The following is a 144,179-nucleotide window of genomic DNA, read 5'->3' as shown; positions in this document are numbered from 1 at the left end:
GAAGAATTAAACCTATGATTAGACAACATAAACAAGAAATAAACCATCTAACCGATTAATGTTACTCCATTTGCTATTGTAATAATTGTTATAATTAGCCTACTTGTGAAACCTAGACAATCGTTTTCAGGTGAATAATTCGTGGACAGATCCCTTCATGGGTGAAATGACCAATAACCTCCAGCTACATTTAAAAAACTTCTTCCATGGGATAGGCATATTGTGTTAATCATCACCCTCAGATTGGTATGGGAAAGTGATCATTCATGGATTCAACTACCCCCTAGTTTCTCGACAGTGGAAGTTCATTCTTAAATAAAATGACTTTGTACAAGATAATATCATTGCATTAAAATTCATAAAATTATTACCCTAACCACAATAGTCCAAATTAATTAAAGGACATTAAAAATACAGCGTATCAGATATCCTAAGATTTACCTAGTGTAGAAAAATATAAAGTCTATGGTTTTTTTTAATTTTAGTATTCATTTATAGCGCTACGTCCATCTCGTGCTGACAACTGATAAATAACCTGTCGAGGTAATATACAACTTTAATTTATTATTTTTGTGCATTTTTGTGTTCCATAAGTGAAGAATAATTAAACCAGTGTGTGTGCTAATAAAAAAAAGTACAGGTCTTATATGATGTTTTATAATATTTAGGACCTTATGTAAACCAGATATTTTCACTTAGATACAGCATAGTTATAAGATGTATGATTTTCGGATTTGATTTTGTTTAGATAAATCAAATATAACATGTTTCCACAAGATTACTTAAGTATGCAAGTCTTTATCTACATCACATTAATTTTCTTGCTTACTAATCGTTGCAGCAAAATTAGTGTTGTCTTGTCAAATAAACACACATTTCTTGTCAAGCTGCACCTACTAATCGTTGTACGCCAGAAACAGACCACCTTTACGTGGAAACTTCCAATGTTTGCAGTGTTGATAGATTATCACAGAACTATAAATAACATTACATGCAGGATATACTTCAATCACATAGCAACCCATATACAGAAAGCACCAAAAGACATTTATAAAAAAAATGGTCTAGACCATCTTCGTCTTAAGGTGGTACCCAACACTTTAACTAAAATTAATTTGGCTCGTTTAATTTTCTTAAAATTTTGACAAAATATTTACTTTGACCCTTTTACAAAAATATAAAAAATTCAAAAAATTTGAACCAACCGTTTTATCACAAAAATTACACTGGTTATATAGCAGTTTGTCAAACACTTATTTTGATCATTGAGAAGCTTAATATTCCCTTAACAGCACAACGTAATTAAAACGTTTAGCTGATTTTACAGAGTTATCTCCCTGTAGTGTTAGGTACCACCTTAAGACGTCTAAAAGTTAAAAAAAAAAAGAGTTTAAAACGTGACACATGATGTGAAAAGCAAAACTGCAGATATGATTGCCAAATGAGACAACTATCCATCAAATGTCCAAGGAAAATGATTTGATCGATAAAGGGTTACCATATAAAGGGACCTTATGCCATACGCTATATCAGATGACAAAATGTGAAACAATTGAAAAAGAAAAACAATGGCATGTTCTTGTCAGAAAAGGCTTGCCTAAGCAAATCATTTTTGGCATAAACACGATTGATAGAAATTAAAACGACAAACAGAACAGGCGAAGAAGTACTTGCAGTTACTGAAAAGACTAGTTTATAGACTAATTTTAACTAATGAAAAACTATTTTTTCCGGACTATTTTCACCTTCAAAATTTTTGAGACGTTCTTAGCAGTTTAAGAAAATTATGACCTTGTGCAAGAATCGACCAAATGCAGGACCTTAAATGGGGTCACTGGAAAGCAATTTAGTTATGCCTGGAACTATTAAAAATTATTTCAAATATCTTACTACATTGATAACCATTTAGAAGACGTTTAATAAAAGAACCAACATTAAGTGACTTATCAAAGGAATTTTACTCTAAAATGTCCTTTGCTTGTCACAAAAAAAACCTGATAGATGACAATACATTAATCTTTTCTGAAATCAGTTTTTGAAAACTGTAATATTCAGAAACGAGTAATTCAAAGATAATGCGTTTAAATGGTTCGTTTATTTTGGTAAGACAGAAGGGTATTCGAAAGGCTTACCTAGTGTGATATTTCAACAACCGGATATACTTGTCTAATGTTGCGTAGTTTAAAAAAATATAAGATGATATTTAAAAATTCCGTGATATATTTTGACTGAATTCTTCAAATAAGACGATTTTTATATCGTGGTTAAATCGCAATTTATTTTTAACGGATTCATTTCCTGGTTTTTATTTAGATTTCAACTAAAGCTATAGTTGTCAACATTGGGATAGAAATTAACCTTAAAAACATATGAGTTGACTGCTTTTTCTATTGGGTTCTTATTGCTTAATCATTCATCTTCTATGGATGTGTTATGTGCTGTGTATTTAATTCTTTTTTTCCCCATCGATTTGTCCCCTCCTTCAAATTCTGTTATTGATTACTCCTTGATATCCTCTGATTTAGGATTTTGATTACTTCTTGTTACTTCTTGTTATCATCTTACTTATAGTTTTTATTACTCCGTGATAGAATCTTATATATGGTTTTTGATAACTTTCTGCTATGACCTCCTCTTGTATCGTCTTAACACTAATTTTGAGTAATCTGGAAAAAGTTATAATTAATTGACTTAAAATGAATCTTATTCAAAATAAAGTCCAACTACAAAATTTAAAATGTACTTTTCTCAGAACAAAACAATACAAGACAGAGGAAGCTCCCGGTAAAAGTCTATGTCAATATATTCATTATTTTATGTTCCATAAACATCTTCTTTAATAGAGTACCACACATAGTAAACATAAAATTCATATAAAAGATTCTATAATTACAGATCACAAGGGTTTTCATTATTTCTTTATGATTGCTCGGTTGATGTGTCTTCTGAAGATACCCGGCATGCCTCGATCATGTTATTTGATAAACTTGGAAAACTATCGAGTGAAACTATTTTGGACGACTTAAAAAAAAAGATCGAGTCATTCATCAATTGTTGCAGTATAAATACAATATAAAGGCAAAGACGAAAGTATATACAGGTCTTCAATTTGTTTTTGTGTGTTCTCAAGTTTTTGACAGGTGTGAAAGGATAGAAAATCGTGACAAGGATTAATGAGAGTCTCCTGCAGTATGGTTTCACTATTACAACCTATTTCTCATCAATTGGTGAATGTTAATGCATTTCTAAATATATATAATTAGTAAACAACACAAAATATTTTAATTGTACATTTTAATTCATGAAAATTATACATATCATTGTTTACATTAAAATGTATCTTTATAACCGTATGTTTTACATACCGGTATGTCGTTTATTTTCGTCCTCGTATAAAAACATGTTGGAATAAAGAGATTTCTGAAAAGTGTTCCTTTTTGAAGACATGGTATGATTTTAGCATTACGACAGCTTTTTTTAGATTATAGTTTTACTCAACTATGTTCTGCTTTCGATAGATGTTTAACATTAAGGTATAAAATGATAAATGCTGTAACGTATTGTTGTTCGTCATGGAGGTCACCCGAAATTAAAATTAAAAAAAAATAACATAAAAAATTAACAAATACTAGATGCTCTCCACTTGGGACCATTACAAGAGTGCGGCATGTCAATATATATAAGAAGATGTGGTATGAGTGACAATGAGACAACTCTCTATCGAAGTCACAATTTATAAAAGTAAACCATTATATGTCCAAACGGTCTTCAACACGGAGCCTTGGCTCAAACCGGGAAGCAAACTATAAAGGGTCCCAAAAATGACCAGGGTAAAATAATTCAAACAGGAAAACCAACGGTCTATACTCTATATAAAAAACGATGAACGAATAACACTAATAAACCACATCAACAAACGACAACTACTGAATATCAGATTCCTAAAAGTCAGTTTAGTTAAAACAACGATGTCTTCAAGCAAAGACAAGACAACTGCACTAACAGAATGTATAAATTGAAACATAAGTTACAAAAACAATATCCCCAAGGAAAGACAAAAGTGAAATAATCATAATACCGAACTCCGTGAGGAAAATTCAAAACGGAAAATCCCTTAGCAAATGGCAAAATCAAAATCTCAAACACTTCGAATAGATAGAAAAATTGAAAACAACACGTTTAATAATTTCTTGCGTCCGAAGCGCTTTTCTGGATTTTCCTTCATCAGGAACGCTCAAAGCCAAACATTTGAAATCCGAAGATGTATAAGTACCGAAACCGTTAAAGAGTTATATGTCTAAAGTACCTAAAATAAATAGCCAAATTCATCTGAAGCCAACTTTGCCTGAGGAAGTTGAAACCTTAGTTTCTTAATAACTTCAAAATTCATAAACGGACAATTTTAGTAAGGTTTGTTAAATCATGTCAGTATCGAAGTACTTACTACTGAACAGTCGTACTGACAGAATGTATGAATGGAAACATAAGTAACAACAATCTTATCCTCAAGCAAAGACAAAACAACTGCACCGACAGAATGTAAATATGAAAATAAGATTAACAACAACGATATCACATCTTAAATCAAACGGTATATTCAATCATAAACAAACCTGCTGCACTAACGGAATGTATGAATTGCAACACAATCAACAATTAACAACGATATATTCAAGCTAAGACAGAACAGCTGCACTGACGGAATATATGAATTGAAACACCACTAAAAACAACGATGTCATCAAGCAAAACAAAACAACTGCATTGACATTATATATATATGGAAACAACTACATTGACATTATCTATGAATGGAAACAACTGCATTGCCATTTTCTATAAATGGAAACATTTGTAACAACAACGATACCCTCAAGCAAGCACAAAATAGCTGTACTAACAGAATGTGTGAATTATAACACAACAACATAATGAAGCAAACAATAAATATACTTACAGGATGGAAGCACAACTTACAACAGCGATATCTTCAAGCAGAGACAAAACAGCTTCACTGGCGGCATTCATGAATGCTTTAATGAATGCTTCACTGACGGCATTCATTACTAACTAACATAACTAACAACAACAATATCCTCACGCAAAGACAAAACAACTTCACTGACAGTAGTTAAGATCTGAAACACAACTAACAACAACGATATCCTCAAGCAAAGACAAAACAGCTATACAAACAGAATGTATGAATGGAAGCACAACTAACGACAACGGAATCATCACGAAAGACAAAATAGCCCTACAAACAAAATGTATGAATGTGAGCACAACTAACAAACAACGGTATCATCAAGAATAGAAAAAAAAACAGCTCTCCAAACAGAATGTATGAATGGAGCTAACTAACAACAACAGAATCATCATACAAAGACAAAAAACTGTACTGTTACGAATTTACAGTTTAAGAAGGTTATAATATTTCTACAGTTGTATATTTTTCGAAACCACTTTGAATTTTCCATTTGATCTCTTTATCGTTGAAAACGGCATTAAAAATCATCCCGTTCTTTATCCGTGGTTGCTATCAGACGCTTTACCTGTAAAATTGTTGCTAGGGTACTCTCTTCGAGGTCCGCGTTCGAAGTATAAATAGTGGGTAGCTATTCAGTTCAAATCGTCATTTGTACCGAAGACAGTGAACATCGGAAAGATTGGAAAGGAAGTAGTTTATAGCAGGCAGTCGGTTAAGTTTAAGTGAAGTGTAGTGCTTGGAACCTGAGGACAGAATATAGAAAGGCTGAGACTGTTGGTTCGGTACAGATTGTCCAAACAGGGCTGGTGCTAAGGCTTTGCGTCTCACATCTCTCACTATTGCAGTGAGTGTTTGCTAACTAATGCTGCACTGTTGTTCAGACAGTTATAGACATGTTTATTAAATAAAGTGTTATACCTTTTAGGTTTCAGACCAGTTCCAAACATTAAGGTTTCAGACCAGTTCCAAACATTTAGGTTTAAGACCAGTTCCAAACATTTAGGTTTCAGACAATAGTTCCAAACCGTCTGACCCGTTCCAAACATTTAGGTTTCAGACCATAGCTCCAAACCGTCTGACCAGTTTCATACATTTAGGTTTCAGACCCGTTCCATACATTTAGGTTTCAAACCAGTTCCATACATTTAGGTTTCAGACTATAGTTTCAAACAGTTGGTTTAAACAGTATCGGACTGAAAGGGTTTTAATTAAACAGTTTTTAATTCAATAGGTTCGGGTTAGGTTGATAGGTGTTGAAATTCGTTTTATGTAGTGTTCATATTTGATAGTGATAGTGTAAAGGTTTTATTGACTTTAGAACTTTTGAATTGCTTTTCAAATCCCAGGAAACTGGTACGAACCCGAGGATTAAAATATCTAAACGTCCCCGCCCGGTTACACGTTGCAGTACAAACAGAATGTAAGCATGGAAGCACAACTAACAAACAACGGTACCATCAAGAAAAGACAAAACAGATGTACTAGCAGAATGTATGAATGGAGCATAACTAACAAAAAAAAATAATTTATAGGTGAACACAAAACAGCTGCGTGGACAGAATGTTTGAATGGAAAGACAACTAACAAAGGCACATATATATTTTTTTTAACATAATTATAAAAATCATTACAGTAAGGAAATACCATATTAATTTATATTAAGGCAGGAATAAGAATAATTTAACCATATCAAATACACAAAAGTTTTTTAATGAGTTTACGCAATTTAAGTATATGAACAAAAGAACTAAAGACATCTGCATGTTATTGAAAGAAGGGGTTTATTTTTGTTTCGTATTCGGGTTTCTCTATGTAACTAATGAAACTTTCAAAATACATATATTAGATCAATATGAAACAAATTTGAACTGTAAATACATTGAAGAGAGCATATCGTTATATTAGGAGAAACTCTTTCACTAATGAATAGTTCTTTGTCATAGAAACATTTTACCAAACATTGATTTTATCTGCATGGACCAACTGATTATTTACATCTCATGTTCATCATGTTAACTCAGTTTTAACACAATATGCGACATCAGTCATATCATAGTACTAAATTAGGTATATGAACAGGCTAATATTTCATAATTCATCATTTTCTTTTCTTTTCAGTAATGTTTTATGTCTCCTTTATATTTGAAAAATGTTTCTTGTGAATAATTGATTTTTTTTTAAAGATAAATTTCTATCGTGGATTTCAAATTTTAATTTAATCTCATTTTAAAAAATTGGAATACCTTGTTGTATAGCAAGGAGTCAGCTTACTGTTTTTGAATATATATTAAATGCAGGCTATATGAGTACGCAATCCGCAACTTAATAGTGCTCCTTTCGTATTTGGTTAGCGAGAAAGTATTTTGACAGTATATTAATGAAAGTTAACGATATATGCTTCATAAAGCATTAGACCGCAATTACGTTTAAAATGGAAAGGTTTGCTTATCTGTATTTGAATAATACTAGATTTTAGAACTAATTAAGTGTCTAATTTTTTTTTGGTTTTCTACTTACATCGTGCTTTGTTTATTAAAGATTAAAATCTGATGATTAAAATGTTCTAGTTGTTTTTTAAAAGAGGTTTAACTTCAGTTTGATAAGTTGCAATAAATATAAGACATACTACTTCAGCTTCTATTAAATCACTGGGGTAAAGCTGATGACCGTAACTGCATTCACGGTCATCCCAAGATGTCGGATGAAAAATTAGGTCAGTTTCTGTATTGTCTGTTAAAGTGTTTCTATATCATTTTCTTTACAAATCATACATTGAAACGATGTAAATTTATAAAAGAATCACTCGGAAATCACTAATTACTTCTGAGAAATGTGCATGAAACGGAAAATTTCATTTGAAAAAATCGCCAAGATGACCGTAAATCACAATCGAGATGACCGTAACAGAATCAGCGATTCATAACAAGGCTGACCGTAACTGCTTTTAAGATGACCGTAATTTGTAAATGATGACCGTAACTTTTAAAGGATGACCCTCAATTCTAAGAAATATCCGTATTTATATAACTATCTTTTTGTATCAAATGATTAATCGTGTTGGTATACACATATTAATATGAGAGTTTTATCCTATAGGTAGAAGAAAATAAGAAGTGCTTCAAATGCAAAGATTACCATATGTATCTTTTTTTTTACAGTAGAGGGTTTAATTTTTTAAATGATTTGCCAAAAGACATGCAAATGAACAGGAAGGGAAAACATGCTACAAAAGCGCGATAAAATGACACCTTACAAGCATAATGAAAAAAATGCGGTGCACAGCCTTCAACTGCTCGACAAAAGATTTTTTGTGTGTTTCTGGGATTCCTTTTAATGACATATAATAAATACACATTTTTAAAAATGCCAAGAAATTGCATGTACACCCATTGATATTATATCGTCTTTCATTTTGTCGACCATTTAAGAGGCGCTGCCTACCTATACCTCTGGTATAATGGCCAACGTGGAGAATCTTTGAAGAGCTGGCAATAATGAGGTTTATTTTTACTTCGTGATATACCGGCGAAACGCATGCCCCTTTTAATTCGTTGCTGATAAACTCGTGTAGATCCAGGACATAAGTGCTATAAGCCATTTATAAGGGTTTGACTACCTCTTCTTCTGGTATAATGGCCTACCTGGAGTATGTCTTAGTTTAGCCAGCTTTCAATAGTTGTTTTTTAGACTTAGGGATATACAAGAGTATTCCCCTTGCCCTCTGTTGACCAACACCTACGGGTCTAGGATATTAGTGCTTCGAGCAATTTTAGAGGTAATGCGATATATTGTAAAAGACATGAAATTTCATGTACAAATCATTTTGAGTATGGTCTGTATTTAACTCCTAAAAGGACATGGTATTTTGAAGTTCAAAATGAAACCTGCCAAAAACATACACATTTTATATCGGACATAAAGCAAAATTATCGGACAAAAAGCAAAACGGACAAAAAGCAACGGACAAAAAGCAAAAGTTTCGGACAAAAAGCAAAATAATCGGACAAAAGGCAAAACGGACAAAAAGCAACGGACAAAAAGCATAAGTTTCGGACAAAAACCAAAATAATCGGACAAAAGGCAAAACGGACAAAAAGCAACGGACAAAAAGCAAAAGTTTCGGACAAAAAGCAAAATTATCGGACAAAAAGCAAAAGCGGACAAAAATCGAATTGCGGACAAAAAGCACCGTATCAGTCGTGCAAATAAAATAACAGATATATTTTGAAAATATCATTCAAATAAACTAGTTAAGGTGAGCTCCAGCAAAGTAGATCCTTAAAATAGTATTGTACGAAAAGCGTATCACAAGGCGGAACGTTGTCAATTTGTATATATACAGAAATGTTATTCATACAGTCAGGATTCTACTTCTTCAAAATTATCTCCCCATTACGCCAGTTCATGCTCACAATCGTAGAAATGGAAGCCATTGTAGGGATGACGCTCTGCCAATTTTGCTCTTGAAAAGTGATAAATTTATCCACATAGCACCATTACGATCGATAGTTATATGTCAGTTATATTTTAAAAGACAAATGTATCTACTAGCTAATGAGTATTAGTTAATGATCTTGTCTGCATTGATTCAACTTTCAAATATTCAAAAATATTGTCTGTTCGGATGTCAGAAGGAATTTTTGAAAATAATTAAGCATTTAAAAAAATTCTAATTAAATATTTCGTGGAAGGGCAGACTAAACATTTTCAGTGGTTGAAGATTTATAAACCCTAGTTATCACACACAAGAAAATCAAGGGCAGACACGAAAATTTCTGAACTAAAAGATTGATATGTTCTCCGTCCGTGATAAAAAAAAATCGGAGGTTATGTATTTTCTACATCCAACTTATAGATACTATATATAAAAAAAGAAGATGTGGTATTATTACCAATGAGACAACTATCCAGAAAAGACACAAACATTAACAACTATAGGTAACCGTAAGGCCTTCAACAATGAGTAAAGCCTATACCGCATAGTCAGCTATAAAAGGCCCCGATAAGAACCATGTCGTCGACTTGATATCTTATTGTTTTGCATTACTATGTAATAGATACATTGAAAACTTATGCAAATGGTGTTTTTAAAATAAGAAAACTGTCGTTTTATTTGTTTCTATTAACTTTTTACTATTTACTGTTACTATATCAAACATTACAGTGAACATTTATCGCTTTCTCGATAAACACAGAGCTTCGATTCTTTTGTTCTATTTCATAAGTGTTTCCGCCTGCATATATCAAGACAAATTAAGATTTTAATCTGCTTCCTCTGGAACCATACACATGGGCTCGATTACCAAATATTCGTATGTATTATTAATGTTTTTAATGCTCCATTTATTGGCATTATGTTTTTCTGGTCTGTGCGTACGTTCGTCCGTTTGTCTAGCTTCAAGTTAAATAAAATTGAAACTTAGTACACATTTTCCCTATGGTATGATCTTTTTAATTCTAATGCCAAATTACAGTTTTATCCCATTTTCATAGTTCACTAAACATAGAAAATGATAGTGTAAATGAGGCATCCGTGTACTAGGGACACATTCATGTTTCTTCAAATTTTCGTCGTATCGATGTCAATTTGTGTTACAATTTTAGCGTCGATATCAATAAATACTTCATTGTTTACGAGAAATATGCAATTTACTATCATTGTTATAAATCCTAAATATGGCCAATTATATTATAGTTTAAAAAAAGAAATTTATGAAACATATTTATATACGCTAACCGAGCCCCTATTGAGATCGACAAACTCAACAAAAAAGCTTTGAATACAATACGGATATTTCTTAGAATTGATGGTCATCCTATAAAAGTTACGGTCGTCCTATATAAATTACAGTTAGTCTTTACAAATTACGGTCATCCTTTACAAGTTACGGTCATCTTTTTACCAATCACGGTCATCCTTGTTTTATGTTACGGTCATCTTGAAAATATTTTGATTATGATTTACGGTCATCTTAACGATTTTTTCAAATCGAATTTCCCGTTTCATGCACATTTCTCGGAAGTAATTAGTGATTTTCGAGTGATTCTTTTATAAATTTACATCGTTTCAATGTATGATTTGTAAAGAAAATGATATAGAAACACTTTAACAGACAATACAGAAACTGACCTAATTTTTCATCCGACATCTTGGGATGACCGTGAATGCAGTTACGGTCATCAGCTTTACCCCAGTGTAAATGTAAGGTGTAAGTTTTAAATGTACAGTATTGAGGTTTGCCGTTTACTATACGCCTGATAATTTTGAATTTGTTTTCACTGTTATATACACGGTACTAGAATAAAAGACGTAAACTGTCTTAGAGTATATTGTTCTATCAAGTTTATAGTGTGTATATATGCAAAAGTAAACTGATTTAGAATATATTGTTCTATCAAGTTTATAGTGTGTATATATGCAAAAGTAAACTGACTTAGAATATATTGTTCTATCAAGTTTATAGTGTGTATATATGCAAAAGTAAACTGACTTAGAATATATTGTTCTATCAAGTTTATAGCGTGTATATATGCAAAACCACACAACAACAATAGAGTCAAACAACACACTTATATATGATAGTCAAATAAACTAACACAAATTTGGTAATCGAAACTTTCATACATGGTGTGTCGTTGAAAATAACGTTATGTGCTCCTTTGAGACATAGCTGTGAGAAACCTACTATCCTCCCTCTTTTCAATGAATTCTTCTTTATGTTTTACATTGTTTTCCTCGGTCTTGTATTGCTCATTGTTTATTTCTCTTTTCTCCAATACAAGAAACGATGAATCAGAAGTAACTTTTCCAAAACAAAAAACAAATCCTACACTAAACAAACAATCTACGCAGGAAGAAAGATTCAAAATAACAAAACTACTGAACTCAAAAGACGTAATAATGACACACAAATAGGCATTACTTTGGAGGGTTTCGTGATGTTAAATATTTTGTTTTGTTTTGTGTGTCGTGCTTTGAAGCCCTTTATTTGTCTTTCATCGAGGTTTTGTTTTCCACTAAGTATCTCCCATCCCCTTTAAACAGTAACCAGAATGTAACCTAGTAAGTAATATTCACCAGGAACACTTTTTTTTACACAGTAAACAGCTAAAAAATGGAAATAAAAATCTAAAAAAAAAATGCACATGCAATTCATTGCACAACACCAATCTTGTTTCTATAAATTTTTTAATGCTATACCTTTTGTCAAAAAAAATATTTTATGTTGAGAATTATAAGGAATACACACATTTGAAGACATTCATGACGTACAAACGTAGGCGCTGACTCACAAACATTACATAATAAACTCATCATAGATACCTAGATTAAATTTTGTACTTACGCCAGACGCTCGTTTCGTCTACAAACTCATCAGTGACGCTCGAATCCAAAAAAGTTAAAAAGGCCTATAAAAGTCTCTTTTTTGTGAGTAAATCAATGCCAGTTGAAAAGAAGTTTTAACAACTGAAAGAACCACATGGAATGGCTAGCAAAATTTGGTCATCATGATTTTTATTATAAATCGACAATAATACTCTTACGTGTGAGAAGAATGAAGTTGTGCCTCCAAAGAAAAAACAAATTCCAAGTCATTGTTTTTGAGTGTGCACTTTCTAATGTTAGCTTTGCTTTAAACTTTAGATAAACATGTCCATCTTAAAACCATCAACATTACTCAAGTAAACATTTTTATGAGTTAGATTATGTTCGTATCATTAAGTTGTCAATTTTTTTTATCATGTCTCCCTTGCTAAAAGTAAATTCATTTTCCATGGAATGAGTTAAGTTAAATCGTACGTAGTAATTTTACATTTTTTCACTTCTTTAAGCGTATTCAGAGTAATGGGGGATCATTTTCATACAAAAAGAAAGAAATCCAGTCAACATAGAAATAAAAAGGTATAGTAGTATACTTCAACATGTGTTATAACGTTCTAGTATTCTTAATTAAAAAGGTATCTAAAAAGGTAAAATATAAAAAATACCGAACTCCAAGAAAAAATCATAACGGAATGTTCCTTATCTAATGCCAAACTCAAAAGATCTAACACATCAAACAAATGGAAAACAACTGTCGTATTTCTGACTTTGTTACTTTCCATTTTATTGAAGCTGTCCAGATAAATAACCTGACTTGATACGTTAAAACTGCAGACCAAGTTAACTTAATTATTTTTAAAACATTTGAAAGTTTAAGGATAATTAACATTAAGATGGTACCAAAGGAAATCTAGTTGGTAAGATTTGCTAAGAATAAAGGGAAAAGTCTTCCTCTAAATGCATAGCGCAGATCAATGGTTGAAATGTGAAAAAACTGCACAAAACTAGAAAACTAGATATTTCGCTGTTGTAAAGGAAACACTTGGTTCAGAAAGATATTTTGTTCATGATCCTCTAAAAACTCTTAACGATAGCTCCATCGCCCAAACTATCGCTTCCACTGTAATTGCTCTTTGGCCTAACAATCTGAAAGAAATGAAGCAAGCACATCCTATTTACTCTTGATAAATTTGTGGGCAGACATGGGTAAATCAAGCAATAAGGCATTTTTGCACATTCAAAACACAAATTAAAAAGAAGAAGGACAATCACAGACACAATGATAAATGATATATCTTCCGGAATGTTGGAGCATTCTAGAAGTATTTCCTTAATGCTTTAATGACATTTCAACAAATATTGGTCAGCACACCCTTATAATTGGACAATTATTCCTAACATTTACCTTTTCCCATGCATGTTTATTTTCATTTTGAAAATGAATTATCCTTAATTAATTTTAAAAAGCTAGACATTTTGCTTTTTTAATAAAAGCAATAATTACATTTTTACGGTATTAATAATTTTGGTAAATACATTTGACATGTTCAGTTGAAGGAGATGATGTATGGATGTGTCAACTGACGTTTGTACCTCAGGTTATAGGTTCAACAGGTTTATATTGTATATTACTATTTTTAGACTGAATATATTAATTTAAAATCACAACGGTTTATGTGCAAAATGCAAATACTTATACACCAATTTTACAAAGTGTTCGATTTATTTAAAAATTGAAAAAAGGAAGAAATGGATTGCAATGTACACATAAATGGTATTATATTAATAAACGATGTTTTCAACGTTGTTGATTAGAACATTAACGGTTCTAATTTTGTTTTATCATAATTATAATAATAATGACTATTATAGCGTTTTTACACATTTTTTTTAAATGTCCTGTACCAAGTCAGGAAAATGGCAATTTTTATCTCATAGTTTGTTTCTGTGTGGGTTGCCCTGTCGTTTGTTTTTTTGTTGCACTTTAGTCTTTCTGTTGTTTTGTTGTTTTGTTGTTTTCTTCTTCTTATATTTGATGTGTTTCCAACAGTTTTAGTTTGTACACCGGATTTTATTTTCTCAATCGATTTAAGACTTTCGAACATCGGTATACTTCTGTTGCCTTTATTTTACAGATTTACCCTAGGTTGTGGTTTTTTCCCTGTCTTTAAAATTTATTAATATAGAAAACATCATAAGTTAAAAGAGAGGGCATATACCATAGGGCAACCAAAAACCATAAGTCCGGTAAAACAGACAACACCATGGCCAAAGTTATAGCGAAAAACAACAGAAACAAAAACAATTTTCAATAGCATAACCTACATTGCGGTATGAATTTTTCTCTTTGCCTGGTGAACTAAAGTTGTTAACTTCTATGTCATTTTGTCTCTGGTGGAGAGCTATGTCATTGGTAAACATACCAAATCATTATTTAAATATTTTCAAAGGAGTGACTTTAACTGTACTATCTGAAACTTACAAAAGATAGCCCAGAATCTGTAAGCGGTTACCCTCTATCAAGGAAATCATGATAGAAAACACAAACCATTGAACATCAACTGGGAGATGTATACACCATATGCTGGCGCAGCTGGAATGCTGTTTTGTTTTTTGTTGCACTTCAGTGTTTCTGTTGTTTTGTTGTTTTCTCCTGATAGTTGATGTATTTCCCTCGGTTTTAGTTTGTAGTCCGGATTTGTTTTCTCTCAATTGATTTATGACTTTTAAACAGCGGTATACTACACAGCTACTTTTGCATAGGTACTATTTCTGTACCAGAAATCTCTAGTACTGGTCATTTACTTATAATTTTCAGTACTATTTTGTTACTGTAAAATTATTGTAATATTTGGGTACCTGTATTTTACAGTATTTGATTTGTACTTGAAATTTAAGTACTGCAGAATTTTAGTTACACCATTACATTTTCAGCACATTCATTTGACATTGAAAGTTTATATCTTTTTCAAGTCTCTTAGAATTATGATTTTCAAACATGGAATATTATGATCACTGTCTCTATTATTTCCGTACCAAAAATTTATAGTACAAATAAAGTACTGTTAGAGACAGGTTCCTAAATATTACAATAAGTTTAAGGCAAATAAAAAGTACTAAATATTAAAAGTAAATTTCAAGTACTACAGATTTTTAGTACAGAAATAGTAACTATGCAAATGTAGCAGTGTACTGTTGCCTTTATTTATACAGAACTATAAAGTTTCCTCTGGATAAATTAAAATCATCTCGTAAATATAAGTCTCAACGGAATGAAGGACCTTAGGTTTTCATTACTAACCAGGAATTGAGTTATGATTTAATCTATTAATAACAAAATCAATATAAGTACCGATAAAATGAATATTTAAGAATCTTAAAAAGATTTTATTGCAGTGTAAAATTGGAAATCTTTGATAATTATGTAATTTACAATTCTTATTTTTTGTCATAAGTTTGTCAATGATGAGTTGAATAGTGAGGGCTTGTTTAATCTGTTGGACACTTACATCATTCTTAATTTTTCAACAGGTAAAGAAAACAGATATTTTCGTCAAATAATTATCAAAAACAATAGAAAAGAATGACTTCATATATGGTCAGTATATTGACAAGCAAATTTCTACTACCAAACTAATTAAGTTTTCAAAAACAATGTCTTTCTTGTACATTTTTAGAATAAATGACACAAATTTTACAAAATCTGTCAAAATTGGGGTTAGCGACTATCTTCTGACGTTTGTAACGCATTGAACTGTTTGAAAATAAGCCACATCATTTCGCTGTGAGCAATTATGTTACATATGTTGCTTATCACTAATTCAAAACTAGAATATAAGATGTTGATGTTGTATAAAAAGATGTTATATGAAGATGATTTTTGAGAGTCATTCCAGTTACCCTTGTGCGCACTAAATTCCTATCATTTTATTTTATAAATACCTTTAAGGTAATCCGTATAAAGGTTACTGTGTTATAAAAAAAAACAGTTTATATAAATGTGTTCCATGTACATATTTAGACGACATTGTCGTGAATTATATAGATATATCATTTTTAAAACCCCGCAGTAGTCTAGTATAAAAACTGAAAATCAATTGAAACATATTTTCATACTATGACACCATTTCTCATCTATTGACACGGACAAAAAACCGACCCATCTCATGCAAAGTATGATCTGTACAGATGTCAGAGATAAAGAATGAATCTGAATGCGTGGCCTTCTTTTTCAGGGTGACAGTACCAGACAGTGCATGAGGACAAAACAATACCCCAATTGATAGGATATTGATGATCTCTCGTCTGACTTAGACTGTATGAATATATTAATTAAACCTGCCGTCGGTGTACATAAATCAAAATTTACTTTAATTAATATTTTGTATTGAGTGCCTCATACAGTTTAATGCAGTTTGACTTATTCAAGGCTATGATAGAATTGGAATACAAATACAACAAATATTTCAATTACAATTTGATTTCATATCATCCTCTATAACTGAAGGCGGGGTCGCACAAATAAGAAAATAAATGTTTATTTTGTACCAACTTTACTTCTTAACTACAAAATCAATTTCAAGATTTCTGCACTACGAGTAGGTAGGTTTTTAAATTCGATTGTTAAACACAATTAATACCATATTTTTTTAAATCGTCTGAACGTATGATATAATTAGATAGGTATCTGCCACATAACATCAAATTTCAAAGCAACGATTGGCAAAAACTTCGTCCTTTAAATTCGTTGTTGGTCCAGTTAAAATAGTGCTTTGGTTCAACATATCAGTTCCTGTTCTAAAACCACAGACCAAGAGGGCAGCAAACCCAAATAACAATGACTTTGACCTATAATTTTGATACGGGATGAAGATTTGTAAACATTAAAGAAAGATGTAAAAATTATTCCCCAGAGCTTTTCAAAAGCCAGATTGAATGTGTGTAAGAAACAATACCACAAAAAATAGTTCACTCTCAATTAAATCAGATTATTATGTGTATGAAGTGTTTTTTCCTTTATATTGTAAATCACCATACATATCTAGAAATAGTCTCCACGAAAATTTTTCGACTAAACAGCGTTTGATGTATATTTATTTTACCAGTTTTCTTATTAGAATAAATTTTATGTTGACCGATTCGTCTAAATGATGTACTTAAGTGAAATTTACAAAAAATCAAGAAATTAAAAGAAAAGTAGGAAGAAATTTAAAATTAAAGTAGGAAGAGGATTAGTTAAGGAACAAAATCAGCTAAAAAAAATGATAGGTTATAGAGCTTCTTTTCGAGATATTTGCATTTAAAAAATATGGCGGGAAAAGGCTGACTCGGACTTTTACCTTATATTTGCATTGGTATCGTATTGGACTCAAATCAAAAGAAAACAATTAAGAATCTGCTTAAATTTTGACAAATGACCTGTTATGGGCTATTAAATCTGATAGGAAAAATAAATGGGTGTTATGGGGCAAAATACTTTACATTGTATATTATGGAAAAAAAACCAAGGAGTCCGAACACTTTACACAAATTCAAAAACCTCCTTAATACGATACTGTTCAGTGAGAAAATTTATCTAAAACTTTTAGTTTTGTGTTGAATTTTTATTTATCGTATTATTATTTCTTGCACATGTATTGATTAACTGTTTATACTTCATACGTACCATGATCTTGCTTTCTTTAAGTGTGTGTGTAATGAAATTCCTTTGGACGATGGCCGCATCTGTAATTCAGAAGATCAGAAAGCCATTACATTGTAACAAGAACAGATGCAATGACAGTGCAGAATACAGAAGACCAACAGACAAACACACACACACACACAAACTGGAAGTGGCACCAAATGCGTCTGAAGAAATGAGCATGCGACATCCACAAAATACTATTGCCACCACGGGACTAATAATATATGGGTTTTGCTTATTGTTGAAGGCTGTATGCTGACAAGATCTCATTTTAGATATGTGAACAATCTTTGTGTACCTTGTTATCATGCTTTTTTGAAATGTACACATTTTTTTGCCGAGCTTCAATGTTTTGTGAAATGATTTGTCTTTGTAATGTCGCAATGGTTTAAGTTTTGGATCAATATATTACTTAGAGCGATAGTTTATAATTTTTATTATTTAATGACAATTATCTACTTCAGTGTAATATGAATGGAGACGTTTTATAAATACTCTGTTTAATTTATATATCTCCACAAGCAGAAACTTCAATTAAATTGAATAATTATATATCAGCGTTCTTTTTTATATGGATTGACCAGACATATTCATATATACATTACATAGTACATGCACTAGATTTTCCTAATGTGGGTATACACTATACATTAAATTTGCTTTGTCATACTATCTTTGAGTATCAACAGCGTTTCAATTCTAAATTTAAATAAAAATCTCATTTACATGATACCTAAATATTTATAAAAAGTGTATTTTCTTTCATAAATGATATTATTTACAGCAAAAAAAAAATGACAGAACAGATACAACCTACGAGTTGATATAAGCTTGGGATACAACTTGTGAACTCCCTGCAAATAATTCATTATTTAAATAGAAATCATAAATGAAAATATTTCAACATTTCTAGATTCAGGGATCTTAAAGAATTATCTTTACTTTTTTTTGTTAAAAACTACCTGTGAAAGAAATGTTATCGAAAATCATTAAGGTTTTGATTTATCAGATCTATTAAAATATAATTATTTCTTAATACTTTAACATGAATTTTTCAATTAGTCATGCAAATCCTTTGTACCTAACAAACACTGGGACATAGTCATAAATTACTGTTAAGACTAATATGATATATCTATGGTAAAACGATTGAACTATAACCAAGGACATCGTCGCATTGCATTATATTCCCATCATTAATACATATGTAGAAATTATCAAAATGCTCAACTTTTTAACAACATATTTCTTGACCTTGTATCATTGTTTGTACTATCTGTCTGACTTGATGTATTCATCTGGGTGTACTCACGCCAATTTAATTAAATTAAAATTTATCTCAAAACCTTCAAGACAAGAATGGAAAAATATCAGATCCTTTACTTTCTATTATAAATATATTGATGATGTTCTTTTCCTAAATAATATATTTTAAGTGAGTATTTGCATCTCGTGTTTCATAGTGAGTATATTGCAATAATAATAATAATCAACTTGTAACACAGCTCAGTAGTACTTCGGTACTATCATAAAAATATGGATATTGTTTGATAAAAATTTGCTGGTGCGAAATTCTTTGAATAATTTAAGATTAAAAAAACACATCTATCTCATGCCAAGCTCTGATTTCTTGTGTATATTTGGCTTTACTTTGTGTCTTTTTTTTTTATCCGCTATTCAACATTTTTACTAGTATTAGATTTTGGATATTCATGTATTTTGGCCTCGAGCACCACTGAAGAGACAGTAATTGTCGAAATGAGCATTTGATGCATTATTCTACTTCTACCATTTTGCGGCCACCATCAATAAGCTGATTAGCTTGCCACTTTAGGATGCGCATTTAAATGTTTTAGATAAAAATATGTGAAAATTTGTGTGCTATACATTCTATATCCAGTGAGGTTATAAACATCCTGAACGGTGATCTAAATCGTATCATGTATGTGAGTGCTGAAACTTCCAAGACAACCTACGCATGCACTGGTGGTGGTGAGTGGTAATGCGGTCCAGTCTCTTTTTGTTCTTGGATAGAACGATTCTTTCATCTCTTCTGTTCTACATGTTGGTAATTGGAAACCGTTGATGTTTTTAAGTTCCGAGATATTCTGTCTGGTGGAATGAGCGTGTATTTACATTTAACATTATGATTGGTACAGTTTATGTTATTGTTATACTCAAAAAGAAATAGTTCGTTTCCCCAAGTCTATGGCACTCACATTTCTAAATATTCAAGCCCTGTTTTCAGGATGAAACGAATGCAAAAACACACGACTAATTCTAAGGAATGAATCATGAATTTTAATGCAATTATTTTGTATCAATGGTTCTGATTGGATGACAGTTAGCGTAACATTCTCTATCTTCTTGTCTGTAACTAAGGAAGCCGACATTTAGAATTGCTGAATGTATTGACATGTAATTTCGACAATAATAAGCAAAAAAAACCTTACATATTGCACCTAAAAATCTTCTTTTTATCAAATGTTATTACATTCTGAAGAGGCAAAGAAGCCAAAAAAACGCCCGGTGTTTATGTTTGACGCCAGGAAGCATACCTATGACGTCGCCAGGTAAACTAAATTTGCGACAGTAAAACTACAGATGTGAGTCCTTAAAGCTTCAAATACAATACAGTCATCTCTTAAGTAGTGTCTCTTTACTAATGTGTTAGATCCTCAACTAAATAAAATCAAGTAACCCTAGAAGGAGCAGAGAGTACAGAGATGAATATTTATATTTTGACTTCTTTAATTGACTGAATATAAATAACTTTTGTGTTTAAAATCAATTTATTTCATATATTCTTGTAATTCTTTAGTACTCTGCATTATTAAACACATAACACAATGCATTAAAATTTATATTGCTGACATGAATTATCATCTATTGATATGGTCATATTTATAAAATAACTGTTTACAAAACGTTTAATTTTTTGAAATTCCAAGGCTGTTCTACCTCATGAATAGATTATATTAGCTGTATCTACCTCAGGAATGGATTACATTAGCTGTATTTGGCAAAACTTTTAGAAGTTTGGTCCTAAATGCTCTTCAACTTCGTACTGTATTTGGCCTTTTTAACTCTTTTGGATTCTTTTGTAGACGAAACGCGCGTCTGGCGTCAGTACAAAATTTAATCCCGGTATCTATGATGAGTTTATATTCTGGACAAAAATAGAAACAACAGCCGAACCGTTTCTCTGTATAGATTTAAATTCAAAGGAATGCTCATCATTCATCCGAGGGAGTTGGAACCTTAGCTGTTAAATAATTAATCCTATATTATGACAGTGCACATCTTTGTATAGGATCACTATTATGAATTATGAATACACATTTTTCGGAGAGAAAAAAACTGTTTTATGGCAGTAGAACCTTACACCTACGATGGTATTTCCACGGTTTTCAACAATTAAAATAGAAAAGTAGAAAAGACAGGTGCTCTTTACGATATCAAATCATATCATGTAAATCAGTAGAATTAAAATGTATACTGGGGTGTAACTATAAAAGTAAAGACCCTTTCGTTAAATATAAACATATTGAATGGGAAAACAAGCCTTACATAAACTTTTCAATTCTAGACGCATAAGTAACATTATCACCATCTTTATGAAATACTAACATTTCGTAAGAATTTTTCTTTAACTTTCAGGAATATCATGGGACAATCTAAAGGTGTCTCACATATATCCAATGTGACAAATGATGTTATTGTGGTTCAATCATTGCGCCATTGATGTGTGGAACGGAATCTATTCCTTTATCGATATTTTCAACAGCACAATTTTTATGTTTTCTTTTGTTTCTGTTAATTCCGTCCAAATAAACTTTTGGAGAGGCACAGAATTCTGTCTTCCTTCACTGTTCATGACGTCTCTGTTGGAAATCTACTCCGAAGTATAGCCTTTGAAATTATATAGTGAAACGTCATGATTTCAGTAACAGCGTTAATATTTTGAGCTTACTAGTTGCAATTCAGAGCAAATATTTTGATACGGTATTATTTATTACTAAATTTTCTTATACATAAGTTTTGATGTTATTGTCTATTATATCAGTATAAAGATAGCGGACAGATTATTCTGAACTGACTTTTATTGTAAGAAATGACAGCAATTAATTTACATGAAGAAAGTTAAGTACAATTAAAAATTAAAGTACAATTAAAAATAATTTTTAAAAGTATTTTAATAAATATATTCTAGTGAAAAGTTACAAAAATACCTTTATGAAATGTACATGAACCACCTGCGATGCAAGCATTTAACCCCAAATATTGAATGCTATTTATGATATACCTCCACGTAGATATTCTTAAAATTTAAATATAGATCTGGGTAACATGATCAATTTCAAAAAACACTTCTGCTTTCGACAAATAAAGAAAAACAGCTTCTGCATTTTGAGAAGAAAAAAAACGTTGCAAGGAAAGCGTTTAGTACCTTGGTCGGTGAATTAAAGTAGTTTTCTGTTATGGTACCTTGTTCGGAAATTTCACGTAGTTTTCTGTTTTGGTCCTTTGTTCGGTGAATTCACGTAGTTTTCTATTTCGGTACCTTGTTTTGTGATTTCATATAGATATCTTTTATGGTACCGTTTTCTGTAATTTCACAAAGTTATCTGTTTGGTACCGTGTTCTGTGATTTCATGTAGTTATCTGTTTGTGGTACCTTGTTCGGTGAATTCACGTATTTATCTGTTTTGGTTCCTTGCCCGGTGATTTCACGTAGTGTTCTGATTTGGTACCTTGTTCTGTGATTTCATGTAGTATTTTTTTTCGGTACCTTGTTCTGTGATTTTATGTAGTTAAATTTTTTTCCGGTATCTTGTTCGGTGATTTCACGTAGTTTTCTGTTTTTGTCCCTTAATTGTTCCGTGAATTCACATAGTCTGTATTAGTAGCTTGTTCTGCGATTTCATGTAGTTATCTTTTTTTTTGGTACCTTGTTCGGTGATTTCACGTAGTTATCTGTTTTGGTTCCTTGCTCGATTATTTCATGTAGTGTTCTGATTTGGTACCTTATTCTGTGATTTCATGTAGTATATTTTTTTCGGTACCTTGTTCTGTGATTTCCCGTAGTTATCTGTTTTGGTGCCTTGCTCGGTGATTTCTTGTAGTTTTGGTACCTTTTTCTGTGATTACATAAGTACTGACTACTGAGCTTATGATACACTCAGGGGGAAAATAGTCCAACAGCAAAGATATATTGACCCGGAGCTGTAAAAAATAAAAATAACACATTATGAATTGCATGCATCCGAAGCTCTTTTTCCGGATTTAATTTCATCAGGCAAATATGAATTTTCCCAAAAATTTTCGTCATTACGACATGAAAACATGACCATGTTAAAATTAAAAGGCCTATAATTCAATAGAGTAGGGACTGTTGATCACACGTGTTTTTATCCTGTCATCATGTGTAACGTTAAGACACCTAACTGTTTTATTGAATTAAGACTTTACATTGTTTCTCAAACCTGCTCCAATATGCCAAGACTACAAAACGGTACACAAACGTTGTCATTGGTCGTCCCCAGGCCATTGAATTACAGTTTGCAGTCGCTACACTTTATTAAGTTTCACCGAAGCAATCGAGACTCTTGTAACGGAACCAGCATTCTGGTTCAAAGTTCTATTTGTCAACGTTTTAGTCAACATATGATCACTTTATGTAGCATCCATTGAACGGTAACTTCGGGTTTTCACCTTGGAAACATGACCCGATGATGACAGAAAAAGCATGCATTGTGCCGCCTGATCTTAAACGATAATCGGCACACAGAGACAGAAAACGTCTCCATTGAAACAAATAACATTCCAGACTGCCTTACCATTGCGCAGTATTGAAACGTCGACATTTATTTGCACGGATTTGATGGTACACCAATATAAAGAGGCTGGGACATGCAAAACTCTAGGCGATTCTTGTTCAGCGATAATTCAAGAAAAGATATTTTCGTAAGCATATCAGCAGGCACTGAATTGAGAGGTTCACAAAAGACTGCGACCTTAATGTCGACATTTTCTGCGGAGGAAGTGTGATGTATGGTGCTCTATATTAATTTGAAGAAATGAATGCCATGCACATTTCATTGTATTTCTTCTTTCTAAAATTATGTACCACTGGTGTTGCCTTCTTCCTTTCAACGCATGCCTTTAGGGCTGCCATGAACTTTTCAACTGTGTTGACCGGTGAAACTGTTATTGGTAAGTTGTTCCAATCCCTGATGGTCCTCGGGAAGAACGATTGGCCGTATAGGCATCTGTACATGATCTTTCTTGGTATAAGTTGTTTTTACCTCTGGTCCGGTTATCATTTGGGGTTAAATATTGGTGACGGTCGGTCTATGTCTATTATTTAAGATCATGCTGGATCTTGAATAGTATGTATAGTCTGTTTGTTTTCCTCCGTTCTTCGAGACTTTCCAACTTTTAGAGTTTTTATCATATATGTGACATAGCCAGGTGTTCGGTCTCGGTAGCTGTTATTCACAAATAGTGCTGCTCTTTTTTGTACCTATTCCATTGACATGATCTTATTTTGGGTTGTTGGGTCTCATACTGTGTATTCATATTCCACTGCAGGTTTTATCATGGATACATACTCAGCTGCATTTTCATGTTTTGTACAGCCTTTGAGTTTTCTACCTAATCCTAAAGTTCTATTACCCTTGCCTACTGTATTATTTGTGTGTTTATTCCAGGTTAGGTTGTTGCTGATGGTTATTCCTAGGTATTTGCCAGCTTCAACTTTTATATGATGTTGGTACCACTGGTCGATTTTTCGGTTTTTATCTGATTTAGAACCATCCTCAAAATTGATCTTAAATAAAGGCAACAGTAGTATACCGCTGTTCAAAACTCATAAATCCATGGACAAAAAACAAAATCGGGGTAACAAACTAAAACCGAGGGAAACGCATTAAATATAAGAGAACAACGACATAACACCGAAACGTAACACACACAGAAACGGACCAAGCATCAGACAAAACACCACGAGAATAACAAATATAACATGAAAACCAAATACATGAATTTGGGATAGACAAGTACCGTGCCACGTCTTATCTCAATATCTCAAAAATAAGAGAAAACACAAACGACTCAACGTTAAAATGCAACACACACAGGGTTTTGCATGTCGGTTCGTTTATTTGAATGTGTAAAAGTAAAGACAGTATATCATCTCGCTTCAGATACGATTCTTTTTACATTTCAGGGCTTAATTTTGATTTGATAACTTTCAAAATTCTCATAACTATAAAAATGAAATATATGGCTCAAGAGGAATGCCTGTGATATATTGAATATTGAATTATTTGCATATAAAGAAAGTATGTTGTTTATTAAACATGATCGCTTTTACTTTAAATTTGATAGGAATTTGAAAAGTGGGAGTTAACATGATACATTTGCTTAAAAATTAGAATATGTTTAGATAGTTGATACTTTATAAAGAATATGTATAAGAACTATGTTTACCTGTTTAAAAAAGCAATTGACACAACGAACTATACACCTAGTTTTATTCTATTATATGTAAAATAATATTGCCTTTTATACATATATCAATTAAACAGTCTTGTCTCACATTTCCTCCCCCATTTTTTCCCCTTGTATATCATACATAGATAAAAGTTTGATAAATTAGACCAGAAGATAGACGCCCTACTACTGATCTTGCCTATATAGACATTGGGATAACTCTATGTGTACATTTTAGTAAATCAGACAAAACCGTAAAAATGTATAATTAAATCATAAGTATTTTTGCGTAACGTAAGCCAGTTGTTGTATAGCCATGCGAGGCTTCAATCTTATATAGAGTTGTTTAACTTAATAGATATGTCAACAGTTAATTTTGTATTAAATCTTACTTTATTTTTATTTTTTTATTAAGATTTCCCTTACAGGATAAAGTGTCTCAAATTTCTTCTGTCCAGGAGACGAACATTAAGTTTGATCGTACAACAATATTCTTCGTTCGAAAGATAACCTTGATAAGGAAAATGTTTGACCAAATCAATAGGCATAATTCAATTATGAAAGTTAAAACTATTTAACATGTCTCAAGTACAATTCCCTTTTCAGACGATGTCAATTAATTAACTTTTTAACTTGTTCCCATCCTGATTAAACTGTAATAATATCCGCTGAATGGTTGACATAGATTAATCAAAACGTTTGTTGAAAAATCTTGTAGAATCTAGTTCTTTTGATAAGTTTTTCTATATGTGTAACGCAAAATAACAGATAACAGGTAGCGCAAATTTCTAAAACGAATAAGTATAGATCGTCTTAGCTTACTTTATGAGAAGAAAAATACTAATTATATTGATATTTATCGATAATTACATATGAATATATGGCGTCTTTACAGCTATCAAAGACAATACTCATCGATCTTTAAAAATTAAATGTCTATTAGAGGAAAAGATCATTCATTGTGAACAGTATTTTTTTTCCGTGGCCAATTAAAGTGTTGTCAATTGAAATAGTGTGGTAACATATAAGGTCTACTAATACTGTCAATAATATCCAACACAGTAAGATATTTATTTTACGTTTTATAAATATTGAGTAAACATTTAAACTAAAAGTGGTTCTGTCTATATCACTTCAAGTGATTTAACTGGACAGTATTAAAATAATCATTTTAAGTCATCGTGTTTTGAAAAGGAAGAATATGAATTTATACATGATGATTTTAATTTATCAAAAGCTTTAAATTTATAAAACACTTATAGTCGTTCAACAATATTGCAAATCTTCTTTTTTGAACAGTGGCATAGCAAAACGTGTACTGTAACATCTACTGTACACTATCTCAACACCACTCGTTCAAATAAATGGCATCCTTCTATTAGTGGCTATTTTATGGTTTAAGATGAAACAAGCAAAACAATGACGTTTGATATTGTTGTGTTATTTAGTTATTGTTGTTTAAGGAAGTTATAGGTATAAAATTTCAAAGAAACAATTGTTTCTGGACGAACCTTCAACAAAATTTCAAAATGTTTTATATGGATTCAATTTGAGTTATGTTTAAACTGTTTTTGATTTCTCAATGGAATATTATGAATTTCATTTTAATTATATTATTGCAGTGAATGTTATTTAACATTTAGATTAGAGTCTAAATACTTTTCTGACAGATAGTAAGTCATTTAAGGTCTCAACTATAAAAAGCTAGTGATTTATAAACCTATCAATACTATTGATCGAGAGTTCAATTTCACCGCCAGATATCGACTCATGGTCAATCTTCTCATCAAACTGTCTCCGTTATTTAAAAATATTTAATTATCAAATGCTATCATATTTAAGTTGACATATCATATATTTTGACTATTGAAATGATTGGTTTTTCTTTTAATCCCCTCTCAAAACAGACTATGATATCTCTTGTCTGTTTCTAGTTTAATATCATACAAAGTTTTCTGTCACCGCTTGTGTGTCACCACTTGAAGCTCTGTGTTTAACCTCAAAACCTTTTCCATATTTCAAAATTCTTTAAAGTTTGTCAACATTTTGAAATAACGTTCACATCTTTCATAATGTCCATAAAATCCTATTCTCTTTAGATTCACCTTTGTTTCACTATTAATCACGTCCTTGGTATTCCTTTTAGTGTTTTTACTTTTTTTTTTAATTCAACTTATGCCAAACGTACCATTTTCCTAATGGCACTTCAAATTGTTTTTATCTATCCCTTTGCATGGTAATTGTTCAACTCGGCCTTTATGCTCATGAAATATATGCAACATGCAGTTAAACAAGCAATAATCAATCTATCAATTCACTTGCTTACTATTGTTATATATAGTAAGTTAAAATAAGTCATGCATCATGAATATAGCATAAAATGCACAACCTTTATTAGCTTCATTCTCATTACTAGTATATGCAATTTTGATTAAGAAAAATGTTCTATTTGGACCTCATATCAGAATTCCTCTTTTTAGTCTAATTATGGTACCTTATACCAATATGTATGAAAATCTAAATACATTTACCTTTTCATTTGTAAATTTTCTATTCCTGATGGTGAAGCTGCTTGGGAAACTTATGGAGTGTATATTTCCTATCTTGTTTGATTAGCAAATTTGACGTGATTATAATTATACTATTGTCGTTAGTCCCAACTTCGCTAACGTCTCTGTTGGCGTATTTGAGGATAAACATTATTTCGTTAATCAAACTTTAAAGAGTAAGATGTTGATGTCTTGTATCTGTATTGAATTTCTGTACACTTTGTTGTGAGACGTACCTAATACACGAAGTTCAGCGACAACTATTAGAGTGTAGGATTGTATAATTTCGCACAAACAGTTTAAACAATGTGCACTTGTTGTCAGTACTAGTATATGCGAGCACGTGTTACAATGATAAAGTCAGTAGTTTGTTATGGGTTGTCTCAAATTTTATATAATATAGATACGTATAGACCTAAACCGTGATAAAAAAAAATTATGTGCAGAGATTCAATAAAGGTTTTATTGAAGTAGAAACACTATATCTCAATAATTTCTATAAATTCATAATATTCTTTGAAGTGTGCAAATCACTTATTTCTGAATTTTATTTTTGTTTGCAGGTGACATAGAATTACAGAGTTCTGTTGGGATCATACAGGTAAAGTCCAGCGCTGTAGAGATGCATGAATATCTACATCGTTTGACTTTACATATACAGCGAAATACTAATAATCGCTGGATCAGAGATCTAAAGCATTTTAGTCTGCAGTGCTAGACTTTGTATCTACAGCGCAGCACCTTATATCTTCAGAACTGTTCTTTATACCTCTAGCGCTTGTATTTCATTTTGAAAAACGACAATTCAACAATTTTACGAGACCATTCGTAAAAATGTCAGGAAAGTTGCCGAAACATCACTTTGAATGATTCCGAAATTGTTATATGCTTTAGCAAAATTTCAACGATATAAGCAAATAAAATAAAGTTTGCGATACTGCACCCCTTCCTGATGAAGACAAAAGACAAGCATTGTCGATTTCTAAAGAGCAATTTCAGATAATTTGCAAATAAGTTGAAAATGACCAAGATCAACATCGCAGATTTGCCCTCCTTCATTGTCAACTTAGTTGAAAATACTTAAAACGCAAATCAGCACTTTCGGGAATTGCGAATTATGTATATACATGCACATGTATGTTCATTTTGTAATATTGTTTACTTTATTTAAATTTCTAGTTTGAAAAAAACCACCACTTTCATTTCTAATAATAGTACTTCAATTCTAAATGTAAAATTCTTTTAGTATTTTTTTTAATGAAAGTTTGATGAGGACATCGTAATGAGACTGAACTAAACAACACTGAACGTTAAAAGGGGAATTTAATGGTATGCACCAGTTTAATAACATTAAGAATGTGTTTTAATTCTAAAGTTTTATATTTCCTTAAATACTCATAAAAATGTAAATGGTAACATATATTAACTTATATATGCAGTTGTCTTATCTCTCACAAAAGTTTTCTTTTAAGCGTGAAACGCACTTAAAAAACGATTATGTTGATCAACCCAGATAGCATTATTATCATATACATCCTATACCTGTTAGATTTATGTTGCGATGATTACACACACAAATATATTTAATAGATACTTCAAAGTCAAAACATACATTTATGTTGTAATTTCTACCTGAACATTTAATAAATACGTGAATGAAAACAAAAAAAATGCAATGTTTCGCAAATATTTACATTCGTTTAATGACACCTTGCCAAAAATGGTTGTAATTTGACAATGTACACCCTGTTTAGGAACTTTGAATGAAAAATCATTTTACGCCGAGTATAATAATGTTGGTGCAATAAAATGACAATCATAAACATAAAATCAAAATATTGTAAGAACAGTATTTTAAAATTTTATAAATATGCAATTCTGAAAGCTGATATGAAAACAGTCCAGTTTGTTTTATATTTCACAAAAGATTATTTGGATGAATTAAGTGTTATGTGTATGAGATAAGCCAACAAATATATTTAACAAGACAGTGAGACACTTAGTGATCATATCAAACTTATTACTTATTGCATGAGGTCTTGATCAAAGACATTGTAAATATATTTCTCATAAGCTTGCATTTCGCCGTGAAGATACCTTTCTTCAGCTCAGTCCTACTTTAAGTGCAAACAATCTTTAGCTGGGAGTTTGTTTTACATTAAAGTCAGTGTATATTTTTGTATAGAAATGTAAAATAAAGTAAAAAAACAACAACAGAGAAATAGAAGAAATAAACTTGCTTAATTACTTATATTTCGGTACCCACACTTAAATAATTAAATTTTGAATTTCGTGAATACATAAACATAAGGTTGACATAAAAGTAATTGTCTGGTAATTGACAACTGTATATGGTTGCGTGCAAAACATCTGATCTGTTCAAAACAATTTTGAATGATCACTAAGTTGTATTAATAGTTATCAAAGGTACCAGGATTATAATTGTGTACGCCAGACGCGCGTTTCGTCTACATAAGACTCATCAGTGACGCTCATATCAAAATATTTATAAAGCCAAACAAGTACAAAGTTGAAGAGCATTGAGGATCCAAAATTCCAAAAGGTTGTGCCAAATACGGCTAAGGTAATCTATGCCTGGGATAAGAAAATCCTTATTTTTTTTTCAAAAAATTCAAAGTTTGGGAAACAGGAAATTTATAAAAATGACCACATTATTGATATTCATGTCAACACCGAAGTGTTGACTACTGGGCTGGTGATACCCTCGGGGACGAAACGTCCACCAGCAGTGGCATCGACCCAGTGGTGTAAATAGTTATCAAAGGTACCAGGATTATAATAAAAAGGTTTGCGGATTTCATTTGTGGTGTTCCATCAATATGACAATCCTTATTTCTAAAAGACCTTTCGTATATTCTGTTCCTGAGTCTTATAATCCTTCAATGTATATGGAAATATAATACGGTTCTTAACTCGTCTTTAAACGCGCTTTGTCAAATTACCAACCTATATATGACAGTAGAAAAGGACTAAGATGTGATTTAATGTTGTGAATTCTTTGATATGCACTTTAATTTGACTGGAAAATTGGTGGTCATTTGACGGTCAAGGTTCCACTCATTCGTTTTCCTACCTATTGAATTACTTTTTAAATTACTATTTATTGTTCAAATAACAAAACAAAGGTTTAGGAAAATCGCATTAAAGTTTTCCATGGTATTATTTGATAAAAAAAAGATGTACAAAGTATAAGGTATAGTTTTCATTGATTCACACTTTTTGTGTGAAAATTCACACTGTATGACAGTTAACACCCTATTTAATGATTGAAACAGATCGAAATATACAAAATGCGGACAAACTTCAACGGTTAAGGTTTTATATAATTTGTGTACCTCTTTTTCTTAGTCTAGTTTCATAGGTTTAAACTTGTAGTGAACAAAACCGCTATATTAAATGTATATAAGGATACATTAATCAAAACATTGATTCTAAACATATAAACCAAGATATAACGTAAAACTATGTACGATATCTACATTAGATTCTATTATTTTGATAATATACTTGAAAAAAAGAGTAGTCGTTTAAATATCTTCACAGCAGATCTGAGTTGTTTAATATTTCATACAAATGTATTGACTGGCTAGATGTGGTTTGTACATTCATGTAAAGAGGGGGTAGAAAGTTCTGTCAGTTACCTTATAACAATATTGAGAAGACATAGATGACCATGCCAACTGTACGAACAAACAAAAGAGAAACTTGATGACGGAAACGTCAAAACACAGAGAATTGTGGTGCCATTTAAAAAAAAACCCCAGAAAATGGCATAAAGATACAGTTGAAATAGTAGTAATGTGTTCCAGAACATAAAATCTCAAATAATATAAACCTACAGACAAAAAAATAGCTAAACAAGGAAATACCACTATAGTCAACTTTTTTAATAGTGCTGTGCATCAAGGAAGATATATCATGAACTGTTGGACAACATCACGCAGTGCAGAAATATGCATTTTACACCAGGCTATATATTGACTAAAAATAAATAAGTGGCTAAACAAATCACAAATCAGTTACTGGAAAGAACAGAGTAGTCTAGTATGATAGACTTCATCACAAATCAGTTACCAAAACTAAACAGAGTAAGTAGTCTGACAGAAAACATCACAAAATCAGTTATCAGATAGAAACAAAGTAGTCTATGACAGAACACATCACACAATCCGTTACAAGATAGAAACAGGGTAGTCTATGACAGAACACATCACACAATCCGTTACCAGATAGACACAGAGTAATCTATGACAGAACACATTACACAATCCGTTACCAGATAGACACAGAGTAGTCTATGACAGAACACATCACACAATCCGTTACCAGATAGACACAAAGTAGTCTATAACAGAACACATCACACAATCCGTTACCAGATAGACACAGAGTAGTCTATGACAGAACACATCACAAATTCCGTTACTAGAAATAAACAGAGTCGTCTATGTCGTAGTGAGAGTAGTCAGTCAAGTCGTGTTATAGACAATCCGTGGTTCAGTTGTGCTGTCCTATGTTGTTTTACGTGTTCGTTTTTATTCTATGGTTGGATAGTCAGCACTTCGGTGTTGACATGCATATCAATTATATGGTCATAAATATACTGCTTGCAAAATTAAGAATTATTTTAAATACTAAGGATTTTCTTATCCCAGACATAAATAACCTTAGCCGTATTTGGCACAACTTTTTGGAATTCTGGGTCATCAATGCTCTTTAACTTAATACTTGTTTGGTTTTCTGACTTTTTTGAACTGAACGTCACTGATGAGTCTTGTGTAGATGAAACTCACGTTTGGCTAATTAAATCATAATGCTTGTTCCTTTCTGCATGTCGAAATGTATTATTGTATTGTTTATTTGTATCTTTCTCTGTCCCGAATCTTGAATTTATTTGTACTGCAGTCCTGTTATGTAATGTTGTCCTTGTAGTGTTATGTTTAAGATTGCCATTGAAGCGCGTGGTTTTGCTAGCCACAATGCCAGGTTCAACCCACCATTGTTTCTTGAAATGTCATGTAACAAGTCAGTCTGTTGTGTCGTAGTTCTCCTCTTATATTTGATGTGTTTCCCTCAGATTTAGTTTGTAACCTAGATTAGTTTTTTTCTCAATCGATTTATGAATTTCGATCATCGCTGAACAAATGTTGCCTTTTGTTTATATATAGTTGATGTGTTTCCCTCGGTTTTAGTTTGTAACCCTGATTTGTTTTCTCTCAATCGATTTAAACAATCGATTTATGACTTTAGAACAGCGGTATACTACTGTTGCCTTTATCCATGACAGAGCACATCACGGAATCAGTTACCAGAAATACTCTTTGGCACGAAATTGGTTAATCTGTCAGCAACTCTTTGAGGGGTACGAATGTGACCTGTTGCAAAACAAAACTTTTACCCCTATCCAACATAAAATTTCCCTTAAATGGCAGTTCTAATTTACCATTCTTTATCCATGTCACATCATGTAGAACCGGTTATCAATAGTTCATTGATAAATGTGTTGAATATCATAGAAAACTGTCCAAGACTGGACGCTAAGCAATCAATAGGCAATCATATAACTTAGTACGTTTGAAGTTAAAACAAAATGTAAGAAAAATAATTGTGTTATCAAAGACTTTATTTTTGTACTTGCACCAAACATATCTATCAGAGAAGTTCAATTCTTGAGTGACAACATTTTTTTGTTTATCCTTTTGTATAAGTACTTGCCGTGTCTTGTCTCATAAATTCTATATGTGTCAAAGCATGAATACAATTCTTGCAACTCTATTAAACGAATTGACGATTTAATTGAAGTTTTACTTTTCTATATTGTTAATTCAATAAACTAAAGAAATAGAAATTGAAAAAAAGGTTAATTATGATGCAACACTTCAGTTGGAAAATAACCAACGTCTATAAATACGATAGGTGATTTATGCAACTGAATTGTTCATTCAAATTAATAGTGACATATCATGCAAGGAGGTAATTGTGGTGTTTGCGTTCATTTCTCTATTGCACTTTAACGTGCAAAAAATTGAAAATTACTTTAATTGCTAAACTGGTAATTTTGTCATGTTAACACTTTAACCATCCCTTTTGTTGTAATATATCTAAAACTGACATTTTAGTTTAGAGAAGGCAGACATGTCGACGTTTTCATTATATGGTTTAATCTGATAGATTTGTTTGTTGCAACATGCAATTATATGATAACAGCGAAAAACTGTTTACTTATAACAGAAAAAATAAGTTAACTTTAATGGATTTTTTTATATAATTTAAATGAAATTACCCTAAACGTTTACTTGAGTTAATTTTGTGTTCTCAGACCGATTTTATTCAATGTAATATAAGTACATTATTTACATTTTAGTAAATTCTTTCCTTACAGATTGATCAGAACAAAACGTACATAGACCGCCAAACGAAACAAACAGGAACGTGAAATAAAAAGAGTTAAAAGAAAATAACATTAAATTATTATAGAATAATTGGCCTTTTAACTCAATTGGATTCGAGCGTCACTGATGAGTCTTTTGTAGACGCAACTCGTGTCTGGCATTAATACAAAATGTAATCCTGGTATCTATGATGAGTTTATTCATCATGTACGACTAAGACCAAAAGTAAACAAGGTTGCATAACGCTGAAATGTCTCACCTGTTTTACTTAGGATTGCAGTCATGCTAAAATTCTGTTATATGAAGGTTTTACAACGAAATCCTAACAATCTCATAGATCCATAAAAGTGATGACTATGTCAGACATACATGTACACCTAACAATCATTCCATACACCAAATATAGTGGTCCCATCACTTATAGTACTCAAGAAACAATCATGTAAACAACAAAATATTAACGTAGGCCAATGAACCATTAAAATGAGGTCAAGGTAATATCAACCTACCAGACAGACATGTACACCTTACAATCATTACTATACAGAATATAGCTGACCTGTTCTTTGTAGTAACTAGTTCATGTTAGGTGAAACCTGATAGACAGACATGTACACCTTACAATCATTATAATTCCAATTCTATACATGAAATAAAGATGACCTATTTTTTTATGGTATAGATATAGACTTGAACACAAAAACCTTACCTATATCACTGATCCAGGAAATGAGGTTGAGGTCAAGTAAACCTTTTCCGATAGACATGTAGACCTTGTAAAGATCCCATATAGCAAATATAACTATCCCACTATTTATGACAATTTAAAAAAAAAATTCTAAGCAAGGAAATGAGTTGAAGGACAATAGAATTGTGATAGGTAGAACCTTTGTAATATAAGTCATCTGCATACAAGGTATGAACCATCCCACTCATCTTCCCTAATCAACTAAAAAAAGTTTTATAAAAACTGTTTAGACGCTGCAGGTTAGTAATACATATTTCTCACATTCTTTGCAGGGAGACAAAAAAATTATGATTTTGAAAATTATTGATTGAAGTTATACTAAAGTTGTGACATATGACTAAATTTTCTTCTAAGAAGTTTTAGAGAGAATGGTTATGAAGCAAAAAAAAATCTTTCCCAGGTTGTTTTTTTCCAAAAGTGTGAAATAATGACATAACTCAATATCTATATTTTCCTTTTATTCAGCAATGTACTTTCATCATGGCTCTACATTCATCAATTATCTGACACAACAAACTACCTTATAGATCCAACATAATGATGATAATGAGATGATCACAAGCCCTGATCATCACCTTTACAATACAGGTAATACTATATATATTATCCAATCAAATCACCCATATAATAATAACTTGAAGCTTTTTTTTTATATATTACAGTTTGTTTGGTTCATAGAATTACTTTGAAAGCAAAGTTATTTAATTGTTAAAATTGTGGCTTTTATTTATAAATGAATCCACCACAACATTACCAATGTAAAACACCAGCTCTATCAAACTGTTTACGAATAATTTTGAAATCACAATGAACTTTCACACACCAATCTAGAGTTGTTTTTAATGAGTTACACCTATTTACCAGAGGTAAATCAGCATAAACAACCTCACCAAACAATCGATTCTTACTATGACATAACAACATAAACATTGTAACATAAGAAATATACGCCAAAGTCGTCCATACAATAAACAACTATAAGCAAACGCTCTCATTTATAACAAACTATATATATATTAGAATAAAATTAATGGACCTCTATCACACACACACATACATGCCTATATATACAGTCACACATACATACGATAATGGAATGATAAATGGCTAGCACCTCAATGATCAGTTATACATAAACACTCATTTAAAAGATCAGAGACCGGTACAATGTATGGGTGAAAGTGTGAATGAAATGGAGATCTGATATTTTTAGGAATATCTAAATGATTGTAAACGGAGATTGAATTTTAGAAATCAGGAACAAATTGCATATAACAGAAACTCCTTCATCTTAGACATAATTATTTTGACCTTTTGTTTCTTAATTTCTTCAAAGTAATTACCTTCATTATCTGAAATGTTTCAACCAAAAATGTGAAATGCAAAGGATGTATAATTACTCTGCATATTGTCCAATATATATATAGAGAGAGAGAATTAAAACTAGAGGCTCTGAAGAGCCTGTGTCACTCACCTTGGTCTATGTGCATATTAAACAATGGACACAGATAAATTCATGACAAAATTGTGTTTTGGTGATAGTGATGTGTTTGTAAAAAAAATGACCATAATGGGCAATAACTCCTTAAGGGGTCAATTGACAATTTTGGTCTTGTTAACTTATTTGTAGAACTTATTTTGCTCAACATTATTGCTGTTTACAGTTTATCTCTATCTATAGTAATATTCAAGATAATAACCAAAATCTGAAAAATTTCCTTAAAATTACTAACTCAGGGGCAGCAACCCAACAACAGGTTGTCCGGTTTGTCTGAAATTTGACAGCAGATAGATCTTGACCCAATAAACAATATTACAACATGTCAGATTTGCTCTAAATTCTTTGGTGTCAAGAGATATAAGCCAAAATCTACATTTTACCCCTATGTTCTATTTTTAGCCATGGTGGCCATCTTGGTTGGTTGGCAGGATCATGCCACACATTTTTCAAACTAGATACCCCAATAATGATTGTGGCTAAGTTTGGTTAAATTTGGTCCAGTTGTTTCAGAGGAGAAGATTTTTGTAAAAGTTTACGGACGCCGGAAGCCTGATGACGGAAGCCAAGTGATGAGAAAAGCTCACTTGATCTTTCAGGTCAGGTGAGCTAAAAAAGCATACTGAATCAGACAATAACTAAAAAAATCCCAATGATACTTCATATAATATACATATTTTTTTGCTGAGTAATACAATAAAAAGATTAAAGAAATCATAACAGGAAAAATGTATGTAGCACTAGTTTTGCTATCATTTTGGAAACCAATACTTCTTTTTCAAATATATTCTGCCCTAGTATATGATATACAAGGGACATGAGATTTTATATGAAATTCAAAAAATAATTTTGAAATGTTATCATTGTCAGATACTATTAAAATGAAACCATAATAAAAGATTTGAAGTTTATAGTAACAATACTTAAATTTCACCTGATATGCTACTGAGGAACAGATATTAAGACCCACAAAAAAAACCCCATAATCACGCTAAGTATGAAAATCACCAACTACCAATAATTGGCAGAGTGCTTACATTAATTGCACAAGATTTGTTAGGTTTCTATTGTAACAAAGAATTGAACACACCTTACCTAAAACAAATTATAATATGTCTATGCAAAATATAGTAAAAAAGAGTTCTTAACTGATCAAGCATTAATGACAATGGTTACTGTAGTCAATAATTCTCTCTATGATGTAGTTTGTTTGAAATATTAAAAACAGATACAGTTGTTTACAAATAAGATGACAAAATTCATTTCAGCATATAAACTGAGAATGATAAACAAGAAAATGTTCAAAATCTAAAGCAATTGTACAATCGACAATCCCAACCATAGTGTGAAGTTTGTAGTAATTTGTTTAAAGCATACTAGAGCCAGCACATAAAATTTTAAAATACCTATCATTTATCTAACAATCAAAGTCCCATAACTCTGGAATGATTTATCAGAAATTTGTTTAAATTAAATGCTGAATTATTTTCATCAATTGAAACAGTTGTCAGTAAATCAATCCAATCAAACTCAAGATATGATACAACATGAGAAAAATATACTTAAACTGGACCACTAAACCCAGCTCAGAAAACTATAAAAATTGAAAAGGAGTAGAGGAAATCAATCCTAACATACTTGAGTTTGTGTCTGATATGTGAATATTCAAAGTAAGCTTACTTCAGTCAAACTGAATTTTATATTTAAATTAGTGTGGATTAATTTATTTGTGTGGGTACCAATTATCAGGGATTTAGGAAAACTTGTATTTTCATGGATACTTGATTTCTTGGTTTTCAAAAGTCTGAAAATAATCAGACAGCAAATTTACAATACAATGAACATCTAAATTTGTGGTTTTTCTGTCCCAATGAAAATCCATTAAATTGGTATCCAACGAATAATAGTGAATCCACAGTACATGAAAATTGGTGAAAGCAAAATTAAGTTATTGAACAATGAATTGATGAAAGGACAAATTGAGGGAAATTGGTAAACCATAATAAGTCCCTCATAAACAGGTGTATTAAATTGATTTGTGGACACTAAAATTACTACCATGTTCCACAAAGATCTAGCAGATGCTATTATCATAAATACATTAAATTATACAAGCATGCAAATGTTGGTAATGGTGAATTCATTATTTTTAAAACAAAATTCTAATATGTAATAAGATTACCAAGGTGAATTTTGGTGAACTATGGTTTTTGAGATTTGGTGCTATATCTGTTTTTCATTTCTTGTTTTGTCATAAATTAGGCCATTGGTTTTTTCATTTGAGTTGTTTCAAAATAAGTCTTACGTTTTTTTTTTTTTATCATAGCTGATTTTACAGTTATCTCAGCATAGGTTTTGCTTATTATTAAAGGCTTTAAGATGACCTATAACTGCTTCAATCTATTTCATTTGGACCCTGTTGGCTGGTTGAATCATCGTTAATCAAGCCACATCTCCATATTTTAGAGAGACATACAAACAAGGGTAATCTAAATGCCCAAGCAACATTCATGACAGAGAACAATAACATGCTAATTGGATTTACAGAGATCAAGAAAGTGTCTGCATTTTAAAAAATACCAATGCTAAATAACAATGATAATTCAAATAATTTTTGTTGGACTCAACATTTGCAAACTTAAAATTAGCAAAACTGCTTTTTTAGATAGATATTTTTTTGTCATTTCAGGCAAGGTGTGTTCCGGATGCATGAATTAATATTTCCAATAAGCTAGTCAAATCTATTGTTTTAGTCTGTGGCTGTCTTCTCTTTTACAGTATGATTATCAGAACTAGGGTGTGAAAACTTTTCTAATCGTCTTCGTCGTACTTCATGTTGTTCATCCTCATGTTCTTCTTGTGTTGGATCTTCCCAGGTGGGTATCATTTCTTCTATAGGCGGAGTATAGCCTGTAGCTCCTTCTAAATCTGATAAATCTTTAACTGAAATAAAAACAAATTTAATTAATGACCAAAATCACAAACAGATAACCCTTACCCTGCAAAACTTTTAGTATATTGAAGTAAGTGAATTCTATTCTCTCCCCTTTAACATGATGAACTGGTATAATTTCCCTTTATGCACATCTTCAGGGTTTTAAAATGTAAAATTTAAACATATCATTTCACTTGGACAAAGATAACTTCAACTTTTATGTCTAGCTTTAATCATTATTTATCATGAAGATAGTTAAAGTAAAATTTTGGAGTTAAGATTCATAAAATGAAGATTTAATAGTTGGAAATAGTTCATGAAATAGCTATAGGCACCTTCTTCACTTCAAATGCTTTTCCATTGTTTCTTAAGGTGGTACCAAAACAATAAAAAAAATAATAATAATTTGGCTTGTTAAATTTTCATAAAATTTTGACAAAATATTTACTTTGACCCTTTGACAAAAATATAAAAATTTCAAACAAATAGAACCAATAACATCACAAAAAAAATTCATTGAAAGTAGGTCAGTTTGACAAACACTATTGACTAATTTTGAACATTTAGAAGCTTTATATTTCCTTAACAATACAAGGCATTAAAACGTTTTCCTAATTTTACAGAGTTATCTCCCTGAAGTGTTAGGGACCACCTTAATTGTGGGTCTCATTGGCGTCTAAGCGTGACACATGAAATTATTGTGTCGTGAAAACGGGAAATGAGGTCTAGCGGGTCCTGGAAAATGACAAAAAAATGAAAATTGTTTACGTACATAGTGTAAGCGGGATACGGGAAATCTGACAAAACAGTAAGCAGGATCTGGGATCGGAACCCCCCAATGAGACCCCCTCTTTTAAACATGTTTTTGAAAGTCTTTAATAATTTTTGTAAGGAATGCGATGGTATGAAAATCAACATGATTTTAATGGCCTAAAATTGCAAAATCCAAAAGATATGACAATGCTGATTTCCATTTTAAGAAACAAAACAAAAATAAATTAAAACTTTGTTTTAAATAAAAAAAAAGAAAAAGATGAATACGCCATAACAAGTTCAACTTTCAAAATTACTTGTTACGACTCATTAGAGCTGCTTGTTTTTAACTTGTTTTCAAAATGCAAAATGATAAAACATGTTGCCTGCTATATCATAGAAATGTGTGTTGAGATATCCTGAACAATATAAGTAGGAGCACATTTTAAAGAAATGCATTGACTATATTAATATTTTTTCCATTAACTTTACTTACATCTAATAAATATATGATCTTACCTAAATCCCTATCATTGTTAACTACTGGTGATGATTCTTTAGATTTCTCCCTACTAGATGAAGAAGCATTATTTGTATCTGTTGGTGTTTTATTACTGGGTGTACCAGATAAATTTATATTAGGTATGCTGAAAGAAAAGAATGTTTGTCTTTAAATACAAATGTTTCCTTTGCCAACCAGAATCATATAGCTACTACATTTTGTGCAAATACAATCAATCAGTCCTGACCAATTGTTATAAAGAACAATGGCCAAAAGAATGTTTCAATCAGCATTCTCTTTTGATTTTTTTAAATTCAATATATTTATAATATAAACTTTTCATATCCATTCTGAATTGCTTGGATAAGGGTGCTTAAAAAAAGAATTTTAAGGAGTATAACTTCACTAACACAATTGGTTGATAAAGGAGAAATAGTGCTTACAATGCTATTTGTTCTGGGTAAAAACGATTTGTTACACCCTGGTTTTGTAATTTGATTAATATTATGTTGTCTTCCTTGAAAAATACTTCAAAATTTGCCAAGAACAATTTTCATATGAAATTTATTTCTTAAACATTTTGATTTGCATTCGTAGCTGGGCTTTTAAATGTTGTAAATTACAAATTTTTCAAGAAAAAAATATCTCACTAACAGGCTTTGAAAATTTTGACAGAGTTCATGCTTCCAAAATGTCATATGTGAACTTGAACATTTTTGTAAATTGCAGTGAAATAAAAACTATGACATTTCTGGATTATATGAGAACTTAAATTATTTTCACAGAATTAAAGAAACGTACAATTATTTTAATCCCAAAGCCATTAAACAACGATTTTCAAGATTTCATGCAACATTTTGGAAGCAAACTTTACAAACAACTGACATTGGCAATTTTGTAATATGTTTTATTTCAAACGTTTTGATTGGTCTAACTGTATGTTATTTTGTAATACCAAAGATTTCCTCCCGCCCAAACCATTGGTGTCAAAAAGTATTTTTAGCCCAAAAAGTCATATACGACATTTTGGAAGCCCAGTGTCGAATCATTTATGTTGAACTCATGTAAAATATTGTTGATATAAACATTAAATATTTTTTATTATCAAAATCAATCGAGAACTGTAAGTTGGAGAGAAGGTTTAAAATTAGAACCAAAAAATTTTATTATTAGCGTTATGCCATTTTAAAATTTTAAGGCTGACAGTCACAACATTTCATCAAGGACTTAAATTCTGAGTTATATCTGTAAATAATAAGTGTGCTTAAAGCTAATGATTCCATGCAACTACATACCAAATATAATTCACTTAATATCATATAAAACTGAACAAAATAGTAATAAGGAGCTGCCCCAATTTATTTAAATTGTTTGGTGATTTTGTCCACTCTACTTATTACATAACTATATGTATGTCTGGAGACATGTAAAGAACTGTACCTAGACTGTGATGCTACTGTGTTATATTGTTGTATCAGTATCATAGCACCATCTAAAAGGCACTGTATATCTCTTAACCATTGTATCCTGGCTTCTACATTTTGTCTCTCTTGGCCTTCCATATTTTTTAATTCTTCGTCAGTTAAACCTTCAGGTCTTGTTGGTGGTAAAGGCATTCCTTTAAAGATAAATCATTTAATTTTAAGATATCTAGAAAAAAAATACACAAAACTAGTTGGTGGTTTGCTTAAATTTGAAAAAAAATAAAATAAATACTAATAGCAGGGAAATCATATGATGTTTGATTAACAATATTTAATCAACTTTTAAATATATATAATTTACCAGGACAAAAGAAAATAACGTGAATGTAAGCAGTAAATTTGTGTGCATGTGTCAAACATATTTCGTGCTAATTAGAATACGGCATTGTTTTCAAACCGAAAGAAGGGTGTTATATTAGAATAAACTTCACATGAGGGTATATAACATAAAGAGAGTGCATGTCTGAGAAGAGTACGATACAAGAAATTTGGTACAAATCAAATATTCAAAAACTGCTGACAAAAATTTGATGATAGCAATATTTCTGGTGATATTTATTTATTCACTTTTTGTCTTGTCAGCATGACGTGATGTGAATTTCAGTCAATGAAATATTAGCATTTATATAAATTGAAAACCTATTGTAAATATACATAGATAGAAAAGAGCTATCAACGATGGAATATCAAATCAAATGAAATGTCAAATGAAACCTGTCAGTTGTACAGTGTAAATTGCGGCATGATTGATATGTATTAATAGTATTTGTCCAACTTCAACCTTTCTTAAGAGGAGATATTGATAATTTTGTATTATTACTGTGGAGAAAACATCAATATTGCTACACTTTGATAGTTGACATATTACCTTGACCACCATATGGCATAACAAATGGAAACATTGGTGGCATGAAGGGTGGCATATTTGGTACTGCTGTGGGCCAAGTTGTTGATGGATGTGTTCCAGTGGCAGATACAGTATGAGTTCCACTCCCTGGAGCGTTAGGTGTGGTTGGTGTAGCTGGGGTGCCAGTTGTAGATGCTCCTGATGTACCTTAAAGATAAAGTTATCTGATTATGGCTTTAGATAGTAAAATAATTTGATCAGCGCATGTTTGCATATAAGCATCAAATGTGGACTGATACCCTGATTAAACAATTTAATGGAATCAAACAACATTACAAGTTTAAAAACACTACATTTTTATTACGAGCAATTTTTAAATAGAAATATGTCACAATCAAGCATTCTGTGAGTATTGCATGGCAATACATAGGTCCCTTCTGGTTAACATTTGTTTGAATTGAACCAAATTATAATTTGATCTATAACTTGTCATGGTGTAATACTTTCATGCTCTACATTTAGAGAGCATAGTTTGAACATAGGTACAGACAGACATGATGCATTCAATACACCCTTAATTTTGTTTTCATAAATAAAATCATCAACACTGAAAAAATGTGTAAAAAATGAACTTGTGTTGCAAAATTGTTGAACAGTAATATAACATAATACTGTAAATTCAGAAATTATTGCAAGATTTTATTATTACTAAAAATGCAACAAAGTTGTAAATGCAATAATTTAAAATCGCATTTTGAAATATTTATATGAATTCAACATGATTTTTCTCAAAATCATAAAAATTAAAATCATGTTCAAGTCTAAAATAACATAATCGGAATAACAAATGCTTGCAATAATTTCTGAATTTACAGTACTTTCCAATGTTATTGAGTTAATTATAAAAATAAAGTAAGTTCTTAAGTCTAAATATTGATTTCCTTGGTTGACAAGCCTTTTTTTACCTGGTTGTTGTACAGGTTGCTGTGGTGGCCATCCTGGTATAGGTGGCATACCGGCAAATCCTTGAAATACTGTAAATACAAAGTCAAATGGTCAGTGCCAAAATATACTTAATAAAACAAAATAAAATAGTCACAGAGAAACCTTATTACATGCATTTAAAAATTAACTTTTGATTTGTTATTATTTATTTTTATTCATTTATAGGAGGAACAATATGACAGAACCTAATAGCAGGAAGTTCTGATTCATAGATTTTGCAAATTTAAAACATGGTCATTTTGAGTTTTTGAAAAATCATTCCACATACAGATTACAATTATGTTAGAAACAGGGGATGATTAAAATTCAGACAATGAAATCAAAGTAAAAAGTCATCTTAGGAGGAGTAAATACATTACTGCTAAACAAACATTACCAAAAATAAAAGGTAAAAATCTCATTCAGTAATGAAAATGATGTAAATTGTCTACTGCCCTATTAATACTGAACAAAAAAAATTAAGATTTCAAAGATTAATAAAAATTACAATACTTACAGTTTTGTGGCATTTGTGGTTGTTGAGGTGGCTGTTGTTGTTGTGGTGGTGGTGTTTGTGGCACTTGCTGTGGTCTTGGAGCTTGTAGAACATCCATTCTACATGTTGGACATGTCTGTTGCCGTTGGAACCACGACCGTAAACAGCTTGTATGGAAGATATGGTTACATGGAAGTTTCTTGCTGAATTCAAGCATGTCCTCTCTACATATAATACAAGTATGATCTCCAGCTTGTAGCTCCTCTGGTGTGGCATCTGGATAACTGAATTATAAAGACATTTGAAGCATAAATATAGATCATTCCTTATGATCCCTACAAATCTTCTAAAATGAATATAAGATTCATAAAGTGTTCCTTTAAACCTTGTGTCTCATCTGTGATTACTGCTGTCATGTGGCAAAACATGATGCTGATCGACAAATAAGTCCATTTACCAGTAACATATAAAAGGAATAAAAAAAATATCAAAATTTTGCCCTTGGTAGAAGCATCTGTAAAAGTTTTGTAAATTCTATGAAGGTTTGAAAAGTTATTCACAGTACCTTATAGATGACCCTAAAAAACGAATTAGTCCATTTTATTTGTACAAACTGGGAAAATAGAAAGAATTTGCCAAATCTACAAAGGGAGATAACTCAAGAACAATGGAAGTGACACCACAAAAATTACTCACGAACTGCGTGTGGTAGTAATAAGCACCAGGGCTCACACTACTTCAGATTCATAGGGAGAAGTGACTTCTCTTTTTTGAAACTGATAGGGAGAAGTGGTGAGATTTGAGAGAGAAGTGCTCCATCAAGCGCTGCCCTACAATGTTTTTACTATAGTATAAAGGTATAAAGGGTCATATGTAAATAATGTTCTTTTCATATTGCTCAATTCATATCTGAGTATACAATTGGAGTAACAGTTCAAATTCAAAGTTGTTTAATTTTTTGTTCTTGTGAGAAACTTTCAACTGAAAATCTAGCACTGAAAAGAAATTTTTTATGTCAAAAAGGTAAAGAAATTATAATATATCAATTATAATTCAATTAAAAACTATCTTGTTTATCAGGTTTATGAAATTCAGTGTTTCTCATCACAAGATATACAAAGTTAAGCTGGGCACTAATAATTGTTTCAGAGTTCAGCAACTTGAATCAATATTTTGAAACAATCCATATAAATTATATATTATATACATTAATCAATTAGATCTAACCAAAATAAAATTGAGAATGGAAAGTCTGTTAATGCATGTGGAATGTGTAATGTTTCCTTTTGGGACCAATATTCTTCTGTCAGCTGTTCCATTCATGTGTCTGTAGTTATTATTGTAAAAATAATAATTTCTGTCATAGCTGGTCTGGTTCTGATCCCTAGTTAGTAAACGGTCAATGGCAGACAAAGAAAATTGAGCCCTGATAAGCACTATGTATTAGTTTCAGAACATTTTGTATGCGGCAAACTTAAGTTAGAAAATGGAAACCAATTTTGGAACATACAGAAGGATGTACAGATGGACTACTGTAAACCTTAATATCAGCACCATTTGCAGAGGCATAAAAACAAGTCCATCTCTCTCACTGTAAAAATATTAAGAAACAAAAAAAAATTCAAAAAATTCAAAGCTTTGATTTAGATGGCAACTTCTATACAAGATATAAAAGGTATATTATCAGACTGAATCAGTTGTGGAGGCATTGTAATTAAACACAAGGAAAGGTTCTTTTTCAGATTACACTTTCAACAGAGAGTGATTTGTGTGTGACTTACAGTGTGTTCATATTTCTTATGGCTCTCCTTGACATAATCACATCATGTAAGGCTTTCTTAAATCCCCTGGAAAAAAAAGTACATTTAGTTTAAAATTTTATCCATATAATGTATAAAATAAAATACTGTCACAACTTTACCATGTTCATATAAGTTGCATTTGTTACGTTAATAAATCATGCAGAGTGAAAACCCTCATGAACCAAATAACATCCTTACATAAATGGTTTACATGTATATCCTTTTTATAAAAATATTTTGTTGATTATTTTATCACAAATTCTGCTGTTAGTTTTTCTCTTTTTCTAACTTGATTAACATATTTTCATGTATGAGTATTTTATAGCCGACTATATTGTAATGGTTTTACTTATTGTTGAGGCTTGTATGGTGACCTATAGTTCTTTAGACCACTTTATTTTGACTGATGAATAGTTGTATAGTTGGCAACCATACCACATCTCCATATTGTTTTATAGTTTCCTCCTTAAATATGAATCGCTCATAAATATATTTCTAGATAAGGTGGTACCTAACACCTGAACTTAATTAATTTGGCTTGTTTAATTTTCCTAAAATTTTGACAAAATATTTGCTTTGACACTTTGACAAAAATATAAAAATTTCAAAGAAATTGAACAAAACCTTATTGGAAAAATTTCATTAGATATATAGCATTTCAGCAAACACTAATTTAGATCATCAAGAAGCTTAATATTTCCTTAACAATAGAACATGATTAAAACATTCAGCTGATTTTAAAGAGGTATCTCCCTGTTGTGTAATGTACCACCTTAAAAACATTTGAAAATCAGGAGATAATGGTAGCTTACCTGAGTGATAAATACATTGGTCTAATGGCAAACAATGGGAAAGTATGCACTTTTATCATGATCATCATAAATGCCAAATACAATACAACTTTAATAAAACCTAGAATAGATAATAAGAAAGCTAATTTACACGTTAACATAATAGTTTAAACTTCATAAAATCTGTATATCTATATTTTTAATGAACAGCACACTGAAATATTTTTAAACTGATGAAAAAGGAAGCACATATATATAAAATTTATAGTTACATCTTCTCTTTCTATTATCTGTAAAGATCAGTTTTCTTGAAAATAATAACTATAAAAATTGAGTTGCCATCCTTTCCAGATTATATAATGTGATTCATGTTTATTTAACGCATCAATGTAAAAATATCGGAAATTGATGAGACTGTCATTAAAGTGAGAGGGTTAGCGCTATAGAACCAGGTTTAATCCACCGTTTTCTACATTTGAAAATGCCTGTACCAAGTCAGGAATATGACAGTTTTTGTCCATTCGTTTTTGATGCGTTTTGTTATTTGATGTTGCCATGTGATTATGGACTTTCCCAATTGATCTTCCTCTAAGTTCAGTATTTTTGTGATTTTACTTTTTCTCCTTTACAGTTGAAATGGTACTCTCCCGGCACTCCCACTTCCTCCACATTAAAGACTTATCTTGGTTCTTAAAGCTATCCTCTGTTCATCAGAGAAGTAAATGGAAGAGCTTTTTTTGTTGCAATACATGTATCATTTACTTTTAACATTTCTATTCAATTTCTTTCAGACATATACCATCATTTAATTTACACCCCTGATTATTAAAGGTTCAATATATCAACACTGCACCATCTTAACCCTACAGAAATCCTATACAGTGTGTTCTATCCACCCACTGTCTTACAAGACTGAACATAGAAATGTAAACAGTAGGGTGATAACAATATTTACCTAATACTAGTTCTGTATACAACAAATAAACCGCTTTATTTTCCCATGGATTCTCATTCTGTGCATCTAATGTGTGTAATATATACTTCACAAACGCCATAAATAACACTGTCAGAAGAATAGCATACTGAAATTAAAATATCACAGTTACACGCATTAGACATGTTATTAGTTAGTATTCATAAACATGAAAGTTGAAAAGCTGCAAAAATTATAGAGAACTACATATATTGTACTATCATCAAAATTTTCAAATTACTTAAAGACTTTTTAACTTATTTAAAGGTTAGGATTATTGTAAGTGTTTTATTTTTGTTGACTTTTATTAACGGCTATGTTTTTTACATCTACATGTACATTATTGAAATTCAATAAAGCTTCTTTTTATAAAATGGAGGCCACTTTAAAAGTGTTCAATAATGCACATTTCATGAGCACCACTTTGGTCAGTAGGAATCTACTTTTTCACACTGTTGAAACTGTATTGGATGACTAACAATAGTTACCTTCAGTTGGTATTAATCAATTTATTTTAAACAGCATGGTTATTGTGTTCTCTGGACTCAATAGCTTAAAAAAAAACTGGACCAAAACTGACATTACAATATGTTTAATGCTTAATTAAGGGTCATCTATATATATATAAAATTTCTAGTATTTTGGTCTGAATAAAAAAAATCTACGGGTCAATTTTAGCTTTTTGTGAATGTGTTTAAACCCTTTTACAGAATTCCAATAGGCTTATTTTATATGAACTATTACCTCAAATCCAAACACAAGTTGAACAGAAGCTCCTTTCACCAGAGTACTATAGTATGCATGGTTGATAAAATACAGATCTAATATTCCAAGCAATGTAATTAAGGCTGAAAAGAAAAAATAGATGTTATACATGAAAGACTAATGACATACTCAATTCCGTCAATTAAATTTTTTAGTAATACTAAAATCAAAATTATGCAAAATAAATATCTATATTGTAAACACTTTATATTTTTTCTTGTACTAGATGAATAAAATTTCCAAAGATTTGACTAGAAATAACTAAATTAATTTTTTTTTTTGTAAATTTGTCAATTTCTGGTTTACAATTTCGATATTCTTATTACTATTGCATCTATTTGTGAAAGTATACACATAATTACATTTACAAGTTTGTCTTTAGAAGAGGGGTGCAAAGGGGGGTATTTGCACTGAAGAACGCGAAATAAAATTGCCATTCCACGATGAACGAACAACTAAAAATTTCTTGCACGTTGATCTTTTTACCGATTTCACGAAACACGGTGAATAACGAACCTTTTTCGCGGCTGCACGTGAAATAAAAATGGCAAAACACGTTGCACGAAAATAACGCTTTACCACCCTCTTAGAAATCGATACACAAAATTAAAATAGGGTTGTGAGACAGTGAAAAGTTTCTTTCACTCACAAATTAACTTTTAACTCAGCACTTACTTATTGCTCTCAAATGAAACAACAATGAAATAATAGGACTTCTCTCCATCTGCAAATATATGATAAATGTAATGAAATAATAGGTAAATATATGATAAATGTAATGAAATAATAGGTAAATATATGATAAATGTAATGAAATAATAGGACTTCTTTCCATCTGTAAATATATGATAAATGTAATGAAATAATAGCTAAATAATTATATGATATATGTGATGAAATAATAGGAGTTTTTTCCATCTGTAAATATATGATAAATGTAATGAAATAGTATGACTTCTCTCAATCTGTAAATATATGATAAATATATAAATGTTATTATCTCATCTCCTATACATATCTAGGAATATGATTGGTAAAAAGCAATCACATGGAGACAGTGTATATTCCATATTGGGTTAGTAGGCGGGGCTTATTTTAATACATGTTTAGTAATGGTGTTATGTCCCTTTATAAAAACAGATTGACATTTGGAAAACATCTTAAAGGTTTCAACAGACAAATTTATTGATGATGAAAGATTGAAATAAATTCATAAAACACATTTAAAGCTAACAAATTTTTTTTGTTGGCATTTGTTTTTGTATGACCAATGGAAGTAGTTCGATAATGCTAACAGTATTGAAGACTTGCTCACTTTAATAGGTCACAAGTCTAAATACCACATGTTAAGATAGTCACTAAGATAAATTTGTAACATAGTGTGCTAATGATCAAGTATGGTATATATGGGGTCAGTAAATTCCATATGGGGATTCCAGCTTCCCTCTCAACGATGACCCCATATGGAATGTATTTACCGCATATATACCGTATTAGGTCACTAGCACACTTGTTCTAATTTTTAACATTTATGTCATCAAAAAGATTGATTTAGTTGACTGTTATGTTTGCTACCAATTCCAAATATATGTATAAAATTATTTCTAAAAGTTTTAAAGTAATTTGACTTTTACCCCTGGAATGCAAATACTTACATAATCTATTCTATCCTCTGCTAGCCAATGGAAACATTTAAGAAAGAGAAGAATTGTAAAAAGAGCCACAAATCTTGGACTAAAGTCATCTCTAAATACTGTAAAGGCTAGACAGGTTTCTGTAACTGCATACCATGACCTCTCTATTAGATGCTGAAAATAGATGAATAATCATTGTTAATATATGAAATATTGACTAATAAAATAAAATAAGAATGTGTCTGAGGACATGCATGCCCTAGCCCAAGCTTAGAAGAAATTTAAAGGTCCCAGTGAAAAATCTACACAGAAAACAATAGCTATTGCATTTATTCAATAGGACAGGTGAACTTACAAAAGTATAAATACCTTGTACAGATAGAGATGGTACTGTGGAAAACTTTTATTGGGTTCGCAATAATAGTGTGAAAAAAATACATAGTTAGGCATGGAGAGTAGAGTTATCTCCCTTCTTCATCCATATTTTTTACTGTTTACTACTTATGAATGTCATATTTTCTTTTGACTATCAAAAACTTGATGATTTAATACGGATGTAAAACAAATGTCTTGCATAATTATAGTTATTGAAATTTAGAAAAGAAAAAAAAAAAAAATCTGACAACTAGTTCTACTCGTGAGTCCCATGAAATTTTTTGTCTATTCTTTGTAGTGCATTTTGGTTATATATACATTTTAAGCTTCCAATATATATGTGAATTTGATCCACTCTGATGGCAGTTACCACTCAGTTCAGAACATCTAACAGTAGTACTTTGTTGATTAAATTATTACCTCCATTTCAGCAGGTCGAAGCTGACCAAAGAATACTTTCCTCATCAGTTTACCCATCAGTATCACAAAGACAAAGGCCTGAATATACAGCATCTGCAAAAATAATAAATAATATATTTTTAGTATTTGCAAGGTATGATCAAGTTCAGTAAATTTAAAGTTTAACCAGATGCTCCGCAGGGCGCAGCAGAGGTCCAACCCTGAACATTTTGGGCAAACATGGACACAACATTCAAGCTTGATACAGCTCTGAATTCGGATTGTGATTAAATAGTTGACACAGCAAAGGTTTCTGACACAGAATTAATATGGTCTAATGAACTTTAAAATTTTTGTTTTGCTTTTGTGCTGTTGAATATCAATCCCCTAAAAAAATATTTGAAAATTTTTTTTTTTAATTTCTGAAATCTGAAATGAGAAAAATTTTACCCTCTCCCCATTTAATTCATCTGCCCTGTTCCCTTATTTCAAAAATAATCTCAATTCAAATTTTAAATGGTGTTGGCAACAATACCTACTCATTTAAGGAGGTAGACCTAGGTTAAGGGAAATAACTCTTAAAATCATCAGTACGTTTGTGTCAACCATTTTCAAAAACATATTCTAAGCTTCTAGGTTACATAGATTATTTTCAATCTGTTTCAGGTAAATGCTTAAAAAACATTGATGAACTTTTACAAACGCCTAACTGATTTAAAGAGTTATCTCCCTGAACCAAGGTCTATCCCCTTAAATACATCATAGAGTATTAAAATATAAAAAATGACTTACAGTCATGGTTAAAATTAATATTAATTATCAGTAACTTCTAAAAATAATTTACAGCTAAACATCTCAAGACAATCCTCATTTCTTAATACATAATTTTCAAGCAATGTAAGGGAGGTTATCAAGTAATCAAACATATATATAAGAGTATTCTTTAAATTTCAATTGCATTACCTCCCTTACACTGCTTTTAAATTGTCTAAATTGTCCTTTCACCAGAAAAACACTTGTTTTCCCCCCTTTTGAGCCCCTAATTGCTTAATGATTTGAACCATAACCATCCCTCCCCCGCCATAACCATCCCTTTGTAGTATAATTTCAGAGAGATTTATACAATTAAACACAGGTTATTGACTGAAAACTACAAAAATGCTTCTTTTCGGACCTTTTTTTTTGCCCCCTATTCCTAAATGTTCAGGGATATTAACCCCAAACTGAATCAAAGCCTTCCCTTCATTATATTGAACCTTGTGGTACAATGTCAGAGAGATCCATACAGTTACAAATAAGTGTACTGTCTTGAAACTACAAAAATGTTTGTTTTTGGCACCTTTATGGCCCTTAATTTCTGGACTGTCATGACTGTATGCCCCATAACCCTTGAAATATATCCCAACCTTCTACTTACTGATATGAACATTGTGGTACAATATCAGAGCAATTGAAATACTTGTACACAACTTATTGTCCTGAAACTAGATAAATGCTTGTTAAGGCCCCTTTGGGCCCCTTATTTCTGAACCGATGGGACCATAACCCCCAAAATCAATCCCAACCTTCCTTTTGTGGTAACAAACATTGTGTTAAAATTTTATTGATTTCTTTTTTCTAATACTAAAGTTATTATCCTGAAACCATCCGTCTTGGGATGACACCGATGACGACAACGTGATACCAATATATACGACCAAAATTTATTTTTTATTTTTGCAGTCGTATAAAAATTGTCCATACAAGAATATACATTTGTAAAATTTTAAAACATATATACAAGTGTATATACATGTATGTGTGTCTAAAAGCATGCACTAAAGTATCCTTTATTCTGAATTTGAAATTATGTACAAACTTACTTTGAGCATTGCACAAGATAATGTCTTCCTGCACTGTTCATCATTTAAATGCATAAAAATTGTCTTTTTGATTTTCTCAAATCATGTCTTTCGCAAGAAAAGGATCATCTTTACACATTCCTAAATGACATTATAATTTATGATCCGTAGATATGAAATCTCAATGTCCGTACGACTGAAGGGAAGGTAACCAGCGTTTTTATTTCTCAAATATTTTATGCAGTACAATATAAAACTTTTTCACCCATTCACTTTATACGGGGGACTTCGTCTTTCTTTAACAGTAGAAAAATCATAATTTTTTTTTTTTTAAATCAGGAATATTTCCCGAAATTTTCATTGTACTAAGGCCAGGGTTTTTTAATTTGTTTGTTTACAGATCTGCTGACCCTATTTTTCTGATTTGCAGAATGAAAATAAAATTGACATTTCAGGCTTTTTTATTCCCGCCGACCCTAACAAATATATTATCCTTGAAAATTAAATAAAATATTCTTTTTTGTGAAATGAAATGCATTAAAAACTAACAGAATTGATAACACTAATAAAGTTGTGTTGTGAAAAAATAAAACTTCAAAAATAATCTGTATTCTGCTATGTGTATATGGATCTAAAAATAGACAAATCAATCATAACTGACCTTGAAATTTCTTTTGCGCAAATAATTTTGCAGAACGAAACCTGTGTTTAAAACCCATTACAGAATAAGTTCGTTTTCCGTATTTGTCATCATTCCATACAATGCATTGTCTCATAGAAAAATGGAAAATGGACTTGTCCAAACATGGAAGACATCAAGTTAAAGTACTAAATATAAACAAATCATTTGGAATTTTCTTGTTTCATAAAATCGTCCAATAATGAATTGGATATAAAAATGGGAATGCATGACAACTGAGTGATGAACCCGATATCCTTGTTTTTCCAGTGGACGAGTCTATTACGTTTTTGACAAGAATGTAGAAAACTTAATTTTGTACGACGTGAGTGCAACTTTTTCTTTAATATCAGTTTTCGTGCTTGAAGATCATTATTTACCAAGTTTCCTGAAATTGATAAAGAGCTACCGTTTTTTTCTTGTTTGTTAAATGACGATTTAGTTTCGTTTGTGTCTGTGGACACAACCCCCCTTTTTGGAAATTATTAGACGATGTCATACGATGTGATGTAACTGTTTTATGACAGCTGAGCAATAATATTTCATCGAACTAAAATTGAAGATGATTACAAAATAGCATACCAAACATATTGTTAGAAAGGTGAAATATATTTGTTTGCATATTTTTCTGTCTTGAAAGAAATTTTTTTTTTTCGACCAACCGACCCAACTTTTTCATTGGGAAAATCCGTAAACAAACAAATAAAAAAAAAACTGGCCTAATGAACCAAAAATCGTTTACTCTTTTTTTGTCACTTTTTTTAATTACCGCATTTGCACAGAAATCTACTTCCTTCTTCCGGTCTTGCATGTCTTGTTTGTCATGATACTTTGAGTGAAATATACATTTATCAGTCCAGAAAAATATAGGAAGGAACACATAACAATTTTATTTTTAATTATTCCTTGGTAGTGTATGAATAAAACGTTACCTGATGATAGCGTTTCTTTGTTTACATTGAATGTGACGTCATAACTACTAAAATAATGTCACAACTAAAATTCCTAACAACAGAACCAAAATCGGAAACGTTATGGTATTTCCGTTTCTTTTTTAACAGATTTTGAAGTTAAAATATGTTTGTATAAAAAAAAAAATTATACAGACTTCTTCCCCTTTCACAGGTAATGCCTGCCTCATATGACATTTAATGTGTGTGTTGGAAGTGAAGATGCCTAAATTAAGTCATGTGGGGATGAAAGTCAAATGACAGAAGTCAGATAAAACTAACTGAATACCATATCACAGAACTGGCCTATTGCTAGTATTGTTTTCCAATTAGTATACAACCCTTATCGCCTTTAATAATAATGAATTTAATAATGTTCCACTGAAAAGTGTTTCATTGTTTGCATTCAACAAGTTTTTTTAATTTTGGGTTTCTTTCCCCTAAAACATATAAAAAAGAAGATGTGGTACATGTATGATTGCCAATGAGACAACTATCCACAAAAGACCAAAATGACACAGACATTAACAACTATAGGTCACCGTACGGCCTTTAACAATGAGCAACGCCCATTGTTCATTCAATTCATGTTCATAATATAGACATAGTCATATTCATCAAATTTAACAAAGGATATATTTGGACTATCTACAATGTATATCTTTACTAAAATACAGTATTCACTAGGGTAAAGCTGATGACCAAAACTGCATTCACGGTCATCCAAAGCGATCTGAGCGATTTTTATCAAATCCAATTTCCTGTTTCATACACATTTCTTGGTAGCAATTTGCGATTTCCGTGTGAATCTTTTATAAAATAACATCGTACCAATGTATGCTTTGTAAAGATAATGATATAGAAACCCTTTAACAGGCAATACAGAAACCGATCTTATTTTTCATCCAACATCTTGGGATGACCGTGAATGAAGTTACGCTCATCAGCTTTACCCCAGTGGTATTGTTGTTGTTGGACTATGCGGATGACATTGTCATTGTGAAACGAACACATCCATTTTAGGTAGTGCTTTGTTCATCCAACAAGGTAAAAAGGTACATTGCCTTGTTGAATTTATAAAGAAACTGAGATGGAAGTGTACAATGCAATCAACAGATACATGTACATGGTCCTGTCATACAGAAGTTCCAGTTTCACTTACAGCCATACTGGGGTTCGATTTGGTAATGTAAACAACAGAAGGATAAAACTGTTTCTTTTGGTAGTATGCATTTCCAATTACTGCTCCTGTAAGAACAAAACTTAACCCCGTCAACAAAACCGTTCTCATTTTCAAAACATTTAGGTTTGACATCTCATCACAAAATGGCGTTATTTAGAGTAAAAACCAGATGTACTCCGAAAATTAAGAAATATTCCGAAGATGTATGAATTATGTCCCTTTGACAAAAAGACAGATTTGTCAGCTTTTAAAGTTACCTCCCTTTAGTGTGTCGTGGCTTTACATTATTGGATTTGTATTAAATGGAAATTGGATTGCCACGTTCGTAACGCTATTTTTTTAAGACTTAATTGCTCTTATTGAAAATAGAGAGGACGCGTCGCCGTGGCAAATACGACGCGACTTCACGGATGTTTTTATTCTGTATAAAAAAGGAATCGTAAACGTATATTGATCTATATTGAGAGTCAAGGATTTGTATAGTCACTATACAAATCCTTGGTGAGATTCAATCGATTTCACTGTAAAATCCTCAAGTTGCACATACAGAGCTATTTGAAGAAATGCTAGTGGGAAATGAAAATGATTTGTCTTTAATATACACTCTTGTAAATGTGTCTATAATTTTGGTAATTTTTAGTGTGTGTTTTTCAATAAAAGTGCAATGTTCAGACCTAAAAAATGGAAAAATCAAGTTGTCTAAAATTTTATTTCAAGAGTTATTTTGAATACCTCTATTATAGACATGTTCACGGTAAATGAAAAGTGCAATCTTAAATACTCTTCAGAATGATTTTTTTTCTTCAAAATTTATATTCTGTTTCGTAATGTCTACTACGAAACTGCTTCTAGTCGCACAAGTGCTGGCATTTTAATGTCTCCTATTGACATTCTAATCTTTTATTTTATATACTGGAAAGATCTCAATTTTTCTGAATTGGAGAATCATTTTTTTTTATTATCGATAAAGATTATACAGTACTTCAAAAATAAAGGTACAACTAGTAGACATTTTGATGAGTTTCGTAGTTGACAAAATCCGTTTCGTGAGTCAGTGGACAAAAAGTTTCGTTGTAAACATCAACCATATTCTATGTTGATAAAAATATATTGAAAATGACATGAAACTAACCCTTGTTATTTGTTTTGCACGAAAGAAAAATTAAAAAAAGAGTGAAAAACTGCTGCATCATCGGTAGTGGACTGGTAGTGTACACTACGAAACGTTTTACTCCCAAACTTGTTTCGTAGTGGACATATTCATATGTTTTATATTTTTTTTCCCGCAATCACTATACTGCAATATAGAAACAAAAATTAATCTTTTATCAAAGCACATGCTAAGCTGTACACTGATATGTTTTCATAATTTTAAATCAAGATACTGAATGAGAGTTTAACCCGTTTTTAGTGGACATGAGAAGAAGTACGGTATCACTCAGTCTTACAATTTGCCGGATGTGTTAAAAAAAATTTGACAACAATTTTACTGCCGTTATAAAATAATCACTTCCATTGTAAGACCCTTATGTTTATATCCAGTCCATTTCTTGCAAACATTGATTATATTAAACTGTTTATTCACAAAATTTAATGACTTCGTTTCGTAGTGGACATTTTGTCAGGGACACATCTGCTAGAATCTGCAGGAGGATTTTGAAAATAAATAACTCAGCCTTGATAATCACAAAAATAAATGGTTTGTTCTGTGGTAGTTTGAAAATAAATGACCTGACTTGCAATGTATAGAAAATAAATAACTCAGCAGATCTAATCGAAAGTATGAGATAGGCACCAGATTCTTCATAAATTCATCTTTTCCACAAAAAAAATCGGGAAAAACTTCCCAAAATTTTTAATAACAAAAGTATAAATATTAATTAAATATACTTGAAATGTCTGAAAATTGGTTTCATTTAACTTGATGTATATTGTCTCTGGAAACCTTACCTCACTTTTATTTTAACTTGCAGGGCCGTAACTACATGTAGGAAATTTCAAAACCAAACGCTTGTCTCCATATCAAATTGTGTTCACGGCCTTGCAAGAAGAAAGTTCTGTTTTCCCTCAGACTTATAGGCCTGATTTTTCGGGATCAATGTTTCTTATTTATTTGTCTTTTGTTCATTGATTGCCCTTCTGTATTCTGTTAGTGTTGCATTCCTTTTGTATAATCTAGTAATTTTGTTATGAACTTGATCATGAGTTTAAAAAAAACCAGCAGCCACAGCTGGCTTAACTATGTGAATTCCATTTTTTCCCTAGAAACTTAAGTCTTACACTGAATTTATACATTTTGCTTTGAGACCAAAATATTGTCAAAAAATTATTGAAACAAAACTTCATTTTCAGAACACTCAGAAAGCATGATTTTGAATCAATTGTTCTATAGCTTCTTTGGCCTTCAGTGGCTTCAAAACCCTTAAAAAAACCTATACTATATGTATTATTTATAATAAACAAATCATTTAAAGATTTGTATGTTTACTAATATCAAAAATATAGTTGTGAAAATGAATAATCAGTCCCTTGCTTTAATGAAAATGAAAAATCTTGCTTCAACAGTGCAGAAAATGAATACTCTGTCCTCTAAGTTTACAAAAATAAATAACCGATCAAAAACAAATCCTCCGCCCCCCCCCCCCCCCCCCCACCCCAGAATATCAAATGGTCCGCGTCCCCTTAGTTATCTATGTGGCAGTCGGCCAGGAAGTTCTTCACCACAAGCTTTGACATAATAGGATACTTTTCCCAGTTACAAGTTACTTCTAAACTTTACCAAAGGAATAATTAAACTACAATTATACAATGTATATAACGTACAAGGATACCCAAATTGCACCTATTCTGGCATTTTTTTTTCACCAACGTTTGTTTATGAAGACAAAATCTAAGTTACAGTTCAATATTTATTTTTATATATATCATTATTTACTGTATGGTTTCAACAATTTGATTTTGAGACAATATTAAATCATAGAAAAATGAGTTTGAACAGACCTGCAAACGATCTGTACATAATGAGGAGTACCCAAATTGCTCAAGTTCACATTCTTAAGAATAAAATAACTGACATTTTGCTTTATTTCTTCAAATATTTAAAACAATTTGACATGAGCCTATACTTACTTTTATTTTTTTAAGAAATGGATGCTTGAAACATATTGTATTTGCTCATTTTAAAAAGATGACTGTTTGTGGAAGTCGCATGGCGAGGTTTCCGTACATTTGACTTGTGTTCTTCTTCCCGGTTACGAGTCGAACTCTGTAGTAAAGTAATTATAGCAAACAGGAGGCCACTCCTTTGGCCAAAAGTAATAGTCCGGGGAAAACTGGATGGTATTTAAAATAAAATATGAAGTTTAATTACAACTACAATACACTGGTTATCCTGCTGTCTAATTCAGGTGTGGGTGGGTCCACTGAGGAGATGGGCCCTGAAGTCATCTAGCGATACGGACTCCACTACAGATTTGGGGAGTTTATTAAACCCTCTAGTTGTTCTTTGGAAGAATGAGTGATAGTAGACATCCCTCTTCACTTTAGTTTGTCTAAATTTGTGATTGTCGCTGCATGGTCCTACTGTCCCTTGATGTGTAGTATTTGGCTGGATCAATGGCAATCAAATGGCTGGTCTTGTAACACAGCACACGACTACGTTTCAATCCATGATCGTCTGCGCTGCAGTGATTCCATACTCGGGAAGCATATTCCAGAGTCGGTCTTACTAGTGTGGAGTGGGCTGTTGCTTTTGTTGCTGGAGTACACCTACCAAAATTTCTCCGTAAACAGCAAGGTGTCTTTGAGGCTTTCCCTATGGTCTGGTTGATGTGGTTTTTCCAGATGAGGTCTTTGTTAATGGTTAGTCCAAGGTATTTTCCTCTGTCGAGTTTCTCTATTGTGTGTCCCTGGAGTGAGTAGGACGTCTGTTGTTGCTGAAGTCGTCCTGATAACCGGATGACTGTACATCTTTCCGGGTGGAAACACATTTGCCTCTCCGTTTCCCATTATTCCAGCGAGGTTAGGTTTTTTTACAGCAAGTATTTTTCTGTTTTCCTGATGCATCGGAAGAAGAGAAATGCAGTCATCTGCAAACAGTCCAGCGCTTGATGTTGTTGCTTCTGGGAGTTTGTTGATGTAATCCAGAAAGAATAAAGTGCCCTGGGGTACTAGTATTCCAGATACCACGCCAAGAGGGTCAGACTTGTGATTTTCCAGAATCACAGACTGAGTTATGTCTAAGTCATTCGAGTTAGAAACCTCTTACCCTAGCAGTCCATGTTATGGAGTAGTCTGGTACCGTGTGTGGAACCTTATTATTTCAAAGGTTTTGCGAAGTCTAACAGGATGATGTTTGTCTTCAACTTGTTAACACTTCTAAGAAAACTTGTAAGAATTCCGCTATACTATTTTTGCTGAATAGGTGCAATTTCGGTACTGTGAATATTTGTGGACAACGCAGACGACTACGGAATATATACTATAGGATTGCTATATATATGTCTCGCTTTTTCATAACAGCCGGTGGATGAGACCATGTCTTGGCGCGCTCGGGTTATTAATTGACTTTGTTAGATTAGATGAATGTTCTTTTGTAACGCCCAACTATCACATCATACTTATTATATTTCAACTGTGGATAACCAGAGATTCTAAACGCCTCAATAAAATAGTTCGAATAACTATCACAGTACTAAACCTTATGTGTTGATTTTTGTCGAGCCTGCGTCGTCGTTGTCGGCGTCGCCCACAAATATTCAACCTGTGGTTAAAGTATTTGAATTTTAATAACTTTCTTAAACTATCCTGGATTTCTACCAAACAGAATCTTGTTTATGCCGGATCCGATGATAAGATAGTATCCAGAAGTAAATTTTGTAAAAAAAGAAATTCCTGTTTTTCCGTATTTTGCTTACAAAAGAACTTATAAATTGTTCCAGCGTTCGCTCAAATTGTATAAATTTCAAGATTTTGATAGAGTCTTAATTTGAATTGACATGATTCATTTGTCATCGTGCTATTACCGAGGTATCCGAAATATCTAACATATTGTTCGCTTTATTGTGTTTTTGGTGATGTTGTACCCTTTTAGACTTGTTATATATTATATTTTGTAGTGTACCGAATCGTTTTTATGATCCATCGCCCCGTAAGATTTATCGTTGACTATTTATTCAGTCATTTAATATATATATATATGTAGTTTTTTTTGGAAGTTAACAAATACATTCACTCTATGGTTAAAGTTTTTTTTAAATTTAAACAACTCTCAAACCCTATCCTATCCTGGATTTCTATCAAACTTGGACAGAAGCTTGTTTATGATCATAAGATAGTATCCAGAAGTAATTTAAAAAAAAAAGCCAAAAAAAACCCCTCAGTTTTTCCGTATTTTTTGCTTATAAATCACGGGACCGAGTTTCTCTGCCAGTTAACATTACATTCACTCTGTGGTTAAAGTTCTTTATAAATTTTAATAAATTTCTTAAACTATCCTGGAATTCTACCAAACTTGGACAAAAGCTTGTTTATGATCTTAAAATGTTTTCCAGAAGTAAATTTTGTAAAAAAAAATATTTCCTGTTTTTTCGTATAATTACTTATAAATGGTTTTTCTTCCAGTTAACATTACGATTATTAGACTGATTCATAAAACATCCTGGTTTTTTTTCTTCCAAACTTGGGTAAATCTACATAGCTTCTTACAATGAAAAGATAGTAATTTTTTTAATATTTTTTCACCATTGCGACTAACAGCAAAAGTAGGCCGCGAGACACTGGGTTCCACAAAACCCTTACAAATTTTAATATTGAATTCTTGTACTTAAGGATGTTTGCTCCTCCATTTTTTGATTTTTTGCCAGATTTTCGGAATCCTCTGGTTTTATCCATGTATTGTCATTAAAAAAAATTGCCCACATACCCCTACTTTTCTTTTCATAATTTTATTACATAAAGCTTGAAAAGCCATATTTCAAATTTTTATAAAATTCTTGCTATTTTTTCATAGTTTTTGAAACAGATAAGGTGCCGATGTTAAATATATGAAAAATCTAGAGATATTTATTTCCCGCCAAATTTTCAATGGCTTATATCTCGAAAACGAGCACACGGACCCTCCATTTTTTTCATCTATTTTAGTTTCTTTATTTATATACTATCAATCCATAACAGTCTTTTGAAAAGCTTGTCATTTTTTAACAGAGTAGCGAACATCCTTAATTCCCAACTGCCCCTGATAGACTGAGGAAGCGGCGCAAAATCGTTGTTATCGATGATCGATGAAAAACTTCGACAAGTTAGGTAAATGACTGATTCAGTATTTATGCCCACACTGTTACGCTATTAACCTCTATTATATATATAGTGTTAGTATAATAATGACAGATTTTGTTTGACTAAGAACTCTTTTTTTCTCATTACTGTTTTTGTCAAAGCTCATGAATAGTTCTTTTTGAATTTCCATCTTTCCAATAAATAATTTAAACATAATTTCATGTGACGTTTACTCCTATAAATCGATAGCTGACGTAATATTTTTTTTGACGTTTTTTTTACGTTTTCGCGAGTCTGGGCATGGAGGTTCAAGTTTGGACTTGCCAGATTTTGTTTTCAAAGGGAGACAACTTAAAATTCAGCATTGCTACTCGGAAAGTATCTGGATCCAATGATATCGATTCGCTAACTCCCAAGAAACCCGAATATCTATTTACATTTGCAGACGACAAAGTTGCAGGTGCGACCGAAACAGCTGATTTGCAATAGACATTTATAGACATTTTTGCTCGAAACACAGATGCTTCCAAGTTTCACACATTCGTTTCTTAAGCCAAAACTAAAACGCCACAAGTCATTTTCAACTAACAGTTGTCAAGTATTGCATTCAGACAGGAACGCAGAATTTATGGATGTAGTTGATTATGCAGAACATGAAACAGCAAATCTTCCAAAAAAGCATAGACCGAATGAACGTGTTCAAGTCATACAAATACCACCACTGGAACAAGCAAATGAACTCACAGAATATCACAATCGCTGTCATTACGAAGCAAATCGAGGACACGAGATAATAACACAACCAAGATCAATGCCAATAATAGCTGACACAAATGGACACTGTAGTTTGGTTGCAAGTACAACTTCTAGCAACTTTTCGTTATTCCAAAGACATGAGGTATCCAGGAAACAAAGTTTTATTGTCAAAGGAAAAGAAATGAGAGCATTTTTTCGCCTTTTAGGTAAGTCATCTGAGACTATAAAGTCCAAGATAAAAGTAAACTTCTATGGTAAGCTAAGCCTAAGGCATCACTCACTTAAGGAATAGACCATAGGTACTTAGGCCTTGGGCTAGGGACAGGACACTATTTTGTTTAGCCCTTACCCCTTTTACCCAAAATCGTTATTATTATTTTTTTTTGTTAATTTTAATAGTTTTCACGTTTTTCTGCATTTATAATAATTAATTTATATTGAATTATTCATAATTGTATAATGTCTGATTGGTTTTTTAAAATTTACAAGAGACACCAGTGACTGCTGTGGAAGTAAACTTGGAATTGTAAATAGCAAGTATCATTTTCTATGTTCAGTGGACCGTGAAATTGGGGTCAAAACTTTAATTTGGAATTAAAATTAGAAAGATCATATCATAGGGAACATGTGTACTAAGTTTCAAGTTGATGTAACTTTAACTTCATCAAAAACTACCTTGACCAAAAACTTTAACCTGAACTTCCCACTATCATTTTCTATATTCAGTGGACCATGAAATTGGGGTCAAAACTATAATTTGGCAGTAAAATTAGAAAGATAATATCATGGGGAACATGTGTACTAAGTTTCAAGTTGATTGGACTTCAACTTCTTCAAAAACTACCTTGACCAAAAACTTAAACCTGAAGCGGACGGACGCACAGATGGTACGAAGAACAGATGGACGGACGAACGGAGGCACAGACCAGAAAACATAATGCCCCTCTACTATCGTAGGTAGGGCATAATAAAATGACAGATTTTGGACAAAAGGGTAAGGGAAAAAAAAACATGTTCCTGTCACCAAGCACCAGGGCGGATCCAGACATTTTAAAAAGGGGGGTTCCCAAACCAGGAGAAAGGGGGGGGGGAGGTGTTCCAACTATATGTCCCCATTCAAATGCATTGATCGTCCAAAAAAAGGGGTGGTTCCAACCCCTGGATCCGCCAATGAAGCACTATGGACATCATGAAGACTTAACATAACCATGCAAATTATCAGAACAGAAGCAGTAACAGGATTTTGATTTTTATTAGAACATCCTAATTCCTTTTTTGTATTTTCATAGGAAAATTACACATGATGATGAATTTCCATTAAAATTGACTCTTCAACACAAATAGGTTTTGCTAATTTTCTGGTTTATACTTAATTTATTGAATTATCTTCTTTTTTTTTTTAAACAGAAGATGAAGTAGTACAAGACTTTTTGGAGGCTGACAGTTGCATTAAAATATCTGATAAGGTATAAGTTCTTTAGTGCTGTCTTATTAAATAAAACTTAGCATTATTTAAGCTGAGCAGACACATTTCTAATGTTGAAGACTGTCTGCTGTGCTACCTGTTCTAAATCAAATGAATCCACTATTTGAAATTCAAGTGGGTGTTCCTTAAATTGAAAAAAGGGTAAATTTATAGAAAGATCTGTGTTAAACTTTGGCCATATTTATAGGTTAGGGTAATAATACTGTCAAAGAATAAGCAACACAACAATTAATTATAAAATAGAAGATGTGGTATGAATGCCAATGAGACAACTTTCCACAAGAGACCAAAATGACACAGAAATCAACAACTTTAGGTCACTACGACCTTCAACAATGAGCTCATACCGCATAGTCAGCTATAAAAGGCCCCTAAATAACAATGTAAAACAATTCAAACGAGAAAACTAACGGCCTTATTTATATATAAAAAAATGAACGAATAACAAATATCTAACACATAAACAAACTACAACCACTGAATTACAGGCTCCTGACTTGGGACAGGCACATACATACATAATGTGTCGGGGTTAAGTAAGTATGTTTTGTGAAATTAACTGCATCTACATAAGATAAAGTTTAAGAAATTTAACTATTTACAAGTTTCAAATTAATGATAAAACATTTTGTATACATTTCAATCTTTTGTTTTTAGTATCTCATAGCCATGGTTTTTGCATACTTCAAAAGAGCTGATCTGAAAATCAGAGAATATACAAGAACAAACTTTTTTGTAGCATTGTAAGTACCAGTAGCTTTACACACAGTACCACAATTTAGCACAATTGATGTGTGATTACTTTTATTTATTTTAATAATTCTGCTACATACTAGTGAGACTTGTTCCATAATTTCATTGAATACTGATATGCTAGTGGCCAGCAGAAGTATGCCTCTTGTTGCGGGATTTTCTCCCTGCTCTTTGGGAAGATTGTTGTCTCTTTGACACATTCCCCATCTCCATTCTCAATTTTATTCTAAAAGCCATTAAGGTGGTACCAAACACCTTGACTTAAATTAATTTGGCTTATTTAATTTTCATAAAATTTTGACAGAATATTTCCTTTGATGCTTTGACAAAAATACGAAAATTTCAAAAAACTTGAACCTCACACTTTATCAGGAAGTATTTATTGAATATATAACAAAGTAGTTTGGCAAACAATAATTTTGATCATTGACAAGCTTGATATTTCCTTAGAAATAAGAACTATATTAAATGTTCAGTTTATTTTTACAGAGTTATCTCCCTGTAGTACCACCTTAATATAAGAATTTCTTTCAATAATCCACAGATGTAGATTAATGGGAACACTGGGACATGATTGTTTTCTTCTATTAATGTTTTTATTTGTTCAAATAAAAAATTAGAGAGAATAAACTCCAGATTTATTATTTATTTTGTATGATTGTAAATTCCTTACACTTTTCTTCTGAACAACTGATTTTGATATGCAAATTAAAAACATAAGAAGCAAAGGTTTTGAAAAATTGCTAACAGCAATTTTATGAACTGTGCCATTTGGCAATTCATATGCTTGTATAAAAGAGTTAAGGTCATTTTTATCAAATCAAAAATAATAATCTACAGGGCTTAATTTCAATGGTCTCTGGTGGAGTGTTGACTCATTGGCAATTATACCACATCTTATAATTATATTCAAAAGCACTTGTAAGTTTTTATTTGTATGTACATTTATACTCATTACTGGCATACTAGCCATAATATAGCAATAAGCATTAACGTAATTAAGCATGATAAAATTGGTAAAAAGTTGGTTGTGCTTTTCAAATAGTGACCAGACACCTAATGAATGCCTGTCAAGCCAAACAAGAATTTGCTTTACACACGAAACAGACAGATTCAATACATCTGTAAGAAGGAGTTAGGCTTTTCAAATTTACTAAAAATCCAATGCAACACCAGTTCAAATATCAAAAGTCTATCAAATATCATAAGTTTCTTCATAAATACACAATCAGAAAAATTACATTTAAACCAATAGTCCGGTCAATCTAGCATAAATTTGACCCTAGCCTTGAAGTAATTGGAACAGAAGATTTTTAAGTATTAATCTTTAGCATTATACCCCAAATATACACAGAAAAAGTCCCATAAAATTTAACTTAAGGAAAACAAAAAAATTCATGGCTTTAAAATTCCTATGGAAATGTGCATTGATATGGGAGATAACTCTGCAAAAAAGGCAGAAATATCAGTAAAAATTGATACAAAATTAAGATTTTAATGCTTCTATTCAACAGAATGTATTGATTCTTGATATTTTAGCAGTCTTTAGAGTACAACAATGATCTATATCAAAAGGTGTTTTCATATCTTTTATCAAGCTACATAATTCATTAGTTGACCATTTATTAGATTTTTCAGCATGTCAAGTTAAAGATTCTCAAATTGAATAAAATTAACAATTAAACTAAGCATATATTCTTCTTTTTGTGGTTTAAAGTTTATTTAAACAAGGTATGTGCTAAACAAATATAATTTAAATTATAGATATAAACAATACCAAATATTCACATTATTTTTTCAAAATGGTCACAAAGCCATAAATTTGTAATTTCTTTAATGAAAAATGTGCCAAAAAAAAAAGAAATACCTATAACACTTTGGTTTTGTACATTTCATGAGCAGAAGATTATATAATATAATCGTATACGAACTTATAAACCAATCAAAGAAATCATATTTTACATAAATTTTAAAGAAAATCAAACTAATTTTTGCAGAGTTTCTCCCTTTCCAATGATAATTTCTATAAGGAATTAAAAATACTGATTTTGAGTTTTCCTCAAGTTAGATTTTATGGGACTTTTTCCTGTTTATTTTTTAGAGGTTCTTAAGAGGTTCAAACTTAGTTAAACTGGACTACAAGTAAATTTTTAAAGTCTGAATTAAAAACAAACTTACAACTATTACTTCAACACTTGCTAATTGAAGGTGTACTGTATGTACAGGTAGATTTTCTGAATTGGAACTTATGATGACACAAAACATTTAAAAAGCCATTTATAAAGGCATCAGAAAAGTAACTTCCCTTTTATCATGATTTTCATGAGACCAAGCCAAAAGTATAGTATTTCCACTTTCCATAAATTTTTATATTTCTTCCAATTTTTTTTATACAAGTACCAAAAAATTGATATGAAAAATTCATTAATTATCTTATTTTAATATTTATGAGTACTGATATAATTGCACACAACTAAAATTTTCACTTGATGAGTTTTTTTCTCATTATAATGTAAGCACATTGTGAATATTGCATGTAGTTATTTGTGAATTTATATACAAGAGTAAGTTTACAAGATCAATTTTAATTAATTTAAAAGAATCACATTCTGTTCGTAAATGATAATTTCAGTAATAAGCGATCATTTCAGAAGGAGAAAAAATGCTACATCTTAACTTAGCAAGTCATTTGCGAAAGCTTAAAAAATAGGGCAAACTATTCTTTACATCTGACATTTAAATGAACACCATATGAATCGAAAGAGATTTTAGGTATTTGTTAGAAGACAACAACCTAACAACAAAATAAAACCCCAAAAAACATTTCGATTACAACATATGGTCTTGAACATTTGACATGTGTCAATACAATATCATATGACATACTTCGATCTTTTTTTTTTAAATTGACCAAAGTTGACAAGTAAAAAATAAACAGGCTACAAAAGATGTGCCATCAAGACAAATTTCTTTTGAATATTAAAGGTATTTAGGTAATGACATGGAAGAAGATGAAGAAGAGGACAAGTATGAGATATTTCCTTGGGCACTTGGTCAAAAATGGCAGGACAAATTTCCAAGATTTCTCAGAAAGCGAGATCATCTATGGGCAAAGATTAACTATATGGCACTTGTTAGTAAACGATGCTGTGAAGAGGTAGGCAGCTTTTACAGAAATATACATTCTATTTTTAGGTATTTGTGTTCACTCAGTAATTAAACATCAGGCACTTCTTAAAAGAAATACCTAGAAGATTAATTGCAAACTTCTGACATAGTACCTTGTTTATTCAAGAGATGTTTCAAATTATAAGCCATAAAACGGTTGCACAGCAATTATAATGTCCTGAACTGTTGACGCACAAATAAAATATGTATTTAACCGGTTTTGGGATGACAGCTTGAAACTGCTTTTACAAGAGTGCAAATTTATGCTAACATGCCTTTTATGTTTACTTATCGTGATTGAATAATTTTATATTAATAGTTTTGATTGATTGATTGATGCTTAATGACACTTTCTGCAATATTGTGCTATTTCATGGCACCATGGTCAGTTTAACTTTTATTGATGGAGGAAGCCAAAGTATTACATTCCCTGTTTCAATTCTCAATTTTATTACTGTAGTCTTCCTTTACAGATAACACCTGCCAAATCTTAAATAACACCCATTTCTCATATATATTTAAACACCTATTTTTCGTATTTGATCATAGTTGCACCTTGGTAGCCCTTTTTATATAATATCTTGTCAACGACATATTTTATCATATGTCTCTTATTTTGAATCATCTTCTAAATTGTTCATGACTCTTATTTGAAAATGGAAAAAAAATGTCTGAAAAAAACATGGTTACTTTTCTTAAATAATGACCGGAAAACACAGTTATTTCGTAGTGCATATTTTATAGGCAATAAATGAAAATAAAAAAAAAATGCCATCTGCGCTTTTTCAATAGAATTTTTACACTGTGTTGTACTACTTTTGGGACATTATTAAAATTACAAAAAACTTCATCATCTCTTACTCCAAAAATTGTGTTAAGGGGGTCTAAAAATCTTATTTGTAACCTTTTTTCAGCTGGACCAAATTTCTACTTTACTTTAAGGATGTTCGCTACTCTGTTAAATAATAACAAGCCTTTTAAAAGACTGTTATGAATTGATAGTAAATAAATAAAGAAACTAAAAAAGTATAAAAAAATGGAGGGTCCATGTGCTCATTTTCGAGATATAAGCAATTGAAAATTTGGCGGGAAATAATTCTCTCTAGATTTTTCATACATTTAACATTGGCACCTTATTTGTTTCAAAAACTATGAAAAAAATAACAAGAATTTTATAAAATTTTGAAATATGGCGTTTTAAACTTTATGTTATAAAATTATGAAAAAAAAGTAGGGGTTGGTGGGCAAATTTTTTTAATGACAATACATGGATAAAACCAGAGGATTCCGAAAATCTGGCAAAATATAAAAAAATAGAGGAGAAAACATCCTTAAATTCATTACCAAAATTTTATTACAGTGTAATTTCATCCCCCGTCATGCTATTTGAGGCATAAAACATGAAAAAATAAATTTTAATTTTGGAAGGGGTATAAAATAAATTTTCAAGAAACACACTGTCCACACTAGGGAATATATTTGTGGACAACGAAAACCAAAGGACACTTACTATGTTTTTGGACCTAATGTGATAAGGCTAAAGGAAGATATATATATATAGGATCATTAATCAAACTTGAATGAGAAGAAATTCTGATCAGCATAACTGAGGAAAAAATTCAAAAGAATCATGAACTTGTAGGAGTGTATACTATTACTTTAATATTATCATAAATAGTCTGCACTTAAATATTTTTCTGTTCATTTTAGGAATGCATTTTTTCAAAAATATAAAACATATGAAATTATCTTGAAATATTTATATAAGTAAAGACCACAACTTTTCATAATAAATCAAAATTAAATTTTCAGATTATGGCAATAGATATCAGTCATCCAGTTTGGAAACGAAGCAGAGCTTTACATCATGCAGGAGCTATCAGAAGTTACATGAAGGATCCTGATGATGATGGCTATCCAAGAGGTCCTCATGCTTCCCCAAAACGTTGTGAAGAGTGTGATCATGACAGTCAGTATGATTCTGCTAGTCCTGCAAGTGCATCATGGTATATTTCTTCAGGTGACAACTCGCCTGACGACATCTTTAATGATCCTAGAAAATCAAGATTTGATATGAATAGTAAGTACTGTGAACTTCTGGAAAAGGACACTGGACTATCTATAATTTTTTTATCATCTTAGTCCAGTGTAATATTCCTACTATTAAACTTACTGGATTAGATGTGACTTACACATATTTTTACCCTTTGTCAAGGTTGCATGGTCCTAAAAAGTGCTGAAAAATCACTAACTCACATTTGTTATTCATTATCATAACCACATTATACATAGAAATTGGATATTAATTACTATATCTACAGCACACAAAACTGTACAACCTTTAACTCGTATACTCTGAGTGAAATAAAAGTATAGAAAGCCATTAAACATTTTAAACAGTAAACCATTTCCTTTTGAGGGTGTTTTCAATTTAATTTATAAATGTATCAGTCATCATGAAAGTACCAAAAGTTCCCCAAAGTAATTTGATATTTTCACATGTTTACAAAAAAAATGTCAAAGAATCCATATATTCAGATAATCTACTATGATACCTATCAGATTATAGATTTAAGCCTAAACTCTCTTTGATATTTTGTAACAAAATTAACCAGATTTTTGCTCAAATCTATAATCTGATAGGTATTATAGGAGATTTTCTGAACATTTACTTCAGTCTGTTTTAAAACAAACTCATAAAACAGAGTTAACAAGCAGTCCCCTACTGGTTAAAAATAATTGTACTGGAACAAAATGCTTACTTGATCTATAACTTGTCATGGTGTAAACTATATGACAATTTATTAAGTTAATATCTTTAAGTATGAGGGGGAAAAAGTGGACAAAAACTGATTATTTAAGTGATTTTTTTTTAAGGTACAAGGACCATAACTCTGCACACCTTATCTGGCCAGAACAAAATATTGAACTTGATCGTAACTTGTCATGATAAAAAAATATATACCAAATATTAAATTAATATCTTCAAGCACAAAGAAAAAAAGTGTAGAAAACTGTCTGACAGGTGAACAATAGACAAACCTTAAGTACTCGTCTTCTTTTTTTAGCAATAAAACTAAAGAGCATAGTAACATTTTATACATTTCTAAAACCAAACAACTTATAAATTTTTGTTTTAAATTTGCTCTGTATTAGTGTATACTATTCTAAATGCATATTACTTTGTAGGACTGAAGAAAACTTTACAAGAAGATGATGATGCATGGCCATCTGTTGAGGAGTAAACATAAACTTCAAGTAGTACCATAATGTGATACTGTTTAAATATGGACAATATTGTATACAAATGTTCATGTAGTGAAAAATCTGTGATAATTCTGAGTTCAGTACATTATATATTTGAAAAAAGACTTGCTCTTATGCTTTAAGAGCTGAACACTGTTTAAAAGCAAAGAGATAATTGTATATTTGTGTCCATTGCATCAGTTTTCACACTGAACAAGCCAAGGCTTTGTAAAACTGCTTTCAGGCCTATAAAATCTATCTTCTCTACAAGTTGATATTAGAATAAAACTACTTGTTTTGGTTTTGACCAGTGGATTTAAATGTTATTGTGAAGACTGCTATGTACTATGATCTTCTTTAAAAAACTTTAAAAGAAATTCTATGACAAACATTAATTGTTATTATATCTATCATAAATTATAGTAAATAAGTTTCAACGAACTACAGTTTTATGTTATATAGTTCTAACACTAGAGGCTATTGTGTGGCTTAAAGATGATTATTTCTGATCTAGTAACCATTTATATAAGAACCAAGTTTACAAATAGTTCATAAATATTGTAAAACTATGTCTCCACATGAAGCAAACACTAAAAACTAAGCTAATGGAGTGTCTTAATCTAGAAAAAATATGCTGTAAAATGTAATATCTCTGGCCAAAAATTAGGAAGTGCAATAAATGTATAACTGTATTCTCATAAATTTATTTTGTTTCTTATGAAAATTAAATGACATGAAATGAATGAAATATTGATGAAAAAAAATGCATTTTTAGTGTTTTAGTTTTTGTGTTAATCATTCCTTTTACTTTTTTATTTACATGGATTTTTTTATCAACAACAGCAAAATTTGAACAATTCCTGCTGACAATGTCTATGTTAATATTTTAATTTCAAACAAAACTTTTGAAGAGCATCATTGTATTTCAAGAAACAGTAAATGATTTATTTAGCTTTTTTAATTAATGGACTAAATTTCAATGACAACCTAAAACCTGTATTTTAACATAAATTCACCAAAATGTAGAGAGAAAAACTTACCTGCTGTTACAGCTTTACAGTTTTATTTAAGAAATGATGAACAATCATGAAATGAAGTTGAGTAATTATTAGTGTTATATTGGTAAGGATAGCCTCATTTTCAGCAGGAAAAAACTTTAGAGTTGGGGAAAAAATGGTTCTGTCAGGTTTCTATTACCATGATTACTGTCTTTTAATGTCAGTTTGCAAGCTTATACCAATTATTTCATTGTTTATTAAACTATGACATATATTAGCCTTATGTTTGTTTACCACATATCCCAATACAAATTTCCTTCATCCTTATGATATTCTTAAGGTATGATGTGTTGAAAGTAAAATCTGTCATACCAGATACCATGTCATATTAGGCTTTATTTAGTTTAGCTCATGTAAAATCAGGACTTGGATACAGTAAATAAAATGACCTGCTATTGCTAACGAAAACCCAAATGCTTAACACACTCCAGATGTCTTGCTTATTTTTTGTTGGTTTCCTGTCTCATTGACATATATGCCCTATATCACCTTTTTTTTCGTTATAATTATTTTCAACATACTGATATTGCAGGAAAAAAATATGTGGTGGTTTGGGAGGAAGGATGGATGACACATTTTTTTTTACGCAGCCACCCATATTTTCAATGTTTACAATAATTTATTTAAACTTAATACATGCATACCTAAATTCTAATACTTCAATTTGTCATGATTCAGGTTTATCGTCATTTGTATATGTAGACAGCTGATCTTTAACTCTATCATATGCTGAGTACTTCTTCACTGTTCTTTTCTTTGTTGTGTATTCTACTTTATTTTTATTGTCAGTCTTATGGGTTGTCTTTTGTTGTTCATCAACTTGAAACTGTTTTGGTAACAATGAATTCAGACGCTGTCCTGGAGAAAGAGATGACCTTGATGGAAGGCGTCTTTGATTTGGAATTTGAGGTCTCCCCAGTTTATGGTTTGGTTTTCCATTACTTGCAAATCTTAATTCCAGAAAAATTTGACTTTGGTATGACCTAAACTTAAACCATCGTCTCAAAAGCATAGTCATTTTACTGCAAGTATGTGCTTACATTCCAACAAAATTGTTCTCAATAGATCTGCAAAAGAACCAAATATTTGAACATACAGTAAGAGGAAAAATCAAAGGTCCTTATTAAGAATTAAAATTTCAAATGCTTTGTAAGTGGAGAACACCTTAAGTTTATAATATATGATTTAGTGTTATATAACTAGGAGAAACTCTTTCTGAAATTACTGAGCAAAATTAAACCAAACTTAATCTAAATCATTATTAAGGTATCTTGTTCAAAAAATGTATCTGATACCCAGCCCATCAACCAAGATGGCTGCCATGACTGAAAATATAAGATGGGGGGGGGGGGGGGGGAGGGAGGGGGTAAAACACAGTTTTTGGCTTATATCTCTGAAACTAAAACATTTAGACCAAATCTGACACAAACCAAATGTTCATCAGGTCAAATCCCATCTGCCATGAAATTTTCAGACATATCAGACAACCTTTTGTTGGGTTGCTGTCCCTGAATTGGTAATTTTAAGGAAATTTTACACTTTTTGGTTAATATCTTGAATATTACAATAGATAGAGATAAACTTTAAACAGCAATAATGTTCAGCAAAGTAAGATCACCAATAAGTCATCACAACCAAAATGGTCAGTTGACCCCATAAGGATTTGTTTTTACTAAGAAAGGATGTATTTGTATGATTCAATCAAATAAGTACTTTATATTAGTTATCTCCCCTTATATAGCAGAGTTGAACAAAAAATATTAATTCAACAAAATGTATTCTGCTTTTGTAAAATACAGTCGTATATTTTAAAACACATAATTTTCTAAATTAAGATTAAGAATCTCACACATGAATAACATTCTACTCTCGAAATTTGCACATTACGTTATTTACAGAGATCCATAACCCTATTGTTTACTGCTTCAGCCCGAAATTGACGAAGACAAACATTTCTTTACCTAAAATGAGAAACTGCAAAGTCCCCTTTAAAAAAAGTTTGTTGTAGGCAGACCATACAAATTTGTTGATAGAAATAATTGCTTCAAAGGAAAAGTCATTCGGAGTTACCTTTCCCTGATAAAGGCTAAATGTGTATTTCGCATCTATGTATATAATGGAAGAAAATTAGTCAATACACGTTGTGTGAAACATATAAATTGAAAAGGTATTGAAATGACTTTATAGAACACGAGTATGAAAGTATCCATTTAATCACACCAACATACGAAAACAAAATGTCAACAAAACAAACAAATTTGCCACAGTTACATGTGCGTGGAAACTGTATACGTCCAGGTACATGTACCATGGCATGTAAAATTATATACTGAATATGGCCATAATTGTTTAGAATTACACATGATGCATTTATATATATGCAATGTCAGGGACTTAACTGATATGATTTACATTTTTCGATAAATTATTATGTTACTGTAACATGTGTAAATTACAGCTTCCAGTTCCAAATGTTACCTGTGATCACCTGTCACTTCAGAGGCTATTTTAGGTTTCTTTCCAACCTGTAACCTGTACTGTAAATTTCACCTTTGTCAGATTTATAAACTAGTTCTTGAGGTGAAGATGCCCTAACCTATATACGTCCTTGGTCTCTGATACCACTATATTTACAAGGCTTATTTATTTTTTCATATTTTTATCATGAAAATTCAAGACTATAGGGCATTCAAAAAATCAGAATGTGAATATATATGTTCAAACTCTTTTAGGTCATTTTTTAGTAGCTATAAACAAAAAAAATATGTTAATTGGACATGCTTTGATACTATATATGCCCTTGAATTTTTACTAGATAACATTTTTGTTCACTTTGGGGATTCCGTATATCGTCAGATTATCAGAATTCCAATGGGGACTAACTGTGCACCACTTATTGCGGACCTGTTTTTGTATTATTATGAGTTACAATTTATGACAAAAATAAGCAAAGACCCATCGAAACAACATCTGATAAACAAATTTAATAATACTTTTAGATATTTGGATGATATTTTGGCTCTCAATAATGACGACTTCAGTATGTATATTAATGAAATTTATCCTGTTGAACTTACTTTAAATAAAGCTAATACTAACAATGACCACTGCCCTTTTCTCGATCTTGATATCTATATCACTAATGGAAAGCTGAATACTAAAATTTATGATAAAAGGGATGATTTTTCATTTCCTATCGTTAATTATCCGTTTTTAGATGGTGACGTTCCCTTGTCACCATCTTACGGTGTTTATATATCTCAACTTGTACGATTCGCTCGTGTATGTAACAATGTTTTAAATTTTAACGAGAGAAATTTATGTATTACTGAAAAATTATTACACCAGGGTTTTCGATATCACAAACTAGTCAAAACATTTACTAAATTTTATCATCGGTATAAAGACATCATTCGTAAATATAGCTCAACATGCAGACTTCTAATAAGTTCAGGTATTTCACATCCAATTTTTTATGGAAATATTCTTTATAAAGCACAAAGGTGTCAGTATTCACCTCATAAACTTACAAAACCTTTGAATAGACTTATTAAGAAGGGATATAATTATGATACTGTTGCCAAGTCATTAAAGATTGCATATTTTGGCGTTAATATTGAGTCACTGATAAGGTCTTTGCATCGGAACTAAACACATTTATTCTAAAAACAGTTGTTGGCATGACACGGGTTATGTTCTTCTCATATATGTTATGATGGTATGATACTAAACCCCTAACGGGAAGGATTGTGCCTGATGTTCATATGATGAAATCATAATCTTTCAGTCAGTTTAATTGAAGTCTGGAGCTGGCATGTCAGTTAACTGCTAGTAGTCTGTTGTTATTCATGTATTATTGTCATTTTGTTTATTTTCTTTGGTTACATCTTCTGACATCAGACTCGGACTTCTCTTGAACTGAATTTTAATGTGCGTATTGTTATGCGTTTACTTTTCTACATTGGCTAGAGGTATAGGGGGAGGGTTGAGATCTCACAAACATGTTTAACCCCTGCGCATTTTATCGCCTGTCCCAAGTCAGGAGCCTCTGGCCTTTGTTAGTCTTGTATTATTTTAATTTTAGTTTCTTGTGTACAATTTGGAAATTAGTATGGCATTCATTATCACTGGACTAGTATATATTTGTTTAGGGGCCAGCTGAAGGACGCCTCCGGGTGTGGGAATTTCTCGCTACATTGAAGACCTGTTGGTGACCCTCTACTGTTGTTTTTTATTTGGTCGGGTTGTTGTCTCTTTGACACATTCCCCATTTCCATTCTCAATTTTATAATATATACCACTATTTTTTTTTTTAATTTCCCATATTTTCATCACTAGAATTTAGGCGACTCTGCTTTGTTTATGTGATTATGTAACTAGTAGAATTTCTCATCTGAATGGTTAAAATTGAAAATCCTCTCTATAAACATCTCACTGCTACATGTACTAGTTATTTTCATATATCCTGTAAAAAATTATTCACTCTATTTTAAACTTTCCAATCGCATAATTACAAATAATAATGTAAAAATAAATTGAGAACCGGTCTAATAACTGCTTCACTCCTTTTGGTATTCTGATCTGAGCCTACTATAACACTTTACATGTAAAGTAGTTGTCTTCAGTTCAAATTGAAGATGTGCCCTCATTTTTGAAAATATTTGTTTTATTTCAATTTTTTCCTGCATAATGATGATCACAAGGACGCTTGATGTTTTTTTTTAAAAAGAGCAGGGGTACAGGCGACCCCCTCTATCTAGTAAATGACATAAAAAAAGATGCACAAAATTGACAAACTTTTCTGGTGAAGGACATAACTCGACAGGGATTTGTTTCAAGGATTATATATGATTTTTCTTGAACACAGTTTAAAATAATAGAAAGCTATCAAATATAATTATAAATGTACAATAACAATCGCTGCATCATTGCCATTTGTTGATGTGGTTCTAGTTTCTTGTTTTTTTTTATGTAGATTAGACAGTTGGATTTCCTGTTTGAATGATTTTACATACACTAGTCATTTTTGGGGCCCTTTATAGGTTGCTGTTCAGTGTGAGCTAAGGCTCCATGTTGAAGACCGTACACTGACTGACCTATATTGGTTTACTATTACAAATTGTGACTTGGATGGAGAATTGTCTCATTGTCAATTATAATCATATCTTCTTATATATATCTATATAAGGACCAAGATGGGAACATTTACAGATCACTATACCAACTTCAACAATGAGAAAACAAACAGCCTGATTTATACAACAATGTAAAAAAACAAAACAAAAACTGTAGAAACATTAATTTTCATTGGGTTAAAATTTCATGGTTTTGTCTCTATATAAGATTTCATGGGGATTTAATTTCGTTGTTTCCAGTAAATGGAACTTTTAGTATATATATGTAGGTTAAGTTTTTTTGGGGTGGATGGGTGTTTATTTCATTTATGTATTGTTCCCACGAAATAAACAAAATTAAATCCTCCACGAGAATTTCTGCTTTTACAGTATTGCAGAGTCCTTATATAATTACATAAACTCTCTGAGGTGTCTGTTACAATGCAACAGTTCTTTCCATATCCAACATACATTTCTGAACTGTTGACATATTATTCCTTAATAGATCTTTTATATGTATGAAGTATTTGACACCGGAAGTTGAGCAACAATCAGTGAAATAATTGAAAAACTGATATTCAATATAATTGGTAAAAACTTGACAAAAGAAAGGCTACTAATTAGTACCATTAGGCACTACAAGTGCAGGAATATGTACATGAATCATGTTACATATACATGATGTATATACATGTATTCAGATACATGCAAAAAGAGACAACTCATGCTGTAAACACATTTGTAGTTATATTTGGCTTGGATGGCATCAGTGAAATAGCAATTTTTTATTTATATGTATTTGTATTTATATTGGTCTTAACTCTATAGTTGTATATATCAAGAATTTTTTTATGCCTCCGACGTAGCAGAGGGGACAATAAGTTTTAACCTTGTCTGTCTGCATGGTCTGTACTTATGTACATGCCATACGTTCCAAAATTGGTTTCCATTCTCTAACTTGAGTTTGCCTCTACCAAATGTTATGAAACTTATACACAATGCATATTACCACAAAACACAGATCAAGGTTGAATTTTGGTGACGTCACATTAACCATTTCATCATTGCCCCTTTATATGTTTCTATTCTGTAACTAATTTTGGTAGCATCACTTCTTGAGTTATGTTCCTTTATAATAGTGTATGCAAGCTGGGGCATCATCTGTGTCTATGGGGAGACATTCTCCATTTATTTATTTATTTTTTAGACTAGTTTTGTTCTCTTAGCAGCTTAGCAACTTTCAGTGTTTGTTTGTTTTCAAAAGAAAGAAAAACTGAGTTTATAAAACCAAATTTTTAAAGATTAAAAGTTGTTGATATTTTAGTTCTGAATTATCAGGTAAAACTTTCCTTAAACCAATCAGAAGGAGACTACAACTTAACAATGCAATCTTTATTGTGTATGAATTAATAGGTCAGCTGGAAACTGACAAGAGTACATGTTTGGTAGTATAAAAAGGTTCACTGTGATTCAAACAATGAAAGACCGAATTCCTGACTGTGACAAATGTGATATTGATGTAACATGTTATTATACTTAAAACTATATAAATGAATGTTTAATTATTGTATGTTGTTTCTGTTTTCAGTTATTAAATTCTGCATATAGTGAGAGTACAAGATGAAATTTCCGTTATTCCTGAAGATTTGCCCACCAAAAGCTGCTGTCATGTACACATTTATTACTAAGTCTGAACTGTTTTGTTTTGTGTCTGTGATATTGTTTTTCCTGGACTTTTGTTCTACTATTGATGTGAAAGCACAGAGAGAAAAGTACATTCCAGATTATAGTGTATATCATAATTATTCTATGTTACACAGGGAGATAACTCAGATTGTTAAAAGAAATCCAAACTTTATGAGAATTGAGAAAGAATATGAATCAAGAAACAAAGTTTCACAACTAGTTCTCCATATAACAAACTTCACAGGGAGTTTCAATACCCAAATCTCAAAATATACAGGGAATTCCAGACTTAAAATTTTATTCTCTTATGGTGTTCATGCAAGGGAATTTTTACCAACTGAAAGCTTGTTATATCTATTGAAAAATTTAACCAAAGGACTTACATTTCCACATGGAAGTTTTGAGGAGCAATTTTCACATTATGTTTTATCTCATATAGATATTTATATAATATCTGTAGCTAACCCAGATGGAAGGCTATATTTAGAATCTACAAATAATTATTGCTGGAGAGGAACTGAGACTGGCGTAGATTTGGATAGAAACTTTGACTGGGAATATGGAAGGAAAGGAAGTTCATCAGATCCTAAAGATGAAGAATACAGAGGTCTACATAAATTTTCAGGTAATATGATCACACAGCACAAGACAGTGTATTACTATTAGGTATAGATTGTTACATGGAAGCTTCAGTATTTATTGGTCATGGTAGTAGGAAAAATCACGGGTTGAAATTGTTAAATGGTTATACATTGTAACATGTAATTGTACCAAGAAAATTATTTATTTTGGAAATGTGTTATTATCCTATACAAGTAATTTATTTTATTTCCAAAATTTATACTGTGGATACAAAATTATGTGTTGGACCATACTTGTTAATAAACTGACATATTTAATATGTCCCCGCTATAGTGGAGGTGGTATTAAGTTTTATCCTTGTCCGTCCTTACAGTTTTCCTTCTCTGATGTTAGTTTGCCTCTACCAAATGTTATGAATCTTATACACAATGCTGTAATACCACAAAACACAGTATAATAAAATGTAAGTTCACAATTAATATTGAAAGTAATTTTTTTTTCAGTGGAGTGAGTGCTCATCCTTTAAATAATTATTATCAATTTTATATGATATCTTTTTATACGACCGCAAATTTTGAAAAAATTTTCTTCGTATATTGCTATCACGTTGGCGTCGTCGGCGTCGTCGTCGTCGTCGTCCGAATACTTTTAGTTTTCGCACTCTAACTTTAGTAAAAGTGAAAAGAAATCTATGAAATTTTAACACAAGGTTTATGACCACAAAAGGAAGGTTGGGATTGATTTTGGGAGTTTTGGTCCCAACATTTTAGGAATTAGGGGCCAAAAAGAGCCTAAATAAGCATTTTCTTGGTTTTCGCACTATAACTTTAGTTTAAGTTAATAGAAACTTATGAAATGTTGACACAAGGTTTATGACCACAAAAGAAAGGTTGGGATTGATTTTGGAAGTTTTGGTTCCAACAGTTTAGGAATTAGGGGCCAAAAAAGGGCCCAAATAAGCATTATTCTTGGTTTTCGCACAATAACTTTAGTATAAGTGAATAGATATCTATAAAATTTCAACACAAGGTGTATGACCACAAAAGGAAGGTTGGTATTGATTTTTGGAGTTTTGGTCCTAACAGTTTAGGAATAAGGGGCCCAAAGGGTCCAAAATTAAACTTTGTTTGATTTCATCAAAAATTGAATAATTGGGGTTCTTTGATATGCATAATCTAACTGTGTTAGTAGATTCTTAATTTTTGGTCCCGTTTTCAAATTGGTCTTCATTAAGGTCCAAAGGGTCCAAAATTAAACTAAGTTTGATTTTAACAAAAATTAAATTCTTGGGCTTCTTTGATATGCTGAATCTAAACGTGTACTTAGATTTTTGATTATGGGCCCAGTTTTCAAGTTGGTCCAAACAGGATTCAAAATTATTATATTAAGTATTGTGCAATAGCAAGAAATTTTCAATTGCACAGTATTCAGCAATAGCAAGAAATCTTCAATTGTACAGTATTGTGCAATAGCAAGAAATTTTCAATTGCACAGTATGGTTCAATAGCAAGAAATCTTCAATTGACAGTATTGCGCAATAGCAAGAAATATCTTATTGCACAATATTGTGAAATAGCAAATCAATTTTCAGTTATTTGGAGTTATCTTTCTTTGTCCAGAATAGATATTTGTGCAGTAGCAAGATATTTTCAATATTCTTTGAAAATTGGAGTTATCTTTCTTTGTCCAGAATAGTAGTTGAATCAACTAAATTTTTCTCATTTCATATTTCATAAATAAAAAGAAAATTTCTTCAAACATTTTTTTGAGAGGATTAATATTCAACAGCATAGCGAATTTTTATTTTTTAAGTTCATTAGACCACATTCATTCTGTGTCACCAACCTATGCTGTGTCAACTATTTAATCACAATCCAAATTTAGAGCTGAATCCAGCTTGAATGTTGTGTCCATACTTTCCCCAACCATTCAGGGTTCAACCTCTGCGGTCGTATAAAGCTGCGCCCTGCGGAGCATCTGGTTGTGTGATCAAATTATTTGTTTGATCAATTGGACTTAATTTGTTTTGTTTTTTAATTTCAGAGCCTGAATCTCTAGCATTTACAGATCTGACAGAAAAGATTAAATTTGATCTGTTTATGTCTTTTCATTCTGGTATTAAACATATTTACATTCCTTTTGCAGGTGAGTAATAATCAGGGGACTTACTTAAACAAGTGATTTTCTAAATCACTGATTCAAGTAACATTATTTCCATCAAGGTTGGAAGTTAGAGTTGTCTTTCTTTAATAATCACCTATTTAAGTAGTACAAATTAATCACTAGAAGAAGTGATTTAATTTTATTGTAGCTTTAAATATAGAATACTAATGATCCAGGGACTAATTATGTTTCTAAACTTATCAGAACCAACATCTGTGTTGTCTAGGATGACCAGGTCATTTCAGGTGATGACCTTGTACTGAATCTAGGATAATGACATAAAAGTCACTTGTTTAAGTATCAGACCTCAATTTCCTTCCCAAAAATCACTTCTTTAAGTATCATTCTTTTAATAACCCCCACTAATTTCAACACCCCCAAACAGTTAAATTTTTATCACGAACAGTAGAATTTTATTACATAATCTGAAAGATGAAACCTTGAACTTCACAGGAAAAATACTCCCACTGCTGTGAAGAATCTTTTAAGAAAGTATCAGTTCATTATGTAAAGCCATTATTATAGCATTTTTTCAACTAAAATAGAATTTTCAGCTATTCGATAGCATCAAAGGCATAAACCTTGCTACTTAAAAGAAGCAAAAAGTTCATATTTTTCAATTTTACTAATTAAAAGATATTATTTAAACCTATGTGTTTAAAATTTTGAAAAACCTACAAAATCCCTATTTGTGAAAAAAACTCGAATTTGCTACTCAAATAAGTGATTTAAAAATCACTTATTTCAGTAAGTCCCCTGACTGATGCATGATAATAGGTGCAAACTATACATTGAATTTCCCCCTTTTTTATAAGAAGACAATATCTTGAGGCCATACAATTGTGTGTCTTTTAATACACAATGGATTTTGTCTTACAGTATCCTAAGAAGTATTATTCACACTATGCATCAATCAATTGTGTTGTAGATTAATTCCTATATTTATTAAATAAATACATATACAAATTAAATATAAATGTAACTTTTGACCTGATTACATGCCTTAAAGTTACATTCTTGCAAGACTGGGAACAAATATTTTCATTTTGGATTTATTCCTAAAAATTTCAAATTCTTCTATTGTTTAAACATTTCAATTACTTAATAATGTATAAACAACATCTTCAAAAATGCCAATGTGAGTGAAAGAATGGATTGACTCTTAAACAGAGGTTATTGCAGTTAATTGATAATTTTTATCTGATTTAAGTATGTTTACATACAGTACTACATATGTATCTTCAAAACTATAGTAGACATGGCAGAAAGACAGAGAAATAGCAAAATTTTAATTTGTTCGAACAATTAGTTTTTGTGAGCTTAAGTTAAAAAAAATGCATGAAAAAGAGCACAAGAGAATGATACATTTCTTTATATTATTTAGAAGAAAAACATTATGACAATGTTTTTGCAATTTTAAAAAATTACAAATTCATGCATAACTTTTGTATTTTAGGATGGTACCTGTATTAAACCTGTATGTACACATTAATGATGGACTCTTGTAGATAATTGTCTTATTAGCAATCATATCACATCTCCTTATTGTTATATGGATATTAAGTTTATTCTGGTAACTTATTGTCTAATAATTTTTACATGTTTATAGATACAAAGTCAAAGAAGATTGGAAGACAAGTTGATAACTTCGCTGATATGTTAGATTTAGCTATGGAGCTATCTCATTGTACAAAGTATACATATAAATATGGTCAAGCATATAAGTTAAATGATTATACAGCAGATGGAACTATATTTGATTTTATGGCTGGAGTTAGAAAGGCAAGTTTATGCTCTAATAATATCAAATTTACCACCTACTATTTATGATATTATGTGATAATGAATACACTATTCCCAAGCATGCCCCAATCATTGGTTATGTCAGTTCAAGTACAATGATTTCTCATTATCAAACTAGAACCAGCTTTATACATAGTGAAGAAATATACATTGTGAAAAGGATTTCAATTTATTGTTTAAAAGCAATAATTATACATGAAAAAGTTCCCCAATTTATTTTCTTATTTGACAGATTCCTTTCTCGTACACAGTGGAACTTTGGGGGCAAAATCACAAAGGAACTAGCTGTTTTGATTTGTTTAATCCACCAAATGAAGATTTGAAGGTTTGTTCTGTTAAATCCAATGAATATAAATATATATATAGATGTGGTATGATTGCCAATGAGACAATTTTTTTACCAGAGACAAATTGACATAGAAGCAAGCAAAGTTAGGTCACAATATCTACAAATTGGCAAAACCTTAAATATCACAAAGCAGGTTATAAAAGGTCTCAATATGACAAATTCTGAAACAATTCAAGTAAGAAAACCAACAAGAAAACCAACAGCCTGATTTAATTGATGTACAAAACAACAAACAAACAACAAGTATGATAAACAGTTACAAACGACAACCACTGCAGGCTCCTGACTTTGGACAGGCAATACAGAAGGTGACAGGGCTTTAACATATTGTTGGGCCAAAATCGTCCATCTTACCTGAGAAATGGTGTAGCAGCAAAACATAAGAATCATCTAGATTTTGATTTGATTGTTTGTGTTTTAAAGCCACTTTTAAGCACAGCTTTTAAGCTATTTTGTGGTGGCCAGTATTTATTGGTGGAGAAAGCCAGAGTGCCTGGAGAAAACCACTGACCTTTGATTTTTAGGAAACTGACAATCCTAGTTAATTAAGATTGGAATCGGGTGCACCTGCACAAGTGAGATTCCAACACACAACCTCAGTATTGACTGGCTAGTGATTACAGTAGTAACTACTTAGACCACTCAGCCACTGAGGCCCCTAGGGCCTAGAATCACTAGAAAAATCAATTGAAAAGGACTTGACACATAAAATCAACACAAAACAAAAATTAATCAACTAATAGAAGGAGTTTGGCAATTAACTGTGATTAATTTTTAATTCAAAACAATAAAGGAACAATTCTGTTATTAAAAGGATGAAATTTGTGCTCATAGGAATACCCTCAACCTGTTGATAAACTATATTAACCCAACTGCATATTAAAGGGGCACTAGCTTCAAGATATATAAAAAATCTAAAATAGGATTTTTTTTGTTCAATCATCAATTAAAGTGAAAGAGTGAAATAATAATTTGCTTTTAGCAGCAAGTATGGTTCAATTTTGACAAATAAGCTAGGGAACATTGAAGATTAATTAATCTCTTGCAAGTGAATAATTCGACGTCATTGAATCCATATACATGTGAACTTCAATTTAACCCTTTAACTAGAGATGGATAACGAAAGAATCATGAGTGATCAGTCATTTAAAGGAAAAGAATGTCAACATGGAAAGTGAAACAAAGATATATCATTTGATTGACTGATTCAATCGACAAAACATCATTCTTATACAGGTAAAAACGATGATGAACATATATTGTTCATGACCTGCAGAGGGGGCATTAGGTTTTACCCTTATCTGTCTGAATGTCCTTCCGTTTTAATTTCATAATTGGTTTTCTTTCTCTAACTTTAGTTTGCCTCAACTAAATGTTATGAAACTTATACACAATGCTATTTACTACAAAATACAGATCAAGTTTGAATTTGGGTAGAGTCACATTCACCATTCTAGAGGTACTTGCCCCTTTACAAATGGAACAATTGTTGATTTTTTTTTGTTTCCATTCTCTTTAACCAAATGTAATGAAACTTACACACAGTGCTTATTACCACAAAACACAAATCAGTTTGAATTTTGACAACCCACTTTTATTGTTCTAAAGTTATGTCCCTTTATAAATGGAAAAATTGCTGAATTTTTAGTATCTGTTCTCTTAATTGAGTATTTCTCAAATAAATGTTATAAAACTTATTAGCAATGTTTATTACCGCAAAAAATAGAATTAAATTCAACTTTAAGAAGTGTCACTGTTGTTGAGTTATATCTCTATATAATTTCATATGCAGCGGGGGCATCATCTGTGTCCCATGACACATTCCCCATTTATCAATATATAATATGAAATTCAATAGACCTAGAAAAATCAAATCGCACGAGTTCGCTTACTGGTAATCTATTTATATTTATTTATGTTTATATACCTTATATGGCCATCAGAGGTTTTCAGAGGTCAACTCGATAGTTAATAAGATGGTGTCTAGACTAGAATACAGTCAATACACACAAACGAAGCTACAAATTATTGAGCCCATGCTCTTTAACTTGTTTATTTTAGACTGTTAATAATTTGGATAAATGTTTTACATTGTTATAAATCAAATATAAGAATTTGAATCAATGAACATGAATGTGACAGCTAGTGCCCATTTAAATGTGACCAAAATTATTTTCCATATTTTATTATATCTAAGCTATTTGTGAAGCTAATCTGCTATTTAAATTTCAAAATAGTTTGTACCTTTTAAACATTGAGCAATTTATTCTTGATAGTTTTGTAGTAGGAGAAATCAAAATAAATTGATACAGTTTTAAAAAGAAATTACTGAATATTAAATAATGAATCCAATAAAAACAAGATATTGCACATATGTAACTCAAAAAATGTATATATCCACAGATAGATGTGTTTTTAAAAGGAGATTAGGTATAAAGCATGCATAGTTCATATTCAATGAAAGCGAAATACAACAATGTTTTATTTAAAAACACTCTGTCACATATACACATGTGAAATAAGACATGTAATAGTTCAACATATACAAAATCCAGTCATATTTATACCTGGATATTAAACAAAGAAAAACAAGAACTCTCTTGAAAATGAAATATGCTAATGATTATTATACATTTGTGCATTTCAAAAGATTCATGACACATGGTGAAACTGTATTACTTCCCTTTAACCAGAAAAAAATAGTTTGAAAATATCTCAAATTAAGTTTAATTGATTTATTATGCATGTCTGATAAGTCAGAACTATATTTCACATTATAAAATAGGTATATAGGACCATGAAAGCTACAGTTTTGCATCTGATTTTTTATGTCGGCCAAACGAAATTGAGAATAATTTGAAAATATCAAACTATAGATTTCATTATATATATGCTTTACATTTATATTTGCAGGAAGTTTTAGAAACAATTCACCCATTATATGTTCAACTGTTTAGATATATGATAGATTGGAAATCAAGCCAAGTTAGTCATATAACAGAAGATTTTGTAAGTAATGCCACTTCTTTAGATAAAAACACAGTGAAAGCAAGGGTGAAATGAAATCTTTTATCAACAGATTATGATAGACATTTTAAAAAATGATTTTTTGTCTAAGATAACTTTTTTACATTTTTTTCTCATTTAAAATTTTGAGTATATAAGAATCATTTAATTTAGAAAAAAAAAAGATGTAAGACCACTATACAACAATGATTCATATCTTTTATTCACGGCTGGTAATCTACACACGCAGAACATTTGGTTCTGCAATGAAAACCGTGGGAGGATTTTCCGGTTGTGCTTGAGTGGAGTAATTGTCACCGCTTCAAAAGGTATGTACATTTCTAAATCGCAATTTTCTTATTCCGACTGATCAAAATATTGAAAATCAGAGAATGCTATGCTGTGGTGATTACTTTAACGAAGAGATACATGTATCATTTACTATTGTACGTGGAGTTGAACTCCTACAAAATCAGTTGCCGCACGAGAATTTGCCTAAAAAAGTGACATTTAGATTTTGAAATGGTTCTATTAACAGACCTACAAGTTCAAATTTACTTTTTATTCGGTCAATGGGTATGAATGTCGTTTTGGGCGGCGGGGATGCTGTCCGGTGTTGATAGACATCTTAATGAATCTAAAAACTCATATTTTCAAGTTGCCATGCGTGAGGGAATGGGTTCTGATTGAGGACATCGTGAATGCGTGAGGGGACTTGAAATCATATCTCTATATTCAACTATCAGTCTTTGAAAGTTGCCTCAATATGGTTATATTGTTTATGAAAAAACAAATTTGTGTGCATAAATAAAAATTATGAGATAGAATTTTGAAATAACAATAAATGACCATGTTTTCTTTTTATGAATAAAAGTCTAACCAATAAAGGAGTAGGTCCAGTAAGACCCCTTTTTGGCCCAAAAATATAGCAGTTTTACAAAATTGTTAAAATGTAAACTTTTAGTCATTTATTGGATAGTAGAAAGGTTCTGCTACATAAATATGGGCCCTTTTTGACAATACAATGCACATATATTGAGAACTAGCACCATTAATACATGCTAAATTACTGAAATCATCACAATTCCAGCATTTTAGTTAAATTTTAGACGGTTTCCGTGTAAAACGAAAGTGGCCGCATTCGTGTTCATCCAAAATATTGAAATGGAAGTTGTATTTGATGATAATACATAACATATATAAAGATTGAGGATGAACACGGATGCGGCCACTTTCGTTTTTAGTGGAAGAAGACGTCAAGTCTTCTGAAGACTTAAGGGGCTGACCATTGGCATTGAGTCTCCGTATGCCGCATTCATTTCGTGTATTACAATTTCAAAACAACTTAGATTCCTGACACCGATTTTTACACATGATTAGGCATCTGAATCATTTAATTTGTAAATTATGATTGTAAAACAATCACTATCGTAAATATGACCCTTTTATTTATGTAAATTATTAGATTTCATCTCATCCACATGAACGTTATTTGTTTACTTGTAACAGGATGTTTTAACTGTAGATATTTGTATTACGCATGCGTGAATTTGGTATCGGGACAACTCGCCCTGTTTACAAGTTCGCCCTTCGTAACATACATGTGAACCTCCCGTTTAGGAGAAAAAACTCCCGTGTATGAAATTTTTCAGACGCCATATTTGATCATTTCTTACTACTGTACGGGTGTAATTGACACCTGTGTTAAATTTTACCTGAACATCAAAGAAGATGTATAATTATATGGCTTCACTTGACAGCTTGGGTGTCAAACATACTGGTAATCAACGATGTTTACCTCCGGCTAACTGCCGTTGTGTTATCAAAACGATGTGTATTGGGAATATTGAAATACTTTTTTGTTACTTCCCTTTGTTTTATCCTGTTTTCAGTTATTTTGCTTTTAAAAATGTAAATTGTAAAAAGACTATAAATGATTAATATTTTAATCAAATAATCATAAAAGGATGTTGATTAAATGAATTTAAATGATTTTGGACAAATAAAAAAATTAAAATTTATAAATTATTTAGCAATCTAGACCTCCTTTCAAGGATTAAATTGAAGTTTATATCATAATTTTGTTTACAGCAGAATGTCTTTTTAATTAATTTACGATGTTGCAAATATACATGTGGACCTTATTTCTTTCTTATTTGTCTATACATTTACAAATGATAAGGAGATGAAGACATGAACAAAAATATATACAGATAAGATATATAAATATAATGATTCATTTGCTAGCAGTGAACAATCATTTGTCAAAAACAAAACAAGAAACAGATTCTTCTTATTATTTTATTTTATTCAAATAGAGAGGCAATAATGGAACTATAGATGTTGCAAATATACATGTGGAGCTTATTTCTTTCTTATTTGTCTATACATTTACAAATGATAAGGAGATGAAGACATGAACAAAAATATATACAGATAAGATATATAAATATAATGATTCATTTGCTAGCAGTGAACAATCATTTGTCAAAAACAAAACAAGAAACAGATTCTTCTTATTATTTTATTTTATTCAAATAGAGAGGCAATAATGGAACTATAAACATTACAATTTGATGGAAATTTGAAGAAAAAACACAATTTCTACATCATTTGGTTACATTTATGACAAAATTTATGTCGATAAAAAAACATGATGTTTTGACCATTCAGTACTTAACCCTTTCCTCCATAATGACGCTTTTTGACGCCACCCCCTTTACTCCATAATGACGCCTTTTGACGCCTGTGTAGTACCTCAGTTGAAACACTTTGACTACAAAGTGTCTGCAGTAGACTCAATAAAATTTGTATCCAATATGAAAAGGAATATCATAGGAATATTCTACTTAAATTTATTTAATGAAATATTTGTTTTTTGCAATGCATTTTAATACTTTAAAGCCTATTTTCAGCATTTTATTGAAAAATTCTATTTTGTGTTCATTTTTTACAGTGGGTTGTGATGATCTTCCAGTTAGGTTACCCTCATTTGGAGTGTTGTTCCCAACCTGTTAAAGGTCCATCTTTGTGCATAATTCAAAATTGGAAATTTCAACAAGCATCTAATATTCTTAATCTGGAAAATAAACCCTGGTCTGCTAGCTTCATGTATATTTTTTCTACCGATTTAATATATAACTAGAATCATGCAAACAGACTTAAGGAAAAGGCATGTAAGTTCATCATACAAATATGACACTTTTTCTAGACAATCCAGATCTTGCAAAATACGTCGCTAAAAATTGTAACCTTTAAAATTGTTGTGCAGTAAAAACCCATATGGGAACTTTCAAAAGTTGGCAGGTATGTAAACAAGTCTTACTATTTTTATGCTCCATTTATGGGCAATATGTTTTCTAGTCTGTCCGTCCGTCCTGCTTCTGGTTATAAAGTTTATGGTCGAGATAGTTTTTGATGAAGTTGAAATCCAATCAACTTGAAACTTAGTACACATGTGTTCCTCTTGATATGATCTTCTTAATTACTGCCAAATTAAAGATTTTACCTAATTTTCATAGTCAACTGAACATAGAAAATGATTGTACGGATGGGAAATCCATGTACTTATGACCTTTTCTTGTTGACAAAAACTATCTGAAAAGTGACATTTTTTCGCATATTTGGTAGATTTTTCATATTTGAGCCTGAATCGGATCGTTTTTAATGACTAAATAAGTTAAAATCATTCACATAAATTAATTGCATCATATGAAATAGACACTTGAGTGTTTAAAAAGTGGTCAAAATCTTTCGTCAGATGAAACTTAAATTTGAGGCCAAAATCGGTCCTTACCGGACCTACTCCTTTCAAATATGTGTCCAAATTCGTGGATTTGGCCAAATAATCGATATAGTTTACTACCACAATTTGATATTAATTAATATTGTAATTTTCATTGTTATTGATAAATGTTATATCAGTATTGAAAATCTAATCCTGAATTCTGTCTATCCTATTTTTATACGACCGCAAAATTTGAAAAATTTTTCGTCGTATATTGCTATCACGTTGGCGTCGTCGTCTGCGTCGTCGTCGTCGTCGTCGTCCGAATACTTTTAGTTTTCGCACTCTAACTTTAGTAAAAGTGAATGGAAATCTATGAAATTTTAACACAAGGTTTATGACCACAAAAGGAAGGTTGGTATGGATTTCGGGAGTTTTGGTCCCAACATTTTAGGAATTAGGGGCCAAAAAGGGCCCAAATAAGCATTTTCTTGGTTTTCGCACTATAACTTTAGTTTAAGTTAATAGAAATCTATGAAATTTTGACACAAGGTTTATGACCACAAAAGAACGGTTGGGATTGATTTTGGGAGTTTTGGTTTCAACAGTTTAGGAATTAGGGGCCAAAAAAGGGCCCAAACAAGCATTATTCTTGGTTTTTGCACAATAACTTTAGTTTAAGTAAATAGAAATCAATGAAATTTAAACACAATGTTAATGACTACAAAAGGAAGGTTGGTATTGATTTTGGGAGTTTAGGTCCCAACAGTTTAGGAATTAGGGGCCAAAAAGGGACCCAAATAAGCATTTTTCTTGGTTTTCGCACCATAACGTTAGTATGAGTAAATAGAAATCTATGAAATTTAAACACAAGGTTTTTGACCATAAAAGGAAGGTTGGTATTGATTTTGGGAGTTTTGGTCCCAACATAATAAGGGGCCCAAAGGGTCCAAAATTAAACTTTGTTTCATTTCATCAAAATTGAATAATTGGGGTTCTTTGATATGCCGAATCTAACTGTCATGACTGTGTATGTAGATTCTTAACTTTTGGTCCCGTTTTCAAATTGGTCTACATTAAGGTCCAAAGGGTCCAAAATGAAACTTAGTTTGATTTTGACAAAAAATGAATCAGTTAGGTTCTTTGATATGCTGAATCTAAAAATGTACTTAGATTCTTGATTATTGGCCCAGTTTTCAAGTTGGTCCAAATCGGGGTCCAAAATTAAACTTTGTTTGATTTCATCAAAAATTGAATAAATGGGGTTCTTTGATATACCAAATCTAACTGTGTATGTAGATTCTTCATTTTTGGCGCTGTTTTAAAATTGGTCTACACTAAAGTCCAAAGGGTCCAAAATTAAACTTAGTCTGATTTTAACAAAAATTGAAATCTTGGGGTTCTTTGATATGCTGAATCCAAAAATGTACTTAGATTTTTTATTATGGGCCCAGTTTTCAAGTTGGTCCAAATCAGGATCTAAAATTATTATATTAAGTATTGTGCAATAGCAAGTCTTTTCAATTGCACAGTATTGCGCAATGGCAAGAAATATCTAATTGCACAATATTGTGAAATAGCAAATTTTTTTTTAATTAGAGTTATCTTTCTTTGTCCAGAATAGTAAGCAAAAAATATCTAATTGCAAAATATTGTGCAATAGCAAGATTTTTTTTTAATTGGAGTTATCTTTCTTTGTCCAGAATCAACTTAAATCTTTGTTATATACAATATACAATGTATATTCACTTTTTACTACCAACTGATAAATTAAAATAATCTTTACCATTCAGTGATAACAAGCAGTTTTTTTACATCTTAATATTTTATGATGTATTTAAATGAGTAGTTATTGTTGCAAACTCCATTAGAAATTTTAATTGAGATTAGTTTTGGAATAAGGGAAAGGGGGATGTGATTAAAAAAATTGGGTTCAATTTTTCTCATTTGAAATTTCATAAATAAAAAAGAAAATTTCTTCAAACATTTTTTTGAGAGGATTAATATTCAACAGCATAGTGAATTGCTCTAAGAGAAAACAAAAAATTTTAAGTTCATTAGAACACATTCATTCTGTGTCAGAAACCTATGCTGTGTCAACTATTTAATCACAATCCAAATTTAGAGCTGAATCCAGCTTGAATGTTGTGTCCATACTTGCCCCAACCGTTCAGGGTTCAACCTCTGGGGTCGTATAAAGCTACGCCCTGCGGAGCATCTGGTTGGGATATTGTTTAAGAAATTCACATATTACGCCACTTTGGGCGTTTCTGGTTTTGGCTAACTCGGCTGTGCATTTTTATGTGCTGGTTTAGGTAATTTTATGTATCCGTTTTTATTGTGTAGTTAGTCACCACTTCGATTTTATCATGTATATCTATTATATAGTCATTATATAAAACATCACTGGTTGCAAAATTATGAATTATTCAAAATAACAAGGATGTTCTTATTCCAGACAGAAACCCTAGCTGTATTAGACACAACATTTTGGAACTTTTGGTCCTCAATGTACTTGTCTTGGCTTTCAAACTTTTTTCATCTGAGCGTCACTGGTAAGCCCTGTGTTGACAAAAGACGCGTCTGACATATGGGACAAAATCCCTAATTCGCCTCGAAATGAGGAACTCAAAAGTCACGTGTAAAGAAAAAATCTCTGTGTAGTGATATTGGACACGTTTCTATTTTTAACAAATGACTGAACTTAATTATTTGTGGTGATTAGGAAAGTAGAGGAACATAGAATAAATGTGTAAAAACTATGGAGCTATTGAATGTGTTCAAAGTATTAAATTTTCAAAGAACTTATTGTGTTAAAAAGGGGATATTTTACCACAAGGAGCCGCATCACAAAAGGATGTTCGGGGTTTGCTAATTTACGGAAAAAGTAATCTCACTTTGTACCCCGAAAATTTAACCACACATGTGAAAATGTCACAGCTTCGAAACGAGCTATCATACATATCCAAGTTTACGATATGGACTGAGCTACAGGAAAAAACATTACCATTACCGCCTATGTAAAAACAATTAAAGATATTGAGCCATATAAGTGTTTTTTAAACCTGGTACCTTTTGATAGCTATAATTGTAGTGTTTCTCTGTCCCATATGTTCTATCATTTATTTGTATTGTAGTCCTGTCATGTAATGTTGTTTTTAACTGATATATTTACCATTGCCGTAGAAGCGGGAGGTTTGGCATGCCACAAAACCGGGTTCATCCCACCATTTTTTCTTAAAATGTCCTGTGCCAAGTCCGGAAAATGGCCATTGTTAAATTGTAATTCGTTTCTGTGTGTGTTAAAGTTTAAATTTATGTTGTTGTTATGTCGTAGTTTTCCTCTTATATTTGATGTGTTTCCCTCAGTTTTAGTTTGTAGTCCGAATTTGTTTTTTCTCAATCAATTTATGAATTTTGACAACGGTTTACTACTGTTGCCTTTACTGGAGACATATTTGCAATTTATTGGTACTGTTTATTCATATACAGAAAACTTTGTGATGTATTGTATAAATCAAAATATTCAACTGAATATCAAAATTTGTGTTTTCGCGATCAATTTAAAAAAAAAAAATGCAATACAAGGGGAGTTAACTCTTTTCGTAAAAAATATATACTGGGCTGATATGAAATTTTCCAACTTTTATTTGTAGCTAGAAACAAATCGTTGACAAAATATTTCCTTTTATTGTTCGTAAAACCTATCTTCCCACAATGTATTTCAAAATTCTATCTCATTAATTTTGTTTATGCACACAAATGTGTTTTTTCATGAACAATCTGACCACATTTAGGCAACTTTCAAATACTCATAGTTTGGATATAATATTATGATTTCACGTCCCCTCACGCATTCACAATGTCCTCAATCAGAACCGATCCCCTCACGCATGTCATAATGCAAATATGAGGTTTTTATACGACGTATATTGCTATCACGTTGGCGTCGTCGTCGTCCGAATACTTTTAGTTTTCGCACTCTAACTTTAGTAAAACTGAATAGAAATATATGAAATTTTAACACAAGGTTTAGGACCACAAAAGGAAGGTTGGGATTGATTTTGGGAGTTTTGGTCCCAACATTTTAGGAATTAGGGGCCAAAAAGGGTCCAAATAAGCATTTTCTTGGTTTTCGCACTATAACTTTAGTTTAAGTTAATAGAAATCTATGAAATTTTGACACAAAGTTTATGACCACAAAAGAAAGGTTGGGATTGATTTTGGGAGTATTGGTTCCAACAGTTTAGGAATTAGGGGCCAAAAAAGGGCCCAAATAAGCATTTTTCTTGGTTTTCGCACCATAACTTTAGTATAAGTAAATAGAAATGTATGAAATTTAAACACAAGGTTTATGACCATAAAAGGAAGGTTGGTATCGATTTTGGGAGTTTTGGTCCCAACAGTTTATATTTTAGGAATAAAGGGCCCAAAGGGTCCAAAATTAAACTTTGTTTGATTTCATCAAAAATTGAATAATTGGAGTTCTTTGATATGCCGAATCTAACTGTGTATGTAGATTCTTAATTTTTGGTCCCGTTTTCAAATTGGTCTACATTAAGGTCCAAAGGGTCCAAAATTAAACTTAGTTTGATTTTAACAAAAATTGAATCCTTGGGGTTCTTTGATATGCTGAATCTAAAAACGTACTTAGATTTTTGATTATTGGCCCAGTTTTCAAGTTGGTCCAAATCGGGGTCCAAAATTAAACTTTGTTTGATTTCATCAAAAATTGAATAATTGGGGTTCTTTGATATGCCAAATCTAACTGTGTATGTAGATTCTTAATTGTTGGTCCCGTTTTAAAATTGGTCTACATTAAAGTCCAAAGGGTCCAAAATTAAACTAAGTTTGATTTTAACAAAAATTGAATTCTTGGGCCTCTTTGATATGCTGAATCTAAACATGTACTTAGATTTTTGGAAAATGACGCAGTCATTGTTCCATTACTGGCGACCTGAACTTCATTACATTTCTCTGCCTACCGCGCTTGGTTCGTATTTACTATTTTCTATACAAACTGGAATCTGCTTGTGTTATCATTAATTATGCATGAGAGGTCATTGTGTAGTAATCAGCCAGGAACCAGTTTACAAACTAACTGGTTTCTGCTTGTATTCCACTACACTCGAACAAAGTGTTGTAGTTTGACGGGAACCAGTTTAGAATTTGTAAACTACAAAACGTAATCGGTTATTGTTCATTCCGTTTTGGTGTTTCATACCGACTTTTATGGTTTGAATAAGCTTAAGACCCTTCAAACATTAATGTGATAGGTATATTAAAGACTGTTTTACAAAAGGATGGACCTGTTTTGCTTTCAAAGTCGTACTATAGTGATATCTGTTATGTACGGATTTCCACTCTCACCGGTTAATTTCTTTTTTTACACGTGCTTTTGAAACTTCCTGTTTAAACATCGCAAGTTTTAAAATTGTTTTTTGAGTGAATTTAACTTATTTTAACAATCATGAAGCGTCCCAGAATCATTTTCAAGCAGTTTCTTCTTCTCTTTGATGATGGAAAATAGGTTTTTCTCAAGAAATTACCGCAAACGATCGCAGAGGAATTGAAACGTACAAGTCAAGTCGGCACCTGGTTAAATTGGCATCTAGTCAAATCGGCACCTATTTGACGTCAATTCGGCATCCAATAATATTTGTTATAATATTTTCTATTCAATTAATTAATAACTGTTACCAAGTACATAGTGAATATGTTGTTGTGTATTTAGGTAAACAACGAAACCAAAGTGAAATTATGTTGTTGTGTATAAAGGTAAACAACGAAGCCCTTACCCAAGCTGTTGTTTTAACAATTAGACAATTATTAAAAAAAAAATGGAAAACTATGAGTCCCTTTCAATAAATCAAACTTTCATGCCAAATAATAAGCAAATTAAAGGTGTTTTTTTCAGTAAAGTTTAAAAAGCATTAAACAAACAATCCTGTAAAATGCTCAACTGGTTTAAATAATGCATAAAAATATCCAATATCTCATGTATTAGTCCAAATAATTATGACGTCTGGCAAGGCTATTTTAAGTTCGTAGGAAGGCTTTCTTAGGAAGGCGTCCCAGAAAAAAATTAACATAGCCTTGCGGTCATAGAAAGGTGTCCCAGAATAAAATTAAAAAAGCCTTGCCAGACGTAATAATTATTTTGACTACTCATATATATATCATTAAAAATACACCAAAAATGTCATTTAGTTGAGAAAAATAAATATATATATACAAAATGTACAATGAACACCCAAATGTGAAATTTAGTATTTAACTCTTTTTGCTTAAATACTGAAAAAAATTCTGGCAACCCCTTACTTATTTTTACTCTTTTTGCTTAAAATACTGTTAAAATATATATTTAACATGGGTGACGAATTGACTATATCAGGTGTCGATTTAACCAGGTGCTGATTTGTCCAGGTGCCAATTTAACCAGGTGCCGGTTTGACTAGAATTCTTTGACAAATGTTTGAAATTACCTGAGTAACGAAAAGATTATTTACTTAATATTTTGTGGTATCAGGTCTGTTCGCGCCCAATACACTTTCGCACCTTGCAGGTTTGCACGTTCGCACCCAAGGTCCGTTCGCACTCTACTCATTCGCGCTCAATTTTAATTCAAATTCAAGTTGAATAATTGGAAAATCATGATTGTTGTTTTAAATTGCTTTGGTGTAAATACAGAATGTATTTATAGCTTGGTATGAGTAAAACATTGAAGATTTTAAAGGAAAAACACAAAAGATAATTGTTTTTAACAGTTTGGTCCCTTTGATCTGAAACAACGAAACAATAAAATATAGGAACCAAAATATAGCAATCCACTATTATAACCAAAACATGATAAAATCTATTCAACACACAGAAAAAAACATAGTCAGAATCTCACTTCATTTTGAAAGAAGTCAATGAAACAAAGTTATAGCAATACACTAACCAAAACATGATTAAGAGTTATTCAACACAAAACAAAACGTTGACAAAATACCACTTTAATAAGAAAGGATTATTATTATTTTTAACAATACGCTATCCAAAACATGATTAAGATTTATTCAACACAAATAAAAATGCTGTCTCACTTTATTTTGAGACAATGACAACAATTATACTTATAAGAAAACACTTGCTTACAGAGTTATTAAACACAAAACCAATTAAGATTGGGTGCGAACATTTAGGGTGTGGAAGTGAAAGGGGGCGAACATGAGTGGGCGCGAACGGACCCGGATTCAGACTATGTACCAGTTAGAAATATACAAGCCTTTCTACGGTATTTATTTGTACAATTCAGGTAGTCTCAGGGATCTCCATGGCCTGTTTAACGATGGCGCCCCGCCATCGTTCAAATGTCATGCGCCATCGTCAAATGACTTGCGCCATCGTTAAATTGTCTTGCGCCATCGTTAAATGTCTTCCGCCATCGTTCAAAACTTCATCGTTTTTTGTAGCCCGACGCCATTTTTTTTTATCAATTATAATCAAATGCATGTAATTGCATAACCTTTAGGCTTTTTATGTTATAATCCAATACAGTTCTAACGCCTGAGGAATCTACGGATTAAGATCGCTAATCACTTGTACCTGAGCTTGTACAGGTAGATCAACAAACCAGACACGAGAATACTATCTGAGGATAGACAATTCATTTGTCGAAATAATCAACTAAGTTTTAGCAAATGATTATGATAATTAAGATTAAATAAATGAATTAATAATCCAGTTACAAAGAAAACAGTTTAACAAGTCGAACACGTGCTTTGTTTTGACTTACGCAATCAGCATCCCCCTTTTTTAAGAAGTACAAAATAAGACGCAAAACAGTAAATATTATTTTATCGCAAATAACTCAAGTACTGCTGTAACGATAATTTAGAATTACTTTAAAAGTTTAAAAGTAAAAACTTTAAATATTTTCTGTAAAGAAATATCGTATCGTAATTCCGAATTCATTTCGTATATTACAATCAATTTGATACATCCGCGTTTCCGGTTTCTATTCAGACTCAAAAGATGCATGTTGCACAGCATCAATTTGTCAGATAAAGTCATTAAAAACCTTTTCATTTGCTTTACAAATCTCTTTAACCTTCATAACCCGTACGAATCGTTTTGTTGTTGCTGCAAATCAGCCATACCGGTAATGGGTTCTGAATTTGACAGTGTCCATGAAAAATAAGCTCCACATCATATTATTTTTTTAACCCCCAAAACAATTACCAAAAAACAAGAAATCTACATGGGGACCTTCATGACAGCTTTTGGTCATTCTCGACTAAGGGGGAACCATGAAGACTTGGCATTTGAATGGTTAAAAACGGCAATAAATGAACATATTGAATTTGATACTTCTAATTCTATAATGAAAATTCAAATAAATATAATTTAAATAAGCAATGAATTAGCATGTTCACCATTCCTTGTATGGAGGGATAAAATACTTCCGATCGCGCTACTCTGTACAATGTAGACACGGTTTGTAATGGTGAAAGTTCCTCCATCGTTCAATTTTCATCCATGGAGATACCTGAGTCTTGACCTATTCATTTGTCTTAAAAAAACAGCCAGTTGTCACCTTCACTTCACACACACACATATATACGAATATCAATTATATGCTTACGAGACATGTTGCATTGTTAAACTAATTACGGTATGTGAAAATCAAGACTTGCATAAAAACTATCCCAATATTAGAGACAGTGGCGTCATTTTTCTTCAGAGCTTTCAGCTCTTTGATTGATTATGGGCCCAGTTTTCAAGTTGGTCCAAATCAGGATCCAAAATTATTATATTAAGTATTGTGCAATAGCAAGAAATTTTCAATTGCACAGTATTCAGCAATAGCAAGAAATCTTCAATTGCACAGTATTGTGCAATAGCAAATATTTTCATTTGCACAGTATTGCACAATAGCAAGAAATATCTAATTGCACAATATTGTGCAATAGCAAGAAATTCCAATTGGATTTCAATTGGAGTTATCTTTCTTTGTCCAGAATAGTAGTTGAATCAACTTAAATCATTGTTTTATACAATATACAATGTATATTCACTTTTACTACCAACTGATAGATTAAAACAATCTTTACCATTCAGTAATAACAAGCACTTTTTTTACATTTTAATATTTTATGATGTATTTAAATGAGTAGTTATTGTTGCAAACTTCATTAGAAATTTGAATTGAGATCTGTTTTGAAATAAGGGAAAGGGGGATGTGAAACTAAAAATTGGGGGGTCAATTTTTTTCATTTCAGATTTCATAAATAAAAAGAAAATTTCTTCAAACATTTTTTTGAGAGGATTAATATTCAACAGCATAGTGAATTGCTCAAAGGCAAAATTTTTTGTTTAAGTTCATTAGACCACATTCATTCTGTGTCAGAAACCTATGCTGTGTCAACTATTTATTCACAATCCAAATTTAGAGCTGAATCCAGCTTGAATGTTGTGTCCATACTTGCCCCAACCGTTCAGGGTTCAACCGTTCAGGGTTCAACCTCTGCGGTCGTATAATGCTGCGCCCTGCGAAGCAACTGGTTAGATTTATTAAGATGTCTATCAACACCGGACAGCGTCCACGCCTTCCAAAACGACATCCATACCCATTGACCGAATAAAAAGTAAATTTGAACTTGTAGGTCTGTAATTAGAGCCATTTTAAAATCTAAATGTCAGTTTTTTAGGCAAATTCTCGTGCGGCAACTGATTTTGTAGGAGTTCAACTCCACGTACAACAGTACATGATACATGTATCTCTTCGTTAAAGTATTCACCACAGCATAGCATTCTCCGATTTTCAATATTTTGATCAGTCGAATAAGAAAATTGCGATTTAGAAATGTATATACCTTTCGAAGCGGTGATAATTGCTCCACTCAAGCACAACCGGAAAATCCTATCACGGTTTTCATTGCAGAACCAAATGTTCTGCGTGTGTAGATTACCAGCCGTGTTATTATGCTATTAAAAATGGCAAAATTGATGTTTATAATAATATAAATTCTCCTGACAGTATTTAGATATACTTATGTATACATGTATATATACTTATGTATATCTAAATACTGTCGGGAGATTTAATTGACATATAATGTCCTATTTAGTGCATGCTTAACAATTCACATCTCCTGTGAACACACAACAACATTTATTTTGGATTTTTGGATTTCTTTTTAATACAAGATTTATAATCTTGGTTGTCTTGGATGGAGATAATGCCAGAAACAAGTGGTACAATTTATCATTTATTTATATTAAATCACAGCAAATTTGAAATCTGACATAAAGTGAACCATAACAGTATTACCATTAGTTTATACGAGTTATGCATTCAATATAAATAAAAAATTATATTTGTTTTCAGAATGAAGAATCCTCACTTAATTTTGGTTACATTCTGATGATGCTTTCTGCCTGTTTGACATTTTTTGTGTGTTTAACTGGTAAAAATAGATTCCATCACAGAAGGAGGATTGTTAGCCTTAAATCATTAGGGTCATCATTTTCAGCTTCGTTTATGAAAGCATAATATATAGATATACATGTTTTATTAAATAAATTAATTTATAGTATTGTTATTAAAAATATTAAAACTGAATTGTGTTCTTGTAGTAATAAAATTAGATCCCCAGACAAAGGTTGATTAGAGCTGTTGTCATCACTGTGAAAATCTTACCTATAAACAAATCATTTACAATTATATTCACTCAACCTAAATATGAATAGAACTCTAAGGGCTAAATAAGCTTAAAAGTCTTCTTACTAAATTCAGGGGAGATAAGACTTAGTATTTTAAAAGAAGGAGATGTGGTATGATTGCAATGAGAAAACTATCCACCAAAGTTTAAATGAAGTGGATGTTAGCAATTATAGGCAGCTATACAGCCTTCAACAAAAAGAAAAACCTATACAGTGAGATGGGATTACTTCCCTTAGAACAAGTTAGATACTTAGTCAGCTGTAAGCGTTTGAGCTAAGAAAGTCGGTTAACGCACTGCCTTGTAACACAGAGGGTTCGAGTCCTGGTGGAGACAAAGATGATCTTGTATGTCAAATCATGCTCTCCAGTTAAAACTGTATAGTAGGCTTCAGCCATGAAAAATATAAACAATCATTAGGATGCCCATTTAATTTAATTTATACTGCAGCTAGAACACATCTGAAGAATTTTCTTTGTTAATATTTTCGTTAACATGACTGTACCAATTTTAAGTTTCAGAAGAAAAGCAATAGGTAAATGTCAGAAAAATATCAAATGTTTTGTATTTCGCATGAAACTGTTGAAGGCTTGGTAAACCTCTCTCTTCACCTGTTTCTAAAGTTTATACAAAATTGTTAAAAATTTTGCAACATTGAACTTATACAGTATATTTATTTTCAACAGCAACAGCATTTACTGAAGATATACCTAAGATACAAAAATATTTCAGAAGATATGATATGATTGCCAATGAGACAATGATCAAACAGAGATAAAATACCCTAAATGTTGATATTTATTTAAATATCCGAATAAAAAGGTTCTGATGCATTTCTATTGAAAGCTTGGTAACCCCCCCCCTCCTCGACTGTTGCACACACTAATCAAAATTGTAAAGCAAACACCACTCAATAAATCAACAAATGATTGTAACTGGTCAGCATATTCAGAAAATACCACTCAAAAATCAATACTTTTTCTCATAAAAAAAGTGCTTGAGTAGATAATTCAAACAAATAAGTAGTGTTGTATAAAGGTGAATGGTTCACAGGTTAAAATTTTAGCTGACCTGACCCTGCATGAAGTGACAGTATAATGTTTTGCCATCACTTGGCATCCTTTGTCACAAGTTGTGTTTACTTTTTATATCATTTCTGGAACTCCTGGGTTAATTTAACCTAACTTTACGACAATCATCAATGGGGTGTCCAATTTGCCAAATTGCCACCTCACCTTACCTAAAAACTCTGTCGTCCGTCGTCGACATCTGTTAACTTTTACAAAAATCTCCTATTAAACTACTGGGCTAAATTTAACTAAACTTGGCAACAAGCATCACTAGGGTATCTGACAAGAGTAGACATGTTCATCAACACAAGATCTTAAATTAAATTTTCAGATGAATCCGACAACCCGTTGTTGGGTTGCTGCCCCTAAATTGGTAATTTTAAAGAAATTTACAGTTTTTGTTATTAGCTTGCATATTATTATAGATAGAGATAAACTTTAAACAGCAATAATGTTCAGCAAAGTAAGATCTACAAATAAGTCAACATGACCAAAATTGTCAGTTGACTCCTTAAGGAGTAATGGCCCTATATAGTCCATTTTTATAAATTTTTTTATAGTCATCCATAATACTGGAAACTTTAATGAAGCCAGGAAACAATTATTCCAAAAAAGGTCAAAAGGCCAGTTTTAAACTTTATAAAGATTTGAAATCATCAAATCCTTCTATTAAAACTCTTTTGCATTTATTTGATCACTGTATACAGCCAATTATAACTTATGGTTGTGAAAATTGGGGTGTCATTAACATTACACCTAAAAGGAAAAATGTGTCCCTTTATAACATATTTAAAGATTGGGAGTTTGAGAAGCTAAATTTAAAATTTTGTAAGTATATTATTGGTGTTACAAAGATGTGCACAAATGTAGTAGTCCTGTCTGAATTGGGTAGATATTTTTTTTTTATATAAATTTGCTAACATATATGTTTATTATGTATTGGCATAGACTGGAGAATTCTCCATCTGATTTATTGAAAAGTGCTTATGCTGAGTTAAAAATGATTGAGAGTAAAGCTCAAACTATCTCCAATAATTCATGGCTCTCTAATATCATTTTCTACAGTGAAAAATTGGGTATTGACCTAAATATATGTAAAAATTTAGGCAAAAATAAATTAAAAAATTTACTGAAAAAACAGCTCAAATTAAATTTTCAAAATGATTGGGAGAAAATGCGAGATTTTTATTTACAGAATCAAGGCAAATTGGACACTTATTTTTCATTCAAAAGATCATTTGACTTCAAAATTATTTAGATTTAAAGCACCCACAAAAACATTTGTTAACAAAAATACAGACTCAGCAATCACTGTTTAAGAATAAAAACTGGCAGACATGAACGAATTACCAATGTATGTGGTAAATATGAAATATTACCTCGACATGAGAGGATATGTTTATATTGTAATTCAAATTGAATTGAAAATGAAATGCACTTTCTTCTGGAATGCCCTCTTTACAATAACTTCAGAAGAGATGTGACTGATTATATCAAAAAATACCCCAGTTTAGATAATTCAAACAGAAAAGATCTTTTTTCATGGATCATGGTTAATGAAGATAGCAGATTTTTATCTATTACATGTGCATACCTCGATAAAGGCCTGTAATTTAGAAAATCAGAAAATTATTTTACATAAATACTCTAAAAGATATAAAAATTATCTCCCCTTGACCACTGATTCTTTCCTCGTGCATTTGAATTATTATTATTACCATATAATACACCGCCCCTAGACTATACAGTTTCATCGTAGCTCCAATTGTACAAGTGACAATTTCCCATTTAAGTCGTTTCTGTATTTTTAAAGAAAAGATACTAGTTGATACAATCCAAAATTAGTAAGAATATGTGCGGGTTTTGAATTTTCAATATACATTGAGCATTGGTATTCTCTAGTCTAGTAGTGTATGCAGGATAATCCGATTTAATTTGAATTTGAATAGATAAAAGATAATAGATATCAACAAAAAATCGTATAATTACAACAAAAAGTTAAAAACGCCGTCATGCTAATAAAACTTGTTGAAAAAGCGTAGATTCAAAAATGTAATATTATACCATTGTCTTTATTTCACTTCATTAGACCTTATTAAACCCTTCTGTTTTACTTTTTACATAAAGTACGCGATACGAACGACTGATCATTTAGGTATTTCATTTAAATTTATTTGTTTAAAAGTCATTGTCTTTACAACACTAAGAACTTTGCACCTTAATGATTCAAAGAGATAATTTTGTCAATGTGATTTATAACATTTATTAAAAGTAAGTATATTTGTACATTACTTACATTACTGTTTCTATTTAATTCGTTCTAAAGTAATACAGCATTCTCTCAATTAAAACAAGAAAGTAAATGTTGAAAAATGGAAAAGGTCATTTACGGTTTAGACAATATCCTGCATTTCACAAAATCAACTTTAAAATCTAATGGTGAAAGATACACTTCTGTACATGTATATAAAAAAAGCGAAAATAGTAGAATAAAAAGGTCGTTATAATGATTTTACTATGTCAGTAATTCCTTTCTTTTTTAAATTTTTATCATTTTGAATTAATTTCACAATATGGTCGTCCGTCTTTCAAATTTAAACTATTGTTTTCAAGGTAAATACTGAATCTGCAACTAACCTTAATCATGGCTGATGAGGACAATAGTGATCAACCAGTTCGGAAGTCCAGGAACGTGAAATTCATGGAGAGGATAGATAGTTCAGAAGAAGTTATCAACACCGACAGGGAAGGTTACCAAACTCCAACACCAAATGAACGACTTGATATAAAAACAAAAGAAAGTGACGACAAATTTGATTGGTGTGGTCTGTGTTATGAAGATTTCCAGGACCCTAGAATATTACCGTGTATGCATACGTTCTGTTTTAAGTGCCTTGATGAATTTGTTGAACAGACTTCAGAAGAAAATAAATTCCCTTGTCCACTCTGTAAAATTAGTACTAGCATTCCAAACGGTGGCGTCACTGCATTTAAATCTAACATTTATGTTAGTGCTATGCAAGCCTCTCTCCAGATGGAGGCAAAGAAATCAGTCTGCGAAACTTGCGAAGAAGCACTGGAAGCACAAACTTACTGTCTTGAATGTAAGCAGAATTTTTGCAACAAATGTGGAAACATTCACCTAAAGATGAAGCTTTCAAAAGAACATCATTTAGTTAATTCTCTACAGACGGCTGAAAAAGATGGCCATAGAATGAAGTCCTACACTTTCTGTGATGATCACCGACAAGAAATCACATTATACTGTTGTGATTGTTCTATTCCGCTTTGTGATGCTTGTCAAATAGACAGTCATGAGGAGCACGATCTTCAAAACATTGTTGAATATGCAAAGGAAACTAAACAAGATTTGCAGAATTCTATTGATTTGTTAAATAATTATCTCCCTTCCCTAAAAGATAGGCTTACCGATGTGCAGCTTTATGAGAAGGAGTTTGTTACAGCGAAACAGAACCTAGCAGGTGTAATTAAGGCACGTGCTGTCGCTTTGCATAAAGAAATCGATGATGTATCAGATAAGTTTCTCGAAGAAATTGAAAAAGAAATTCAGGTCGAAGAAGATCGTGCAAAAATTTTCAAATCTCGTGTCTCGGAAGCTGTGAGATTTGCAAGTCAACAAATAACAGCAGCTAACCACTACATATCATTTGGATCGAACCCAGACGTTGCAGCAGGAAGAGACACTTTACGCCGTCATCTTCATGCCGCATTCAAACTTCTTCCTGTCGGATTCATACCGAGAGTCAACGTCATATTTTCATCTTCTAATTCAGGAGATACTATTTCCAGAGAAATGTTCGGTAACATTTCGAAGAGAGGCAAATTAAACATGGATCTTAAACAGGAAGCATCCTATAAAGTCCCTGGGCAGCACTTAATTCGCGGAATAGCCCCCGTCTCTGGAGGGAAAGCATGGGTTGCCTGTGGCTTCGATCAACGGTTGCATCTAATAAACCGTCTGGGAAGTCGTATCCGAACAATCCGCCTTGGAAAGGAGATAGACATCGATTATGTTACTTCTGACAGCAATGACAGTGTCTATATTTCTTGTCGTAAGAACAGATGTGTAAAAGTTTTGAATCGGGACGTAAGAATCCGAGATCTGGCAATTTTGAACGACTACCCTCGCGGGATCGCCTTATCGCATACTAGTGACTTGTTAGTATGTGCGACCAAATCAAGCACATATGACAATTATAAGCATTCTGACAAAAACGTTGTGATGAAATATACTCACAACGGAAAGGTCATTACGGAGTTCGAAAGGTCGAAACAACACATGAAATATCCTAGGCGAATTACAGAAAATATAAATGGTGATATCTACGTTTCAGACCATAAAGAATCATGTGTTCATGTTTTAACTTTAGAGGGACGTCATAAGAGAAAATACACGGGAACAGAAGGTAATCTAATAGGGGAACCATGTGGTTTGACATGTGATAGGTATGGCCACGTCCTTGTTACAGACTACAAAAACCACTGCGTTCATTTACTAGATCAACAGGGTCAACATTTATGTAATATCTTAACCGAAAAAGACGGCATTAAGAATCCGTTTTCCGTTGCCGTTGATGACGACGGATTTTTGTGGTTAGGTTGTAGTTTAGGTATGGTTCATATATTTCAGTATTTACTGTAAAATTATGACAGCATTCTAATTGAGATTACCCTGTACAGCTCTACTATCCTCACTGAATTTATAACCAGCACAGTAGTCCTCACTTCTGTGTTGATATTAATTATCCTCGATATGGTCTTACTTGTACCGGTAATTGTGTAATTATCTCTTTACAAAATTTTGAATTTTTCGAAATACCTAGAGGATTTTCTACCAAAGGAATAGACCAGGCAAAATCTTTTGGAATATTAAGTCTTCAACGTTCTTTAACTTCGTTCTTTGTTTCACCTTTTGAACTTTTTTATTCAAGCGACTGCATAGTTTTTAGGAGACGAAACACGCGTCTGGCGAACAGCTTTTTATCCGAGTATTTATGATGGGTTTACATACAGTGTTAAAGAATTCAGTGAAAACGCACATCCTTTCGAAACAGCAGTTTCATAACTTTCGTTCAAGTTTAAAGAACTGTTGTTTGTTGTACCTAAGTGTTTCGAATTGACTTTCATTCATTATATGTAAAGTTTGGTATATTTTATGTATGTATATTATATAACATTTATTTTTCTTTGGTTTTATTCAAAAGTCATTTGTGTCGTATCATAGTACGGACAGGTGACCTGTACAGGGTTTATTAATTCACGAAACACAGTATCGAATACATGCACTTGACAGTCAAAACCAGTTTTTTACTCTTATTCATCTCAAAGTACCGTGAAGATTTCATAAAAAAGTTAGGATTGAAAATTGACCCTCAAACTCTCGTAGCCTGACTTAAAATTTGTTAAGTTCAACACATTATTGTTTGTAGTGAGGCTTAGGAAGTCGAGCTCGTGTAAAAACAATAGTTTTCATCGTATATAGTTGCAAAAGAGACAATTTTTGTTTGTTTGACTTATGTTTAGTGGTAAATATTTAATAATAAACAGGACTAGAACAACGACTGAAGGTAAGTTATGAAAACAATGATGAAGTGAGATGAAGATCGGGTAATTTAGGAAAATACAACTGAAGGAAGAATTGTTGGATAGTGTATATAATTTTGTCCTGCAGCATGTCACTTTACGGATTTTTTTTTTCTCTTTGGAGGTACAAGTCTTTGGTGATGGCTACTTTGTCGTTGACGATCTTTTACATCATTGCGAGCCTGGCCTTTCTGCGTCGTTCTTGGAGACTTTTCCATCCCAATTCATTAATCTTATCTGTGACACTTGATCTGTTTCTGTGGCGCATGGTGACGTATCGCGCAGCCCTTCTTTGATTTTTTCAATTTGTTCACTATGTTTTTAATGATATGGGTCACATAATGTTGTGGCCTTATTAGAGTTTTGTATGCTTGCTCTTTAGTGCTTTCAGAGCCGATGTGTAGGTTTCTGTGGATGAAACCAAGGCTTCTGCTTGCTTTGCTGGTAATGGTGTTGATGTGTTCTCCCCTGTCTAGTTGGTTTGTGATGGTGCACCCCAGGTACTTAATTGAAGTTTCATGTTTTAGTACATGGTCACATAAGACATCGGATTTAATGTCGAATTAAGAAGTATCTACATATTTATAAGTTCATATCGCATAGCTATGCAGATACAACATCTCAACATGGAATTACCGGCAATCGGAAAATTCACGGTTACCACGTTACCATAGCTTCAACCTTGGTACAAATAGATTAACGGGTCATTTCATCATGAAAGCTTCAATTTTTTGCAGTTGTATTACACTATTAAGATAAGTTTTCAGTATGAAAACAAGTATTACTAAAGAAATTCGGAATCATGATTTCTGGCTTATGATGTCACGTCGTTATCTCTTCTTTTTGTCCTTATGATTTGCAATACACTTACAGTGAATCATTCAATATGGAAAATCATGGTTTGTAAAACTGTTGTACAAGATTCGCACTGGTATGCCTACGCTGTTTAAAGAGGAAAACCAGAAAACTCCAGAAACCAAAATTAAAAACAACATGCCAAACAGATATAAGTTGTACAAAACCAGGTTTTTGCAGGACATAGCTAGATAGTACAATTAATTATCTAATTACTACCACAATTTGATGATAATTAGTATTGTAATTTTCATTGTTATTAATAAATAATATATCAGTCTTACAAATCTACTCTTGAATTCTATCTTAATTCTAACTTATTTTGGGGAAATCTTTTTAGAAATTCAAATGTGACGCCACTTTGAGCGTTGATGGCTTTGGCAATATCGGCTGTGTATTTTTATGTGCTGGTTTGGGTTGTTTTATGTAATGTATCCATTTTTATTCTGTAGTTAGTCACCACTTCGGTTTTATCATGTATATCTATTATATAGTCATTTTATAAAATTTACTGTTTGCAAAAGTATGAATTATTTTAAATATTGAGGATGTTCTTGTCCCAGGCAGAAAACCCTAGTCGTATTGGTCTCGCCTTATTTGGAACTTTTGGTCATCAGTGCTCTTCAACTTTGTACTTTTTAGGTTTTCGAGCTTTTTTCAACTGAGCGTCACTGGCTGGTTTTGTGTGGACAAGGCGCGCGTCTGGGGTTAAAGTTTAAATCTGGTACCTTTTGTTAGTTATTATTCGTGTGTTTCTCTGTCCTAAATGTTCTCCCATTTTTTTCGTATTGTAGTCCTGTCATGTAATATTGTCAATTTAATGTTATATTTAACATTGCCATAAAAGCGGGAAGTTTGGCATGCCACAAAACTAGGTTCAACCCACCATTTGTTTTTTTTGAAAATGTCCTGTACCAAGTCAGGAAAATGGCCATTGTTATATTATAGTTCGAATGGTCCAGGAAACCCTATCAACGCTTTATAAAGTCTCCTTAACTTCCGGTTGTCTGTACTATACAAAATAAGTAAAATCACAAAAATACCGAACTTAGAGGAAAATCTAATCGAAAAGTTCATAATCACAAGGCAAAATCAAATAACAAAACACATCAAAAACGAATGGACATGTGAGAACTGTCACATTCCTGACTTGGTACAGGCATTTTCAAATGTAGAAAATGGTGGATTAAACCTGGTTTTATAGCGCTAACCCTCTCACTTTGATGACAGTCTCATCAAATTCCGATGATCAGAACCAAGAAGAAGATAACAGTTGTTAGGCAGTGCAATTTGTTGCTAAGATTAGTGTTAAATAATTTGAAACTGTATTGTATTAATACACCCTACACCCTACACCTATACATCATCTTCCATCAAACGAACGCCCCTCAGAAGTATGAGTTTTACTTGGTTTGAAAAGGTATAGTGATATCTAAATTGTGTATACCAGGATCAACCATCAACCATAGATGTCTGAAAATTTGTGACCTTTCTTCTTTCCGGAAAACACCAATAATTAAAAGATTTTCCCTACCATATAATTGAAAATTAAAAAAAAATACATTACCCTACTATCTTCTACATGTGCGTTTTTTTTTGTCATAATAGGTCACACTGTGTTACGGTCCAAATGAAGCCAACCAGTCTTTGTTTTGTTGCCAAACGCCACGCGCTAAGCGAAGACGCATCTAATACTAAGTTTTTAAGACAACTACCCAGGGTTTGAACCCACAGCTCTCCTCAAAAGTGGCGGTCGAATTTATTATGTATAGAGGAATTTTTATGAGTACAGTTATAAATACAAAATTTAATCCTGGTATCTATGATGAGTTTATTTACAATCACTAGGTCGATGCTACTGCTGTTAGAGTCTTAATTTCCCGAGGGTATCACCAGCCTAGTAGTGTGCTGACATGAATTATCATTGATATGGTAATAAATATAAATTATCTGTTTACAAAACTTTTGAATTTTTGAAATACTAGCTTTTCTACCTCAGGAATAGACTACCTTAGCTGTATTTGGCAAAACGATTAGGAATTTTGGTCCTCAATGCTCTTCAACTTCGTACTTTATTTCGCCTTTTTAACTTTTTTGGATTTGAGAGTCACTGATGAGTCTTTTGTAGACAAAACGTGCGTCTGGCGTAAATACAAAATTTAATCCTGGTATCTATGATGAGTTTATTTACAACCTACAGGTCGATGCAACTGCTTGTGGAGTTATAATTCCCCGAGGGTATCACTACTCCAGTAGTCAGCACTAGTCAGCACTTCTGTGCTGACAAAAAATATCATTGATATGGTCATAATTATAAATTATCTGTTTACAAAACTTTTGAATTTTTGAAATACTAAGGCTTTTCTCCAGGAATAGATTACCTTATATGTATCTGGCAATTTTTTTTTTATGAATTTTGGTCCGCAATGCTCTCAAACTTCGTACTTTATTTGGCCTTTTAACGTTTTTGGATTTGAACGTCACTGATGAGTCTTTTGTAGACGAAACGCGCGTCTGGCGTAAATACAAAATTTAATCCTGGTATCTATGATGAGTTTATATACTTATTACTGAGTGATTACTTGTCCCCTAGTAACATCACAGACCACTATTCCTTTCGATATTTCAGCATTTTCTGTATTTTTAATGCAACTCATACTTGTAACAAAACGAAATATTTGAACGTTTATTCTAGTAATATGTTATAATATTTCAAAATATACATAATGTAAAAATACAAAAGCCTAAGCTAAACTTCAAACTAAGTTAGATATATGTATATATTGAGATGTAAAACTTTTACTATCTTGACGACAGCTCACTGCAATTTAAGTATGCAAAGTTTTATATGTTTGTCGTCAAATTTGACGAAAAACGGTAGATTTTCTACATTGTCAATGACAATTGTGACCCTATTTATATAAGCAAAAAATCAGAAAACAAAAATGCTGACGTCGTATCATGCTCGACGATATTTTGTGATCATGCCATCAAAATTTTTTTTCCCACACTTTTAAGTCAGGAGCCTATAACGGTAAACATAAGGTGTTTTGTATTAGTCTCTGAAACTTATTTTCAAAATGAGCATATTTCAATATCTACAACTTACAATTCATCGGCTTTTATAACATTGAATGTTTAATGTTGTTGAATTTTGAGACTATGCAGGAAATTAGTATGAACAAAACTTTGGTTATAAACATTGAGTAAAGTAGTTTAACTCCTCACCAGTGGTCACAAAGAAGTATAACAAGCAAGAACAGAACAAGGAAGGTGTCTAGCAATGACGCTTGTCAATATTAAACCTGTGTTAAAGGCTACTATAATAAAAGTTCTGCTAAATAAATAAAACAACAGTGTTTGTTGCTTGGATTTGATTTTCACAAACATTGCAGTTGTTGATTTATTGTTTATAGCCATCTTTGGAATATGAATAATACACAATATCCAAAATGAAACAGAAAAAAATTGTGTCTTCGGTAATTTCACTACACATACCAGTCCGTTCAACGTACAGGAATGAACACTTCGAGAAATAATCTGCATAACAGTAATAATATCAATCAAGTAAGAAAATCCACACTACTTTGTCGGCGGGCATAATATGGAATCTTAACGTCGTCATCCTTCTTCACTGAAAAAAAAAACAAAATCTCTTTTATAATGGATATGATGATAAAGAAGGTAGCAGAAATTAACAAGTGTATTGGGAGCATTAAAGCTGAACTAGAAAAAAAGGAAGAAATGAAATCGTTGTGAACGATCTTCAAATGAGCAAGTTGAACCCTTAGTTTTACGTAGATTAAATTACAAGCAAATTCATTAACCCATCACCAAAAACACAAAATTGGTGTACGATATCTCAGTAACATGAGTTCGAATCCCAGCGAGGGAAGATAAAAAAATTTGCAAAAGCAAATTTATAGATCTAACATTGTTGGGCTGATGTTTAGACGAATATTAAATATATATATATGGCCAAAAGTCTATTGTTTTCTGTTTAGTATTAAATTTATATTAAGATCCATTTTGTTACATCTTGTGATCAATTTTATTTGGCAATCGCCAATGGCAGTCAGCAGAGTTAAAGAACATCACCTGTTAGTCAAATGCGTTTTGTTTAAATATACTTTTTTTCTCACTTTTTTGGTCTTTTGGAAAATGTTGTTTGTGCTGTATTTAGACCCTTCTACAACGAAATTTGTTTTACATGCACACGTACAAAAATTGCGGTTTTTATCCAACGCAATCATAGGTTTGAACGCAGTTTTCAATTTAGACTTGTATATATATGTAACACTCCCAAACGTGTCCTTCCCCCCAAACGTGTCCGATTCCCCCAAACGTGTCTTTTCTCCCCAAACGTGTCCATAATATGCAATATTCCCCAAACGTGTCCGATTTCATAACCCCAAACGTGTCCGATAATTGTTATTCGCCGAAACGTGTCCACTTTTACACGCCAGAACGCCTCACGTCTTTTAGCGTTTATACATGTATTTCCTAAATGAAATAGATAACGTTAATCTGTAACTATGAATTAACTTTAGACTGAAATTGCTAATTGTCCAGTTGCAAGTATTTCATACTCATTTAGAGCGAACATACCAATAATACCAGAGTTGAATTAATCGTTTACTATATAAATTATTTTGTACTAATAAACTCCGATGATACCTTTTATATCAATCCGAATATTGCACGGCGGTCTTTCAGCAGAATTGGCTTCACTCTTGTCAACAGTTCTAACACTGTAAAAGCTCTTCAAATCATGAACGGGTTATCAGGTTTTTTTTATATATATTTTAGATTTCCAGCATCACTTAAGTCACACGATCAAGAGACATAACGTCCAGTGCCAAATATTTCATGTATTATTTGAACAACATCATGTTAACAATACACATATACTGTAGATAGGTTCTGCAAATGTATTATCACACCGGAAAATATTGGATTGGGCCTACATTTTTACGGTTATTCAGGAATTTGTATTAACAATAGTTGGGATTTTTTTTAGAAACATTTAAGAGCGAGTAGAGACCAATTTTTTTTAATGACTTTAGTAAGAAACTACTTCAATCTCCGTTCTTTTATACAATGCCGTTTTAAATAAAATGTGTGGGTTTTTTTTAAATGTTGCCTTCAGAAATACAACTTACGGCACCATGAAAGACTGAAATGCTACAAAGGTTTTAATGCGCAGAGAAAGTGACCTAAATTAAATCCCTACAAAAGGTATCTGATTTAATATCTACAATTTAAATGGCTGCTTACAATTACATCCTACATAGCCGGACGGACGCCCCCACTTTTTCCCATGTTATACTGTCGGTTTAAAAAAGACCTAAAATAATTTATTTCTTTTTTTTAATGAAATAGTAAAATGAGTTTCCATAATGATAATGCAAAAACCAAATAACGTACGTATTTGTAAAATGAACACCAATGATAGTTCCAATTAAAGAAAAAAAAGATTGATATGAACACGTTTGGTGGATTGGACACGTTTGGGGGTTTATACAAATGACAAGACTTGGAGCTCTTTTACAACTAGAAAAGTTTTGCAGTTCAGTGACGTCGATGTGGACACGTTTTGGGGAATCGGACACGTTTGGGGGGAAGGACACGTTTCTGAGTGTTACATATATATTTACAGATCTAACATTGTTAGGTTGATGTTTAGACGAGTTGTATATTGTATTTAACTACATAGCAAAACAATCCCATATAATATATATATATTAGAATAGAAAAAAGGAATGATACCGATTCCGGAGGACCGTGACGCCACGTTTATCAGGGAAAACATGCATCAGGTACGATTGAGACCAAACCATATACAAATCAAAGTGAACATTTTCCCGGGTCTTTCAAATTTATTGTGCTTCAATTAAGTTTGTCATCTTACTTTTAATTATTTGTACTTACGTGCAATCTGTACGAAATTCATTCCCCATAAAATGCTCCATATCCACCCAACAATAACAAGAAATGTCACCATTTGTAGGAAAGCGGCCAGCAGATTTAACAGAAAGGCATTCCTACGTTTACTTATCTTTGTCTGAGCTCCACAAAAAACAGTAAAGGAAGATATCAATGTACCTGAAATAAAAATGGAAAGGATATTCAAGCTAACAAGTTGATGACAATGCCATTGATTTTCCAGCATAATTGGCCGTGCTCACATTTGTGCAACTTGTTTACCAATATTGAAATCGCTCGGTAACTGCTTCATTAAATACCAAATTTTTATGTAAATTCTAACGTGAAAATTGTACATTTTGAAATTCTTTACAGTTTTATTTCTCCCTAAAGCCAGGGTTAGCCGCTGGTATCGGTTTACTGATGAGTGTTATTTCGTGACTACTAGCAATAATTGTCTAACACAGTTTACTTCATCCAGTTTAAAATCAATGATTGTTTCATGTTCCTTATTTTGTAATCTATTTGTTTAAATGTAAATTTCATGAAGCCATCAACTGTTTGTTCTCTATGCTGAAAGTTTATTAATACAGACAAAACAGAACAAAATATCGCCCCAAAATATTGTGCTGCTGATTAAAAATCAAATTAAATGTACGGACTACAATTTGAAATAAATCTGAAAGCATGATGAGCGTAATTCCTAAAATACATCTTATAAATATAGTTGTGTCAATTATGATTACAAAAATCATCATTCTGGCTTTAATTTACACTTTACCGACTTTCTTAGCAACGTTTAACACTTACCAACAAATAAAAAAGGGAGTTGCATTATAAAATATATACAAATGCACTTGTTTTAAACATATATCTACAACCGTCATTTTTTGTTAAATTTATCATTATATATTTGATAAATCTGTTATAACGTTACCTGTTGATTGGATGCAAGTGCGTTTAATTTGCATGAAAATGGCACATGTTTCCTTTTCATAAATATAGTTTTGCAGCGGATTAAACTGCTGTGCACAAAGCTATCAATTGTATACATTTGAAAGTTTTGTAGGAGTAACGACATCATGCTATCTTTACTGGATTAATTAAAATATTACAAAAAAAGTAATTGAAGCCATCTGAAGAAAGCTTCATTTTTTAAATAACTTTTATTCTCAGATGTAAAACTTCAAAACACAAAGAAACTCCAGTAGTAAACATTGCTTACTTGAAGTTTATACCGATTTATCAAGAACTGATGGAATCTTACACCACATAACTTCTCCACAATGTCTACATCACGCGATAATATATACGTACACGAGTTTCAATAAAACTTTCATGAGTTTTCATTCAGAAGATAATGGATAAGAGACAAATGGTAAATCAGTGGCAGGCATGGTACTGGCTTCAACAAAACATAATTGCATGTTGTTACAATGGTTGTTTAGAAAATAAAACCAAGAAGGAAATATACCAAAGGGGTATCAGTCACAACACCTAGGTTAAACTAGCAATATAACACTATAAAGAAAACTCCAGACTGGGCTACTCGAACCCAATCAAAAACCGAGGGTCAACTCAGAAACTTTGAAACGGTAAGCAGTGCCAAACTTCCACTTGTATTCCCGTCATAATTGCCAAACATATCCACTACAAGTAAAAGACTACACTCGTGGTTCAATCGAGTGGTAGTATAATAGTTCTTGCTGAGGTGGGTGCGACTTACGAAGTCGAAGTTTGTTTCTTCTGCTCCACCTCAACTTTGTACATTTTAATTAGTGAACAAAGTTATCACTTTAATACGATGTAAAAATTTTAGTAATATTCGAAATGTACTGCACAAGTCTTACTAAATACATGCCTGACTGACATTTTTATCTATAAGATATCAAGAATCAAATGGGAGTTTCTGTTGTATTTATCACTTGTTTCATTTAGACACGTAGTTTATATCTACCATTATATCTACATTATATGTATACTACTTCGAAACATAAGAGAAATGTTTTGTGCATTCACGATAAATTTATAGCTAAAGTTACTGTGCTTCCTGATCTTTATTATTCGTGATTATTATTTGGTAGAGGCATACTTGATAATTGCTGACTCTTCTGGTATGTGTGGATGTTTCGTTTTTATTTCGGGAATGATGTTTATTTCCTCGAGTATATTTCATAGGCTTAAAGCTTTTTGAAACATCTTGTCGATTCGTTTGCGAATAAAATTTGTCAATGTTGTTTAAGAATGGATCAGAGATTGGGGAAATGAGTTCAGGTTGACAAAGAACTGAAGTCTCAAAGATAAATGAACATATCATGCTTCAAATTGTAATTATCAGCAATGCAATAATGTGTAAAGGCCAATTGCATATAAGTACCGTGGTTCAGTGACATCTGATATAAATCAAGACTTGATAGTAAGAAGTGTTTGGCAAACAGTCAAACACCATATAAATATGTATTTCTGTTACAACGAAATTTCTGTGAACATAAAAATTACAGCAAAAAGCTTGTCCTTATAAAACTATATATTTTTCAAATAACTAATATAATTAGATATTGAGCTGCGTTCTTCTCTTTTTTATTTTCATTACCATAATTGCATGACAGAGTTATATGTATTAAAATGAAAGCTTAAAATAAAAGTTCAAAAGAACAAAGCGTCACTGGAATAGATGTTTTACACATTCCTGGATTTGACTGTTTATAGGTTTGAATAATGTAAATACAGAACAGCGCTTCGAACACAAGATATTTAATTTATAAAATGCTTAGTTCATTTACTAGCACTGTTCGATTCAATTGCTGGTGGTCTGTTAGTCCCCGAGGATAGTATCAATCAAAAGGTCGTTGTGCTTCTATACTGACATGATACATTGTACATTATTCAAAATTCCCCGTTCATAAATAAATAAAAAAATACCAAGAAAAAAGGGTTCCAACTATAAACTCAGACAACGTTTACCAGCGTGAATTTGGTTATACTGTCAATGTAGCGTCTTATCAAACACCTAACTGTCAAATGTAAAGAATCGGTCTTCTTGCTGCTGCCTTCCCTGTTTCCACTGTTTTTCAGCTGACATTTATTGAATCAATGTACATGCTGATCTACTTATTTTCAACGAAAGTTAAATCAGTTTTGAGCTTATTTTGACAAAATATAACCTATCAGGCTGCTAGTAACGATTTTTATTTACTCTATTCCACTTTTAAGAAATGTTTGAAATAAAAACTATGATATATTAATTATAAAATCGTAGCTAATGTCCTTTTTAGAACTCATTTGGTCAGTCTGGTGTTTTATATCCAAAAATGTTTAAAATTCCCTAAACAAGCGTTTTATCTAGTAAATAGGTGTATACTATCGCTTTGTTGTCTACATTAGTAAGTTCTGTTAACGAAAAAAAAATATCATGCAAAACGCGCCCAAAAGATATCCCGAAGGGTGAAATACAAGCCCTCGGGTGGTACATTCCAAAAGGTTCAAATAAATAATCATAATATATAAAAAAATCTTTATATCTTTAATTTGCCGATTCCTATGTCAGTGAAGTTGAAGTAGAGCCAAAATGTACAGCACAAGCGTGATCCACTGCAGAGAATGCACTCATATTGTCAGTTTCATTGTTACTTGTTTAACTGATGAAACCCTTATAAATCAGAATTGACAATATTGATGGTTTGAGAGTTATTGTAACTGCATGATACTAGTAGCTGTTTTTTTTCTGGTGCTTCCCTTATTATGTACACGTGCAAACTGTCTAATATTGATATACACATTATGAGACATTATATGTTTTTCCTATCATTTAGTCGTTGATTTGCAAAATGTTATTTCCTGCCAAGAATGCCAACTACAATTGAACAAACTCCAATTTTTTGTACACAATGAGAAGATTGACGAATTTTAACAAATCCAATTAGATTTTGAAGTCTCTGCTGTATTTCATACAATTGATTCGATAATTATGTATCTTACCATCCCGGAAATAGTTGTAGAATTGATCAATTACTTGTGCCAAAAACGAGAGCTTTGAACATGACTAGGAGCCTTATCAATCACCAATATTTATCTTAACAACTATTTCCTATTCGATTATATTTGTGTAAACTATTTTCCATTGGTGAAATACATACATTACCTAAAAAATGGGAACAAAATGAAAGCCATATTGTAGAAACAGATGTTCTTTGCTGTATTTCAGGTTAAGTACCGTGGATCAGTGAAGGGAAAGCAAAGCATAAATTAAGATCAATTGTATGTTTTATGTACCCAATGTGTTCTGATGTCCATTACTAAAACATATGCATGTTAGTAAACTCTTTTGAACATTTTCAAAACAAGTTAAAAACTGCAATCAATTTTGTTCGGAACTGGATGAAACTCAAGTATACACATACGGCGTTGTGTGTTTATTGAAATGATTTGATTTATATTGGAATAGTTGTAAGCATAAGATGTGTTTGATGATTAATGAAGGAATTGAATGTACAATGTATAGACTCGAATGACAACTTTGTTTCTTCCACGTTTATTTTAAAGAAGCAAGCCCCTAAATTATATAAATGCACGCCCTTTTCTGCAGATGGTATACTTTTTCTTTAAGGCCAAGGCTTCCATTCTGAAGAATACCTGTTGTTGCGAACAAAACATTATTTGTTTTTAGAATTTTTTTTCTATCCTTCTATTGAGGAGACATGTATAGGGGCCTATAAATATATAAATTTCGGAGTTGTATGCCTAAGCCCTATTCTACATTTCATGGTTAAAATTGGAATCAAGTCATGCACGTAAAGTAAGCATAGTTGGACAATTGGATACCAATAGAAGAGCAAATATATCTGAAAAACATTGAAGATACAAATCTCTGAACTGCTGATATTGAAAAACTTTGAAATGTCGTATTATACAGTATATAGTGAGCTAGACACCTCAAATATAGACATTTTTATTTCCATTAAAAGTATAAAAAGTAGACACATATACATTGTTTGAATTCTTATATAGGATATACATATCAAACAAAGACGTTTTTCTTTCGTTTACGGATATCAAAACAATAGATTAAAGTGTCCATGAAGTAATACTTTAAGGATGTCTGCTGGTCATGTTTTTGAATTCTTGTCATATTTTCGATTTTCTCAGGTTTTATCCATCCAAATGTATTAATTTTTTTTTTACACGACACCCCACTTTTGTCTTCATAAATCTGTTTAATAGATCATTTAAGATTTAGTGATCCGGCGGCATGAAATCCTTGTTATTTTTTCTTGGTTTAAAGGGTAAAAAACAATTCCAATGTTAACAAATAGTAAAGTCTGAAGAAAACCCTTTTCCCGCCATTTTCTAAATGTCTCGTATTTTGAAAACTACACACGAGACTAATGATTTTATTACTTTATTTTGTTTAAATAACAAAGTTGTTTTCATTTTAAGCAACCACATGAAATCCTTGTTATTTTAAATTAGAGCAGCAGACATCCTTAAGTAATATCAATGTGTTAAATAGAATGTAAAAATAACAGTAACAATCTATCTTAGAAAGGCAGCAGTTCGTTTACGACTACACAACTAAGTCCAACTATCAACCTATCTTCCGCATGTCAATCAATGATGTGGCAATTGTCTGTACGTTTATCGCTCTTACCATAAATGTTTTTTATATAGATTGGATGATGATTGGCCTTAACGGTGCATGTTATTATGCTAAGAGCGAAGAAAAAACACAAAAAAAAAAGACCACGGACATACAAAAATACTTATCAAAAACGTTGCTTTATCAATTGTGAGTAAGGTATCTCTATAAGACGCACCGAATCACACTATCATGCGATTATTTTGTCATTCACCACCATATTAAAACTGCCTCATTATTCTGATTGACCTAAAGATTAATGACTTGTACTTACTGGTTACAGTTTGATTACAATTAAATAACTATACGATGCGGCAAATCAAGCATATGTTATACTTGTTCAATTATACCAGTAAGCACCTTTTTTCTCAGGTAGAGATAAATGATCAACCATTAAAAAAAAAAAAAAAAAAAAAGGTTTATATGAATATATATGCCGTTATCCCTTTTCTGTTTTTTTTTCTTCACCAGCATGTATTTGTCGTATCTATTTACAACTAGTCAACGATCAGCTTTTCAAATTGTATGGACACCTGTTCATGGTTTTTATCATCATTTGGTGCAGTAATTACAAACTTGTGTCTTTTGCATACAGGATATATTTACAATACTAATCTGCTGAGTATTTAATATCCATCTTTAAATTTATGTTGCTATCAGCTTTAAGCCTTCACAAAGATATCATTTTTATAAGAACACAAATTTTGAAGAAAAACAATGATTTATGATATCGATAGCATGCACACGACACAGATGTAATCAGACTATACAGCAACCAACGACAACCATTGAATTAGGCAGCAACCATTTGATTTTCGGGGTGGATTTTTTTTCAGGACAAACTTTTTTAACGAAGTTATTTAAACTTGTTCAATACCCATCCCATCAATTAAATACAGCATGTTTCTCAGACTTAAATATCAATCACAACACATACAACGAATTCAATGTAAAAACTTCATAAACAGTCTGAAAAATAACAAGACCAAAGTTAACTATATCACACTTCCTTATTATAAAATCACTGTTTGTGAGTAGACGAGCAATTTTTGAAATGAAACTATTGTTGAAACTATTAGTTAATTTCAAGTATTTTCTCTCATGTGTGGGATATCAGCGTAAACCAAAGTCCTAATTTTTATAAGACAAAATTATTGATTCATAATACAAAATAAATAATGAAATCTAAATGGTATTCTTCAATAATCTGCTGAAACAAACCTTCTTAATTAAGATCGAACCCCTTAGAATTAATCGCAAATGAAATTCACTACCTTAATCAAGGCAATTGTTCTTGATGAAAAGTTATTTTCATGTCCCAGAATGTTAAACACGATAAATAAACAGTTCCAAGTTAAGAATATTGAAGTTGTTGAAAATTTGCATGAAACAATAGATCTATGATTTAATGAAAAGTACAGGAATCAACTGAAATGTTTTTATCGTTTTTTTCCCATTTCAGATGGATCATATAATCAAACGATGATTTCATTTCTGTATTGAAATTTCTTCAAACACGAGAAAATCATTTTCACATTGGTCGGGTCGTTAAAATATTGTTCGGTTGGTCAAAATTATACTCTGAATATCTTTGCACACTGAGTATCATGATAAAAACTTTTTAAGTCTGATACCAATATTTCAAAGTACTCGACACGTGTTTCTACAATGACTTCATCAAGTTCACTCCAACCAAACGTTTAGGTAGCAATTTTCAAAGTTTTTATCGTTTGAATCGAAAGCTGTTTTTGATTTAATTCAATACATGACTAGCTCATCAGGCAATTCTGGTGTTGAGAGAACTGGTTCACGTTGTAAGGTCTTTCCACTTTTCTGTGGAAAGACCTATTGTATTTCTTCTGATTATTATTAATTTCTTTTTCCGCCAAGTTTCAAAATTTTTGTTTCGCAATATGTCGCTTAGATATTTTGTATATTGTATCGTAGTTTATGCGCTTTTAAATTTCACCCTGCTAAGACGAACAATTTTCTTTGTAAGAGTTATCTCCCTATTTACTGTTTTTCCAATGTGTGCATCTTCTTTGTAACAGAAAAAGATACCAACAAAATTCTTTTTACAAATTGTTCGTTACATCCTCAGAAATTTTTGCCTAATTTGTATCGAAGCGAATCAAAATTTTATATAAATTTGTTGATATGTCTTTTTAACTCATAAATCATTAACTGTTTAACCATGATTTTTTTTTATTTGAGGCCCCTAGGTCCTAACTAAGAAATGAGGTTAAGGTCAAAGGTCAAGGTCAAATTTACAATTTTGCCTGTTCCTAGTTTTTGCATTTCCTCCGACACCTTAAAAGATATGTTAATTTGTAAGTGCAAAATGTTTGCTTTATTGTAGTGAAGATCTTCCTAAAGACTTCTTATAGGAGTTAGTGCCCCTGAAATGTCTAATTATAAGGTTAATTGATTATAACTTCGACTTGGTTCATTATATAGCCATATGACCCATAACAAAAGGTTCGGTGACATATGACCTTGAAAAATGACAACCGGAAGTGACCTTGAGAAAACCGAAAGTAGTAATCCGGAAGTGGTCAGTTTTATCGGGGTTTCCAGGCAAAAGTATATAGAACTATATATCATTGGAATCAGTGTGAATGAAGCTATCATATGAGACTTGAAGTGACATTTATTTCACAAGAAGCGGTTAATTTATTTCTTTATTTCACTCAAAAGTATATGGAAACCACTTTTTTATCGCATCAGTATGAAAAATCTTATTGCCAAGTTGGATGTCAATTTTAACTTTGAGTAAACAGGAACTAACTTTTTATTAATTACTTTGAAAATTTATGTTTAAAGACCTTCAATTGTTCTCTGAACAATTGATTTTTAATTGTTAGTTTGTTTCTACGGTAATTTCGTTTTTTAAAGCCTTTCCATGTAAGCGTGTCGTAGTTTTCCACTGATATTAATTGTGTTTCCATCAGTTTTAGTTTGTAACCCGGATTTGTTATTTTCTCAATCGATTTTAATGAATTTCGAACATCGGCATACTACTGTTGCCTTTATTTCTAACACCTTTTATGGATATATTTCATAACGTGTATAGAACAAGCAGGATTTCCGATATTTAAATTCCTTTCCATCTGTTAACAACGTTACTTCGTCATGCATCCAATAGCACAGCTAGATATTTATTTGAAGATATCTATTATCGGAGAGCTATTTGAAACAAAAACTAGCTTTGATAATCAATAGAACTAAGCATCGAATATATTTTCTTCGAAAAGTTTAACAGTAACTCAATTTCTGTTTATTTTTTACTTGTATGTTATGTTAGCTATTCTATTTTGTCGTAGCAGTAAGATATATATGTACATCATATATTTCTCTTGTTGCACAATGCAGATACAAACTTATTTCATTTACATATAAAGAAGATATTTATCTCTTCGTGTGTTTAGTCTTTTAAATCTTTGGCTTGCATATATGTTTGGGTTTTAGCGTTCCTGATGAGAATAAACCTGGAAAAGCGCATCGGACACACGAAATTAATATTATGTACTATTTCATAACTATCAGGTACCTAGAATCTGAATTTGGATGCAAAACAATGCAATGCATCAAAATACGTTTTGTCACCATTTAACTTTTTACTTAATTGGCAATTTTCTGGACTTTTCATGTGCTTGTTAATTAATTTGAACAAAGTTGATTTATATATCTTTATAGCGAAAAGGTGTATTAAATAGGTGTTAAGTACAGAAGTGAATTCTTTGTAATCTTGCTGAAAAGTTGTTACCGTATATTACTGTAGCTGCCAAACAGAAACACGTGCAATGCTCCTGGTTGGAATGTAAACAACTTTAAAGATGAATTTAACATGATCTTAATGGAGTTTTAAAACTTCTGAAAGAATAAACAGTCAACGGACATGATTTAGTACTTTGTATAAAAATTCATTGGCATAAGATAAATTCTTCACAACAAGATTATATCTAATCTTTATAGTATAGTACTTTTAACATTCCAGAATTATTTCTCTTTGTATTAATATATTCTAAAATATGAACATTTGTTTGTTTTCTCTAAATCATATTTATTTAATTATTAAAGTTATCACAGTCAGTGCCACAAAACACGTTGCCATTCAATCCGAGGAAAATTCAAAACGGAAATTCCATAGTCCAAACGAAGGATAACACAACTGTCATATTCCTGACTTGGTACAGGCATTTTCTTATGTAGAAAAATGGTGGATTTAATCTGGTTTTATAGCTTTATAGCTATACCAATAAAGTTCATATTTGAATTTAACTTAACATGTGTTACCATTTTTTCAATAATATAGGATATTACTTTTTCGAACTTAATATTAGAATCTAAATAGTGATATAAACTAAAATTGAGAATGGAAATGGGAAATGGGTCAAAGCGACAACAACCCGACCATATAGTAGACAACAGCCGAAGGCCACCAATGGGTCTTCAATGTAGCGAGAAACTCCCGCACCCAGAGGCGTCCTTCAGCTGGCCCTTTAACAAATATGTATACTAGTTCAGTAATAATGGACGTCATACTAAACTCCTAATTATACACAAGAAACTAAAATATTAAAAATCATACAAGACTAACAAATTTCAGAGGCTCCTAACTTGGACAGGCGAAAAATTGCTCTCACCATATAAACTTTCGTTTAATTTGATTATTAAATACTAGAAGCAAATTCTTGTCAAAATGACTTATCAGACTCGCAAAGTAATCTTGAAAATTGTGTCTAACACTTGAATTGCTCTATTGATCCACTGACCAGTGGCGGATCCAGAATTTTTCCTAAGGGGGGGGGGGGGCGCTGACTGACCTAAGGGGGGCCCGCTCCGGTCATGCTTCAATGATTCCCTATATAATCAACCAAATTTTTCCCAGGAAAGGGGGGGCGGGCCCCCCAGCCCCCCCCCCCCTGGATCCGCCTATGCTGACAGATAGTACTATCAATGTATATATTTACCTTTGTATACTTACGTACATAGCAATGAACTACTCTTTACTTTACACTATGCCGAAACAGACACCAACAGAAGCTTATCTGTACATTTAAATAAAATCTACATGTACAGCTACTTATTACTATAGACAAGAGGAGTATAAAAACTAGAAATGTCATTAATGATAACTAATCACGGGTTGTTACAGATAAAAATTGAAGGAATACCGTAATTTATATATTGGGTTAACGGTAGTATTCAAGTGTTTCAAACGGTGTATACGCAAAGCACTTGAAAGCATGAGCATCAGTTTTGACATATTTTTAAGAGTGTTTTTGTTTCAGAATCTCATTCAGGTAATGTTAATTAGAAATTTTATATAATAAACTCCCTAGGATAATCAGTGAAATATCAATTAGTTATGAGGATGTTTGGAGACGTCAAAACGAAATGTTTTGCAACAAATAGAAGGAGATATTTGACTAGACGTCTTCCGAAAAAACCATGCAATTTTGCAATCTGGTTGAAATACAAATCGTTTGTCCACACGTGTGTGCCAATGGGCAATAAGCAAACCACTAGTTTCGCATACAAAAACAGAAAAAGAACGAAGCGTTGTCAGATCCCTGCGTTTTTTGATTTGAAACATTTATAAGTCAGTCACCTTTATCAAATCATCATTATTGAATAATGCAAAATGTTTATTATCGATGTTTGTTTCTAATACTCATATATTTAAATTTTATATGTAGGGCGTTTTCGAAATATTTAGATTTTTTAGTTACTGCACTTTTTGGAATTATTAAATTGCGCTTCTAATATACATAAGATATGTTTTATCGATTAAGTGGAAATCAATGATTCATCTGTTTCAATTTTTTTCTTTTCAATATTTGTGTTCAGAATTTTTTATAGACTATTTCGAAGTTCAGCAGCCGATATAAGAGATATTATTAACGCCAGGCCTTGGGTTGAAGTCATAAAACTTTGCTCAGTGCTCGGAGCACAATAATCATGCTCGAAACATGAAATCCAACATTTTGATTGGTTGATTTTCAAGTTCGAGCACAAAAAATTACTCGAAAGTTTTATGACCGTAATAGGCCAGATGGTTTGGCTTTCAGCATCTCAAGCATCACTTGATATGGTATTTTCGAATGAATTCTTCATTCACCTGTTTGTGTTGATATTTGCTGTGGATTCCAAAATATCTTTTATTCTTCAAAACAAGGAAAATTCCCAGTACTCATAAAAATACATGTTTATGCATCTACTCTCGTCAGTGGTTGTCGGTTGAATAACGTCTAGTGGCAAAATTTCGTGCATATGACGGCGCTTGTCAAATAATATTAAGAAGTGCCTCGTCAAATAACTGGTTGAAACAGTCCTTGTTTAATTAAACGGCTGATATTTTGACTATGAAAAGGCAACTATTCTTTCCTTTCGTGTTATAACTTTTACATACATATGCAAGACGCTAGATTTCAATGATTAAGTTTTCATAACGGTTTACAAATCATATTTACTCAAAATACGCAGTGATAAGATGATATCATTTAACAATGAGCATTTGAAGTATTGTACCTTTGCAATTTATTTTAGCCTGATATTCTTAAATTCGTGTGGCGGAATGCATATCTAAAATTATACAATAATTTATTTAAAAAAATTGAATTTTGTGTGACTAAAGTGATACATGAACTAAGACTCGATATTTTAACTTTCAGACTGGCCGGAGTAAACATTATAGTAGTGATGGGTCGTAATGACAATTCGAATATACTTCCAGCATTGAATTATTACTTCTAGACAACCTTTGTCACCATTAGAGCTTTATTTATGGATAAGTCAGTGTATCTCGTTAGTACATAATCAGTTATAAGTAATAACTAGATTGCGTAATCTCAGTTGTATCCTTAAAAGACATTCACAGTCATTAATCAGTTCTAAAAAATATCTAATGAATTGTATATATAGTATTTAGATACAATTGATCATCAAACACATTAATCTATTGACTTTTTTTTTTACAAAACAGACAATATAAATATTCAGATTTTAACGATACATAAGAATGCCATTCAAAAAGCAAGTGTATCATATAGAGACAGTTGAAATATTCTATCATAAAATTTCACTAGCTTTACGAGGGAAGGGAGCCCAAAAGATTGACATATCCTTTGATACGTTTCATCAAATTGCAGTTGATATATATAATGAGCCAATTTTATTTTGTTTTGAAGGATAAGAATAGCTATAATCAATTTTTTAACAAATGTAGGGCTACAAAAGCATTTCCTCTTCCAAAAAGTAATTTAAAAAAATCAGCACATTAACAACTAAACACTAAAAAACAACAACTATAACCATCAAAAAATAAATTGAATAAATATAGTGGTTTAGATCTGAAATTTACAATGGCGATTTGCAATTTTTAATTTTGAATGATAAAAAAAAAATCTGTCGTTGCTACGTTTATTCAAGAGAGAATACGTAGATAGCAGAATTATTAATCGAGGACCAGACACTGTTTTACCTTAATCTGTTTTACAGGGGAGCTTATAATAAGAAAGGAAAACAACTGTCATCGACTTTAATTTGACCTGACCATATAGAACTGGACAAAACAAAAATTCTCCAAACTCTCAACATACACGTGTCACTTATCAATGAAGGAAGCCACATACCAACATTAGATAAGACACTATCAGTACTTTAATAGGTAAATACACAAAGTCACAATGATGTGTGGTATTCTTATTCTATTTATTGTAGTGACTATTTTACTAAAAATAGCTGAGCTTTACCTAAGAACACTGAGGTTGCGCAATGTTTTACAAAAACATGTACTAATCACTGGTTGTGATTCTGGCTTTGGAAATTCACTTGCAAAATATCTAGATGGAATTGGAGTTCCCGTTTTTGCTGCATGTTTAACGGAAAGTGGACAGAAAAATCTAAAAGCTAGATGTTCTTCGCGTTTAAAGACACTTAAACTTGATGTTACAGATGAGAAGTCTATTGGTGAAGCTGTCCAGTTTGTACAGTCAAAACTAGAAAAAGGTCAAGGTAATATACAAATCATATGGAATTAAGTAATTGGGAAAACAGAATACAATCCCGTCCTGTCAAGCAGGACGTGGAAATGGAACTGTTGTTACATGCTGTTAGCAATTGATTCTAATAAGTTTTATATGAAAGACCCAGCAACTATATCTCGCATGAGTTCGAAAATCAAGGTCGATCGATTTTTTTTTTCGAATTACGTCTTTTGAATGTGATAACAATATTAAAATCAACATTCCGATAATATTATACCAAGGGTTAACATCGGCAATATCATGAACGAACTCGAAAAACCAGCCGGCTGATCGAAAACAAAAGTTGCAATCCTTTTAAGTAAAATTTCTCGTTAAAATAGGTAACATTTGTATTAGATATTATAGCAATAACTAAATAGCACCTATACAAATAGTTTGGGTTTTTTTTTGGCACGAGAGAGAATTACTAATGTGGAACTGTTTGATTTACATCAATATAAGTGACAGCTCTAGAAGCTGACTAAAACATCAACTAAGTGTGCAAAGTTGAGCTGGAATGTCAACATGAAAGCTTTTAGTTATATTCCAACATTTTATATATATTGTCTGTTAGAAGAAAACATGACAACTGGTTTACCGATCACAATGTAATTACTGAAACAGTTCAGTGACTATAAAGTATATAAACGCCAAACGCTAATGAGACAGAAATCAAACAAACACAAGGTAATCAAGAGAGCAGAAAGAAGATGACAACAAACTTTATACATAACTCATTTTTGGCTGTTGCGTTCCAATGTCCTGATTATATATCATGAGTCTAATTATAAACAAGCAAAACTAGAATGAAAACAATGACATGAACCCCGGTGCAAACCATCAACCTTTTTCAGTTCTCAGAGTACAATATTTGCGTTCGTATATACATGTACAAACTAGTATTTTGATTAGTTGGTTTCTTAGTCGGAGTGTAAAATAATTACACAGTAATCAAAGTAAGTCTCAAAGTCAAGAATAGACATAACAGTTGAACACCATGCAAAGACTAGAGCAGATATTTTTTTTTTATGTGAAAACATGAAATCTTATGTCATCGCTCTTGTTACAATTACTAGTTTTAAGTAAAACCGAGAAAATTAAGATATGAAGCTGACACATAGGTGTTTTAGTAAGATGCCGGATGTATTGATGATTACAAACTCTTTAGAAAAGTATTCAACACAAAAAAGTATTGTTCCAGACTTTATCTACTTAAAACACCATTATTAATCATACAGGGTCATTAAACGTATGTGGTGTTTATCTCACCTTCTAATTTATGCCAACTTTTCGTGCTTTTTTTAATGAATGTTCGACTTTAAACAATCCCTTTAAACATGATTGCTTCATTTCATCAGTTTTCTAGTGTCGTAGTAACTGAAGTCCATCAACAACCTTAAGTTCTTATAAGAGCTGATTACATTTCCTGGGTCTTTGGTCAAACACAAAGTTTCATTAAATGAGCAGTTTCTTACTTATAAAAAAGCAAGAAGCAAGTAAACATGATTGGAATAGCGTGGACTCTGGATAGAGGCCATAATTCGTTGACAAGAGTACGCATAATATGCAAATCATGCATCATAGTTTAGGTAGTAAGCGTCAAAGAATACATACATCACGGTATACGTAGTAAGCGTCAAAGTCAAAAGTTAACCTTTTTTAATTTTAGATAAGAGATGTTTAGATTCAACCAAAGATTCTTTTTGGCATTTTCGGTTTTGGAAAGATATTATGTCTTTCAACAAACCAACTTGGGACCCTAAAAGTTTAAAAGGCAAATCTACGGTGCTAATTGGTTACGTGATTGATGTTTTTTTTATGGGTGTTTAGTGGCAGTGTTGACAAGCAATTTGAAATACTCGGCCACATAGGTGCTATAGGAGTGTCCCCAATACAAAACCAAGATGGCTGTCATGTCAACTTAAAGGTCAACTATAAGTTTTGGAATTTAGACAAAGTAACCGTTATTTCATTAATTTGTAGATCTTTGGGGACTTGTAAACAATGCAGGACTTCAAGTCATTAGTGCTCCACTAGAACTACATTCAAAATCTGCAATCGAGAAAACATTGCAGGTAAATCTTCTTGGTGCAATGTACGTCACAAAGGCTTTCTTACCATTACTACGTCAAAGTAAAGGACGAATAGTTAGTGTTTCAAGTGATGCCGCCCTGATAGCCTGGCCATGTAGAGTGGCTTATAACATAAGTAAATGTGGAGTGGAATCAATGTCAAGTTGTTTGAGGCAAGTATAACTAAATATCTATAAACAAAGGAAAGTACAGGGAATCATGGTATATTCACCATATATTTATAGAGTGGGAACCATGGCCGATTGTTTGAGTCAGGTATGAGATATTATGAAAGAACATCGCCTTGTTATAGCTTTAAAATCATCGAAGAAACATTCTGAGAAAAAAAAAACACCATTAAATAAGTATTTTAATTAAGTTCTTGTCATGCTTTATCATTACAAAAAAAATATATGTTTATTCTAAAATTATTATTGCTAAAAATGAGACTAGAAAACTTTACCTTTTTGGTTTTTCTACCAAGCAATTGCATTGTAGTGTTTACTTTTTGTAAAGTTTCGTTTGCATGTGGACAGTCACGTTTACTTAAAATCAATCTAGTCTTCAGCAATTAAATCAAAACCGTGAATTAAAAAAAACATATGCACTAGACTTAAAAGTTTGGTTTTATTGAATAGTATACAATCTCCAAAGCTTTGGATTTCAGAGTCTCATTGTGTGTACGTATCTGCGTGTATCTGTCGTTTTTTTACTTTGCCCTGGTAGGGTTTCTTGTGGGTGGTGTTTATTTTTAAGACGTGCACTGTCTTAACTCAAAAATCTTAAAATGGGTGATAGGTTTTCAATACATTTTTACGCAATAAATGCTTTTTACTTTATAGAAAAGAGATGTATCATGTTGGTGTGTCAGCTCATTGTGTTGAACCTGGTGCTTTCAAAACAAATATTGTGTATCCGGACGAAATGGCGTCTCAACTACAACAGGCTTATAATGCTTCAGACAAAGAAATAAGAACATTCTATGGACCAAACTGGTTAGAAAAATGTAAGTTATTCAAAGTTTAAGTACGATATATATAACTAGCACAAGAAAGCAGAAGTCTTCATAGTGCACGAAAATAGTACCCATGGCTAACTTTGGTCTAGACAATACATAAGGACCATCATCTAAGAAACATGATGTGTACTTGCCTGCCTGGTGGGTATAGTATGATTCTTGATTATGATTGCCCAATTTTCAAACAAATATTTTCCCTCTGAAACTGCAAAGGCCAAATAATTTCAAACATAATAATGGTTAGGCGACCTATACAAAGTTTCTCTTTTTTCTGTGACGATTCCACATAGGTGCTCACGTAAACTTATGAAAAACAACATTTATATCGCAAGGTTTCTCTACATCTACTGACAAATCGGTACCATGCGTTCCATATTTTGAAAGTTAATTACAGGTCGTATTCGTTCATAAGTTATAAGAAGTTCCTGGAATGCATATTTTGAGGTTACAAATTATTTTTGAAAATAATGTTATATGACCTCAGTCATTAAGCAACATGATAAGCCAAGCCAATAAGCAGTACTCATTATGAGGCTTAATGTTTGAACACAGTACTACCTAACCACTACAATTATAGTTCTTGATTTGTGGAGAATAGGAATGAGATGACATTTTAAAGATTTAGACAATGCAAAAAAGCAAAACATAAGACCCCCCCCCCAAAAAAAAAAAAAAAAAAAAAACGCAACCAAAAAAATACGTATTGGTCAAACACAGACAGTTTTCATAGGAAGAAAAAACAGAAAATAACGGATATGGTCTTAAGTAATAATATCAACACTGCTGCCATTATATATTTATGCAATATGGAAACATTATTTTGTCAACACAGGGAAGGAAACCTACAAGAATATCCTACCTATACAGAATCCAGACTTGTCACCTGTAACAGATGCTATCGAGCATGCAATTTTTGCCAAGTTTCCAAAAGCTCGTTACCGGTGTGGAAGAGATTGTCAATATGAATTTTGGCCAATGTCGCTACTTCCAGATTGGTTTTCTGACTGGTACTACGCTATGCCTGCTCCTGATGGAGCTAAGTAAGAAAAGACAACTTCATACGAATATTTTAGCGAACTATTCCTGGTATTATATTTATGTTTTAACTATTGCTTTGACTATATATAGGATGGAAAATTTACGTAAAGTTGTAGGCTAAAAAAATTGTAGACATTTGAATTCATTGATTACATGATCTTTTATCTGTCTTTACCCATTCCCTGAACTATTCTCTATAAAATATGTACAGCCTTTTCAACTCGTTACGTACACTACGCTCAATCGACAAAAGTTTCGTATTGTGACTTGTACTTGTAGTTGTTATTGTATAGTATTGACGTGCAAGCATTTTGACACATCACGGAAATATTTTGATAATCACTCATTTATTTATGTGTACATTTGTGAGCATGTTTTTAAAGCCTTAAAGTGTTAGCAACAGACATTTTCAACAATAAGACACATAGACAAACCATAACAAACATATCTGCCTCAAATAATGCATACTGAGCTGAATGTAGAGTATTCAGTGACAATCAACCATTTCCATTCAACAGTTCAATGATTAAATCAGATGATTTATCACGGTCGAATCTACCAAAAAAACACTAGCATCACCCTTATTCTAGACGAGAACACGCACTTTGTCTAAAAGAGGGACGAAAAATACCAGAGGGACATTCAAACTCAACGCCATGGTGAAATAGAAACGGACAAATAATAGTTCACAAGACACAACATAGAAAACGTCAGACTAAGCAACACGAACATTCGAGTTGAACACTTAAAAACATATGATCTACTAAATTTAAGAACAAAATAGAAACACGCATGATCTCCAACATTCGAAACCAGCACACACATACATTATCTTTTCGTGACGAGAACGCTGGCTATAACTAGTCAACACTTTGATAAGTCATTAAGCTCAATTTGAAATATTTTGCTATCAGTGAAAAAAAATCCTCGAAGTTTGTTATGTTGCTGACTGTTAACTTTGATTTTGATACAGTGTTTCTACTATATATGTGCATAAATCTAGCGATTTTAACAAAAAAGACAATATTCCTTGAAATTCAAGATTAATCACAGCGTATAACCCAAGCCAAATAAGCACTTTAAATTCTATACTCTCTACTTTACAATCTATCTAAAAGCATGTGGACGGATAGGGAAATCATTATTTTGTAAAAGAGATGCCATTAGTTATGCATTGAGAAAGTTCTATGAGAAATCTTATCTAAAACATAGTCTATCCATTATATTTTTCACTTCATTTGCGTTTTCTATAGACAAAAAATACGGACTTATACTTACGATTCTATTGAATCATTTTGTCGTTAAGTTTTGGGTTTGTTTCTCAAGTAATTGATTAAAAGGCAATATATTCCCTCTCATTTCTTCAATATTCTGTTCCTATTCAAAGTTGAATAAACCTATATTTTACTAACGGCACTCAGCGGTGTACTTTATCTATCCCCACTTTCTTTCTTCAGTTTTTTTACAATTATGGTTATATTATCGTACTCTTAAAAGGGACTTCCAACATCTAAACATAAATTTGACAGCCTGAAACCCTCAAGTCTTACCGTGTCTGGTTTTTACATGAAAATTAAAACGATTGATTGGTGTTTGCTTAAAGTTTTGAGACAAATGGTTTGTGCACATCTAGGAAGACAATAAAAAAATGTAAAAAGTGAGCTATTATGAAATTGCTCTCATCGTTTTCAACCAAACTACAGCAGGGGCAGGGGGAATGTGAGCGCTGTTCTACATCACTGTTGCTCTAGAAAAAAAAATCGATCCAGTTATTGTCAGTTTACATAGAAGACGCTTAGTATAGAGAAGTTGAAAACAATTAAACTTACGCAAAGATATTCAGCTTTATCGAAATCATGTTGGTTGCATTACAATTTTCCCGAGTTTAATCAAAGACAACCTAGTGTTATTTATTCTGATATTTCCTTAAAATTGTATACACAGTTTCTGTTTTAAAAAGTGACTATCTTTTAACTTCATCATTAAATGTGAAGCAGATGCTGATTTTATAACTTCTTACAGAATTTTGTTGATGAAAGGTGTCTATTATATGCTTCATCTGAAGATATTTTATGTGAAAAACCAATAATGCTAAAAGTTTGTATATCATTTTCTCCAAAGATCAACAATAAATCTTATAAGAAAAAAGATGAATGCATTTTAAGACATTTTTAAAGCAGTGCCAATTGTATAAAGATTTACTGTGATTTTTTTTAACCACTGTTAAAGAATCATAAATAAGGTGACAATGTTGTTGTTGTGGCTTCTCAAGATTCAAAGGTACCGAACTCTGGCTGCATCAAAAAGACTTTTCTGCGGAGAACAAAAAATCTGATCTTGCACACAAAAAGATCAAATAATAAGTTTTCGCTAAATTGTAAAATTCTTCATTTTGAATTGACATTCTCTATGGAGATATTAGTTATATTGGTAATTATCAGCATGGTTACTTTTTCTTTATTAACCCATTTTACCGACAAATAGCATTGATTATATTTCAGGCTGTCAAGACCAAATTACGACCAAACTCAAATTAATTGCCTTACAACTTCAAGACATTTAAACATGTAAACAATTCAAACTTAACATTCATTTTGAAGAATGTAAGCTCTGATTTCATCAAAGAAAATTACCTATAAACTGGTAACTTTATTGATCAGTGATTTACAGATATTTAAATTCAGAGAAAAGTTTACAGCTGAGAAAACAAGAAATTGGCAGTTCCTGTTATGTTGTTCGTTTTATTCGATATTCATTTCCTATTTTAAGGCATATTACTTTGTTCAGTGGCGTTTCAATCTTTTTACTTTATTATGGAAACTTCCACGAAAATTTGTCTCAAAAGGATTACAATTTGGCGCCAAAAAAAAATAATACATGAACTAATAGCACTTATTTCATATAATCGGAAAATGAATTTCATAAATGTGACAATGAACATAGCATACAGAAAATATTTTTAATGTCTTTCTTTTGATGAAACATTTTAAATCAAGGTCACGTGAATGTCATATTAATATCAAACTTCGCGTGGGGTGACAGAATGACTTTTCTTTTGTGAATTCATTAGACAAAAATGAGAACATATTTTGCGATTCTATCAATATTTACTGTAGTGAAAACTCTGAAATGGACTTGTTATAATTGATAACATCATCGGGTACCAGTCTTGTATTACAACTCCTGTTTCATGTGTCAAACATAAAACAAAATAAAATGATCCATTTTCTGAATTTTTTTCTGAACTCAATTGTATATGTTTGATAAAAAATTTATGCTGAATTCAAAGGTCTATTAACAAAGAAAGGTTTTATCTATTTAGGGATATCAAACCAGATAAGTCGAAGTGTGAAGAGGAGTAAAAACAGCAAACAGAAGGTAGACAAAAGTAGTTATGACTTCAGAGTTGCCTAACCTTTTTTTCTTCGTGGCAGGAAGCACTTTTTTTAATATTAAGTCACAAAATCCCAATACTGTACGCATGATATGTACAAGACATTTGTTCCCATGTAGCATTTTTTTAAAACTCAAGTATCACGATGTTTTGCATTTAATCCTAAAGAGCAGTAAAGACCGCAACCTATCACATTTAGAAGAGACTACATCAATATGTACTAACGTGAAATTAAAAAAAAACACCACACCGGATATACATTTGTGTCTCAGTGCCCAGATCATTGATATTTCCATGATATATATGATGATATCCCATTTAGAAGTTGTAGGTATTTTAATGAAAATAACAATTATATATATATATACAAGTTTCTTTGGAATTTCAATGTTGAAGAATTGGATCTTCCTGGTTACTGTATTGGATGCCTAAACTACAAAAGTGTCATTACAAACAACGGTATATTGCTGGGTGTTACAAATACTCCACGAAACCTCTTTTTAAATTATTAACATTTTTTTTATCAGCAATCAAAGCCGGGATTCAAAGTTATTTTGAAACTGCCTATTCTAGAGGTGGCGAGAATCAGGTGTGGATACTAAACAGATCTTTAAGAGTATACATACAATCTAAGACTCTTTTATCTTGCAATAGCATTAAAACATTTGTCTATTCTACACTTTACACAAGTATTCCCAATTCAAAACTGAAAGACAAATTAAAAGAGTTGGTATTGCTTTGTTTCATAAAAAAATGGCCAACGTAGATACAAGTATCTTGTCTTAGGGAGAGATAAACTCTACTTTGTAAAGGATCACTCTGATTCAAACAAAAAATTCTCTGAAACTGACAGTAGCAAGATGCTTGATTTCTTGATTGACAACACATTTGTTACGTTTGGAGGACGTGTTTCTCAACAGACGGTCGGCATTTCAATAGGAACCAAATGGCGCCCCTCTCCTTGTCGACTTGTTTCTTTATTATTAAGAGGCTGACTTCATACAGGAACTTCTTATGAAGAAAGATAAGAAGTTAGCAATATCCTTAAACTTTACTTTCCGCTATATGGATGATGTTCTCTTCTCACTAAATAATTAAAATTTGGTGACTATGTCGAACGCATCTATTCCATCGAACTAAAGATAAAGGATACAACAGACACAGTTAAGTCGGTCTCATGTCTTGACTTACATATAGACATTGACAATGAGGGTCGGTTGAAAACAAAACTTTACGACAAAAGAGATGACTTCAGCTTCCCAATTATGAACTTTTCATTTCTATGTAGCAACATTCCAGCAGCGCCTGCATACAGAGTATATGTTTCCCAATTGATACGATATTCCCGGGCTTGTATTTCCTCTCATGATTTCCTTGATAGATCCAAATGATGAAGTTTAAATCATCCCTTCGTAAATTTTACGGTCGCCATCACGAGTTGGTTGACCGTTATGGAATAACCATTTCACAGATGATATCGGATATGTTCCTTACGTCGTAACTACAATCCCCATCCCTTTTCATGAATGTGACCTACCGAATTAGACTATTTACCGGGTTTGTAATAACATTAGTAACACGACAGGTGCCACATGTGGAGCAGAATCTGCTTACTCTTCCAGAGCACCTTATATTACCCCCAGTTTTTGGTTGGGTTTGTGTTGCTTAGTCTTTAGTTTTCTTTGTTGTGTCTTGTATACTATTATTTGTCTGTTTGTCTTTTTTTGATTTTTTATAGTTTATTTTCTGCCTATGAGTTTGTTCCTCTGGTATCTTTCGTTCCTCTGTTATAAAGATCTGGAGGTTTTAAACTGATTTTATCTTACCTGGTCTCAGCTTTTGCCGTCACTCGGTCTTAAAATTTAAATCAGAAATACAAGATTTACAAAAATGCCAATGAAACCTAAACAATTAGTTAAATCTTTAAGGAGTTATAAATTAATCGAATATTTTTTTAAACAATATCGGGTTCATAGTCTACGTTTTTATCACTGTTCTCAGAAGCTACTGTACCAATTTCTAGCATTAATCGACTATTGTTGACTCATTTTTTTGTCTATCGTAGGCTTTTCAAAGATATTCTACTCTGAAAAAAAGAATAACGATGCAATGGCGACATTCAAATTGATAAGTCTAAATACAGTGACAACGCTATGACAAAAAAGGAAAAACCACAAATATAAAACTAAAGACTGAGCATCATAAACACCGTCTGGAAGGATAAGCAGATCCCGCGACACATGTGGCACCCGTCGTGTTGCTCATGTAAATACACAACCGGTGATAAGTCTAATTTGGTAGCTAACAATCGGGGAATAGAGAACGGGAGTGTAGTTACGAAAATTTCCGTCGTCATCTGTGAAACAAGATATTTCATAACGGTCAGCCAACTAGTTATGGCGTCCATAAATTTACGAACGGATGATTCCAACTTCACCGCGTAGAACTCTTGGTTTTATATATAGCTTCTTTATATCTATCAAGGAAATAATGATAGAAAATGAAACTACTAAATCACTTTCAACAAAACTTGGTGTGAATAATCCTTAGGGAAGGTAATATAAAGTTTGCGTTTCCCCGGTCAGTCAGTAAACAAGACTGCCATGGCTTAAAATATAACAAAATGATTCAAAATGATTAATTGTCGTGTATCTAAGAAACCAATATAAGTTAACAAAAACGTTGCCTGGACAAAATGCTAAGAGTGTCACGATCAACCAAAAAATCTCGTTGCATTGCATTAATTAATTTTTGGCAACTTCAATCATAAATCTTTTCAAATATGCTCAAGACAGTTGAAACGTTTTTTTCTTCTGACAGTTTGAAGAGCATTCATATCATGAATGCCTCTTTCAAAAATTAAAGGATCTTTTAATCATGTATTATCATTTCTTAGATTTAGAGGGTCATCTAAATCAGATGTTCTCTTTTTTAACATTTAGAGGGGTTTTTAATCATGTGTTTTCCTTTCCAACATTTAAAGAGACCTTAATGGTGTGTTCTCCTTTTTAACATTTAGAGGGCTTCAATGGTGTGTTCTTCTTTTTAACACTTAAAGTGGCTTTTAATGGTGTATTCTCCTTTCTAACATTAATAGTGGCTTTTAATCATATTTTCTCCTTTCTACCATATAGAAATCATGTGTACCCCTTTAGAGGGTTGTTTAAATCATGTGTTCTCTTTAAGAATTAGAGGGTCATTGAGATCTTAAAAAGATCCAATAGAAGTTTAAAAAAAACTATTAATGAGACACAATTTAAGGGAATTGTTTGAACATAATTAGTCGACAGCACAAAATGACCGCACAAATGTATCCCCCTCCAGTTGATGGTTGTCGGCAATATTTTTCACAGTTACATTTGAAGTGTTAGAATACAATCAGGTCATGTGTTTGTTTGTTTTGTTAATAACGGCAAAGAATTTCTATATTAGTTTCCTAGATTCCTCATACGTTCTGCGATATTTGAATTCAAATTATGCATTATGCTACAACTTTCCCTCATTCTAGTGCGGATCATAAACGTTAGGTTCTGTTTTGTAAATCAAATTACATTTTCGTTCACCGTTAAATATGAAAAATGTGTTATTTCTATAAATTAGATTGATAACATTGTCTATCTGCTCTACATCAAATGATGTTTTATAAATCTTCCTTCATATTTTTCTCTTGCTGTAGGTTAAATACGATTAAGTTTGTAACTTCAAACTGATCTCTTTGCACAAAATGAATGCTTAAGTCATCATAACACATTCAGGAGATAATGATTAAAGGTCCTTAACATACCTTTCCTCATAGATTGTAGATCTATTTTACCATTATGCTTATTATTCAAGACAAAGTCACGTCAAATATGAATAATGTTCAAGATTTGTATAAGAACCACAAGAGGTGTTTTACGACTTTGACAATAAAGTTAAAACCAATCGTTCTTCCATTTATTATGAACTGCCGTTTTAAATTCCAAGACATCAAATATGACGACGCAGATGATTTCAAAACAGGTGTATTACCTTGCAGGAAAGTTTTATTTTTGTATTACGACAGGTGTCAGCCAACAAGCAGGAACTCCGGACAGTTCCGGGGCAACTGAGTTTAGTCTCCTAATATGATGGAGATATCACGTTGTTCAGTTTTTAGATCCTATGTATTTTATTCATACTTAAAAATTGATTGTTCATCGTTTATGTTTTGGCGATGCAATTGTCTTTTGCCGACTGGTGGTTTGTGATCCCCTTACCACTTGCAATTCTCCCTTTTGATGGCGTTCTGCAAAGCATACCCTGACGAAAACCAATCTACAATTTGTAGTCTTTTTTAAAGTTTTATAATGTCGACAAGGGTGATATTTCTAGAATTACTAATCTGCAAAAACAATAAATATCTAAAAAAAATTCAACAAGACAAAAGAACTCATCGATTCACGAATGCGAGTAGTACTTTTATATAATTTATCGCTGTTTTTTTTGTGTATTAAATACGAATTGAAACTACACTATATTTGATTGATTGATTGATGGTTGATTAACATCCAGTGGCACTCTATTTGAATTTTGGATAAGTTATTCTAAGTATAACATTGTCTTGTCTGTTGGTATTCATAACTGAACTTTTATCGGTTAACAACTATACAATATCATAGCAGGTTAGTTTCAGTTTTCAATTCTAGTCTAAGAAACATTAAATTAATCCTTTGAGTTTATTTTAAAAGACAGCAGAAGAGATGCAATGTAATAATTTTATAATAGAGTCCGCGGAGTCTTCCATAGACTAAAAATATCTGAATATCAATTGGTAAGGACACCATTTACTCTTTTTTCAGAATTATTCTGCTATATGTATTTACAAATCCTTAGCTAAATTAACAAATCACATGGAAAGAGATACAATGTACAATATAGCAAACGGTATCAATACCATTATTTTGTAAAGCCATATCAGTTGAAATGTACTATTTATTTTGCTGGGGGATAATCGTGACATTTCTATATCTTTGGTATGTTGAAATGGACAGCAATGCCCAAGCAGATGTGTTTTCGATGTCAAATTAAACCGATACAAACATGCAATGCAACATAAAAGCGGCGAATATTTTCGATGAACTGAAATGTCCAGTTTAAATATCAGACGATATATCACTAAAACATGTTCACAAGGACACGACAATAAATATTCAGCTGCTTGTGTGTCTTTTTGGAAATAAATTTTAATTTTTTCTTAAAAGATTAAATTTATTTATAAAGTGATCACTGTTGATATTATGTAAATTAAAAACATTTCTCAGACTTTTCTATAGGCATCAAACTAGTGATTGTAAGGTCATTTTTTAGTAGGTATATCCATGAATTTGAACATATTTTTATTTGTTTATACAACTGTGTTTATTTTACTTGGCTTTCATGCTTGCAGATTTACGAAGGTCTGCATTGGCATGACACGAGCAACTGCTTTTTGATATTACTTTCTGTGCATTTCTTCTGCGGTTTATTTCCGGAATACTTCTCGTGCATATCTATGCAGGCGTATCCTTGAAAGATCATATGTAATTGTCGCCTTGAATATAAATAAAGCATTTAACAGCAAAGGATATCTGTATGTTTTATCTACGTCTCTACGTAATAGCTGGGATACAGTTATTTAGAATGACAACTGACGAACTCCTGCCAAAAAAACCTGACAGAAGATATCTTTATTAGCAAATTGTTATAGAAAATCTGTATTCCTGTTCGTCCTTAGTATATATCCTTTACTCCAAAAATACAATTTTACATCTTTTCCAATACTAGTATACAATTTTTACATATGAAGTATTATATCTGAACATCAGTTACAGATTTGTTGAGTAGGAGAGATATTTATATGAAACTCGAGTTAGTAAATTTATAAGATTTTTTCAAGTCAGATTGATAATATGGCCAAAACAGAAAGATTTATTATATTGGTGCCCTATTAAAGGGTCTATCAAAGGTCGCAAAATTTCGAACTTTTACAATTTACTGGTTTTTGCTTCAGTTAATCATAAATATCTCTGAATAATTTACAAGATGAAACATAAACAACAGCTTTTTTCACAGTTGCCGTGTGTCAAAATATATGTATCAAAGTAATAACTCTTATATTTTCTTAGTTAAACTTTGAGCACTAAGCAGCGTATTAATGTTATCTTCTTTTTAAAAGAATATGCATGACGAACAGTAACGCCTAACGTACGTCAAACTAGCAGAAACATAATTGATTACCTACTTTCAACTGAAAACAAACAGAGAAATACATTATTTACAAGCGTTTATACTTACCAAAACCTGGGGCACAGATATTTAGTAAACACAATATAATAGCTGCAGCAGGATGCATCCGTGGAATAGCATTATACAGAGGTCCATGTTTTTCGTTGATTTCAACAATGTCACTATCTCTATGAACGTTTTTCTTTTTATCGTTAGTAGTAGATCCATCAGCTGACCCCATGATGAACGAGTTTTCTTTTAAAAGTTTTATTCCAAAGAAAAAAATCACTCAATAGAAACTCATAACAGGAAATTGATTGCAGTTTTAGCTAATTAAGTTGTCATCCTGTTAATAGTAATGCAAATCTGTATTATAATGTGTATATAGTAGATTAGAGCTTATACTCCTTAGTTTTTGTATTGATAGATATAATATGCTGTCTGTGAATACACTCGCTAAGGCATTCCTGTAAAAGAAGGCACTGTATAAATTATTGACTTGTCTCTAATGAGATTTATAGCCAGTTACCAAATAGTGGTCTAATTGACTTTAACCGCCACTCACTTGAAACATTTTAACGGAGAAACATCACATTATAGAATGTTTGAGTGCTATTTACGGTCCTTATGTGGACTGCTTTTATTTCATTTACATGTTTAGTTTACTTTGATGTTTAAAAAATCATGGTAAAAGTCTTTACAGGCTAGAAGAAAACAGAAACAGTTTTTTTTTAGCTAGACTGGAAAACAGATATTAAAACCTCTGAACCCATTTGAAACCAAATATGTGTCTTAAAACGAGGTCTCATTCTGTTTTCAGTTTGGATTTTAACAAAACATATATATAACATCATATATATGAAAGAATTGAAAGAGATAATTCTCACTCTATTGCAATGCAGATACCATTTAGAATTTTTCTATTTCAGTGAAATAAAATTTTATAGGAACGCCATACATAAAGAACCAGCAGTGGATAACTAATATCGTATCTGAAATTGCAAATTAAGAGTAAAATTGTTCAATCCTTAAGGAATGACTGAATATTTTTTCTGTCTATGAAAAAAATAATATAAAAAATGTGATGCACACTGAATAATCCCGCATAGCGTGTTATTTTAAAGTGTGCAACACATTTATTATGTTATTTCGAATAGACATACAAAATATTTCAATCATTCCTTATAATTTAATTCTAAATTTGAGTAAATCGAGAAAAAACGTTGACGTTGATATTACATGACAAAATTATGTCTATGAGCTGATAGACAAGACGGTTACATCCAAAATTAAAACTATTTCGATATACAGTTGTAGTGATTCTGGGATACTC

General features: G+C 31.7%; 6 protein-coding genes across 7 annotated transcripts; 4 read left to right on the top strand and 2 right to left on the bottom strand.

The window, feature by feature from the left end:
- Nucleotides 1-35,650: 35,650 nt before the first annotated feature.
- On the bottom strand, nt 35,651-56,276 carry LOC139516015 (E3 ubiquitin-protein ligase synoviolin B-like). Its single transcript, XM_071305820.1, has 14 exons — nt 56,078-56,276; nt 51,467-51,559; nt 50,693-50,845; nt 49,713-49,761; nt 49,017-49,120; nt 48,255-48,381; nt 47,321-47,420; nt 46,488-46,553; nt 44,728-44,990; nt 44,192-44,260; nt 43,248-43,433; nt 42,336-42,513; nt 40,913-41,040; nt 35,651-39,648 (listed from the first exon to the last, which is right to left on the bottom strand). The coding sequence occupies exons 1-14, from the start codon at nt 56,228-56,230 to the stop codon at nt 39,455-39,457; spliced, it is 1,863 nt and encodes a 620-aa protein (XP_071161921.1). The 5' UTR covers nt 56,231-56,276; the 3' UTR covers nt 35,651-39,454.
- Nucleotides 56,277-62,798: 6,522 nt separating this feature from the next.
- On the top strand, nt 62,799-73,058 carry LOC139516014 (speedy protein 1-B-like). Its single transcript, XM_071305819.1, has 6 exons — nt 62,799-63,336; nt 64,538-64,596; nt 65,274-65,359; nt 68,355-68,526; nt 70,350-70,617; nt 71,727-73,058. Exons 1-6 carry the CDS (start codon nt 62,895-62,897, stop codon nt 71,780-71,782), a joined length of 1,083 nt encoding a protein of 360 aa, XP_071161920.1. The 5' UTR covers nt 62,799-62,894; the 3' UTR covers nt 71,783-73,058.
- Nucleotides 73,059-74,890: 1,832 nt separating this feature from the next.
- Nucleotides 74,891-101,880, top strand: LOC139516013 (zinc carboxypeptidase-like). 2 transcript variants are annotated; one of them, XM_071305817.1, is made up of 7 exons: nt 74,891-75,008; nt 79,544-80,266; nt 82,267-82,368; nt 83,996-84,168; nt 84,422-84,514; nt 87,452-87,547; nt 101,647-101,880. In XM_071305817.1, exons 2-7 carry the CDS (start codon nt 79,576-79,578, stop codon nt 101,809-101,811), a joined length of 1,320 nt encoding a protein of 439 aa, XP_071161918.1. In that variant the 5' UTR covers nt 74,891-75,008; nt 79,544-79,575; the 3' UTR covers nt 101,812-101,880. The 2 variants fall into 2 exon arrangements, with proteins under 2 accessions (XP_071161918.1, XP_071161919.1); XM_071305818.1 differs by lacking the exon at nt 74,891-75,008 and adding an exon at nt 75,073-75,139.
- Nucleotides 101,881-105,226: 3,346 nt separating this feature from the next.
- LOC139514201 (transcription intermediary factor 1-beta-like) lies at nt 105,227-108,256 on the top strand. Its single transcript, XM_071303013.1, has 2 exons — nt 105,227-105,321; nt 105,664-108,256. The coding sequence occupies exon 2, from the start codon at nt 105,695-105,697 to the stop codon at nt 107,711-107,713; it is 2,019 nt and encodes a 672-aa protein (XP_071159114.1). The 5' UTR covers nt 105,227-105,321; nt 105,664-105,694; the 3' UTR covers nt 107,714-108,256.
- Nucleotides 108,257-112,181: 3,925 nt separating this feature from the next.
- LOC139514205 (protein stum homolog) lies at nt 112,182-143,356 on the bottom strand. The gene is made up of 3 exons (XM_071303028.1): nt 142,916-143,356; nt 115,441-115,614; nt 112,182-113,143 (listed from the first exon to the last, which is right to left on the bottom strand). The coding sequence occupies exons 1-3, from the start codon at nt 143,085-143,087 to the stop codon at nt 113,073-113,075; spliced, it is 417 nt and encodes a 138-aa protein (XP_071159129.1). The 5' UTR covers nt 143,088-143,356; the 3' UTR covers nt 112,182-113,072.
- Nucleotides 128,753-133,384, top strand: LOC139514203 (retinol dehydrogenase 16-like). Its single transcript, XM_071303024.1, has 4 exons — nt 128,753-129,088; nt 131,083-131,344; nt 132,014-132,177; nt 133,022-133,384. The coding sequence occupies exons 1-4, from the start codon at nt 128,761-128,763 to the stop codon at nt 133,231-133,233; spliced, it is 966 nt and encodes a 321-aa protein (XP_071159125.1). The 5' UTR covers nt 128,753-128,760; the 3' UTR covers nt 133,234-133,384.
- Nucleotides 143,357-144,179: the final 823 nt, after the last annotated feature.

The sequence above is a fragment of the Mytilus edulis genome, chromosome 3, assembly GCF_963676685.1.
Source record: "Mytilus edulis chromosome 3, xbMytEdul2.2, whole genome shotgun sequence".
Lineage (NCBI taxonomy): Eukaryota > Metazoa > Mollusca > Bivalvia > Mytilida > Mytilidae > Mytilus > Mytilus edulis.
The sequence above is the reverse complement of the archived record's forward strand: the minus strand, read 5'-3'. Positions and strand labels throughout refer to the sequence as shown.

What these genes read in the sequence shown, in the direction of transcription:
- LOC139514201 (XM_071303013.1), top strand. Translation starts at nt 105,695, where the DNA reads ATGGCTGATGAGGACAATAGTGATCAACCAGTTCGGAAGTCCAGGAAC.
- LOC139516013 (XM_071305817.1), top strand. Translation starts at nt 79,576, where the DNA reads ATGAAATTTCCGTTATTCCTGAAGATTTGCCCACCAAAAGCTGCTGTC. An exon ending in AGGTCTACATAAATTTTCAG is followed by an intron (nt 80,267 to 82,266) that starts GTAATATGATCA and finishes TTTTAATTTCAG; the next exon opens with AGCCTGAATCTCTAGCATTT. An exon ending in TTATGGCTGGAGTTAGAAAG is followed by an intron (nt 84,169 to 84,421) that starts GCAAGTTTATGC and finishes CTTATTTGACAG; the next exon opens with ATTCCTTTCTCGTACACAGT.
- LOC139514205 (XM_071303028.1), bottom strand. Translation starts at nt 143,087, where the DNA reads ATGGGGTCAGCTGATGGATCTACTACTAACGATAAAAAGAAAAACGTT. An exon ending in TATCTGTGCCCCAGGTTTTG is followed by an intron (nt 115,615 to 142,915) that starts GTAAGTATAAAC and finishes TTTTTATTTCAG; the next exon opens with GTACATTGATATCTTCCTTT. An exon ending in GAATTTCGTACAGATTGCAC is followed by an intron (nt 113,144 to 115,440) that starts GTAAGTACAAAT and finishes TTTTTTTTTCAG; the next exon opens with TGAAGAAGGATGACGACGTT.
- LOC139516015 (XM_071305820.1), bottom strand. Translation starts at nt 56,230, where the DNA reads ATGTCAAACCTAAATGTTTTGAAAATGAGAACGGTTTTGTTGACGGGG. An exon ending in AATCGAACCCCAGTATGGCT is followed by an intron (nt 51,560 to 56,077) that starts GTAAGTGAAACT and finishes TTATTTTTGCAG; the next exon opens with ATGCTGTATATTCAGGCCTT. An exon ending in GCAACCTGTACAACAACCAG is followed by an intron (nt 43,434 to 44,191) that starts GTAAAAAAAGGC and finishes TTTATCTTTAAG; the next exon opens with GTACATCAGGAGCATCTACA.
- LOC139516014 (XM_071305819.1), top strand. Translation starts at nt 62,895, where the DNA reads ATGCTTCCAAGTTTCACACATTCGTTTCTTAAGCCAAAACTAAAACGC. An exon ending in GCATTAAAATATCTGATAAG is followed by an intron (nt 64,597 to 65,273) that starts GTATAAGTTCTT and finishes TTTTGTTTTTAG; the next exon opens with TATCTCATAGCCATGGTTTT. An exon ending in ATCAAGATTTGATATGAATA is followed by an intron (nt 70,618 to 71,726) that starts GTAAGTACTGTG and finishes ATTACTTTGTAG; the next exon opens with GACTGAAGAAAACTTTACAA.
- LOC139514203 (XM_071303024.1), top strand. Translation starts at nt 128,761, where the DNA reads ATGATGTGTGGTATTCTTATTCTATTTATTGTAGTGACTATTTTACTA. An exon ending in AAAACTAGAAAAAGGTCAAG is followed by an intron (nt 129,089 to 131,082) that starts GTAATATACAAA and finishes ATTAATTTGTAG; the next exon opens with ATCTTTGGGGACTTGTAAAC. An exon ending in ACCAAACTGGTTAGAAAAAT is followed by an intron (nt 132,178 to 133,021) that starts GTAAGTTATTCA and finishes TTGTCAACACAG; the next exon opens with GGAAGGAAACCTACAAGAAT.